Raw genomic sequence first — 144,179 nt, forward strand, 5'->3', positions numbered from 1 at the left:
CAGTGATGCCGCGCCCTCAGCCAATGATGCCGCGCCCTCAGCCAATGATGCCGCGCCCTCAGCCAATGATGCCGCGCCCTCAGCCAATGATGCCGCGCCCTCAGCCAATGATGCCGCGCCCTCAGCCAATGATGCGGCGCCCTCAGCCAATGATGCCGCGCCCTCAGCCAATGATGCCGCGCCCTCAGCCAATGATTCCGAGCTCTCAGCCAATGATTCCACGCCCTCAGCCAATGATGCCACGTCCTCAGCCGATTATGCCACGTCCTCAGCCGATTATGCCACGCCCTCAACCGATGATGCCACGCCCTCAGCCGATGATGCCACGCCCTCAGCCGATGATGCCACACACATTTAGCCGATTATGCCACGCCCTCAGCCGATGATGCCACGCCCTCAGCCGATGATGCCACGCCCTCAGCCGATGATGCCACGCCCTCAGCCGATGATGCCACGCCCTCAGCCGATAATGCAATGCCCTCAGCCAATGATGCCACCCACCGATGCTACCCCGCAGCCTTGTGCCTAATACGAACGAAGAATCTGGGAGAATAGCCAAAAATCACATGCAGGAACCAGGGTTCGTATGTTGACCCGACTGTAAACTGCCATCCTGGTGAAGAGTGTGTCATCCCTCGAATAGACGTTAAACTAGGCATCCTGTCTGCTAGCATTAGTTGATGTTAAAGATCCCACGGGGTCTTTTCGGAAGAATAGGCGTGTCATCACCGGCACTCTGACCAAATTCCATTGTCCTGCACTGATTGACTGCTGAAAAGGCAATGGCAAACCACCCAGCAAAATTATTAAATAAATATTAATTTCCTATATTGTTACATGACAAATTGATTTTCCAGTCTGATGAAGCATAATTACCATATGTATGCCATCATAACCGCTGCTTCTGCTCCCTTCCGCGGGGGCATGGTGAAGCATACCTGCCAGGTGGGGATGTGGCTTCCTTATTCCGACCTGCACGAGGGATCACCAGACCAGCACGTGAATGTGGCCGAGCTGTTTGCCGGTAAAAAGGGGGTCCTCTTTGGTGTTCCTGGTGCGTTCACCCCTGGCTGTCAAATGGTAAGCCTGTACTGTGCATCATTTTGAGGTTTCGAATTCCTCGTACTCGGACATTGCCTGAAATTGTTTTTTCGCTTTTTACCTCGGAATTGGTCAAGGGTGTACCCTTGATTTGGTCGATGGTCACGACTAAGCTCTTCATTTGCAGGCCCACCTACCAGGCTATGTACAAAACTTCTACCAGTTTCAGGCCAAAGGAGTCGATGTGATTGCCTGTGTCTCCGTCAATGATGCCTACGTTATGAGTGCATGGGGATTGGCCCACAGAGCAGAAGGGAAGGTAAGGTTCTCTTTTTGTTTCCGAGCAGCTAAATTCCTTATTGAGGTAAAGCATTGCTCAGGATAAGTTAAGCTGAGCTCTCATTTCAAGTACAACTTCATGGCAGAGGTCAGATAAATGCATTGTTACATTTGTTGGGTAGGGGCCAGTAGTTAGCGTAAGACCATAAACGCCATGTGTGTTCGTGTAATGTTAGAACTATCATCATGTATTAGGTTTGTGTGTTAGGGATCAGCAGTGTTCAGTATTCCCCAGGAGGGTACGGGTGATGTCTAATTTATAATAGCTAGGATAAGCTATCTAATCCCTGCCGTTCCCCCATGTTGAACTGGGTGAGGCCAGGTAAGAGAGAGGGAGGGCGTGTGATAGGCGGGCCTCAGTTTAATAGGTGAGGCTGGATTTGTGAACGTGCTTGGGGTGGTGGGGGTATCAGAGCATGGGGAACCATGAGGCTTGATTGAAAGAACCTCTTGGCCATGATTGGTGTGAGCCCTGTGCCCAGATATTGGTTTGGCCTCCTCGAATGTGGGCAGAGACTTGTGGCAGAGTGGAATTTGCACATATAACCCTGCTCCTGACAGGATATCCCCATTATTGGACTCTTTAAACTCTCACTTCTTTGCTTCATTCTACGCATGCTCTCTTTGCCTCTGGGTCTCCAACATGAGTCATGCTAAATTGCACTTCTTCTTTTTTTGTACAAGATCGAGGCTCGTGTAAGAGCTAACATTGATCACAAAAAGACAAACTGACACATAAAACATACGATAAAGGGAGCGGGAGACAAGGTGGAGAGCAGGGACATCGGGAGATCTGTGGGAGGGAGAGGGCTTGGGGGGAGGAGGCATGGGAAATAGAGATGAAAAAAAAAAACACATGGACACTGCTTGGACTTCCAGGAAAGAAGTCGGTATTTCAAAATAGTGGATCTAGGGTGAATTAACGGGGGGGGGGGGGGGTAGAAAAGATCAAGGTTTTGGATGGGGATGGACTTGCCCCAAAGGATAGCCCAGCATGAGCCTAGACGTAAATTAATTATATCAATTAATATAAGATCTTGTTTTAGGCTTTATGAACAAAGATTAAAATCAATATAGGAGGCCATTTTAGCTGAGTTTGTAAAATATGTTACAGTGTGGTGACGAATATTCCAGCTTCTGAAACATGCATAATAACACAACAACAACAACAACCTTGACCTCCTCTCCTCAGTGTGTCTGTGTCATCATATATATATATATATATATATGATCGGCTGGAGGAGTGACAAAAATATTTATTATCCGAAATTGTAAACGAATTTATTTCTTTCTTTTTGGTTTGTTTTTGTCGTTGTTGGGGTGGGGTGGGGGAGGACCCGGTTGTTGAGTGAGGGATTGACCAGACAGCACATTCACCTTTTGTAGAGACCCTCTCACATAAATCACAGTCACAACACAGGTATCCAATAACCGATCTATACCTCAGCTACCTATCATTCCTGCCAATGTCCATGTCTACCTCTGAATCCCTAATGCTAAGTACCTACCTAACTCAGATTTATATTTTTTAACCTTTCTGCTGTTTCTGCTGCCGCTACCTTGCTAGGTGGACCATTCCGAGCATTAACGACTGAATGAAAGACCGTGACATGACGACCATCTTAACCCTCCTCTTCTTTACTCTCAGGCTACATCCCCTCGTCCTATCAGTCTATTCTGCTGAATAACTCGTCCACACCTGTTTTCTTTATCCCCTTCATTATCTTAAACATCTCCATCAGATCCCCTCGTAATCACCTCCTTCATCATTATGAAACATGACCTCCATTTAGTAAATTTACCTCATTGCCTTTAATTAGTTTTAATTTATCTTAATGGTTCCCCATCAAATGCCTAATTAACTTAACGTGTCTAACATCTTCCCCACACCTGAAGTCAAGTCAACAGGTCTGCAAATTCCTCTCTAGATGATATCCCAATACTGTGATAATTTTTTTTATGTTGAGCAGAGACAAATGATAATAGAATAAGGAAGGAATGGCACGTTTATGGCGGGTGTTAATGACCACACGCTTTGCTCTCTGGCTTCAGGTAGGCCGAGCAGCACTCATGCCATAAACACTTTTGGTAGAAACAAACTTCTCACCGTCACTGGGCTATGCCCTGTTGCCCAGTCCCTCTGTCGGTAATCCTCATGGTTGTCCACATAATGCTGGTTCAGCTGTTGTCAGTGACACACACACACACACACACACACACACACACACACACACACACACACACACACACAGCCAACCATACACATATATACACACACACATCGTTTTTTTCATTTCTGTTCTTCACAAGTCTGTCTCTCTCTCTCTCTCTCTCTTATTTACACACACACACACACACACACACACACACACACACACACACACACACACACACACACACACACACACACACACACACACACACACACACACACACACACACACATATATAGACATACACACACACACACACACACACACACACATATATATATATATATATATATAGACATACACACACACACACACACACATAGACAGACACACATATAGACATACACACACACATATAGACATACACACACACATAAATATAGACATACACACACACACACATATATATAGACACACACACACACACACACACACACACACACACACACACACATAGACAGACACACATAGAGACATACACACACACATATAGACATACACACACACATAAATATAGACATACACACACACACACATATATATAGACACACACACACACACACACACACACACACACATACACACACACACACACACACCAACTCTAAAAGTTTAACTCCAACTGTGGAACACTGTCTGGAAATCCAATTTATGAAGCCATGGGCCGCATCACCTCCTGTGGTGCTGCCGGTGCCTCTACCCAACCACAATGGGCTCATGTTAACCCTCGGGCAATATGCTAAATTATAATGGTGTTTTTAGCTGCGACGAGCAGCTCTATGAGAGGACCGCGTTGTTGTTCTTGTTGTTGGGGTGCCTTTATGAATAGCGCATGCGCATACACTCGGACGTGCATGTCCGACGTCAGCGCATGCGTATAATTTAATGACGTCGAATTTGGTAGCGCATATTGCAACGGATATCCTCATGATTCTACACTTCGCAGCTGGTGACCACACTGAGGTCATTTTTCTCTTGTTAATATATGAGGGGTCTCACTCAAAAGTGTGTTGTGTGTAATTACTTATACAAAAAGTACAAGAACCACGAATAAGTCTGAAGGCTCATGGAACATCTTGTATATAGAATATAGATGCAGGACAAACACCAGAGAAGACAATCAACATACCTTTACATGAATTCCAAAGATACTTGGTATACAATGGTCAAATACATACGGTATATGGATCTGGAATTTCAGTATTACGAGCGAAATAAGATTGGAATGGAAAAGGCGATCATTGTACTGCAAATTTCATGATTAAATTGGATTGCAATTTGCCCGATCACTTTTCCTGCAAGTACTCCGAAATCGGAACGTTTCTTGACAATTGATGGATGCTTTGCAGGTTCGAATGTTGGCTGATCCAACAGGAGCGTTCACACAGGTATTTTCGGAGCAATCACACTAAAACATGCATTTTGGTATGTCAGTCTGTCTGACTGCGATACCTTCAGTCATTACTTATACAATCTCAACCAAACTTGCCAGAAGGCGAAGGGTCACCTGACAAAGGTTGAAGTGAATTAATTTCTCCCCTTCCCAATCATCCCTCCCCAAAGGGTTTTCCACCTTGGACAGACTCCGTGTTAAGGTGTATAAATAGTCTATCGTGGAATTTTGGGGGCACACCGACAGGAAGTAAATATATATATATTTTTTTTTAATAAATAGAGCAAACGTATATGGTTATGTCGTTATGTCGTTTTGTTTATATGCGACGAAAACGTCTTCTTCTTCTTCAATTAAAATTAACCCTCTTAATTAACCCTCTTAATTACGTTTGGACTGCTGATACCCCTCAGACCTTTGACGACCCTTTAAATCCCCCAAGACCCTTAAGACCACCAAAACCCCTGAATACCCAAAATACCCTTAAAGGCCCAAAATACCCTTAAAGACCCAAAATACCCTTAAAGACCCAAAAGACCCTGAAGACCCAAAACACCCAAAATACCCTTGAAGGCCTTGAGGCTCCAAAAGACCCCAAAGACCCCAAAGACCCAAAACACCCCAAAGACCCAAAACACCCCAAAGACCCAAAACACCCCAAAGACCCAAAACACCCCAAAGACCCCAAAGACCCAAAACACCCCAAAGACCCAAAACACCCCAAAGACCCAAAACACCCCAAAGACCCAAAACACCTCAAAGACCCAAAGACCCAAAACACCCCAAAGACCCAAAACACCCCAAAGACCCAAAACACCCCAAAGACCCAAAACACCCCAAAGACCCAAAACACCCCAAAGACCCAAAACACCCCAAAGACCCAAAACACCCCAAAGACCCAAAACACCCCAAAGACCCAAAACACCCAAAGACCCAAAACACCCTAAGGACCCAAAACACCCCAAAGACCAAAAACACCCCAAAGACCCAAAACACCCCAAAGACCCAAAACACCCCAAAACACCCCAAAGACTCAAAACACCCCAAAGACCCAAAACACCCCAAAGACCCAAAACACCCCAAAGACCCAAAACACCCCAAAGACCCAAAACACCCCAAAGACCCAAAACACCCCAAAGACCCAAAACACCCCAAAGACCCAAAAACACCCCAAAGACCCAAAACACCCCAAAGACCCAAAACACCCCGGAGACCCAAAACACCCCGGAGACCCAAAACACCAAGGAGACCCAAAACACCCCGGAGACCCAAAACACCCCGGAGACCCAAAACACCCCGGAGACCCAAAACACCAAGGAGACCCAAAACACCCCGGAGACCCAAAACACCCCGGAGACCCAAAACACCCCGGAGATCCAAAACACCCCGGAGACCCAAAACACCCCGGAGACCCAAAACACCCCGGAGACCCAAAACACCCCGGAGACCCAAAACACCCCGGAGACCCAAAACACCCGGAAGACCTAAAACACCCCGAAGACCCAAAAGACCCCGAGCACCCAAAAGACCACGAAGACCCAAAACACCCTGAAGACCCAAAACACCCGGAAGACCCAAAACACCCTGAAGACCCAAAACACCCTGAAGACCCAAAACACCCTGAAGACCCCAAAGACCCTTAAAGACGTTTTAGACCCAAAATACCCTTAAATACCCCAAAGAACCAAAATACCCCAAAGACTTAAAGACTCAGAGGAAACAATAGACCCTTAAGACCAAAAAGCCCCTGAAGACACCGAAGACCCAAAAGACCCCAAAGATCCAAAACACCACAAAGACCCAAAATACCCTTAAAGGCCCAGAGGATCCAAAAGACCCTGAAGACCCAAAACACTCCAAAGACCCAAAACACCCCAAAGACCCAAAACACCCCAAAGACCCAAAACACCCCAAAGACCCAAAAGACCCCGAAGACCCAAAATACCCCAAAGACCCAAAATACCCCGAAGACCCCGAAGACCCAAAACACCCTGAAGACCCAAAACACCCCAAAGACCCAAAAGCCCCCGAAGCACCAAAATATCCCGAAGACCCAAAACACCCCGGAGACCCAAAACACCCCGGAGACCCAAAACACCCCGGAGACCCAAAACACCCCGGAGACCCAAAACACCCCGGAGACCCAAAACACCCCGGAGACCCAAAAGACCACAAAGACGCAAAGACCCCGAAGACCCAAAACACCCTGAAGACCCAAAACACCCTGAAGACCCCAAAGACCCTTAAAGACCCTTAAGACCAAAAAGCCCCTGAAGACACCGAAGACCCAAAAGACCCCGAAGATCCAAAACACCCCAAAGACCCAAAATACCCTTAAAGGCCCAGAGGATCCAAAAGACCCTGAAGACCCAAATGGCCCTGAACACCCAAAACACCATGAAGACCCAAAAGACACCGAAATGGTCAAAATGCCTATCCCTCCGAAACGACGTGTTGTGAGGCGCTCGGAGCGCGCCGAGTCACGCTAGTATATATAATCACAAACTTATATTCAGTCATTTCTATCAAATATATTATTACCTTCTTAAACTGTCCCTGCTGTTGTATCTGAATTAAATTTGGAGGAACCCGATGTCCTTGAGGCATTATATGCTTATCGAATGTCCCACAGACACCAACCCAAGCCATCTCTGCTTGTTCAGTCTCGGTAGGCCGCAATGATCTTTAGCTAATAAAGGTGCTTAGATGAGTCTTCATGCATGAATGGAGTATCCCATTGTCTGTCTCATTTTTCTGGCCATCAGATTAAATGTGCACTGTAAATGGATTGTTTATAACTTGAAAATTGGGGCCTCATAGGTGATTTCTCCTGGCCATGGCTTCAAGTGTGTGATGTTGCCCCCCCCCCCCTCTCCCGCCTCCCCCCCCCCCCCCCCCCGACACCTTAAGGTCCAATTGTGATCTTTATTCGATACATAACCCCATTCTTAATGATCGTTAGCATTGCTTACTTGCCTGAGGGAAATTTCGTTAAAATTGGATGTATACATGTAATTTTCAGATGGGTGATGTATAGGCTAAGATTCGCTGGTCCACACACCTACCGGAAGAAAAATTATAATAAAAAATTAATAAAGGTACTGTAAGTGTGTGTGTATATATATATATATATATATATCTATATATATATCTATATATATCTACATATATATATCTATATATATATCTATATATATCTATATATATACAGTCACGTGAAAAAGTAAGTACACCCCATGTAAGGTTTTGACTTTTTCAACATATTTCAACAAACACCTATTTGATGTTCATTTCAACAATATTGACAGATAAAGGTGATATAATATAACAAATATCATGAAACATTTACATTTTGTAGTCCATTGAATAATTTAAATAAACATAAATGCAAATTTCGATGTGGAAAAAGTAAGTACACCCTTGGCTCTAATAGGTGGTATTGCCCCCTTTGGCAGAAACCACCTCAAGTAGGCGTTTCTTATAACTGTCTACCAGTCTCAGACATCGACTGGGAGAAATTTTTGCCCACTCCTCCATGCAGAATTCTTTCAGCTGTGCGATGTTTGAGGGGTTTCTTGCATGCACAGCTCGTTTCAAATCCCCCCACAACATCTCGATGGGATTTAGATCTGGGCTTTGACTTGGCCATTCCAGAACCCTCCATTTCTTTCTTTTCAGCCATTCCTTGGTGGATTTACTGGTATGTTTAGGGTCATTGTCATGTTGCAAGGTCCACGTTCGATTGAGCTTCAACTTTCCGACAGATGGCCTCACATTATCCTCAAGCACCCTCTTGTACAATGAAGAATTCATAGTGGTTTCTATGATGGTGAACCGCCCAGGCCCTGATGCAGCAAAGCTGCCCCAAACCATAATATTTCCACCACCATGCTTACCGTTGGTATCAGGTTCTTGTGGTCAAATGCTGTCTTAGGTTTTCGCCAAACATGTCTTCTGGTACTGTGGCCAAATAGCTCTACCTTTGACTCATCTGTCTAGAGCACATTGCTCCAGAAGTGCTGGTCTTTGCCGAGGTGTTCATTGGCAAACTTTAGTCTTGCCCTGATGTTCTTTCTTGACAGCAAAGGTTTCCTCCTGGCACACCTCCCATCTAGATCAAATTTATGCAGCCTCTTTCTAATGGTAGACTCGTGCACTTTAACATCAACAGTGGCAAGAGCTACCTGTAGGTCCCGTGATGACATTCTGGGGTTCTTAGAGACTTCATTCAGCATCTTGTGGTCTGCTCTCGGGCTGAACTTGCGGGGATGGCCTGGCCTGAACAAGTTTGCAGTTGTTTGGAATCTTCTCCACTTGTAGATGATCTTCTGGGCAGTCAAATGATTGATTTCAAATTGTTTGGAGATCTTTTCAAATCCCTTCCCAGACTCGTAGGCATGTATAACCTTCTTTCTGAAGGCCTCAGAGAGCTCTTTTGATCTCGGCATGGTGACGCCGCACACTTCAACAACAAAGAGCAAACCAAACTAAATGTCTGAGGTTTAAATAAGACAGGTTTTTCCAAGATCCTCTCTAACGATGTTCTAATCATTTGCACCTGAGCTGGTGCACCTGATTCTAATTTTAGGTATTTGAAGAAGTGATAAATGTAGGGGTGTACTTACTTTTTCCACATGCGAAATTTGCATTTATGTTTATTTAAATTATACAATGGATGACAAAATGTAAATGTTTCATGATATTTGTTATGTTATATCACCTTTATCTATCAATATTGTTGAAATGAAGATCAAATAGCTGTATGTTGAAATATGTTGAAAAAGTCAAAACTTTACATGGGGTGTACTTACTTTTTCACGTGACTGTATACAACAACAACAACAACAACAACAACAACAACAACAACAACATGCATTTTAAGGCCATTTTACCTGCAAGAGCAGGGGTTAGCCTTGCGGTCCCCATGACAATCTTCTCCATTTTGCCCTATTTTCTGCATCTCTCCTTGTTAACCCCCTTGCCCGCATTTCTTCTTCCACCATCTTTCGCCAAGTCTTTCTCGGTCTTCCCCGTTGTTACATATTTAGGGGAATGTATGTAAATTACCATTCAGGTTGCTTATCCGTGTGTATTATATTAAGGGTTGTTGTGATGGGAGGGTCAGGAGCCCTTCGGAACCAGTGGCCGGAAACGGAAGTGGCCGGAAACGGGAGAAGAAAAGACACGAGGAGAGAAAAGGACGGTGCTTCTTCTTCCTCGCCCCCCGACGACGAGAAGGTGGAATCGACCTTACGCTGCGCGGAAAACGCGCCGTTGCGAAACGTGTGCGGAGAGGAGTTACCTGGGCGGTAAATACCTTTGGACACGTCCAGTCACTGTGAGTTCGTGCACGAAACCAAGCGTCCGGGACAGTTTGCCCCGTCTACAAAGACGCGTACGGGTCCGCACGTTGGGCCTCGCTCGCGTCGGAAGCCGCGCTGGGTTTTGCCCCGTCTACAAAGACGCGTACGGGTCCGCACGTTGGGCCTCGCTCGCGTCGGAAGCCGCGCTGGGTTTTTGCCCATCTACAAGGACGCGTAAGAGTCGCACTTGGGGCCTCGCGCACGTTGGACGCCGCGCTGGGTTTGCCCCGTGGCTTGGCAAGGAGGTGCGCTGCAGCCGCGGCCCCTGTCCGAGACGGCACGTTTAGAGCACGTCCGCCCGGGGCTCGTTCAACCGCCCGTGTGCGGAGAGGAGAGACATTGACCACGGAGGGAGTCAGGAGTGGGGCTCACGTGAGGAATGTATAAGATTAAGATGGCCATCTTAGAGTTTGTGTAGATGAGTTCACATGGTTGTAATATTGATTGTGCATTGTTGATGGTTGTTGATTGCTCAGTGAATATATTATTGATTATTCCGGATCCTTGGTGTGGGGTTTCTTCTTGACCGGAATTCATATTGATTGCGTTACGAAAGCGTATAAACCATATATCTTTCTGGCGGGGTCCCTCCCACGGTCCGGGGGTCACCAAGACCAGGTAGTTACCGGGAGGACCACGTAACAGAATTGGGGGCTCGTCCAAATTACGATTTGCGGTTTCGCAATTGGGTCTACGTCCGGGATCTAAAAGTGTATAAAATAATAAATAATAATATTTTTGGTAATTAAAATTTATTAATTAATTATTAATTGGTAATATTTTTTGTTGAGAAATTGGGGAAAGTCTTGGGGTGAAGGTTAACAGGTGTTAACGATAGGCACCATGGCGTTTGTGGCACAGAACTTTGGGGTAACCCCGAGTGAGGCACAGTTCCGAGCGTTGCTAAAGTCGGATCTCTTGAAATTGGCCAAACATTTTAACTTGGAGGTCCGAACTAATTTGAGGAAGGCAGAGTTGCAGGCCACGGTGATACAATCTATGGTGGGATTAGGAACATGGGACGAGTTAGCCTGGGAGTGGCTACCCGAAGAACCAGAAGACGTGGAGCTCCGGAAACTGGAGTTGCAATTACGGAGCCAGGAACGGATCAAAGAAGAAGAAAGGAAAGCAGAAGAGAGAAGAGAAGAGAAGCAAGCAGAGGAAAGGAGAGTGGAACGAGAACTCCAGGAAAGGTTAAAAGAAGAAGAAAGGAAAGCAGAAGAGAGGAGAGAAGAGAAACAAGCAGAGGAAAGGAGAGTGGAACGAGAACTCCAGGAAAGGTTAGCAGAAGAAGAAAGGAAAGCAGAAAAGGAAAGAGCAGAAGAAGAAAGGAAAGCAGAGGAGAGGAGAGAAGAGAAACAAGCAGAGGAAAGGAGAGTGGAAAGAGAACTCCAGGAAAGAAGAGAAAAGGAACAAGCAGAGGAAAGGAGAGCTGCAAGGGACCTCGAAGCAGAGGAGAGAAAAGCGGAAAGGGAATTAAAGGAACGTGACATGCAGCTTCAGCAAGAAATCAAATTCAAGGAGCTGGAGTTAATGAGAGAACGGGGAGAGGCACCACCCTTGCTGACGGGGTCGACACCTAACCAGAAAACCTGGGATGTGGGCAGACATGTGAGGCTGGTTCCACCGTTCAGTGAAAAAGAAGTCGCGAAATTTTTTCCACACTTTGAGAAAGTGGCTCGACAATTAAACTGGCCGGAGGAGGCATGGACCATACTCGTGCAAAGTGTGCTGGTGGGGAAAGCTCAGGAAATTTATTCGGCGCTACCAATGGACCAATGTGCAGATTATGAGGTACTGAAGAAGCACATCCTCAAAGCCTATGAGTTGGTTCCGGAAGCTTACAGGCAAAAATTCAGGAATGCCAGGAAGAGGGAGAGTGAGACCCATGTGGAGTTTGCCAGAGTGAAAGAAAACATGTTTGATCGGTGGTGTGAGTCAAAAGGAGTCGGGAAAGACTTCGAAACATTGCGGGACTTGATCCTGGTGGAGGAATTCCAGCAGTGTGTCCACGAGGACATCAAAGTGTACCTGCAGGAAAAGAAGGTACCAAAGTTGTGGGACGCAGCCACCATGGCAGATGATTATGCCTTAACCCACCGAATAGGGGTCCACGAACCTAACTCCTCGCCTAGATCTCCGCAGGGGAGGTGGGGAACAGCAGGTGCGGAGAACGACCATACATGGCGGCGGCCTCGAGATGATTATGGGGACAACTATGATGCCCCACCGGTTCGAAATCAGAGGGATGCGGGCCCAAGACAAACTTATAGTTCGGGGGGCCCGAGGCAGACCCCGAGTTTTTCCTCCGGGCCTACTTGCGCGTTTTGCAAAAAACCTGGACACTTGATGTCCAGTTGTTACCTCATGAAAAGGGACAACCCAGAGCGGAGTCCGACTATTACAACTCCGAATGCGATGGCTAGCGTAAGAAATCGCCATCAAGAGGGTTACCAACCATTTATTTCCGAGGGGTTTGTGTCACTGGATGGAGCCTCGACTAACCGGAGACCGGTTAGGATATTGAGAGACACAGGGGCCCATCAATCTTTAATGCTTGAAGGCATTTTGCCATGGTCCGAGGAGACGGCAACGGGGGATAGTGTTCGTTTACAGGGGATCGGGGGCGGTGTTAGTGCTCCCCTTCAGGTCATCCAGTTGGAGTCCGATTTGGTGTCAGGACCGGTCACCGTCGGTTTACAAGCCACGTTTCCTGTAGAGGGTGTATCTGTGGTTCTCGGGAATGATTTGGCCGGGGGTCAAGTTTATGGTAACCTGAGGGTTGATAAAGAGCCCAGCAGGGAAAATAACACCACCCCAGCTCGGGATGGTGACAAAAGTGCCAAGTTATTTGTAGGGGGACTGAACTTCAAAACAGAGGAAGAAGTTCTGACCTCTGTCTTCAACAGATATGGGCCGCTGGTGGAAGTGCGGTTGGTAAGAGACTGGGAAACGCAACAGTCAAGAGGGTTCGGCTTTGTCACGTTTGCCAGCACAAAAGACGCCAGAGAGGCAGAGAAGAATTGGAATGGCAAGGATTTGGAGGGTCGGACCATAACAGTAGGGAAGGCATTTCGTAGGCGTCGAGAGGTCTACAGGAGAGGACAACTGGGCGGTAGTTTTGGTGGTGGCCGCAGTCAATATTATTATGGAGGCTCCCTGAGTTACGGCCGCTCCCGAAGGAAGAATTGGCAAAGTAGTGGCCGAGAAGAAGACCGGTATTCAGGGGACTACAGGGACCAGTGGTCCCACCCTAATTATTAGGGACGTTCTGAGAAGTTGAAGCACTGAAGGCGGCGGAGCCGCCGAGCCAAGATTCCTACACGAATTAACCGTGAACGCCGTTCCTAAAGGCGTCCATGTAAGGAACTTTCCTGCACGGACTAACCGTGAACTCCACGTTCCTCAAGGCGCCCATGTAGAGAACTTTCCTGCACGGACTAACCGTGAACTCCACGTTCCTCAAGGCGCCCATGTAGAGAACTTTCCTGCACGGACTAACCGTGAACTCCGCGTTCCTAAAGGCATCCATGTAGTGAATACTCGGCTTGGCCTCCCGGAAAAGTGCTATCGAGTGGCTTAACTGGCTTTATTTTTAAGTGATAACTGTGCCCGGGGGGAACTGATAATGTGGGGGGGGTTGAGTTATCTGGTTTGTTTCTCCAAATTGGCCGGCAAAGAAAGTTTTCGCTGAGTTCAAACTTTCTTTCTTGAAGGGGGGGAGTGTTACATATTTAGGGGAATGTATGTAAATTACCATTCAGGTTGCTTATCCGTGTGTATTATATTAAGGGTTGTTGTGATGGGAGGGTCAGGAGCCCTTCGGAACCAGTGGCCGGAAACGGAAGTGGCCGGAAACGGGAGAAGAAAAGACACGAGGAGAGAAAAGGACGGTGCTTCTTCTTCCTCGCCCCCCGACGACGAGAAGGTGGAATCGACCTTACGCTGCGCGGAAAACGCGCCGTTGCGAAACGTGTGCGGAGAGGAGTTACCTGGGCGGTAAATACCTTTGGACACGTCCAGTCACTGTGAGTTCGTGCACGAAACCAAGCGTCCGGGACAGTTTGCCCCGTCTACAAAGACGCGTACGGGTCCGCACGTTGGGCCTCGCTCGCGTCGGAAGCCGCGCTGGGTTTTGCCCCGTCTACAAAGACGCGTACGGGTCCGCACGTTGGGCCTCGCTCGCGTCGGAAGCCGCGCTGGGTTTTTGCCCATCTACAAGGACGCGTAAGGGTCGCACTTGGGGCCTCGCGCACGTTGGACGCCGCGCTGGGTTTGCCCCGTGGCTTGGCAAGGAGGTGCGCTGCAGCCGCGGCCCCTGTCCGAGACGGCACGTTTAGAGCACGTCCGCCCGGGGCTCGTTCAACCGCCCGTGTGCGGAGAGGAGAGACATTGACCACGGAGGGAGTCAGGAGTGGGGCTCACGTGAGGAATGTATAAGATTAAGATGGCCATCTTAGAGTTTGTGTAGATGAGTTCACATGGTTGTAATATTGATTGTGCATTGTTGATGGTTGTTGATTGCTCAGTGAATATATTATTGATTATTCCGGATCCTTGGTGTGGGGTTTCTTCTTGACCGGAATTCATATTGATTGCGTTACGAAAGCGTATAAACCATATATCTTTCTGGCGGGGTCCCTCCCACGGTCCGGGGGTCACCAAGACCAGGTAGTTACCGGGAGGACCACGTAACACCCGTCCTCTACTTCCTTCTACATTAACTTCCATCACTCTTCTCAACCAGTCACTTTCATCCTTCCTCAACACATGACCAAACCATCTCAACCTGTTCCTCTTCACAGCATCAATCACAGGCAATATTCCCATCATCTTTCGCAATTCATCATTTGTCTTCCTCTCTCTCAACGATACTCCGCACATCCATCGAACCATTCGCATTTCCACCCTTTCCAGCCTTCGTTGCTGCTCTACGTTCATTACCCATGTCTCGCTCCCATAAATCATAACACTTCTCACACATGCAGCATACACCTTTCCCTTCAGCTTCAGCGACACTCTCCTCCTCATCAGCACGCCACTCAGTTCCCGAAACATCTTCCATGCACATCTCACTCGAGCAACCGTTGCCGAGTCTGATCCACCTTCTCCATTCAGCATGTCTCCGAGGTAGCAAAATGTTTTCACACCTTCCAGCTTCACGCCGTCTCCAAGATCCAACTCAACATTTCCTCCATCTGCAGCTCCCTCTGTGCACACCTTACATTTGAATGTAGCTGCCACACTGGTAAATGACCCTCTCAGACCACTACATTTTTGATGAACCCACTCAGCGCACATTGTACATTGAATGGAGTTCACTCCGACACCCTTCCTGCACACAGCACACGGCCACTTCCCAGTTCTTTCCACCTCACCACATGCTTTACCACTTGCCATCACCTTCGTCTTTCCGATATTCACCTTCAGACCTTTTGTCTCCATACATTCCTTCCACTTGTTCATCTTTTCCTTCAGTCCATCCATACTTTCCGCAATCAACACCAGATCATCTGCATACAACAACTCCCACGGTAAACCCTCCTTTACGTTCTGAGCCAGCACCTCCATCACAGCTCCAAATAGGAGTGGACTTAGTACCGACCCCTGATGCACTCCCACCTTCACCTCAAACTCACCACTGTTCCCGTCCTTCGTCCTTACAGCTGTGCGCGCTCTTTTGTACATTGCCATCAGTACTCTGATCAACCATTCCTCCACTCCTAACTTCCTCAATGCCCATGTCAATACTTTGCGTGGAATCCTATCGAATGCTTTCTCCAGATCAACAAACCCAAAAAACAACTTCTTCCTCTTATCCATGTACTTCTCCTGCAACTGCCTCACAATGAAAAGCGCATCTGTCGTTCCTCTTCCTGGCATAAATCCAAACTGCATTTCGTCGATCTTCACTTTCTTCCTTATCCTCCTCTCCAACACCCTTTCCAATACCTTCATTCCCTGCTCCAATAACTTTATCGCTCGGTACGAGCCACACTCCAGAGGGTCACCTTTCCCCTTGTATAGAGGGACGAGGGTACTCAGTTCCCAATCCACTGGAATGCGGCCTTCTTTCACCACCAGATTACAGATCTCTGTCATTCTCTTCAAACCCCAACTTCCTGCTGCCTTCAACATATCTCCCACAACTCCCGTCGGCCCTCCCGCTTTTCCACTCTTCATTGCTTTTATCGCTTCCTCAACTTCCTTCTCAGTTATCTTCTCTGCCGGTCCTAAAACTGGGTTAATCTCTATGTTGCCATCCCATTCATTCTCTGTATTCAGCAGCATTTCCATATATCTTTTCCATCTTCCTTTAATTCCATCTGGGTCGACAACGATTTGTCCCACTTCATCCTTCAAGCAACTCACCCCCATCACATCACACCTCTCTTTCGCTATGTGCTTTGCAATCCTGAATACTGATTTCTGACCCTCTTCCGAATCCAAGCGTTCTCCGAACATTTTCCTACATGCCTCCTGCGCCTTTGCTACCTCTTTCTTTGCAGCCTTCTTGGCTGTCTTATAACTTTCATGCTCTGCTGTTTCTGCTCCCGTACCCTTCGCCTTCTGCCACTCCTTGAACTTCTTCCTCTTCTCGTCAATCCTCTTTCCAACTTCATCATCCCACCACCATGTTTCTGAGTGCCTCGGTGGTCCTTTTGTCCATCCACATACATCACCAACGGCTCCCAACAGACTAGCTTTCATTGACATCCAACCACTTTCAAGCTCAACCACATCATCCTCTACCCTACTCAGCCTCTCTTTTAATGCCTCCCTTACTGTCACCTCTTTCAACCTCCACACCTTCATTCTCGGTTGGTACTTCACCCGCCGAGCTCTCCTCGCACCTTTCACCCTTATGTCGCAGACAACCAAGTGGTGCTGTGAAACAGCCTCCTCCCCCGGGATCACCTTTGTGTCCCGGAGGTGCCCCCTATCTCGCCGACGCACCATCAGGTAGTCAACGGTTGTCGTCGACCCACCTGACGTGTATGTAACAAGCTTATTATCCTCTTTCTGGAACTGAGTATTACAAATCAACAAATCAGCTCCATCAGCAAACTCCAAAATCCTTTCACCTTCTCCATTTCTCACACCATATCCGTAACCCCCATGAACTCCCTCAAAACCATCCATACTCCTTCCCACATGTCCATTCAGGTCTCCTCCCACCACAACAACTTCCTCATCTTTCACGTTTTCCATCAGCTTCTCTATCGCACACCAGAACCTGTCCTTCTCTTCATCGCTTCGACCAACCTGCGGAGCATATCCCGAGATGACGTTCACCAAGAGCTTTCCAATCATCATTTTCACCATCATCAACCTATCACTCACTCTAGTCACACTCACCACACTGTCTACAAACTCCTCAGAAAACAGGACACCAACACCATTCACACCCTCCGGGCACCCTTGCCACACAAACTTGTATTTCTGTCCCTGCCTACCCTTCACCATTCTCACACCACTTCCCTTCCATCTCGTCTCTTGCACACAACATATGTCCACTCTTCTTCTGACCAATACTTCCACCACTTCTCCTGATCTCCCTGTCATTGTCCCTACATTCCATGTCCCAAACCTCAGAAACCGATCTCCACTTCGGGCTGCACCCTGCCCATATGTACTTGTAATTGTCATGGTTCTCTTTTTGAGGCAATGTTTTTCACGTGACTGTATATTTTTCTATATACATACATACATACATACATACATACAAATATACAAATATATATACACTTAATAGGAATAATAGGAAACATACATACAACACCAAGTAAATATATTGCTACGGTTTTGAGATGTCTAAAGTGAGCTTAATAAAGGTTAAAGGTTTGCCCCCCCATAGTTAGTCACACGAGCAACATGGAGCCTCATTTGTAGCATAGTTATGTCTTAGTATATGTGAGAGTAGGTCCCTTCCAGTGTTAATCCTGCGTTGTGTAAAGACAGGAGGATAGGCCCTACTTCTACAAACCATTCCACGTCCATAGGCTCGATCTATTGCGGCTAAAAAGGCCTGGTTGTGTTGGGCGTGAGTTAACACGAGGTCGGCCTCGGAAGGTGGAGGAGGGTTGAGGTCGGCACAGCGGCGAGGCGGTGACGGTAAGCATGAGTCACCAATCAGGGCTCACAGCATGTGGCTGCAGCACAGCATCACAGGGCGTGGTTGGAACATCGATCGGGCTAAGAGGGTTGGCAATAAAACCGATTGCGTGAAGCCCCCACCCCAGTTATAGGAGAGGTGCGCTGGAGTGAGTTCTGAGTTATGGGAGAGGTGCGCTGAAAGAAGTTATGAGTTCTGAGTTCTGAGAAGGGAGACGCACTTGAAGAGGATCACTCGCACTGTATGAACTTGGTTACGAGAGATACGTCGGCGCAGCCAGGGCGGTTATAACTTGCGCGGTTCAGCCAAAGCGAGTGAATGCGGCTGAATAACCGCCAGCCGCGCTAAGTCCGCCCTCTACCATTCGCCCCGAGATTACCCGTTTTATTCGAGCGACACGATACGAGTTCCTGCCTTCGCCTACCTCCATCTTCGCGGGACCGTGGAGAGCCGGACGGGGCCGTTCCTGGACGACCAAGCCGGCGCGTTTGGCCTGAACATCATCCTGCCTATCTGCAATCCCCGTGTGAGTGTGTGAGACGGGCCCGTTTGTCCTTGGGTATTAAGCATAAGACTGTCTAAGCTGCTCTGTGTCTCTTCATCCTGTGCTGTATATATGTGCATTAATCATTAAATCTATTTGTTCCTCCTTTTCTTCTGAATTCGATCGTTCCCGTGATTTCTCCATTGACAAAGCGTGGCACGAATAAGATCGCTCCAATTGGGTTCCACTATCTATAACGGCGCGGATCACGTGTACGCAAACCGCTCGGCGTATCACCATCACACGTGGTTCGTGCGAGGCTTATTTCCTCACTTCCAGGGCAGCGCTAGTACTTAGGTACGAGCGAATTTGGTCCCGAAACCCTCTTTGGCGCTGTCCGGAAGGGACGTAATATGTCTCGGGTCGCGCCAGGTCAGTAAAGACAAGGGGATTAATCCCCCCTTGATAAGGGGAGAAGGCCGGCGGCAGATCCACAACAATATACATATATATATACATACATACATATAGATATATATACATACATACATACATATATACAGACTTGGCATTTAATATGGAATATTTTTTTTGTGGGGGGTGAACTTACTTTTCAAGATGACTTAGAACCAAAAGTTCATTGGAATTATGTTGAAATTATTCTAGATGTTGTTAATGTGACCTTGAAAAGAAACAAAAACCACATTTGACATTTCAAAGCAAATAAATTGATCCTTGAAAGTGATGTAAACTGATATCAAACTCAATTCACGGACAGTACTGTTAAACTTCTGTTTTCCAGAAGTATCTCTTTATTTTGCACATTTGCCAAAATTTTTTTCGTTTTCCAGAAGTATCTCTTTATTTTCCACATTCGCCAAATTTTTTTTCAACAAAAACAAAAGCTAAATTACGACTGGGATTACCGACAGTAAAATTACAGTTCATTACTTCGTGTAACCCCCACAAGCATTCAGGAGAGCACGTAGACGTCGAGGCATGCTGTTCACGAGATTTGCCAAGGTTTGGACAGGAATCGCTTGCCATGCAGTGACAATAGTCTGCTGCAATTCACGCACAGAGGTAGGCTGCTGGTCCAAGTTGTCGATTTGACGTGTTAATTCTGCCCACAAGTTCTCTATCGGATTCATATCCGGGGACATGGCAGGCCACTCCATATGCTCTACACCACGCTCAGCAAGAAAGTGTTGGATCATGCGAGCACGATGACGCCGTGCATTGTCATCTTGGAAGACAAAGTTTCCTCGAAAGGCTGCACGAGCAAATGGAAGCAATGTTTCTTCCAGAATGACCCTGTACTTGAACTGGTTCAGGTTTCCATTCAGAACAACCAGGTCAGTTTTGCCCCCTGCATGAAAAGCAGCCCAAACGGTCACCCCACCATCTCCAGCTTGGACTCTTGGCACTATACAATCTTCGTTGTGGGCTTCATGCACTTGTCTGCGCACTCGGACGCGGCCATCTTGACGATAGACCAGAAATCTAGACACGTCACTGAAGGTCATGTGATTCCAGTGTCCTGGCTGCCATTGACGGTGCTCTCTGGCCCACTGCAATCGGCGCTGGCTGTGTTGTCTGGTCAGGCGTGGCTTTCTCAGGGGACGCCTGGCACGATAGCCTGCTTGAACCAGTCGTTGGTTGACTAGCTTTCTGGATACAGGCACATTTGTCAGTTGCTGCCACTCAGCCCTAAGCCGATTAGCTGACTTGGTATGGCTATTGCAGACCAACCGGTGCAGCTGGCGATCATCTCTCCTTGTGGTTCTGCGTGGACGTCCTGGCCTCGGTATTGCAGTAGGGACACCCCTCTGAGCATTTCGTTTCAGGATCTTTGACACCTGACCTTGAGTGATGCCATACCGCCGAGCAATAGCACGCTGTTTCATGCCAGAATTTCGAAAAGCCACCACTCCATGACAAACAGCATTGTCAAGTTGACGGACCATCTCCAGAGGAAGCGGCAATAACTTTTGTAGACGTGCAGCAGTTGTTTTCCACTAATACAGAATGCAACAACCCTTATATACCCGATTGTGAAGCCAATCGTCAAATGTACCTGTCCTTACATTTTGTCACGCCACCTGTGATATAATCCTGTTATTGACTTCTTGCTGAGAAAGACGATCAGTGACATGGTTCTTTCAACAAAGACATCACCGAAGGGTAAAAGAAACTCACCAGATTGATATACTGAGTTCAGAAAGTAAACCCAAGTCAAGAAAAAAATATATATTCCATATTAAATGCCAAGTCTGTATATACATACACACACATATATATATATACATACACATACATATATATATATATATATATATATATATATATATATATATATACACACACACACACACACACACACACACACACACACACACACACACACACACACACACACACACACACACACACATTATAAAAGGAGCCATGTCTCTGTTTGTTTGTTGTATTAGAACTTGGGAACGGATTAACGGATTTCTATAATCCAACAACGGTGGATTTGGGTAACTCCCAGGAGTGTTCGTGATCCCAAATGTATTAATTTTTTTCATGGGTACATGGACACGCATGTCAAAACTGCAAAATGCCAATAAGTTGGTTATCCCTGCACGGAGAGCAGGATCTCCCAGGAATCTTTTTTTTTTTTTTCTTCCCCCGTAGATTAGCCATTGCAGCAAAGATTGGTATTTCTGTCAGCGAAGCGACGGGTCTTATATTCTAATATACATATATATATAAATAATTTGTCATGCACGTGTGTGTGTTTGACTTGCATGCATCCTTAAACAGCTGGATGGAATGAAGCATTACAAAATGTTTCATAAATAAATAAATAAAAATACAAAAAAAAAAAAGCACATTGCAAAACTGCTGACATAATTAGTCCCATTAACATAATCAACTTCTCGCCGATGGTCATATCCAGTTTGAAAGAAATAGAAGTGCTTGTGCTGCAATTTTGTATAAACTATGGAATCAAATGTATATCATTGTGTCTTACATAAAATTTTTGGCTTGATGTCATATTTAGTTTAATTGAAAAGGGAAACCGAGAACACGATGTGAAATTAACGAATTCTGATGACTTCCTTCAGGCTATTGGACTCTTAATGGATTATCCAGATGTGATTGCCAAGTTGGGCAACAGGAGATCGAAAAGGTAGACATTCCTTCATGGGTCATCACTTTTTGTGATTCCAGTTGTTTCTTGACTTTACTTAGACCTCAAGTCTCCTGAACGGACTCCAAAATCACCAACTTACCTAATGTTCTTCACTTCCTTCCGGTCGGATCCAGGTACTCCATGCTGGTCGAGAATGGGTTGGTGACGAAAATCTTTGTGGAACCTGATGGTGGCGGTCTCACCTGCAGTCTGGCTCAGAACATATTATCTGTCATATGATTTCTTGTCAATATTATCTAGAAAGATGACATGTTGCCAGTATTTGTAAATAATGTTTCCAACTTCAATCTTTAATTATAACCTACACAGCATGACAAAAGTTTTGTTTTTTTATTGGGGGGTTTTTATTGGTTTTTTTTAAGTTGTTTTTTTGTTAGAAGTTTTTTGTTGTTGTTGTTGGAAGTTTTTTTGTATTTTTTGTTAGAAGTTTTTTTTTTTTTAATACGTTTTTCAGTTGTTTTGTTTTGTTAGAAGTTTGTTTTGTGAGAAGTTTTTTTTATTGTATTTTCTGTTAGAGCAATCTTTCTGCAACATTTCTAGGGTGGGTATCACTCCAGATTGTGGTATAACCTTTTTTTCTACAAGTCACTATTTGTAATGGTGGTCGGTTCTTATTGGGTCTTAATTTTTTTTTTTAATGGTTGGGTGGTGTGGTCATTCATATAGCTCTATTTTTCTAACCGGGACTTCAATTATAAACTAGAACGGCACTCAGTGGAGAGCATACCTCCGCCTGGTTGGCCATATCACTCAATGGTGAAGAATCACTTTTAAAAAATTCTACTAGCTGGATCTGGATCCGGATCTTCACCAAAATTGAATTGATTCTTCCTTGCCAGACACCCAACCGGTCCAACAAGTTTCGTCCAAATCCATCCAGAACTTTTTGAGATATCCTGCTATGTATCGTTTTTGGCCCCATCTCCCAATGGTGAAGAATCACTTAAATTCTAGTAGCCGGATCAGAATCCGGATCTTCACCAAAATCTAATCATTTCATCCTTGTCACATGCGCGACATCTCTGCCAAATTTCGTCCGAATCCGTCCACAACTTTTTGAGATATTTTGTTCACAAACGGACAGACAAACAGAGAGACAGAGAGGGGTGAAACATAACCTCCATCCACCTTTGGTGGTGGAGGTAAATATTAGCCACCGATGGAGAGAGGAGGTAGCACTACAGTATGCAAAGGTGCATAGAATCTCCTCATGTGGTGTAGAATTTCATAAACCACTGCAGAATTTGCCATTTTCAGTTTTGTATTCAATAGTTTTGTATTTTAACAACACATTAAAACACAACCAGAACTAGTGTATAGCAGGTCCATCTCTCTTTAGGATGTTCTGCATGCATCTTGCAAACAAGTATCTAGCTCGTCTGAACCCAGTGTGTCTACACGTGATGAAAGAGATTGCGACCAGATAGAAGGCTTTTGTACCGCAGTGCGATGCTGATCAGAAGTGATATATTTCTCAGTGTAATGGAACATGTATAAAACCTGTGAATACTGCAGATTTGAGTCTTGCCTCGGCCAAAACTATTATTCCAGATGGTCTGTATTGGTTCCTGCATTGGATTATTTCTGCCGATGAGAGGGATGATGCTTGGAACCTTCTTCTGGAATGCAGAAATCAGTCGGACAAGAGAAGGATAGATGAGATAGAGGCCAACGTTACTGGGCTAGCAAAGGAGATTCTGGTGAAGTCAGAAGAACAGGGGTTGTCATTTACCATCTCTCCTGGTGCCTTCATTCAGATGGCTGATGACAAGAATGATATCAATGAGAAGACTTTAGATGGGAAACACATGACACATACCACTACTGTTAATTTGGTCCACTACCAGAGCGCACACCATTCGTTAGCTGACCATTCCCAGAGAAACAGATCTCTCAATAGTGCAATGATGATGCCAGCTATGCATGAGTTCAGCACCCATGACAAAAGACTCAGCGGTACAAATTTTGTTGGCAAGGCATGTAAAGACTGGTTACAGTGTTTATATCACTTAAAATCATCAGGCAGTCCGATGGGCCTGGAATGGGCTCTTTGCAGGCTTTGTCCAACTAAATTATTCGACGTTAACAATCAGATATGTTATAGTCAAAGTGTTATATAGTTAAAGTAAGTGCAACAATAGAACTGAAAGGCTGGAGCAAAATCCCTTTCCAACCCCACCCCAACCCCATATGATAAATGCCCCCAAAATAACCCGATTCATTTATGACCAATACCAGAATGGTGTCGCGTAGTTTTCTATTCAATTTGCACTTCAGTCATGTTGGATTGCCAGAAATATTGCAAAAAATATTGCATCAAATAACATCAGTATGACATCATCACCTCCATTTCTGACTCTTTTTGAGAGCCGACCCACACCGAAGACATTGGCCTGTAGAAAAAAAAGTTATACCACAATCTGGAATGAAACCCCTAGAAATGTTCCAGAAGGGTTGACCTAACAGAATATGCCACCAAACCTATGTGGCTTGGGTTGAGCAAGACCTTTTCTTTCACAGGATTTGCTCCTGGACCAATGCTACTTCATGGCCTTTGCAATAAAGTTCAGAGAGTCAATAATATACAAGGATTAGGCATTTGGTACAATGCAGATTTTTTTTTTTGTATACATAGTCGAGGCTCATGGAAGAGCTAGTACAGTGAACGGATCAGGAACAGGATGCAAAAGGAACAGTATAGAGGGGGGCACCAACAGCAGAGTAGAAGGCCAAGATAGAGGGATAGAGGGAAGGCCAAGATAGAGATAGAGGGACTTGGACAAAAACAACATTCTTGAGACTTTTATCACTCTTAAGCCTACAGTTTTTTTACTATCACCATGTTAGAAAAGGGCCTCAACACCTTTGTTCTACCATGATGTATCAAGTTGCTCCTCTGTTTCAAAACCTACTACCAAATCAATAACTACAATATTTTCAAAGTTCAACATGACATTACCAATAAGGTACAAGTTGCAAGGTGACAATAGATGACAAGCATGCGTGTACAGACCATTTATTGTTCAGAACATTATCGTCAAATAACTGAACAAATACAGCACTGGAGTATCGGGAGGAACCCAAAAAGACAAACATGGAGTCGTCAGGAGAAATTTGGATAGGATTCGGGTTTTGACTGCTACTCCTGTACCCACAAACCCATATCTGTGAGGGTTGGGGGTAGGGGAGGGAGAACTCACGACCCCGACTACCTCCCCACATCCTACCATTGAGGTCCAGCTCAATAAGTTTTACTGTACAAATGAAATAAACTTAGAATAACCATTTTACTGAAAAGAGGAGCAAATGAGATGTACCCTTCTCCTTTTCCAACTAACTCCTCCACCCAATGTGCTGATGATATAATCAATATATCATCCAATTGTACCCCCGCTAACCTCCCTAAAGGCTAACCCCCGCTCTAGTAGAGAAAAATGGCCTTTAAAATGCATGTTGTTGTTGTATCCAATTGTGCATATTTTATCATTTCCCCTCCTTTTTACTAAAATAGATGAAAAAAAATGTGCAAAATGTAATTTCCATCTTTTCCACTTTTAATTCTTCATGTATCTTCAAAAAGCAAAATGCACAATACTTTTTTTTTTAATGAAAAAAAGAGCAAGAAAAACAGAGCAAACATTCAACATGCCACCGAAGATAATGATATAAGAAATATTCAAGCAATTTTAAGGTAACTGTTCCTCAAGTTAGCGTTAATCATTTCAACATGTAAGGTAACAATATTGGCCCAAGTGTAAATTGTTGTGTGTTCAATATAATCAAGACTGATATGAAAACATCCCTGCGCGTGATACATCTCACATCAGGGATTTACAAATAAAGCAATACTACACTGTCGAGGGTAGTGCCGGCATCCTTGGTAAACAATTTGAAGGACAGCTTTTATTAGTTGAAGGTTGACCAAGCGATTCTAATCGCCGTGGAAGCAAAGTGACTTGACGTTTTGGGCATTAGCCCTTCATTTTGAACAAGAGAACCTCCTGCTCTGACGAATAATATCCAGGAAAATCAGGTTTACTTTTCTTCCCACGACAGATAAATACCTTCGTCAACTTTTACTTGATAAAACCTATCATATTTACCTCTGGCTCAGAATTCATCAAACTACGGTATTACCTGCCTTGAGTAATTATTGAATTATGTTTGGGATATGTGGGTTCATCATAACTGCTGCAATTTCTATTAACCTGAACTATCAACAGGTAATGCCAATGGTTGATTGTTGTACCGTGCCTGTATACCCAATGCATACCTAGGGTAATCGAGTCTATATATATATATATATATATATATATATATATATATATATATATATATATATATATATATATATATACATATACATATATATATACATATATATATATATATACATATATATATATATATACATATATATATACATATACATATATATATATATATACATATATATATATATATACATATATATATACATATACATATATATATACATATACATATATATATATATATACATATATATATACATATACATATACATATACATATACATATATATATATATATACATATATATATATATATACATATATATATACATATACATATACATATATATATATACATATATATATATATATATATATATATATATATATATATATATATATATATATATATATATATATATATATATATATATATATACATATATATACATATACATATGTCATTTACCATCTCTCCTGGTAAATTTACCATCTCTCCATCTCTCCTATATATATATATATATATATATATATATATATATATATACATATATATATATATATATATATATATACATATATATATATATATATATACAGTATATATATATATATATGTATACAGAGGCATGTCCACATCAGATATCAGATCTGTGCGGTTAAACATCCAATTGCTAAAAACTTTGCTTTGGTAAGGAGATTTAAAGAATGATATCCAGGTGTGTCAAACTAAGCAGCAAGTCCAGAGCATGGTCAAGCAATCCGATGAAGTGACCTGCCTGCTCTCCATCCATGTGCATGTGATAAATGGAGCTTATTGGTTGCGTGAAAGCAAATCACATTACCAGGGGAAATGATAATACAGACGTTATATGTATTCAATCCCTCAAACTCGTTTTAACGTTTCATGCCGTTTTAATAGTTATTACCGACGACAGAGAACAAATGAAAAAGCTAACCCTTTTTATGGCATCAATTACTAAATACAACGCACTGATATTTGAATTTAATAAAGTTAAATAATATTTGAGGAATCTGGTATGGTATTTGCCAAAACAAAACATCCTATTATTAATTTCTTTATTACTAATTTCATTGTTTCTTGCAATTATTTGAGGACATTACTTTAAATCTTCAACTGCATTACATTTTATGTCAGCTACAAGTAGTGTCAGCTACAGCTACAACATGCTTACAATCCTGTCATGTATGGCGGCATACAGACGCCTCTTGAGGAACTCACGCACTTCTGTCTGTCCTGGGCCCACTGACCGATCGCCGTCCAGGTGGTTTCACACTCCTTCAGCTCCTTTTCCACCGTATGTCACTGGGTATGTGTAGATCGGCCAACCCTCATTTGACCTTCAGGCTTCCAATGTATCGCTCTTCTTGTGATGTTTTGCAAATGTAGTACATGCCAGATCAATCTCCACCTCTTCATTTTAATTTCCTCAAGTTTTTCTTTCCTGTGGCACATGCTAACTTATGGCAAAATAATTTGTACATTTGTCAACCGTGGAAAATTTCCGTGAAAAATGTCCAACCTTCCTGCTGAAATGCTTCCTGCATCCATGGGAAAAAGTGAACCTGGACTTTTCAGGGTATACATCAAATAAGGGCAGGAGTACGAAAGGACTGAAGCCCAAATGCCCTCACCGACAACTGGTATCAAAGTCGACAGGAGCAATGAAGTAAGTGAACATGGGTATGGGCATGGGATCACAAACAAATAAACAAACAAACAAGTGCAACCCTAGCAAAAGGGGGTTAATAATATAGTTATTCATTTTTGCAAAAGCAACAACTTTATCAAGACACATCTAATTGAAAAGTTTTGTAATGTGGTAATACACAAAATAACTACAACTAAGACATGCATACACCACTTATATGTCATAAAAATTAAATATATTCCATTTCCGTGAAGCATCGTCAACACACGTCAGTACAGCATGCACTGCAATGGTGCTTTGTGTATTTTAGGTGCTCAGCAAAAGGTGCTTTGTGTAGTTTCACCTTACGCATCATCGGGTTTGAACCCAAGACAGAGACAATAAGAATAAAACCGCTCTTTAACCGGCGCAAACTATATTCGGAGACCAGACCACTCGTAGAGTTTTACTCAGGCCTACTCTCAGTGCAATCTTCTACTTTCTTTAAATTCCTTTGTACAGCACCTTCTTCAACAACTTATTTTGGTCTCTCCAGCATCGGAATTTCTCACATTTCCTTATTTTCCAAGGCCTTCTCAGCATGCCCTTTACATGCTCATCTACAGCTGCACCCCTACTCCACTGATAATGTACTTACACCTTATTATGCAGTTATAAAGCTCTCCCATCAAGACTAGTTAATGATAAACGTGGATAAATTTGGCAAAGAAAAAAAACCAAAAATATTATTTGACTACCTAAAGTTGCATCCTTCCCTTTAAACAATTCCATAAGTCTACAATAACAATACTTCACAAATATTAGCATTTGGACAAGGCTAAACAGTTTCAGTTACCCTGTTAATAATTTGACAATGTTGTTGGTGAAGCAATAACTGCCATCGATTTCCTCATTTCAAGCCAATTAGAGCAAATATCAACTGGAATGCATATCAAAATTGTGAGAACTTTGTTACAGAGAAGTATGGAGGCCTGGCAGACCTGCTCCAAACTACACATACATCATACGGCACTAGGAAATCGAACACCCTGTATCTTTCTGTGGCTTGAGGTCAGGCTCCTTCATTGGCTTCACCTTTGCATCCTCTTCCTTTTTCTTGTCTTTCTCCTTGTCCTGTTCCACAGAAACCACGATGAATTACAAACTGTTCAGAGCAGGCAACAAAAGTTCCAAAAACATTGACAGCAATAGTTGTGGAGTCCAGATATGAGAGATATAAATTTATACGAGGAGAACACACCTGCATATATTTGTACTATCCTCATTCCCCATTCAATTCTCTACACCTGCATATGATGAATTTATCAACTCTAGTACTCTACCATAAATTGATGGATCAAATGTTTATGAGATTTGCATGGCTGATGCAGTGATGCACCCACTATTAAAGCTACCGAATTGTTGTTTTTTTTTATAACCACCTCGTTTTATTACAATGGTTATTAAAGCCATTACTCAAGAGCAGTGATTGCCACCCATTAACTTCCACTTAATATTGCAACAGTCCACGCGGTTTGAGTCGGTTGCCCGGTAAAAACATCTCTCAAAGAGGAGGATTTGGGGTGTTTTAATGGGGGTAGAAAAGATCAAGGCTTTGGATGGGCGGAGATAAGAGATGGTGGTGAACAGCTGTTTTAAAGATCTGGAGGGAGGAGTGGGATTGAAGAGAGTGAGGGAGTTTGTTCCAGAGGCGGGAGAAAAGAGGAATGAAAGCGTGAAGGTGAGCAGAGTTGATTTTGGTATTATCACCAGAAGAGGGTTTCTGGCAGATCTTGTGCATCCTGCAGGAATATATGGGATCATAGCACAGACAGAGCAGAGGGACCAACGCTAGAGAGGAGTCAGTAGAAGACAGAGACAACCAACATGCCTGCGGTGAGCGAGTGAAAGGCCCTCAGAATCAGCTTCATAGCTGGAGATACCAATGATTCTGAAAGCTTTGGATTCAACAGAGTGAAGCCGAGCTAGGTGTGAGGTAGGAGCACCAGCCCAGAAGGGAGAGCAGTATTCCATTGAGCTATGGATGAAAGCTTTGTACATGGTGAGGAGCACAGAAGTGCCCAGAAAGGACTTCGCACGACAGAGGTTGCCCAATCGGTGACTGGCTTTGGAGGCCAGCTTGGAAATGTGGTTTTCCCAGGAAAGACCATGGCAGATAGTGAGACCATGGCAGATAGTGAGACCATGGCAGACAGTGAGATCATGGCAGATAGTGAGATCATTGGCAGACAGTGAGATCATGGCCGACAGTGAGATCATGGCAGATAGTGAAATCATGGCAGATAGTGAGATCATGGCAGATAGTGAGACCATGGCAGATAGGGAGACCATGGCAGATAGTGAGATCATGGCAGATAGTGAGATCATGGCAGATAGTGAGACCATGGCAGATAGTGATATCATGGCAGACAGTGAGATTATGGCAGATAGTATAGTGAGATCATGGCAGATAGTGAGACCATGGCAGATTGTGAGACCATGGCAGATTGTGAGACCATGGCAGATAGTGAGACCATGGCAGATAGTGAGACCATGGCAGATAGTGAGACCATGGCAGACAGATAGTGAGATCATGGCAGATAGTGAGACCATGGCAGATAGTGAGACCATGGCAGACAGATAGTTAGATCATGGCAGATAGTGAGATCATGGCAGATAGTGAGACCATGGCAGATAGTAAGACAATGGCAGATAGTGAGACCATGGCAGACAGATAGTGAGATCATGGCAAATAGTGAAATCATGGCAGATAGTGAGACCGTGGCAGATAGTGAGACCGTGGCAGATAGTAAGATCATGGCAGATTGTGAGATCATGGCAGATAGTGAGATCACGGCAGATAGTGAGACCACGGCAGATAGTGAGACCACGGCAGATAGTGAGATCACGGCAGATAGTGAGATCATGGCAGATAGTGAGACAATGGCAGACAGATAGTGAGACCATGGCAGATAGTGAGACCATGGCAGATAGTGAGACCATGGCAGATAGTGAGACCATGGCAGATAGTGAGACCATGGCAGATAGTGAGACCATGGCAGACAGATAGTGAGATCATGGCAGATAGTGAGACCATGGCAGACAGATAGTTAGATCATGGCAGATCGTGAGATCATGGCAGATAGTGAGACCATGGCAGATAGTGAGACAATGGCAGATAGTGAGACCATGGCAGACAGATAGTGAGATCATGGCAAATAGTGAGATCATGGCAGATAGTGAGACCATGGCAGATAGTAAGACAATGGCAGATAGTGAGACCATGGCAGACAGATAGTGAGATCATGGCAAATAGTGAGATCATGGCAGATAGTGAGACCGTGGCAGATAGTGAGACCGTGGCAGATAGTGAGACCGTGGCAGATAGTAAGATCATGGCAGATTGTGAGATCATGGCAGATAGTGAGATCACGGCAGATAGTGAGACCACGGCAGATAGTGAGACCACGGCAGATAGTGAGATCACGGCAGATAGTGAGATCATGGCAGATAGTGAGACAATGGCAGACAGATAGTGAGACCATGGCAGATAGTGAGACCATGGCAGATAGTGAGACCATGGCAGATAGTGAGACCATGGCAGATAGTGAGACCATGGCAGACAGATAGTGAGATCATGGCAGATAGTGAGACCATGGCAGACAGATAGTTAGATCATGGCAGATCGTGAGATCATGGCAGATAGTGAGACCATGGCAGATAGTGAGACAATGGCAGATAGTGAGACCATGGCAGACAGATAGTGAGATCATGGCAAATAGTGAGATCATGGCAGATAGTGAGACCGTGGCAGATAGTAAGATCATGGCAGATTGTGAGATCATGGCAGATAGTGAGATCACGGCAAATAGTGAGACCACGGCAAATAGTGAGACCACGGCAGATAGTGAGACCACGGCAGATAGCGAGATCATGGCAGATCGTGAGATCATGGCAGATAGTGAGACCATGGCAGACAGATAGTTAGATCATGGCAGATAGTGAGACCATGGCAGATAGTGAGACCATGGCAGATAGTGAGACAATGGCAGATAGTGAGACCATGGCAGACAGATAGTGAGATCATGGCAGATAGTGAGACCGTGGCAGATAGTAAGATCATGGCAGATTGTGAGATCATAGCAGATAGTGAGATCACGGCAAATAGTGAGACCATGGCAGATAGGGAGACCATGGCAGATAGTGAGATCATGGCAGATAGTGAGACCATGGCAGATAGTGAGACCATGGCAGATAGTGAGACCATGGCAGACAGTGAGATCATGGCAGACAGTGAGATCATGGCAGACAGTGAGATCATGGCAGATAGTGAGACCATGGCAGATAGTGAGACCATGGCAGATAGTTAGAAGTTTGTTCAAACCATCGGCTAATTTACCTATTTAGTGGGTCATCCACACTACTAGAGGTTCCCTGGTTCTACCAGGTGAGCCTAAGGGAGTTTTTCTTTTAATAAAGTCTTTGGCAGCACTCAGCCGGGGTTGGAACCACTGACCTCCCAGACTCAGAGGGGATGCTCTTTCCTCTATCTAAGTGTTATCATCACAACTAAGTGACCTTATATGAAACCTTATTTTTCAAAGTCTATATCCATTGTTTCAATCTTTCGTCTTCAAGGGACATGATGGCAAACACAAGTAACCCCATTTTAATGGAAAAGGCTCAAGAGTCAATGTCACCTGTTGAAATACATGCATGTTCTGAAATAATGTGGACGTGATGCTAAAAATACTGTTTCCATATATGGCTGATGACCAAACAAAATCACTTCAAAGATGAAAAATAAATTAAGGAACATCAAAAAAGTTTTATAAGACAACCATTTTGAAGTTTCTTAGATTAAAAAAAAAATCCAAGCTGCACTGCATAAGCGAAGGATACCTTGCCCTCTGCAGCGGGCTTGAGGCTGATGTCGAAGGCAGCATAGTTCTTTTTGGTCCACAGTACATGGAGTGCAGGCAGTTCAAAGTCAATGGGCTGCACAAGTCCATAGTTGGCTTTCAGCTCCAGCACAGGAGGATCTGGAGGAACTTTATGGAAGTAACTGAAAAGATAAAACCAGAAACACGCATGTGAATACACACAAACACGAATTAGAAAAAAAAAAAAAGTGAAAATATTAAAAATTAAATAAAACTAGAACTGCCACTTTAAAACTGCTGGCAGTGATGACCGGTGTGTGTGTGTGATGACCGGCAGTGATACAACCCCACTTTTGATACAACCCCACTTTTGATACAACCCCACTTTTCATACAACCCCACTTTTCATACAACCCCACTTTCATTGGACATGCTTTGACACAACCCCCTTGGATACAACCCTGATAAACACACACACACACAAACACACACACACACACACACACTGCCCCTTCACACACACCCCCCCCCTTCACACACACACACACACACACACACACACACACACACACACACACACACACACACACACACACACACACACACACACACACATCCCCCCTCCCCCCACCCACATACACACACACAAACACACGTCCTCCCACCCCCACCACACACACACACACACACACACACACACACACACACACACACACACACACACATCCCCCCACCCCTAACACACACACATGCACACATCCCCCCACCCCCAACACACACACATATCCCCCACCCCTAACACACACACAAACACATGCACATGCACACATCCCCCCCCACCCCCCAACCCTAACACACATGCACACACACAAACACCCCCACACCCCTCCCCCCACACGAACACCCCTCCACACATACACCCCTCCACACACACACACATATCCACCCGCCCCCCTCACACCCACACACACATACACATACACGCACATCCACACACACAAACACATGCACACACATGCACACATCTCCCCACCCCACTCCCAACACACACACACACACACACACACACACACACACACACACACACACACACACACACACACACACACACACACACACACGTATCCATCCCCCCCTCCTCCACATGCACACCCCAACCCCTCAACACACACACACACACCCCCCCCCCCCCCCACACACACACACACACACCCCCCCCCCCACACACACACACACACACACACACACCCCTCCACACACACACACACACACACACACACACACATCCAACCCCCCTCCTCCACACACACACCCCACACCCCAACCCCCCCCCCCCCCCACATACACACATATCCCCCCCCCCCAACCCACACACACACACACACACACACAGACATCCACACACACACACATCCACACACACACACAAACACACACACATCCCCCCCACCCCGTCCATTAAAAAAAATATTTTCGTTTAATTAACGATGTCTGCCACCCGTGGAAGAACGTCCTGCCGTATCGAACTTGGTCAAATTTTTCATGATTGTCACCAAATTTGTTGTGGTATTTTGTTAACTCATCCGAGGCAATACGACAATCGAAATCCGATTTGAAATCGGAGCCAAATTGACGCCGTAAAGTGTGCCTGCACGTGTGGATATTTTACCTGTGGAAGATTCACTTTGGAAATACAACCCATTTAAAATGTTAGATTTTGGATAATGTCGTCATTTTAAATCGGATTTCCACAAAATAAAGGTCACCATTGCTTGCAGATACCTCTCTTTCTCCTTAAAATTGAAGACAGGATGAACTTCAGAGCGAGAAATAAGCCGAGGCGGCGGAGAGTTTTACAATGTTATTTTCCAATGTGAATGACAATATCGTGTAGTTTTACGAAAATTCATCACAATTTGCCAAGATTTGTTGCATTCGAATGTTAACACCCTCTAGCGACTGCCAAATCCGAAGACAATTTAATTTCGAGCTACCCTTAGCTCGTGAGGTGGTTATGTCACATGGCCTGGTCAAAAAAATGTGTTGTGGTTCTTCTTCTTCAGGCAATAACAACTTCTAGTTTCCAGACCGTACATCCAATCATCTTGAGATTTTGCACACTTGTTACTCTTCATGACTTCTACTAGAGTATGAAGTTTCACATCGATCAATAAAGCGATTCAAGAGATATCCATTAAAAAAAAAAATCGTTTAATTAACGATATCTGCCAAACCACGTGACCTATCGCAAATTCTAAAATGACATTTTAGTAGACTGACATGCTGAACAGATCTGTCAATTTTCTCCTCGATTGGATCAAAAATGAGGGAGGAGCTAGGTTTTAACGGTTCATGCTTAAAAACGTCATAACTCTGAAACCATGTGTCGGATGACGTCATGCTCCCTGACTTTTTTGTTCGTCATGGGTATGCGATGCTGCTTGCAAAATGTGGCCTCGATCTGTTCAGCCGTTGCAGAGAAAAAGGTGTTTTCGTGTTTTCACGAAAAACAATATGGCTGCCGAACCACATGACCTGCGACGTCATAATTACCATTAAAATATTCTACAGACCGAGTCCCTCCTATGGTGAAAATTTTATCTTAATTGGCCCTATTATTGCAGAGAAAATGTTTTTTAAAGGAAATTAAAACTTAAAATGGCAATAGCACTGTGAGACGTGGCCTGGAAGGACAAAATGGTGTGTTTCTTCTTCTTTCAACAATAAAGACATAGCTTCGCGACCATACATCCAATCATCTTGAAATTTTGCACACTTGTTCCGCTTGATGAGAGCTACATTGCTTTAAAAATTCAAGCCGATCCATGCAGTGGTTCAAGAGTTACAAGCTTTTTAAAATTTAACTTCCATTATTTATTGCGGCCAAACCATGTGACTTATCAAAACGTCTCAAGTAACGTTGAAACATCCCCCCATGAGGAACATTTGTGTAAAGTTTCCACTCGATATCTCCACAAATTATGGAGGCGATTCCATTTCTAATTTGAGCTTTAAAACGTCATAACTCTGAAACCATGTGTCGGATGAGGTCGTGCTCGCTGACTTTTTTGTTCGTCATGGGTATGCGAATACGCATGCCATGTTTGGGCTCGATCCGTTCAGCCGTTGCGGAGAAAAAGGGTTTTTTGTGTTTTTTCATGAAAAACAAGATGGCGACCGAACCATGTGACGTATGACTTCGAAATTTTTTGAAAACTGAGTTTTTTTTAACGAAGCATTGGGAAAAAAATCCCATATTCGGGGGAGAAAAATTTTTGTTTGACGAATTCTTCCCTCAACGTTTGCATTTTTAATATACTCGATACACATGTCTTTTGTTCCCATTGAAGAGTTCTTTAGAATGAGCCATTCCTCAAATTTTTCCATTGAGCCGTTGCGGAGATACAGAGGGGAAAAGTTGAATTTGTTTTACAAGATGGCGCCCACACCACGTGACCTATGACGTCATAATTAGCATGAAAAAATTCTAGGAGCCGAGACGATCATTTGATGAAAATTTCCTGTCAATCCGACCAGCAGTTGCTGAGAACATTAATTATGAAGTTTTCGGAGGTGCAAAATAGGGCGGAAGAATAATAATAAGAAGAAAAACTCTAGCAGTAATAATAGGTTACTCTCCATTTCATGGAGAGTAAACCTAATAACACTCATCCGGCGTCAAACTTGTCCTTGGTTCCCACAACAATTTATAATTACTCTGTATACACGGTCGAGGCTCACGGACGAATTAGAGCAGAATGGAATGGAACAATCAGGTCAGGTCAGGTATGGGAGCATGCGCCCGAGCAGTGTGTCGCCACATCCACTTTCCAACAGTACTCCAGGGGCCTCTGTCTGGCCATCCCCCAGGCTGAAGCCTGGCCCATCCCTATCTCCTCGAGATGCCGATCAACCTGATGCAACCACGAAGCACGCGGTCAGCCCGTTGGCCTCCTCCACTCACGAGGCTCCCTTGCTGAGAGTATCTGGTGAGCTGGATCAGCGTCCGGAAAACGAGCCACAAGTCCATACAGCCGCAGCTGACGCTCACGGACCATACAGGAAACAAATCTCATCTGAGTCTCACTCAGCAACTGCTCGTTGGACATGAAGGTCGACCAGCGATAGCCAAGGATTCTCCAAAGAGACTTGGTTCCAAAGGCATTAAGTCTCATTCTGTGGCCCTTGGTAAGGGTCCAAGTCTCGCGTCCGTAGAGCAAGACTGGAAGCACCAAGGACTAAGACTCTGACTTTCGCCCTCCTGCATAGATACCAACAGCGCCACACCCCATGATCCAGTAAATCCACGACTCCCCAGACCCAACCCAGACATCTATCAACCTCTCGCTCGCAACATGCAGAGACATGAATAAGACTGCCAAGGTAAGTGAATCTCTTCGTGACCTCAACATCTTCGCCACAAACAGGCACAGACAAGACAGCATCATCCAAGATGTCATTGAAAGCCTGGATCTTGGTTTTGACCCAATAAATCCGTAATCCCAGTGGCTCCACCTCCTCATTCAGTGCCTGGAAGGCCCCCGGAAGAATATCCTGCGTCTCCACAAAGATGATTCCATCATCTGCGAAATCAAGGTCAGAGATCTTGACACTCCCAAACGATGCACCACAGCCTGACCTCAATGACATCCTCCCCAGAATCCAGTCCAATCAAGTGCTGAAGAGTGTGGGAGCCAGTACACACTAGACACCCCTGCCGAACTCCAGTAACAACTGGAAATAAGTCAGAGATGGAGCCACCACACCTCACAGCACTCTTAGTACCAGAGTATAGTTCAGAGATCAGATTGGTCAGCGTTGGTGGCACCCCACAAAGACCAAGAATCCTCCAGAGGGCATCCCGGTTCACCAAATCGAACGCTTTGCGGAGATAAACATAGGCTGCAAGCAGCCCCTGACAAAACTCACTTGCGTTTGGTGAGGACCCGAAGCGAGCTACACGCTGAATATGGGAGTGGAAGAAGTCAGCGATCCATTAGAGGTGGCCGCCTTGGATGCCATAAGCAGAGAGTTTGGAGATCAAGGTGAGATGCCAGATTCTATCAAATGCCAAAATATGTCTAGAGAGATGGCCCTGATTTCATGTCTGAGATTGAGGACTTCCATCCATTTTTTTTTTATTTTTTTTTGTATACTGAATCGAGGCTCGTGAAAGACCTAACATTTATTTCACAAACAAATCAACCAGACAAGCAAAATATATAAAAAGAGGGAGCGGAAGACAAGATGGGGAGAGAAGGCGAAGCACACAAACATAACATTTGAGAGCAGGGAGATGTGTGGGAGGGAGAGGGCTTGGGGGAAGGAGGCGTGGGAAGGAGGGGGGGGGGGGATTGGGGGAAGTATAAAACACAAGGACACCAAGGACTTCCCGGACAGAAGTTGGTATTTCAAAAAAGTGGATTTGGGGTGAAATTAGCGGGGGTAGAAAAGATCAAGGTTTTGGATGGGGGAAGATAAGAGATGGTGGTGAACAGCTGTTTTAAAGACCTGGAGGGTGGAGTGGGATTGAAGAGAGTGAGGGAGTTTGTTCCAGAGGCGGGAGAAAAGAGGAATGAAGGAGTGAAGGTGAGCAGAGAGTCTTGATTTTGGCAGTTTAACCATAAGAGGGTTGCAGGCAGATCTTGTGCGACCTGTAGGAATATTTGGGGGACAGAGCCCAGAGAGAGCTGGGGGGGGGGGGGGGCAAGGCCAGAGAGGAGTCGGTAGAAGACGGAAAGACCACCAACCTGCCTGCGGTGAGTGAGTGAAAGGCCCTTGGAGTTAGCTTCATCGCGGGAGATTCCAATGATTCGGAACGCTTTGGTTTCAACAGCGTGAAGACGAGATAGGCGAGAGGCAGGAGCACCAGCCCAGAGGGGAGAGCAGTATTCCATTGAGCTGCGGATGAAAGCCTTGTATGTGGTGAGGAGCTCAGGTGTGCCAAGGAAGGACTTCGCACGACGGAGGATGCCCAGTCGGCGACTGGCTTTGGAGGCCAGATTTGAAATGTGGTTTTCCCAGGAAAGATCATGGCAGATAGTGAGACCCAAAAACTTGAGTGACAGAACTTCTTGGAGAGGATTATTCAGAAAGTGGATGGGAGGGTTGTCCAGTCGGTCTTCTCGGAGAGACATCGTAAGAGTGTGAGATTTGTCAGGATTGAAAGACATGTTCCACTTGTTTGCCCAGTCTGAGATTTTGTCCAGGTCTGCAGAGAGTGAGGAGGCTGCAGACTGCCGATCTGAGGGATGAGGAATGGAGCGACAGAGAGTAGAGTCATCAGCAAAGAGATAGAGAGGATTTTCAAGAGAGTCAGAAAGATCATTGATGAAGACCAGAAAAAGCACAGAGCCCAGAACACTGCCTTGGGGAACTCCAGCCTGAACAGGAAGAGGAGATGAGAGAAACCCATTCAGGGCCACACGTTGACTACGACTAGAGAGGAAGTCCGCCAGCCATGCGTGGAGATTTCCATGGATACCAAAGGAGGGGAGTTTGGTGAGCAGAGCGGGGTGCCAGACCGTATCGAAGGCACGTGATATGTCAAAGGAGACAGCTCTAATTTCCTGTTTGGCATTGAGGGAGAGTTGGGAGAGTAGAATCAGCTCGTCTAAGGTCTAAGGTCGTTACCACATGAGGGTTGGGAGGGGGTGGATTATTTCATTGCCAAGACCTGACCCCGAGTACCCAGAGCACGTATGCAAAATTTGGTTGAGATCGGCCAAGACATTTGAGTCTACAAGCGAAGAGACAGACAAAGACAAACAGACACGCTGTATTTTCATACATGACGATTTAAGCTTTTAAAATTGCAATTTTTTAAACCAATACTGATTCTGCTTCAATCCCCAAAATACTCAGCTTAGCAGCAAAGTGATGCCTGAGCCATGAGTGCGACGAGCTTACATAAAACCGTTCTCCCGTTGGCACTTTTCCAATGTAATCTTGACGTTGGTGCCCAGTTTTCGAAAGAAGATGTGCTCGGATGGTTTAACATTGTTCCCTGGTCCCTTGGTGTGTCTGTATTCACCGCAAAATGCATCTGCCTGGGAATGCACTGCACCCACAATTGAATTAAACATCCAAAATGATATTCAGGTAAATAGCAAAAGGCTTATTAGAATGCACTAGATTACATAAACAGTGAGTTGTTGGTTTTAATCCATGAAGAAGATGAATCAATGAAGCAATATAACTATCCAGCTGGGGATAGAGTGCTGAGACAACAATGAAAGGAGGACGAAGAAGGCACAGAGGGAGACTCACTTTTCTCAGCTTCTTGCAAGGAGCGGATAGCTTCACCGCACTTGTCAGAAGCCAGGAGATTTTGTCCATTGAACGAGTATGCCTGTCAGATACAGGAAGAAGAAAAGCGAATATATCCGAGCTCAATAACAAAACGCTGAAAAAGAAGTAAATGTGCCACGATATTTCACCGATAGATTTCAGTCCTGAATTTTAAAGCCAACTGACAGAGAAATAAGTATTTGAAAAAAAAGAAAAGAAAGCCAAACAAGAGTGAAGTCGATGGCACGTCATCGCAAATCCTCACACTTGCCACCTAAAGCACAGTTGAAAGATGGCAAAAAGTTCCACCAGGAATAATCCAATATCAAATTTTGAGTTAAAAAAATTTCCCCCCGTTGTGACCCTGTGACCTTAAGTCCCCACCTCTGGAGAATGAACCGGAGATCAAATCCAAAAAGTCATCATGTGTCCCCCAATGTTGATTGCATACATAAAGCTTCATTCTAAAATGTTTTTTAAAGTTCCAACAATTGCATTGTTCTGTACTTGACCTTTTGACCCCACCCCAGGGGGAGGTGCCAAAACTGGCACTGCTCTTGCGCCTTCTTGCCATGTGGTAATCATAACTATCAGGTTTGGTGAATTTCTGCCCAACCATTTTCAAAAAATGTGGGGATAACATACGTACATATGCCATGTAAAAGCAGTTCTTCAATTGCAGGTACTTCCGCCATTTTGTAGAGTACCTGGGTTCAAGAGTCGACAATTCTTTATCTGCAAACAGCAGCAGCATTATAAACCTTGGGACTTTCAAAGTTCTGCCTCTCACAGCACAACAAAGTCATACTTCAATTGATGATGATTTTTTCTTAAAGTGACAAAGCAGTTACTTCACTTTGGTTTGTCTGCAAAAAGCATACACGGAAATATGTTCAGCAAACCTGATTAACGGAGGTACCGAAGGAGTTTTACCGACCTGCTTTATGATAGTAACCAGCTGTTGCATAAGCCAGAGCAGAGATTATGTTTGCAGAATGCTTCATTTCAATCGCTCGAGCAATGGTGACTTCAGGAAGAAAGGAAGTCGATTATTAACACAACAACACCACCACCACCACAAAGCATGCTGGATGCTGAATTAAAGTTAAATCCATCATCAGAATCATCATTTATTTTCGGTCCACTGCTGGACGAAAGCCTCAGCATGTTGACGTCATGTTGCTCTGTCTCTTGCTTTGTTGTTCCAATTGACTCTTCCCAAATATTTGTCTATTTCATCCCTCCATCTTAGGTGTGGCCTTCCCCAGTTCCTGTTGCCATCCATAGGTCTCCATGTTGTTACCATTGTTGTCGACCTGTTATCTGCCCTTCTCCATTTCCTGATTATTTATAAGATATCCTGAGTTTGGATTTGTTCTCTGACCCATCTAGTTGCCTTTATAGCCTTGTATGTAATGCCTCACATATTTTGGTCCATATTGTGTTGCCTCACATATTTTGGTCCATATTGTGTTGTGCTGTTGCTGACTTTTTCTCCATTTCTGTTGTTAATGCCCAGGTCTCTGCCCAAGATGATAGATATATTGGTAAACAACCTCTCTTGATGTTACTGAGTTTTCCATATCATCTCCATCCAAGTTTGATTCTTCTCTTTATTTCTTGTTCTTTATTATTTTCCTTTAGGCCTATGCTTTGCCCTAGGTACATGTATTCTTCTACTTCCTCGATTTGTTTTCCACTTATTATGTTTTCTCCATAAGGGGGTTCATTACTACTTTGGTTTTTGACATGTTCATCTTCAGCCCACACTTCATGCTCGCTTCAGTGAGTTCCCTGATCATTGTTTCAATTTTCTCTAAACTTTCTTCAACAACAATGTAGTCTGCCAATCTTAGATGGATAACCTTTTCACCATTAATGTTGACACCCTTATCTTCCCACTGAATCTAACTCTTCCATGAGCCTAGACCATGCATTTTAAAAAGGTGAGAAAAAATATATACTCCAGACAGGTAATAAATAATTTGCACGACATATTCGCACACCACTAATAAGCACTACTTGGAATCATTATCTCTGCAACCGAAGGTGGGAGGAGGTTATGTTTTCAACCTTGTCTGTCTGCTTGACTGTGAACAGGATATCCCAAAACGTTATGGGCAGATTCAAGCAAAATTTGATGGAGAGGTTGGGTGTGTGACAAGAACGAAATTATTAGATTTTGGTGAAGATACAGATCCGGATAATACAATTTTAAGTAATTCTTCACCATTGAGAGACAGGGCCAAAAACGATATATAGCACAACATCTCAAAAAGTTATGAACGGATTCGGACAAAACGTGGTGGACATGTTGTGTGTATGACAAGGACGAATTCATTCGATTTTAATGAAGACCTGAAATCGAGAATTTTTTTTTATTTTTACGTGATTATTCACCATTGAAAGAAGGGCCAAAAACAATAATTTACATAGCATGTTATTTCAAAACGTTGTGGACCAGTTATGACAAACCTACGAGGATGAGTTGGTTTGGTGACAAGAACAAGACGATTTGATTTTGGTTCAGGTCCGAATCCACATCTAGTCTATCATTGGGATATAAAACATAATCTGTTCAGCCTGGCGGAGGTATGTGCTCTGCAGAGCATGGGCGCGGGAAGTGGGGGTGCTGAAGGTGCTGCAGCACCCTGCTTTTTCTGTATTGTTTAACTGCAATGGCAATTAACTGTACGTATGTATGCCACTGACCTTCAGCACCCCCAACTCAAAATGCTTTCCAGCATCCCTGCTACAGAGCGTTGCTCTAGTCTTCCTCCTTTGTTGTTGTTGGTCATACCACTTCCTTTGTGGTCTCTCTGTGGCTGTCTATCTGCCTTTGCTCCTTATGCATGGCCACATCTTTTAAGTTACAAATTCCAAACTCGGGGTACAAATACAACTTTGTCTAGGAGGGAGGGGGAAACATAGGCTATGTGGCCACGGCCTCATGCAGGAATGTGGAGAGCTGGGGGGGCACAAATTCTCTATGTAAATGTGTACATTCTCAGAGTCTACAAATACCATGCGGAAAGGTTTAATATACTCCTGACATTTTTCCTTCAGTAGATTAATTGTTTGTATGTGGTCTATGGTGGAATATCCACTTCTGAGTCCTGATTGCTTTCTTCGTTGGTTGCTGTCTAGAATGCATTCCATTTGATTGGTCAGGACCCTGGTGAAAAGTTTATATCCATTTGAAAGTAGCCTGATTGGACGATGGTTCTTAAGATCTCATTTGTTTCCCTTTTTGAAGAGGATAATCATGTTGGCTTGTTTTCACTGCTTGGGAACTTTCCCCGTCTTCAGTAAGCTGTATATAGGTTAGTAAGCTGCACTGTAATGGTGTCTTCCCCTTCCATAATTGTGTCTGTCAATACATTAAATCAATCAGGTGGGTGAAATCAATGCGAGATGAGAAGACAACAACATTTGTGCATCTTTGATGGCTATCGTTGCGTGTATACCTTCTTGTGCCTCCGCTTGGCTCTGCACAATATAAACTTCCAGTACACGAGGATCCAGGTCGGTGCCCTTTTCTGGTGTCCCCAGCAGCCGAGAGGCATGTTCTTCCTGCAATATAAAATTCAGAACATTTAACTTTCATAATGATGTAATCATCCGCAGAATGCTCAGCGCATATGCGAAGAAATCTCTAGAAATAGTGATCTTCGGGACATGTGAACTGCTATCGTGCATGTGCGACAGAGTTAGGATGGCAGTAATGTACGCACTCTCGCATCGAGGCTTTCTAGCCTGGGTTTGAATCCGGACCCAACTATAAACTGTCATCCCAGTGTTTCACAGGCAGGGCGATTCCTAATTGTGCGTGCCGTCCCTCGTATGGACATTAAACAGGCATCTCATCTGCTAGTATTCATCTGTGGACGTTAAAGATCCCATGGTGTCCTCCGCGAAGAGTAATTGAGATATCGCCGGAACCCTGAACAAATTTCAACTTCCTGGCCTGACCAGCAGAGGGCATTGCATCAGCGGCACCAACTACAGTATAACCTGAAAGAGCAATCAGAGATTGCAGACCGTCGCCAGGACTTGTTTTTCATGGCGTTTGTGCGCTGGTGTTAAGTAATTAATATATAATAGACGTAATTGATACGTCATTATATTTAATCAATACATTTCAATACGTAATTAGTACGTAATTAATAGACGTACTTGGTTCCAATTGCACGTAGTTAATAAATGTACTCACATTCCAATATAGTAAACCCTTAAAATTGTGGGCGGGGAGGAGGTTTGGGTTACGTTCCTGGAAAACGCCGCGATATTCAAAACAGTGATATAGTTAAACCAATTTGCCATGGTAATAATGGGGGCAGCCAAAAATAAACATCACGATTTAAATAAATATAAAATAAATACAAATCAGCTTTGTGATGAAGTCTCCTGCTGCGTTGAAGCAAACATTCAGAAGTAATGAAAACCCTCGCACCCAACATTCTTCCCCTATTAATCTCTTAAATTGTTTTCCTTTGTAATTTGGCGATGTGTGATGCGCTTCCTTTATAAATTTATCTGCAGTTCCATAAACCAGAGAACAGATAAATCACTTTTGTTTATCGTTTTACACTTAGGCACCATTCTATTATTAACGGTGCGCAAAATCTTCATGGTGCAAGACAACAATCACAGCTCAGCTCAAAAACCACAATTGGTCGAAATAAAGCCTGCAACAATTAAATCGGTACATAATGGGGTCGTCCGTGATTGATGAAAACCACGACAAAAACACGCTTAAGGGTTTACTGTACCACCGAACTAAAAGACAAACTACTCATGCTCAGTGTGGACAGACAGGCACGCACCCAAATGCAATACCCTCTGCTCTGGCAAGGCTAATTAGCACCTGCTCAACATGCACAACATGACACCACACACTATTTACCCTTTTCTCTCCCATTTCTGGTTCTATGCAATGACACCACACACTTCGCTCGATGGTTTTGTTGTGACTACATGATCAACACAGATTAACAAAGGATACTTATAATCAATAAGAGTAAATAGATAATCTTGCTTGGCATCTCTCCTTAAAAGCAATCTGCTCCCAGATGCAGCACCTCAGGATGTTGCTCTATCACAAAATATTATTGTAGTCATGTGTGCAATTCTGAGAGGTGAAGAAGCAACTCCTGCACAAAGCTGATAACTCATGGAAGCCAAATCATTTATATTGCGACGGTCGCTGGATCCGGATAACTTCAGGTGAGTACAGCGAGTCGCTAAGCGACCATGATTGCTAATCGTCCCGGAAGCTTCTTGCCGGCTCCCATGTCCAGAGCCATATTACCGTTACAAGCGCAATTTCTGTTCTGACAATCATGTGACAGATCTTATTAATTGGCCGAGCGGAACCAAGTCACATGCTGCAATCTTATCTATGACCCAATCTTTCAAAATGAACCGATCACTAAGCTGCCATAAGCTACCATCACGATGAGCAGGAAGAGTCGGGAGACAAATGGTTTTATACATCTATTGAAGTTATGCACATATCTACAAATCAAACAAGCACGTATCTACAAGTCAAGAACATTCCCATTACCCTTATACATTCGTGAACTTGGATATCGGAGAAATACAATCAGCTTAACACTTTACAATATAGGCCCCAATCATCATTGAAAGGGAAATGAGAGAGAGCGAGCGAGAGAGAGCGAGAGAGAGCGAGAGAGAGGGGGAGAGAGGGGGAGAGAGGGAGAGAGAGAGAGCGAGAGCGAGAGCTAGAGAGAGCGAGAGAGAGGGAGAGAGAGCGAGAGAGAGCGAGAGAGAGAGAGAGATGGAGAGAGAGGGGGGGGAGAGAGCTGGAGTATATGGCCTGAACCATCTGAACCTTGCGGCAGGTCCGAGGAGCTAACGCAACCTCCGGTTATGAACACTACCCATAGCTTGTAAAAGGTCACTGTCCTCAGTTCATCAGATCATTTGCTTCTTAAAGTGGACATCTCTCTGGCCATTCTTAGAGAGCATCCTCAGCGCCGACGAGTCAGGCATTTCACTCAGGCCGACTAGCACGGTCTTCAAGCAGACATCAATCATCTGGACTGGCCTCCCATCTCTACTCCCTCTGACATCAGCTCATCCTGGGGAAGTCAAAGTAAATTGCTCTCTCTCTCATGCACAGATTTATCCCATCTCGTCTTCAGTCGTCATACCTTCCTCCCGTCCATGGTACACTGAATCATGTGGTGAGGCAGTTGCCCTGAAACAACTTGCCTTTGCCTCATGGAAGGCAAGTCCAACAGAAGGCAATCTCCGTTCCTTTCACAAAGCTCAGAACAAGTGTGTTTCTACCGTCAGGAGAGCAAGGAAACAATATCTCTCTAATCTCAAGATTGAACTCTCAAACCTGTCTCCCTACTCCAAATCCTGGTGGCATCTGGTCAAATCTGTGTCTGGTGTTTGTTCCCCCTCAATCCCCTCCCTTACCTCAAACGGCTACACAGCTGATGCAGCACATGAAAAAGCTGAATGCCTCAACTCTGTGTTTGCCTCAAAATCAGGTATCCCAAACCAGTCTCTCTCTGTACCCAACTTACCCATTCGTACACAGGTGCTCCTGGACTCTGTGACCTTCTCTCCCGACAAGGTGGAGAAATTTGTGTCAAATCTCGACTCTGATATTGCAAATGGACCAGACGGCATCAGCCCACGGGTCCTAAAATCCTGCTCTACCACTCTATCACACCCTCTTCTCTGCTCTCTTCACACTCTCTTTTGCTCAAGGTCATCTGCCATCAGCTTGGAAATCAGCCAACATTACCACTTTACAAAACGAAGGTGCAAAAACAGATCTTTGCAAATACAGACCAATCCGCCTGCTCCCAATTATCAGGAAAGTCATGGAATTCCATCATTGCTTTGGATATCAAATCCTTCCTCTTCTCCAATGGCTTCATCCCTGATCATCAATTTGGATTGAGACCAGGTCTCTCTACTCTGGACATGCTGCTTCTTCTGTCTCAACAATGGATGGAGGTCCTCAATGCCAAACAGAAAACCAGAGCCATCTCCTTTGACATATCTCGTGCCTTCGATACGGTCTGACACCCTGCCCTGCCCACCAAACTCTCCTCCTATGGTATCCATGGAAACATCCACCCATGGCTTGCACACCTCCTCACCGGTCGCAGTCAACGTGTGGCCCTGAATGGAATTCTCTCATCTCCCCTTACTGTTCAGACTGGAGTTCCTCAAGGCAGTGTTCTGGGACTCTCTGGAATGGAATCTCTCCGACTCTCTGCAAAATCCTCTATATCTCTTTGCTGATGACTCCACTCTCTGCCACTCCATATCTCATCCCTCAGATCAGCAGTCTGCAGCCTCCTCACTCTCCACAGACCTGGACAAAATCACAAACTGGTCAAACAAGTGGAACATGTCTTTCAATCCTGAAAAATCTCACACTCTCACCATAGCTCTCCGAAAAGACCGTCTGGACAACCCTCCCATCTACTTTCTCAACAATCCTCTTGAAGAAGTTCTGTCACTCAAGTTTTTGGGTCTCACTATCTGCCATGATCTTTCCTGGGAAAACCACATTTCCAATCTGGCCTCCAAAGCGCAAGCGAGGATCTGCGCATGCGCAAGATTGGAGGTGACGTCTATTCAAAGCTGTCCCTGTTCGCACGCTTTCGAAGTTAAGTAATTTTTCACAATTGTGTTTTTATCGAAACTATCTTTCCTTCGGTGTATGTACCTGTTGGGGTGTCTTTAATAGGATTCTCGGTGTTGGTTTTTCATACCTGTGTACAGAATCGTCGGTTTTTTCGTATCACGTATTCTGAGGCCTAGTGTAGTAGGCTACTGTGTCCGACCTTGGCTTGAGGCTTTGTTTTTGTCTCAGCGGTTCTTCGATCGCGCTGCAATTACTTTTCGGTCTCTGGTTTTCCCGGTCTTTTCACCCCATACTTCCTTGTTTTAAAATCTCCTCAAAAAAAAAAACCCAAAAAAATATTTTCCTTCTCTGTTCTTTCCATTGTTCGTTCTTACTTGTTCGTTCGTTCTTCGACCACGTTGTTTGTGATCAAGTGATCACGTTGTTAAAAAATGTTTAATCTGTCCCCTGAAGAACTGTATTGTGTCATATTCTATAACACCTTTTTCTTCTTCTTCTTCTATAAAAAGATGCTTTCGATTTGCTCACCAAATCTATTCATTCCAAAAAAAAATTCCATTTCTTATAGTGCATCTTTCATTCGTTCCCTAAACTCTCCAGAACTCCACCCATCCTTCAGCGTCCTCAAACGTATTTTTGACTTGAATGTCTCAAGAAACTCATTTTGTAATAAATGTTCGTTTTCCAATAAACGTACACTTTTCAAAATCCAATCTCACCCCTCCCCTCCAAATCTTCCCCATCACCCCTTCCCTCCAAAACTTCCCAAACACCCCTCCCCTTCAAACCTACCCCATCACCCCTCCCCTCCAAATCTACCCCTTTGCCCTCCCTTCCAAAACTTCCCCATCACCCCTCCCCTCCAAATATACCCCTTTGCCCCTCCCCTCCAAATCTTCCCCATCACCCATCTCTTTCAAATTTTCCCCCTTACCCCTCCCCTCCAAATCTTCCCCATCACCCCTTCCCTCCAAAACTTCCCTATCACCCCTCCCCTTCAAAACTTCCCCATCACCCCTCCCCTCCAAATCTACCCCTTTGCCCCTCCCCTCCAAATCTTCCCCATCACCCCTTCCCTCCAAAACTTCCCCATCACCCCTCCCCTCCAAAACTTCCCCATCACCCCTCCCCTCTAAATCTACCCCCTTGCCCCTCCCCTCCAAATCATCCCCATCACCCATCTCTTTCAAATCAAACCCCCTTGCCCCTCCCCTCCAAATCTTCCCCATCACCCATCCCTTTCAAATCTCCCCCCTTGCCCCTTCCCTCCAAAACTCCCCCACACCCCTCCCCTCCGAGACTCTCCCTCGCTCCTCCCCTCCTAGACTCCCCTCTCACCCCTCCTCCTCAAAGCGTCCTCCCCGCTTCTTCCCCCTTCCAACTTCCACCTTCATCTCCCTCAACCTTCTGCCTCACTCTTCCCCCTCCTCAAATAACACCTCACTGCGCCTCACCCAATCACCATCAAACCTTTTGTCCGCCCCTTTCTTCCCTTTCTCCAAGCTATTCTGTAATCTCTGACACACCTTCAACAGCTCTCCCTACCTCTTCCTCCTCTTCCACATCTTACCCTACCGCTCCCCCCCCCCCCCCCCCTGTTCTGTATCCGATGCTCCCCCTTCCTCTTCCTTAACAGTATGGACCTCAAACATCCGGGGCCTTCGCTCAAACTTGACTGATCTCTCCATCCAGGTTGCTTCTGACAAACCAGATGTGATCTGCTTAACAGAAACTTTCCTCCTTCATGATGTCTCCGATTCCTTGGTATCTCTCCCAGGTTACTCCCTCCTCCGGTATGATAGACCTGAGCCTCGTCCTGGAGGTGGGGTTGCTATCTTTATAAAAAACTCTCTTCCTCACTCGCCCTGCTCTGCCCTCTCTCCACCTCACCCCCAGGAATACCTTTGGCTACGGCTTCCCCTTCGCTAACACCTTTTGTTCATATGTGTGTTGTACCGTCCACCAAACAGTGATGACTCCATCTACATCTCGCTGTCTGATAATATGGACCAACTTCTATCTACCCATCCCAACTCTCTCTTCCTCATATGTGGTGATTTCAACTGTCACCATGCCAGTTGGCTGGGTGTGGGTACCTCTCTCACCAGCCATGGCTCTTCAGCAAAGGACTTCTGTGACTCACTGGGACTGACACAATCTGTCAATTTCCCGACCCGGATCTGTCAACGGAGCATCTTCTCTTCTGGACTGGGTTATGACTAACTTCCCTGAAAATGTCTGCTGCTCTTCTTCTGCTCCAATCGGCTCTTCAGATCATGTGCTTGTTAAAGTGGACATCTCTCTGACCATTCTCAGAGAGCCTCCCCAGCGTCGACGAGTCTGGCATTTCACTCAGGCCAACTAGCACGGTCTTCAAGCAGCCATCAATCATCTGAACTGGTCTCCCATCTCTACCGCCTCTGACATCAACTCATCCTGGGAATTCTTCCAAAGTAAATTGCTCTCTCTCATGCACAGATTTATCCCATCTCGTCTTCAGTTGTCATACCCTTCCTCCCGTCCTTGGTACACGGAATCTTGTGGTGAGGCTATTGCCCAGAAACAACTTGCTTTCGGCTCCTGGAAAGCAAATCCAACGGAAGGAAATCTCATTTCCTTTCACAAAGCCCGAAACAAGTGTGTATCCACCCTCAGGAGAGCCAGGAAACAATATCTCTCCGTTCTCAGGACCGAACTCTCTTATCTGTCTCCCTCTTCCAAATCCTGGTGGCATCTGGTCAAATCTGTTTCTGGTGTTTGTTCCCCCTCCATCCCCTCCCTCACCTCAAATGGCCACACGGCTGACTCCGCACGTGAAAAAGCTGAATGCCTCAACTCTGTGTTTGCCTCTAAATCTTGTGTCCAAAACCCATCCCTCTCTACCCACCGTACCCAGTCGTACACAGTTGCTCCTGGACTCTGTGTCCTTTCCTTCTGACAAGGTGGAAAAGTTTCTGTCAACCCTCGACTCTGATTCTGCAACTGGACCTGACGGCATCAGCCCACGGGTCCTAAAATCCTGTTCTTCCGCTCTTTCACTCCCTCTCTCTGTTCTCTTCTCCCTCTCTTTTGCTCAAGGTCATCTTCCATCTGCTTGGAAATCTGCCAACATCACCGCTTTGCACAAAAAAGGTGCAAAAACAGATCCCAGCAACTACAGACCAATCAGCCTTCTCCCAATTATCAGCAAAGTCATGGAATCCATCATTGCTTCAGATATGAAATCTTTCCTCTTCTCCAATGGCTTGATCTCTGATCATCAATTTGGTTTCAGACCTGGACACTCTACTCTGGACATGCTGCTTCTGCTTTCTCAACAATGGATGGAGGTCCTCAATGCCAAACAGGAAATTAGAGCAGTCTCCCTTGACATATCACGTGCCTTCGATACGGTCTGGCACCCAGCTCTGCTCACCAAACTCTCCTCTTTTGGTATCCATGGAAATCTCCACGCATGGCTGGCAGACTTCCTCTCTAGTCGTAGTCAACGTGTGGCCCTGAATGGGTTTCTCTCATCTCCTCTTCCTGTTCAGGTTGGAGTTCCCCAAGGCAGTGTTCTGGGCCCTGTGCTTTTTCTGGTCTTCATCAATGATCTCTCTGACTCTCTTGAAAATCCTCTCTATCTCTTTGCTGATGACTCTACTCTCTGTCGCTCCATTCTTCATCCCTCAGATCGGCAGTCTGCAGCCGCCTCACTCTCTGCAGACCTGGACAAAATCACAGACTGGGCAAACAAGTGGAACATGTCTTTCAATCCTGACAAATCTCACACTCTTACGATGTCTCTCCGAAAAGACCGACTGGACAACCCTCCCATCCACTTTCTGAATAATCCTCTCCAAGAAGTTCTGTCACTGAAGCTTTTGGGTCTCACTCTCTGCCATGATCTTTCCTGGGAAAACCACATTTCAAATCTGGCCTCTAAAGCCAGTCGCCGACTGGGCATCCTCCGTCGTGCGAAGTCCTTCCTTGGCACACCTGAGCTCCTCACCACGTACAAGGCTTTCATCCGCAGCTCAATGGAATACTGCTCTCCCCTCTGGGCTGGTGCTCCTGCCTCACACCTAGCTCGTCTTCACGCTGTTGAAACCAAAGCATTCAGAATCATTGGAATCTCCCGCGATGAAGCTAACTCCAAGGGCCTCTCACTCACTCACCGCAGGCAGATTGGTGGTCTTTCCGTCTTCTACCGACTCCTCTCTGGCCTTGCCCCCCCCCCCCCCCAGCTCTCTCTGGGCTCTGTCCCGCAAATATTCCTAGAGGTCGCACAAGATCTGCCTGCAACCCTCTTATGGTTAAACTGCCAAAATCAAGACTCTCTGCTCACCTTCACTCCTTCATTCCTCTTTTCTCCCGCCTCTGGAACAAACTCCCTCACTCTCTTCAATCCCACTCCACCCTCCAGGTCTTTAAAACAGCTGTTCACCACCATCTCTTATCTTCCCCCATCCAAAACCTTGATCTTTTCTACCCCCGCTAATTTCACCCCAATTCCACTTTTTTGAAATACCAACTTCTGTCCTGGAAGTCCTTGGTGTTCTTGTGTTTTGTACTTCTCCCGCCCCCCCCCCCTTCCCACGCCTCCTCCCCCCGGGCCCTCTCCCTTCCACGCATCTCCCTGCTCTCGGATGTTGTGTTTGTGTGCTTCCCCATCTCTCCCCATCTTGTCTTCTGCTCCCTCCTTTTATATGTTTTGTTGGTCTGGTTGATTTGTTTGTGAGATAAATATTAGCTCTTTACGAGCCTCGATTCAGTATACAAAAAAAAAAAAAAAAAAAAAAAAAAAAAACCCAGTTGCCGACTGGGAGTCCTCCGTCGTGCAAAGTCCTTTCTGGGCACTTCTGAGCTCCTCACCACATACAACGCCTTCATCCGCAGCTCAATGGAATACTGCTCTCCCCTCTGGGCTGGGGCTCCTGCCTCACACCTAGCTCGGCTTCACGCTGTTGAAAACAAATCTTTCAGAATCATTGGTATCTCCTGCGATGAAGTCGATTCTGAGGGCCTTTCTCTCTCTCACCTCAGGTAGGTAGGTGGTCTTTCTTTCTTCTACTGACTCCTCTCTGGCCTTGCTCCCCCTGCTTTGTCTGTGCTCTGTTCCCCAAATTTTCCTGCAGGACGCACAAGATCTGCCAGAAACCCTCTTCTGGTGAAACCGCCAAAATCAAGACTCTTCTCACTCAGCTTCTCAGCTGTTCACCCACATATATTGTCTTCCTCCATCCAAAACCTTGATCTTTTCTACCCCCGTTAATTCACCCCAGATCCACTTTTTTGAAATACTGACTTCTTTCCTGGAAGTCCTAGCAGTGTCCATTTGTTTTATCCCTCCCCCACTCACTCCCCCTTCCCCTGCCCCTCACCCCCCAAGCCCTCTCCCTCCCACAGATCTCTCATTGTCCCTGTTCTCTACCGTTATTGCACTTGTGTGCTTCCTTCTCTCTCCCCATCTTGTCTCCCGCATGTTTTATGTGTCCGTTCATGTTTTTGTGATTAATGTTAGCTCTTACACGAGCCTCAATGTTGTACACAAAAAAAAAAAAAAAAAAAATCAGCCAAAAGACACCAGCTAAAGTCGAAATTCTCTCAAAGTCCCAAGTCTGTAGGATGCTCATATGTCCTGCCTTATATGGCCACCTATCACCCTCAACACTTATGACTGCCCAACCTCATTGGATGATGCTTCAAAGTCCCCATCGTCGGTCACCTCGCGTGATTGGTCCTTGGAGGGGTTGGTGGGGGGAGGGGGGTTTCAGCCAACCTTCCTCACGGATTGGTCTGGCTGTGATGGGGTGTGTTGCTTTTCGATCCAGTATTTGGCCCTGTCAAGGCTTGGTGACTTCTGGCTGGTTTAACTTGGTTTTAAATGACTTAGCCTGCCATTCTTCTGGCCGGAGGTGACTCTTTGGGCGATAGAGGAAACAAGCATTCTGAGTATTGCGCTGCAATACATGTCCCCTACCAGCAGTCTGTCGTCCGGAAAACTGTTGGGGAAATTACAAAAGTTCAAAGTGCCACAACTTTGTCAAAAATGATCGAAATGTCGTGAAGTTCGAACTTGATCTGTAACTTATCATGAGGAAACCATGTACCAAGTTTGAAATCATTAGCATTAAGAGTTTAGAAGAAAAAAAGTCCGGAAAACTGTTCTTTGCGTGACGGACTGACAGACGGACAGACTGACAGACGGAGGGTGTACAGTGCAAACCTATAGTTCCCTCCGGTGTACACCGGTAGGGGACTAGTAATGGGTGACTCCCCCCGGTTTGCACAGATTAGGGAGATTAAGGAAGTGAGAGATAAGTCATTGAATGCTTGCTGCGCTGCAGAAGCGAAAGAGATGGAGAGAGATAAAGAAAAAAAGTTACATAGATGGAAAATGAACACACACAACCATCTAATACATTCACAACACATATCTATCCACATGTATTACATCACACTTAACTAAACAGATACTGTGAAATAACTATCGTTATACTATAGGTTGACTCTTTTACACTCTAGAAGCCATAACCACAAAAAATATTTTGAATAGCAAAGGTAAATCATACTCACCTTTATACTCTTAAATATTCCTGCCGCGACTTTGAGACAGGTATGTACCTCCTTTGCATCATCCGAAGAAATGCTGCAATGTCAAATACAGTACATCAATGATCACTGCATGCGAATGCGCACTTTTCAGAGATAAAAATGTTCAGTGTGAGAATGAAGCGCAAAACGCACTCCTCTTTGCCGGCGAGGCGGGATGCAAACTTTGTGTACCACAGAGCCACGTTGAATGCCATCGACACAAGTTCAAACAGCGCATCTTGCTGTGTCCTGCAATGGAAGCACACAACAGCATGGGTAAGCCTTTATTACTTCTCTCACTAGCTTTGCAAATTTGATATGAAAGTAATATTAATAATTCCAGAACCAGTAATCGGACAAGACCTCGTCATAATTTGTTATTCAAGACCTGTTCACTCACACACTCAGAGAAATACATCATTTACTATGTGTCGAATGGATCGGCCACAAGAGTGGGTATTAAGCAAAGCATCAGAACCACATCCCTCCCTTTATGATGTCACAAACAATCAGACATTATCTTTCAACACCTGAACAAACAAAATAGAATCAGATCGACAACATAGGAAAGTAAAATAATTGGAACATTGTCAGTGACCTGAGCGCACACAAAAGCTTTTAGCACCAGATGGCTTTCATAAACAACGCTTTGGATGTCTGAGGATAGATTGTTGAGGTCTGTCTGGTTATCGTGAAAGTTACACTTGTGTTAACAAGAAAGAGCAGCAAAGATTGCAGCCCCTCACCAGGACCTGTTTTGTATGGTTTCATAGTACATATTTATAAACGCACTTGCATTATAATTACCGCCAACCAAAGGTGGACGGAGGTTATGTTTTCACCCGTCTGTTTATCTGCAGGATATCTCAAACGGTTGTGGACGGATTCTGATAAAAAATTTGCTGGACACATTGGGTATGTGACAAGGACAAAAATATCTCAGTTTGGGGATGATCCCGATACGGATCCAGATACGAGAATTTATTTTGAGTGATTCTTCACCACTGAGAGACAGGGATGAAAAAACGTATGTAGCACTATATCTCAAAAAGTTATGGACGGATTCGGACGAAACTTGGTGGACAGGTTGTGTGTACGACAATGCAGAATTGTTTTGATTTTGGTAAAGATCCGAATTTGGATCCAATAATTTAAAAGTGATTCTTCACCATTGAGAGACAGGGCTAAAACAACGATATATAGCATGATATCTCAAAAGGTTATGGACAGATTCAGATGAAACTTGGTGGACAGGTTGGGTGTGAGACAAGAATGATCGTTTTAAGGCCATTTTCCCCACTAGAGCGGGGGTTAGCCTTGCGGGCCCCATGACAATCACGGTTCCCTGTTTGAGGCAATGTTTTATGGCCGGATGCCCTTCCTGACGCCAACCCTTGGTCACGCTCTTACGATGCGCAGGGATACGGTGTACCTATTCTAAACCGGCGTACACACCGTGATCATTCATCCCAGCAAGCTGGTACTCAATTTGCCGACCTCGGAAGGATGACAGGCTGAGTCAACCCCCCTGGCATTAATTCAGCGATTGACCGGGATTCGAACCCAGGATTCTAGGATCCCAAGCCGGCACCCTAACCGCTAAGCCAACACCAGGACAGGGTGTGAGACAAGGAAGAATTTATTTGATTTTGGTGCAGGTCCAAATCTGGATCTTGATAGGAGAGTTTTTTTAAAATTACTTTAAGTGATTCTTCTCATTTGAGAGATGAGCCAACAAAAACGACATACATTTCAAAATGTTGTGAACTTATAACAAAATTTGGTGGATGAGTTGGTGAGACAAGAACAAGCGATTAGATTTTGCTTCAGGTCCGAATCCAGACCCGGCCTATCAGTGGGATACAAAATGTAAACTGTTCAGCCTGGTGGAGTTATGTGCTCTACAGAGTGCCGTTCTAGTTGTACATCCTTTATAGAGGTACTCAGTTGAAAAAAAATGACAACGTGTAAAAACAGTGGTCTACATTGGCACATTATTTGCAGCCAAATAAACAAACAGACAGACAAATGGAGCCAAATGCAATACCCTCTACTGTGGCGAGGGTAATTATGAGTAATTAATACAGAGTCTGATCATTTTGCAACACAACACGACTACAAACACACACATTGGTCGTCAGTCAAAGGACCCCCACTGTAATAGTCATTTCAGCTATTTAACTTCGACACAACTCCGCTAAGGCAGACACACGGACATGGTTAGATTCAGGATGCCATCATTACCAACATTCAAGTAGACTTTCCAGAGGGAGACAAGGTATCTGGCTTATTTACTTTTCAACGCCGATGAGAAGGGCATACATGGGGCTTGGCAATGCACAGGGTTGGTTTAGAATGATGATATTTACTATTAATCATGCTTGGGAGGATTGGGGAGTAGAGGGAGGGGGGAGTAGGAGTTGTGTGGGCTGCAAGTGCCATTATAAATAAATCGATTTTTTGTGTTTTGTTCCAGGACCACGCTGAGAAATTATAATCGATTTTTGCATCTATTGGTGAAAGGAAAAATAAGTGTGTGTGTGTGATATATATATATATATATACGGTATATATATATATATATATATATATATATATATATATATATATATATATATATATATATAGTTGCGGATATGAGGACTGTATATTTTTTTGATTGTGTGAATTATTATTATTGTTTATTCTGCGCCTCCTGCCTCCGGAGCTGTGTAAAGGTCAAAGGGCATCCCATAATTAGTCCATAAAGCATCCACACCACAGCCAATCATAGAATACCCCTGTTCAATAGTTATATCTTATTCTGTGTTTTAGGGTAAGGCTGTGTCTCCCATTAATTGAAATACTCCATTGCACCAGTGAAAGAGATAGATTCCCTTCATTCCCATTCCCAAAACCTCCATTCCCCCTTTTCGTCGATTAGAAACTACCTCCGCTCCAATTACCGCCATTGACCACGAGGCAGGGTCGGAGAAGAAAGGCGTGTCTCCACCTCGTCATAGAGGGGAGGAGTGAGCCAGCCCCACTCGACCAACCATGAGCCAGGGGTTTGGCTAGAGAGGGCGGAGGAAGAGCGATCGGGGAGGTTCGCAAAGGTTGAGGGGCGGGGCCTATATAACCCAAGGCAGGGCGTGTCCAAAAGAGACGAGCTTTGAAGAAGAAAGAGATGAGTACGGAGCATTGAGATGAGAAGAGGCTGCGCTTTTAAAGAGAGGCGCTGAGAGGAGGGAATGAGCAGGCGTGACCGCAGCTAAAATCCGCAGCGCGACGCTCCCAAAAGAGAAGCTGAGACAAGCTTTGAGAGATGAGCTTTTACCGGCAGAGAAAAGGGAGCCCAAGCCGTTGAGAAGAGAGAGGGTCCAAGAAGCAGAGCTGAGTTGTGTGGTTTTGGTCGTCAGTGGTTGCGTTGTGGTGGTCAGTGGTTGCGTTGGTTGCGTTGAGTTGTCGGTGGTGAGGAGTGATTGGACCAAGAGAACATAGAGAACATCCAAGGAGAGGACATCCCAGAAAGCACAAAGCCTGCTGTAATCCTGGAAAAGCACGCGACGTCCACAGCAGCAGCAGCAGCGGCGGCCACAGCAGCAACCACACTCAACAGCCGCATGGGGCCTGGACGGCGGTTTTGAGCAGGGCCGCGAAGGAACGGCGGCTGCTAAACGCGCCGATTGTGCTACACAATACAACTCCAAGCCATCCTCTCCTTCCAGCCAATTCCTGTCATCATTCCCCGTGTGAGTCTGTCTTTTGTTTGTTCTGTCCCTGGGTTAATTAAGACTGTAGGTAAGCTAGCGTTGCACTGTGTATCTAATCTCGTCTGTAAATAAACGTGACTGCTTTCTTTTTGCTTGTGTGTATAATAAATCCAATTACTCTTCTGTCCGTCTTCTCGTCTTATTCCTTTTCCTCTTTGCATTCGGTCGTTTTAGAGTTTTCCAGATTGGGCAGCTGCGGTGCGATACGGCCAAAGTTGGGGGTGAATCGGGTGAGTTGGGGAAGAATCGGGGGAACTGTTAGGTCGCGGTCATACCAACCGCTCGGTCCAAAAAATAACATCTTAACCGCGACAGTAACAAATATATATATATATATATATATATATATATATATATATATATATATATATATATATTATATATATATATATATATATATATATATATTGTAACGAATGTGGAAACGTTACAATGTGAACGTTACAAAAGTACGGTAACGCCCTGTTAATGTAAATAATGGTCGCAGTCGGCCTCCTAGTTAATTCCATGAAACTTACACGCAGGTCACGATATATCTTTTAAATAGTGTATTTCCTTATTCCATGTAGGCTAAATATGTGTTTCCCACTAGATTGACTTTGCATTGTATCAAACAAAATAAGCGTAGGCCCTTCCAATTTCCCCAAAACCTCCCTTCCAATTGCCTTCCGCATTTTGGGCGGTTTTCTTCAAACCACCATTGGCCACGAGGTAGGGTTGGGGAAGAAAGGCGTGTCTCCACCTCGTCATAAGAGGGAAGGAGTGAACCAGCTCTAACAGCCAATCAACACCGCGGTGAGCGACCCGGTAGGCGTGCCCTCGGAGCCGGCGGCTTGATTTCGCCCGAGGTGATAAAAGCGACTGTAAGGGACTGCTTTACCAGAGGCCTTGGAGATGACCCTGGGAGATTAGCAAAGAGGCTGCACCAAGAGAAGCGGTGAGATGCGAAACGCTCCAAGCCAAAGAGGAGAGGTACTCGGCAAGGAAACCAGCTTTGGAGAGACGCGCTGAAAGGAGGGAGACGGCTCCACCCCAAGAAGAGGAGCAGGTGTGCCGAACCAGCGCGTGACGTCTACCGCAGCGGATACACGACGGAGGGTTTCCCGCCAAAACCGCGAGGAATTGCGAACTGCGGCCTCCCGACCTTGCCTCCCTCTCAAGCAATCCATCTCAAGCCCTACCTGCCTGCAATATCCCCTGTGTAAGTGTGAACGTCCTGTCCTACTCGTTGTCTTGGGGCTAAGTAAAAATGAATAGTGTAAGTTAACGATTCGCTGTGTTACTGCTTCTTCCATCCATTGCTGTGTGTGTATAATAAATCTGTTCTTCCTCCGTATTCTTCTTCTTCTTCTTTTTCATTCTCTTTCGGTCGCTTTAGAGATTTCCCGATTGAATATCTGTGGGGCGATCTGGTCAACGTCGGGTGGAATCGGGTTTTAATCGGGGAGTAACTGTTCGGACGCGGTTAAATACACCACCGCTCGGTCAATATAACATCTAAAGCCGCGTCTGTAACATTTGGTGTCGAGGAGTGGAATTCGGACCTGGGACTAAATTTGTTAGGCCCAAATTTTGGAACACCAATTGTACTATTAGAGTAACAATTGGTGTCGAGGAGGGAGATCGGACCCGAAATCGGACCCGAAGCGCGCTTAACGCGCTCAAAATTACAAGCTGCCGAAATTTATTTTGTTTTATAAAGCAAAACCCGAATTTTGAGATCGCGCCATGGACAATCAAGGCGATCGGATGTCGGTGGGAGAGATAGACAGGGTGGAATCGACCCAGGACCTCGGGGAAATGTATGTGGAGGATAGGGAGGAGGAGAAAAATAGCAATGTGGTTGCGGAAGTATCAGACGCGCAAAGTGGCGTCCTCACGCACGTGGGTGTAGCGGCACCAAATTTTGCCGCGACCGTAGCAGCGCCGCTGGTGGATTCGAACCTTTTCCTCCTGCAAATGAGGGCCCTTATGGAACAAATGGGTGAGCGATTGGAGGGCCAAATGGGGGTAATGGGGAACCGGATGGATACTCAGAGTGAGCAAATGAGGGCTGATAGTGAGCGATTGGAGGGCCAAATGGGGGTAATGGGGAACCGGATGGATGCTCAGAGTGAGCAATTGGGAGTAATGAGGGACGAAGCGAGGGGTACCGGTGAGGGATTAGACAAGAAATTTGGGAAGTTCGACAATAATTTTAAGGAGTTAGACAAGAAATTTGGGAAGTTAGACAATAATTTTGAGGGGTTAGACAACGGGATAAAAGAGGTAAAGAATGGGTTAACGGGGGTGGAAAACAGAATGGCTGCCCAGGAGAATCAGTTAGAGGGGGTGAAAAATGGGTTAATGGGGTTAGAAAATAGGATGGAGGACAAATTGCGGGAAATAGGGGAACAATCTGCCAGGGAAATCAAACAAATGGGAGAGCAGATAGAGGAGGTGAAAATCGGGGTAGAAACCAAACTGGATGCTCAGAGGGATGAATTGGGACAGATGAGGGTGGCATCTACAAAAGAGATGGAGGAAATACGACGAGGGGTGAGTGAGGAGGTTTCGGGGCTGCGCGAGGAGGTAAAGCGAGGTGAGAAGCGTATGGAGAAAGAGGTGAGAAATAATACGGCTAAGTTACAAGGGGGAATAGAAGATCTGACGAAGGGAGTAGAACAGCTGACAGTCGGACAAAGGGAACTAGCGGACCAAGTGGAAAAGAACACTGCAATCATCGGGGGTTTGAAAGCGACACAAAAGGACATTAAAAACGAATTAATAGCAACACAAAAGGAATGTCAGATGGTACATGAGGGGTTGACGAAGAAGTTGGAGGAGGTGACAGAAGTGATGGAGACTAAGGACCGAGAGGTGAGGACGCACATCGAAACGGTTAAGGTGGCGTTAGAGGAAGAGATAGAGGGGGCGCACCGGGAGATGAAGGAGGTAAAGGAAAAATTAGAGGAGGTGGAAGAGGGGGTGAGTGAAATTAAGAAGAGACGGAGGGAAACTAAAAGGGAGATAAAGGAGGAAGTCATGGAATATGTACAAGGTCTGTGTTCAAATCATGATGAGGTGCTCACTAACCAAATAAAAAGTTTGCAGGTGGCAGAGGAGGTGCGACGACGAAGTACGGAGGTGAGTGGCAATGTATATGATGTGAGGGGAGATTCAGTCGGCTTGGGGGGTGGTGTAGACCCGGGTGTTCGTGAGGGACCAATGGTAAGATGTATGACTGGTCCGGAGTGGATGGACAGGGGAGGTGTGCAAGGAGGTTTGGCTATGGGGAGTGAGGGGGGTGCTGGTGAGCAAGGGTGTGGGGGTATGGCGTGGGTAGCGGGTTGCGGAGGGGCGACCCAGGCATCGACACCAGGAGGGGTAGTGTTTGGAGGGACGGGGGACGCGCGGGAGCCCCCCGGGAATAACGGACTGTGGGAGCCCGAACGGGTTGGTCCCGCGTTGATCCCGCAAGGAGTGACGCGCGGGGTCCGACCTTCGGGCGCCCACAAGGTCCCACTCGCGCCGTATGACGGCAAGAGTGATTTGAGGGCGTACCTGGCGCAGTTTGAGTACGTATGTAAAGGCAACGGTTGGAATCCGGACGAAGGTGGAGTACACCTGGTGGGGGCACTGCGCGGTGCGGCGGCGGAGGTGCTGATGGCTTTACCACCGGGTGCTCTCACCCTGCCAGCTCTCCGTGCGGCATTAATTAATCGGTTCGGCATTGAGCAGCAAAGCGAGCTTGTTAAAGCCCAACTTGCGCAGCGAAAACGCAAGCCCCAGGAGACCATCGGGGAACTTGCTCACGATATTCGCCGCGCGGTCGGGATTGCACACGCGGACATGGCAGCGAGTTCCCAGGAAAGCCTGGCGCTGGATCACTTTATTCAGGCCCTTCCGGATCTGAAGCTCCGGCAACAGCTCGCCATGTGGCGCCCGCAAACCATGAGTCAGGCGGCCGACGCTGCAGCCCGTTGGGAAGCAGCGAGGCCCCTGGCCCGGGGAGGCGAGCGCCATGCAGTGGCGGTGCGTCAGATGGGGCCCGCCCCCGACGGGGGCCCTGACCTGGAAAGCATGGTCCGGAGGTTAGTGGATCGGCGCCTGGCGGGACCTGGACCATGGCAGGCGGCCCCAGCGGTGGCACCCGGTAGTCCCCGACAGAGTACCCCAATTCGGACATACAAGGGGGGGAATTTGGAATACCGGAGGCAAGCACCTTACCAGGTGAGGTGCTATAATTGTGCTCGGATGGGTCACCGTGCATGGGAGTGTCGAGCTCCGCGCCGGGACGTTTCCCGCCAACCGATGCCCTCAACTCCGCCCCGTATAGATCGGCCTAGCCGACCTCAGACACCCCCCCCCCGCCAGGACCCGGGAAACTAGAACGTGCCGGGCATGCAGGGCGGTGTTCGGCAGTAGGGGATGGGGAGAAGCCCTCGTTGACGCGACAGGTCATTCATTGTGGCCGAATTGGGACGGGTAGTTTGACAATTCGGTGCAAAATTGCCGGCGTGGGGGTGGACGCCGTGGTGGACACGGGAGCCAGCGCCACAATCATCAGCCCCGTGGTCCTTAATTCGAGTGCAGACGGCTGGGGTAAAATCCAGCGTCTGGAAAATCATAGTTTGCAGTTGGCTACCGGGGCAACGGCTCCGATCATAGGGCGTGGTTTTGTGACCCTCAAGTTGGGATCGGTAAAGGAAGAGATAGAGGTTTGGGTGGCGGAGGTGTGCGACCCGTGCTTAATAGGGTTGGATTTGTTGACTGCCAGCGGTTGTAAAATCGACTTGAGTCGGGGGATCCTGCGATGGGGAGTGGAAGAGCTACCATTGGAGGGGGTGAGCACGGCCGAGAGGGTGGAGCTGGAGGCTCCTGAGGCCGTGACCATCCCTCCGGGGGCCGAGGCCATCGTGCCGGCCCGATGGTCAGCTCGCCCGACATGGCAGGAATCCTGCGGCCTGGTCGAACCGGTGGCAGCGCTATCCATACCGGGTTTAATCGTGGGCCGTACCCTTGTAAAAACGGACGGGCCGGTGGTGGCCGTCCGAGTAATTAATAGTAGCGCAGAACCACGCACTATAGTAAGGGGCACGAAGGTAGCTGGCTGCACCCCAGTTAGAGAAGTCGCGTCAGTGAGGGGCGAGAACGTCCAGCCGAGCCGGCCCCAGGGGGAGCCTTCAATAAATTCTAGGAATTGGCCCGATCCCATTTGCGAGATGGTAAATCGTAGTAGTGTAGAGTTGGGAGGTACCCAGAGGGAGGCCTTACACAAACTGGTTGGGTCCCATTTGGACCTCTTCTCCTTGTCCACCGAGGATATTGGACGTACGGGCCTGGTGAAACATCAGATCCACACCGGTGAGGCCCGGCCTATTCGTCAGGCCGCCCGACGGCTCCCTTGGAGCAAGAGGGCGGAAGCTGACGAGCAGGTTGAAAAAATGCTCGACGCAGGTGTGATCGAGCCCTCGGGAAGTCCTTGGATGTCACCTGTTGTGCTGGTCAAAAAGAAGGATGGGACCACGCGGTTCTGCGTGGACTATCGCCAGCTAAACAACGTGACACTCAAGGACTCATATCCCCTGCCAAGGATTGACGATACCCTCGATGCCGTTGCGGGCTCAAATTGGTTCTCGACTTTGGACCTCAAGAGTGGGTATTGGCAGGTGGAGATGGATAGGGCAGGGAAGGAGAAAACGGCATTTTCCACAGGTAAGGGACTGTATCAGTTTACTGTGATGCCGTTTGGTTTGTGTAACGCCCCCGCCACCTTTGAGAGATTGATGGAGCATGTACTAGGCGGCATGCCATGGCAATCATGCCTGGTGTACCTGGATGACGTCCTAGTACATGCCAAAACGTTCCCCCAGGCAGTAGCTAATTTGGACCAGGTGTTCGGGTGCCTCAGACAGGCATGGTTGAAGCTGAACCCGAGTAAGTGCACTTTGTTTGCAAGAGAGGTGGCCTATCTAGGTCACGTGATCGGCCGCGAGGGGGTAAAAACGGACCCAGACAAAATCAAAGCGGTAGAGGAGTGGCCCGCACCACGTACCATCAAGGAGGTGCGGGGATTTTTGGGACTCTGCTCCTACTACCGGCGCTTTGTGGCGAAATTTGCAGAGTTGGCCCGTCCCCTCCACCGGCTTACGGAGAAGGGGACGCGATTTAATTGGACACGGGAGTGTCACGAGGCCTTCCAAAAATTGAAGGGGTGTCTAACATCCGCACCCCTTCTCGCTTACCCCACTAGTGACGGGACATTTACCCTGGACACGGATGCGAGCCAGGAAGGATTGGGCGCAGTTTTGTCTCAGACACAGGAGGGCGTGGAGAGAGTGATTGGTTACTATAGTCGGGCCTTAAGTAGGCCCGAGCGAAATTATTGCGTCACTCGCAAAGAGTTATTGGCCATGCTGGCTGCCATGAACCATTTCCACCCGTACCTGTACGGGCGGAAATTTTTGGTTAGAACTGACCATTCCTCCTTGCAATGGCTCCTTCGGTTCAAGGAACCGGAGGGCCAAATTGCAAGGTGGTTGGAAAAGTTGCAGCAGTACGATTTTGATGTGGCCCATAGGGCCGGGAAGGCCCATGGTAATGCGGACGCACTCTCTCGGCGTCCTTGTCTGGGGGAAAACTGCAAATTTTGTGCGAGACATGAGGAGAGGGAGCAATTGGGCGATTCCGCCCCGATTCTCGTCGTCCGGGCAACCCGGGTGAGAGGGCCAATTTTGCCACTAACCGCGGACGAGGAATTTGGAGAGTTGGCTTGGAGCACGGCCCAGCAGGAGGATCCTGTTCTGGGGCCGGTGTTCCAATGGGTCAAATTGGGGCAAAGACCAAAGGGGGAAGAGGTCACCCCCCTCGGGGCGCAAACAAAGGCGTATTGGGCTCAGTGGCAGACCCTGGAATTGAAAGGCAACATCTTGTATCGCAAATGGGTGGAGGTTTCCTCTGATAGAACTTCCTGGCTGGTGATAGTCCCTGACAAATTCAAGAACGTCATATTGCAACAGGTGCATGGTACCCGCTCCGGCGGCCATTTGGGCAGGACAAAGACAATATCTCGGGTCCGCCGGAGGTTCTATTGGGTGAATATGGGGCGCGACATACAGGACTGGTGTCGGAGATGCGACGCCTGTTCTGCCAAAAAGGGACCAGCACAGAGGATGAGGGCCCCCCTTCAATTACATCAGGTGGGGGCCCCCCTTGAGCGGGTGGCTATGGATATTCTAGGACCGCTGCCCCGCACCCGCCAAGGTAATAAGTATATCCTCGTTGTAATGGACTATTTCACCAAGTGGCCGGAGGCCTATGCCCTCCCCAACCAAGAAGCAGGGGTGGTAGCACAGGCCTTCGTAGAAGGATTTGTATGTCGGCACGGGATTCCACAGGAGCTGCACACCGATCAGGGTCGAAATTTTGAGAGCCAATTACTAAAAGATGTGTGCAGACTCCTGTCAATTCGAAAAACCAGGACCACGCCCTTGCGGCCACAATCTGACGGGATGGTGGAAAGGTTCAATCGAACATTGATCCAACAACTGGCATTGTTCACCACCACCCGTCAGGATGACTGGGACGAACATCTCCCGTACCTGTTGATGGCCTACCGAACTAGCCAGCACGGGGCCACCGCATGCAGTCCAGCGTTGCTTATGTATGGGCGGGAGTTACGGGCTCCCGCCGACTTGCTATGCGGTCCCGTGCCAGACACCACGGACACACCGCCGAGGGAGGGTTACGCACGTCACCTGGAGGAAGGCATGGAGCGGGTCCATGCCTTCGCCCGCCGCCAGCTCCATCTGGCGGGGGCCAAGATGAAGCGCAGGTACGACGACCGGAGCCAGGGGAGTCAATACGCTCCGGGGATGAAGATTTGGTTCTTTAATCCCCGGAGGCGGAAGGGAAGGTGCCCAAAACTCACCTCCCCCTGGCAAGGCCCGGGAGTCGTCCTGTCGCAAATCTGTGACGTGGTCATTAAGATCAAAATGGGGCCACGGACCCCCCCTCGGATCGTCCATGCCGACCGGACAAGACCTTATGCCGGCGAGCAAGCGCCCTCATGGATCGCCTCGGCTCTAGATGCCGAGGCAGGGCCCAGTACCTCTTGCGACGGGGGCTCGTAGCGTCAGAGGACTGGGGGGATGGTAGTGAGATGCCCCGCTGTGGTGGGATGGCAACGCTGTCATCCCTCACAGAAGGTGGGGCAAATGCGCTATAGTCTATGGGGTGTATGGCAGTGAAAACTAGCCCGGGTGGGTTAGGATATTGATAGGGCCCTAGCGAAGATGACATTAGGTAACGTTAAGTTTAGTTAGTGACTGATACCTGTAGTGGGGACGCAGGTAGATTAGTGTGGATTATAATGACGTGGGAGCGCAATAGTTTAAAGGGACGACTGGGAAGCGCAAGTTTCAGAGGGGAATAGTTAGCTGAGATGATGCCGTGTGTGTGAGGATTGAACAGGTGAGAATGGAACAGGTGTGATTGCACAGGTGTGCAACTGAACAGGTGTGTGGAGCAGTGCATGAGGGAGTAGTGGTGATTGCGTGTTGTGTTGACCAAATGGTCCAGGAAGAAAGGAGGGTGCAGGTGGCACCAGGTGTGAGGGCACAGGTGTGCAACAACAGGTGTATGTGGCTGTGTGGAATAAATGGTAGTGTGGAATATCTGGAGTAGTGGAATGGATGGTCGTGGAGTGAGAATGGTGGAAATTGTGGAGTGGAGTGGATGGTGCGAAGGTGTGAATGGGGGAAGAGTGGACCCCCATCACGGATACCCGGGGCGGGTAGTGTAAGTGTTAGGTAGAGGGTACAGGTAAATTGTGGTTGGATATTGGCATCTGTGGTGCGGGTGGCAGAATGGTATGTGGATGGGTGCATTAGTGTTGTGGAAATGGCTGGGCGTGTAGCCTGTTAGTGTGTGTAGTTGGTTTGGGCACTCCACCACTGTGAGGATGTCGGCCAGGTGAGGCCGCAGGTGGGCTCTGGGAGCCGGTAGTAGTTGTTGTGGATGGGGCCCGAGGATCCGGAGGACGGACCCGGGTAGCCCAGTGCCAGAGGGCACCATGGGGTGACAGAGCCAGGAGAGGGGCTGTCCCCAGTTAGTTAGGTTAGGGTGAGGAGCTAGGTAAGCTCGGGTGGCAACTACAGTGGTGGAGGTGTGCAGGTGGGTAGACCTGTTGGGAGAGCGAGACGTCGCAGCCCAGAAATTGTGCGAAGGCACCGGGAGATGAATCGGGGGAGTGAGACCCCAAATTGAGAGGCACCACAGTTTGGTCAATGGGAATTGGTTTTTAGAACCCATAGTGTAAGTTGGCCAATGGATTGGCAGGGAAAGACCCCGGGTAGTGTAAAGTGTGTTAAAGTCATTTAGAAAATAGTTAGGATGAAGGATCTCCTCGCACCATCTGCATCCACTCACCTGAGGTGACAGGTACTCCACACCATGCCATGTTTTGATTATTTTTTATGATGCAAATGTTTGGATTGTGAGACGCATCATGACGTGGATGTGACATTGTGCGTAATTCCATCTCTCCCTCCTTATGAGGATTGATGATGAATTGGTGATGGCAAATTTTGAAGTAGAGGGATTGTGGTGACGAATTTGGTATAGGGGAAATATGGGGAAGACGTGACAGTAGTGACGAATTGGTAATGTGTAGATTTTGTACATATGGGGTAAGGGCAAGGGCAAGGGTAGGGTAGGTGACCGGGGGGTGACGTACGGTAGGGACGAGCTTTCTCACTTCGCCCTCCGTACGCATTTCACCTTGCATTGCCTCATTGACGTGTACCCTTGTGACCTTACCCCCTCGCTCAATTGTCTTTCTTTTGTCTCCCACATGACCTGTGCGCCATTGGGTGCCGATGGGAGCGTGCGTGAGGTGGCCATTGTGCGCCCGAGATTCCCAGAACCAGCATGCATTGCGTTGATGTACCACTTTATGGACCGCTGTTCTGCGGCCAAGTACCACTTGATGGACCCCAGGTTCTGGGGCAGGGCACCTCTGTTGGAGACCGGCCATAGTGGCCAGGGAATCTTGCTTGCGGACCTCGGTAAGGTGGCACCTATGCCAAACAGGTGGACCACCCTTAGTTGGCCCCTGAGGCCCTAAATAAAAATGGACACAAGTTGTGCTTTTTATTATTTCCAACTAGGCCGCATGAAGCCAGAAGACGTCGGGAAGAACATCGGCCCAGCAGAGAAAGAGAAGACCACCACCAGTTGTTTTGTTGTGTTTATTATGAACCATGGTGACTGCGCACCGGGTGGTGCTTTTGGTGCTTTGTGGTGCTTTTGGTGCTTTGTGGTGCTTTGTGGTGCTTTTGGGTGCTTTGGTGGTATTGGTACTGGTGCATCGATGCAATGCGTGCTGTCTCCTCCCTCCCAACAGGAATTTCTTTCTCTTGTTCCCTAAAAAGAAAAAAAAAAGAAGAAAAAAACCAAAAAAAAACACAGGTCCTGGGTTGCGTTGTAAATAAGAAATCACGTCATTGTAAATAATGCTCCCCACCGTAAATGTATAGTTTGAGAATAATTCCCTAATTCGGTTAGCTGTGGGCTTGAGTCTGTTAGACAGGGTGCAATGCAATAGGGGGACATACTTATTTGTGTTTTAAAATTGTCACACTCAGGGTCAGGTTAATTGTAGAGGGAATTACACCTACATGTCACACTAAGTTAAAGTTTAATAGGCCCGAGTACGGGCCTGAAGAAAGGAGGGTGCAGTGTAACGAATGTGGAAACGTTACAATGTGAACGTTACAAAAGTACGGTAACACCCTGTTAATGTAAATAATGGTCGCAGTCGGCCTCCTAGTTAATTCCATGAAACTTACACGCAGGTCACGATATATCTTTTAAATAGTGTATTTCCTTATTCCATGTAGGCTAAATATGTGTTTCCCACTAGATTGACTTTGCATTGTATCAAACAAAATAAGCGTAGGCCCTTCCAATTTCCCCAAAACCTCCCTTCCAATTGCCTTCCACATTTTGGGCGGTTTTCTTCAAACCACCATTGGCCACGAGGTAGGGTTGGGGAAGAAAGGCGTGTCTCCACCTCGTCATAAGAGGGAAGGAGTGAACCAGCTCTAACAGCCAATCAACACCGCGGTGAGCGACCCGGTAGGCGTGCCCTCGGAGCCGGCGGCTTGATTTCGCCCGAGGTGATAAAAGCGACTGTAAGGGACTGCTTTACCAGAGGCCTTGGAGATGACCCTGGGAGATGAGCAAAGAGGCCTTGGAGATGACCCTGGGAGATGAGCAAAGAGGCTGCACCAAGAGAAGCGGTGAGATGCGAAACGCTCCAAGCCAAAGAGGAGAGGTACTCGGCAAGGAAACCAGCTTTGGAGAGACGCGCTGAAAGGAGGGAGACGGCTCCACCCCAAGAAGAGGAGCAGGTGTGCCGAACCAGCGCGTGACGTCTCCCGCAGCGGATACACGACGGAGGGTTTCCCGCCAAAACCGCGAGGAATTGCGAACTGCGGCCTCCCGACCTTGCCTCCCTCTCAAGCAATCCATCTCAAGCCCTACCTGCCTGCAATATCCCCTGTGTAAGTGTGAACGTCCTGTCCTACTCGTTGTCTTGGGGCTAAGTAAAAATGAATAGTGTAAGTTAACGATTCGCTGTGTTACTGCTTCTTCCATCCATTGCTGTGTGTGTATAATAAATCTGTTCTTCCTCCGTATTCTTCTTCTTCTTCTTTTTCATTCTCTTTCGGTCGCTTTAGAGATTTCCCGATTGAATATCTGTGGGGCGATCTGGTCAACGTCGGGTGGAATCGGGTTTTAATCGGGGAGTAACTGTTCGGACGCGGTTAAATACACCACCGCTCGGTCAATATAACATCTAAAGCCGCGTCTGTAACAATATATATATATATATATATATATATATATATATATATATATATATATATATATATATATATATATATATACATATATATATATAGTCACGTGAAAAAGTAAGTACACGCCATGTAAAGTTTCGACTTTTTCCACATATTTCAACATACAGCTATTTGATCTTCATTTCAACAATATTGATAGATAAAGGTGATATAATATAACAAATATCATGAAACATTTACATTTTGTAGTCCTTTGTATAATTTAAATAAACATAAATGCAAATTTCACATGTGGAAAAAGTAAGTACACCATTGTCTCCAATCGGTGGTATTGCCCCCTTTGGCAGAAACAACCTCAAGTAGGCGTTTATTATAACTGTCTACCAGTCTCCGACATCGACTGGGAGAAATTTTTGCCCACTCCTCCATGCAGAATTCTTTCAGCTGTGTGACGTTTGAGGGGTTTCTTGCATGCACAGCTCGTTTCAAATCCCCCCACAACATCTCGATGGGATTTAGATTCGGGCTTTGACGTGGCCATTCCAGAACCCTCCATTTCTTTCTTTTCAGCCATTCCTTGGTGGATTTACTGGTATGTTTAGGGTCATAGTCATGTTGCAAGGTCCACCTTCGGTTGAGCTTCAACTTTCCGACAGATGGCCTCACATTATCCTCAAGCACCCTCTGGTACAATGAAGAATTCATAGTGGATTATATGATGGTGGCTGCCCAGGCCCTGATGCAGCAAAGCTGCCCCAAACCATAATATTTCCACCACCATGCTTTACAGTTGGTATCAGGTTCTTGTGGTCAAATGCTGTCTTTGGTTTTCGCCAAACATGTCTTCTGGTACTGTGGCCAAATAGCTCTACCTTTGACTCATCTGTCCAGAGCACATTGTTCCAGAAGTGCTGGTCTTTGCCTAGGTGTTCATTGTCAAACTTTAGTCTTGCCCTGATGTTCTTTCTGGACAGCAAAGGTTTCCTCCTGGCACACCTCCCATGTAGATCAAAATTTGTGCAGCCTCTTTCTAATGGTGACTCGTGCACTTTGACATCAACAGTGGCAAGAGCTACCTGTAGGTCCCGTGATGACATTCTGGGGTTCTTAGAGACTTATTTCAGGATCTTGCGGTCTGCTCTCGGGCTGAACTTGCTGGGGCGGCCTGGCCTGAACAAGTTGGCAGTTGTTTGGAATCTTCTCCACTTGCAGATGATCTTCCGGACAGTCGAATAATCGATTTCAAATTGTTTGGAGATCTTTTTAAATCCATTCCCAGACTTGTAGGCATCCATAACCTTCTTTCTGAAGGCCTCAGAGAGCTCTATTGACCTAGGCATGGTGACGCCGCACACTTCAACAACAAAAAGCAAACCAAACTAAATGTCTGAGGTTTAAATAAGACCGGTTCCTCCAAGATCCTCTCTAACGATGTTCTAATCATTTGCACCCAAGCTGGTGCACCTGATTCTAATTTTAGGTATTTGAAGTAGTGATAAATGTCGGGGTGTACTTACTTTTTCCACATGCGAAATTTGCATTTATGTTTATTTAAATTATACAATGGACGACAAAATGTAAAGGTTTCATGATATCTGTTATGTTATATCACCTTTATCTTTCAATATTGTTGAAATGAAGATCAAATAGCTGTATGTTGAAATATGTTGAAAAAGTCAAAACTTTACATGGGGTGTACTTACTTTTTCGCATGACTGTGTGTGTGTGTGTGTGTGTGTGTGTGTGTGTGTGTGTGTGTGTGTGTGTGTGTGTGTGTGTGTGTGTGTGTGTGTGTGTGTGTGTGTGTGTGTGTGTGTGTGTGTGTGTGTATATGTATGTATATATATATATATATACGTATATATATACTGTATATATATATATATATATATATATATATATACACATATATATATATAATAATAATAATAATAATAATGCATTTATTTTATATAGCGCTTTTCAGGAAGCCCAAAGACGCTTTGACAGAGTGCAAAACATAACGCATAGCAAAACATAAAGACAATTGCAAAAAAAGAAGAATCAATAGGGAAATATTCAAAGCACAAAGGAGGGAGAAGGAGAGGAGATAGTCAGGGGTTAGATGCTGTGGGTTAAATGTTGAATGCAGTGTTGAACAGGTGGGTCTTGAGTGATGTTTTGAATGTGGTGAGTGAGGAGGAGTCTCTGATGGTGTGAGGTAGCGAGTTCCAGAGGGTGGGAGCAGCGATGGAGAAGGCCCTGTCCCCCCAAGATCTAAATTTGGTCCGGATGGGGGGGGTCAGGAGGTTGGTACCAGCAGAGCGGAGGTTGCGGGTGGGAGTGTGTCTGGAGAGGAGGTCAGCCAGGTAGGATGGGGCCAGGTTATGGAGGGCTTTGTAGGTCAAGAGGAGGATTTTGTACTGGATTCTGGATTTCTGGATTTCTGGATTGTACTGGATATATATATACACATATATATATGTATATCCACTGCCTTTGCCTAGCTGGTACTAACAGGAAATGGTACGAATACCAACTCTCATTCACCTATATTTGCCGTTCGTCCGATTTGCATTTAACAGAACAATTATGATTAACCATTTTGAAATTGCCACTCTACTCTAAATACGCACACACACACACCTCCTGAAACCAGCAAATGGAGATAACAACCAACGACACACATTGCTTAGTTTAGCACTCACATCATTTTGAAAATCACGTATTCTCAACAAAAAAAAGGAATGTAAAATTGCAAAACTAATAGCCATAGTTAATTAGCAAACTTGAAGGGGTACCTCAATGGACCACCATCAATTATCTCAAATTTCACAAAACTTACCTGTCCTCATTTCCCAGCAAGGTGTCCGTCCATTTAAACTTCTGAATATACCTTAGTTTATTTTCTTTCGTATCATCATCCAGAGCTGAAATGAAACCTGAAAAGCAAGCAAATCAGAGTTGTGTCTTCATTTGGAATTCCAGCAAGCCTGGGCACACATCAGACAAAGCCTGGTCCATTTGATGCAAACACAATCCATTCAATCTCCCTTCATGTGTCAAATGAACAGCAGTCATGATGGAAGGATGCGAATGTGCATTGGTTGCTATAAAAGTAGAAAACAGTAGAAAGTTTAAACATGCACTACAATGTCTGGGACCATAACAAAAAAAAATTCAAAAAAAATAAATAAATAAGTCAAAAAACAAGAAATGTCGTGCACAGGACGATACTTGCGGAATCCCTAGAATAAATAGTTGGCCGATGAAGACCTCAAAAGTAATTGGTGGTTGAATTCAGTGACCTGGTATGCAAATCCTCTTCAAATTTCAAGTTAATTGGATGATATTTGAGGATTTTAGAAATTTGACAAAGTTGGTGATATTTGGCCTATGTTGACATATTGACCTTTTGACCCCAAAAACAATAGGCTTCTTGCTTAAGACCAGCTGTACTGTTTGGTGAAGTTTCGTGAAGATCGGTGGAAAATTGTGAATTGTAGGCGACTGACATACAAACAAACAGACAGACAGAATAACGCACAAACAAGACCAGCCAATATACTTTTAAAATCTTCGACTTTCGCAAGTAATTAAAAAAACTGACTGATACTATAAAACCATCACTACCATGGAATAATCACAAATCATTACAAAGACCACAGCAGAAAGAAAGAAAGAAAGAATCAATCCTGGTTCAAACCCATTTGCATGTTTGATACATTCAGGTCTGTGGAAACCAGACCTGGAAAACTGCACAGATGCAGATAAATCAACATCTGGAAATATCCAGTTATTAACAAACCTTCAAGGCCTTGACATTATTAATTTGTGAAAGAGCAGAAGTGATTTTGGAAGCTCAATCTGCCAAAAGTAACTCTGACACGTGAGATTTTTGTGAAGTCCAACTCACCATGACAAAGAGCACATTCTGTTCTGTGCGGTTTCGAAAGCTCATGCGAGAGCTGACTGACTGACTGACTTACTGACGCACACACACGCACACACACACACACACACGACACTCCCACACGACACTCCCACACGACACTCCTATGCAGCAGAGACAGCAGACAACATGGAGCTTGACATCAGACAAACATGTCCATTGAGCTTTGGGGGGCGAACGAGTGGTGGGGAGTTCATTCCCGGAACAGTGTGTGCCGGTGGCATCTTCTAGTGGTGGTACTTCACTCTGTGCAGTCAGCTGGGAATTTTTAGGAAGAATCTTACTCCCAAAAGGATGTCAACCCACAGGGTTGGCCATGTTCTATCCTCTAAATACTGAGCCTTAAGTGTGGAAGCAGTATGTCAAATTTTCAAAATCTTTGGTATGACTCTCCCAGGGTTGAAATGGAGTCGCCGACCTCAGACTCAGAGCAGGTGCTCTAACCACAATTCCATTTAAGTTGGTGTCTAAACATTGCAGCCATAAACATTTTAAAGACTGACAGCTTGTCCAAAATATTTGGTAAAATTCAAAAAAGTCTGCTATTAAAAATGAGATGTGTGTTGTCTATATATGTATTTATTTCGCCTATGCTGGCACATGACCCTATGCATGTACTTGGTCATTCTTGGAGCTCATTACATCTACAAACAATATCAATTTCATTTGGTGAGATTGTAATAATCCCCACATTGTCAAAGTCTGGTATTTCCTGCTTTTCATTGCCTACCCACATGTGATGATGACACACTATCAGTTTGTCAGGAAAATCGGTGGGCTTTCTTGTCTTATCGATGTGTGGTAGGCATACCAACTCAGAGTCATACCAAGAACATGAACAAGTTTGACACTTTTCAGACAAATTCATCCTCAATAAATATGCAGAATGTCATCAAAATATGCAAAAAAGAAGAAACCAAGTACAGATATATTCAAAGTACACCGCCCCCATGCCAAATAAATAAATAACATCCTCTAGCACATAGATGCTATATTGGGAGGGAGACCCCACCGTTTAGAACCACCGTTTAGAGGCCATTTTTCCCCGCAAAGCGGGGGTTGGCCTTTTCGGGGACCGTGGTTGTTGTTGTTTTTTTGGTCCCCTTTTTGAAGCAATGTTTTACGGCCGGATGCCCTTCCTGACGCCAACCCTTTTTGTCGCCTTTTTACGACAAGCAGGGAATTACCAGTGAACTGGTACTCAATTTGCCGACCTCGGAAGGATGACAGGCTGAGTCAACCCCCTGGCGTTAATTCGGCGATCGACCGGGATTCAAACCCAGGATCCTTGGATCCTAAGCTGGCACCCTAGCCGCTAGCCCAACACCAGGGCTATATTGGGAGGGAGAGGTGTACAATAATTGATTGATTAGTTGCAAAATTAAAATCAATATATTGCAATCATAAAATATTTTCTTAATCAATTGGCTAATAGCATACCTAAACTACCTAAACTTCATTCGAAACTATAACTTTTTGAAAATTAATTAAATAAGTCATTAATCAAAAAAATAAAGATAATAATTGATGAGTCAATAAATAATGAATCTATTTATTGATTAATCAATAAATCAAAAATATCCTTGAAAGCCACATCGCTTGGTCACTATTGTGTCCAAATATTAGCTTCCGAGCTCAAAAGGTGCCTGAGATATTGCCCAGATGAGAAAGAAAATAAATTATTGATTAATAATGAAAATAAATAAATAAAAATTATAAAATAATAAAATAATTAATCAATTGGCTAATGAATACCTAAACCACCACCATTTCATCCAAATCTGTAACTTGGAAAAGAAATAATGATTTAAGTGATGAATCAAATAATTAAATAATTAATCGATTAATTGATTTATCAATAAATCCAAAATAGACTTTACAGCCAAATTACGTGGTCATAGGCATGTCCAAATATCAGCTTCCGAGCTCAAAAGGTGCCTGAGATATTGCCCAGATGAGAAAGGAAGTAAATAAGTACTTAATTAATTGATAATAATTAAATAACTAATCAAGTAATTGATTAATCAAAAAACAAAAAATACCGTTTTTGTCAAAGCACTTTCTCACTATTGTGCTGACATTTGTGCTTCCCAGCTTAAAGGATGGCTGAGATATCGCCCGGACAAACAATAAAACAAACAAACAAACAACCAGTGAAAACTGGGTACTCCCTTTCAGCGCACGTCATTGCCGGGCCCCCTGCGGTGCCCGGCAATGACGTCATGCAGCGCCTGGAGATGGCATAAGAAAGGAGCGGTGTACAAAAAGAAAGAAAGAAAAACTGTGAATAAAAAAACGGAGCAGAACAGATGAATGGTGGTTCTCAGCATGTACTCGTTATGCGCCATGGTAGATTTACGCTATCGACCGATCACGCTGCGCTATCAATAGATCCATCGTTCGCGCAGGCATCGGTAGATAGCACAGGACCCGGTGGTGGTGGACCGTCTCATAGGGATCCAACTGTGGTGGACCGACGATCATACAGACCCGACGGTGGTGGACCGCCTTATACGGACCCGATGCCTGCACCAGCACGATCGGTCGATAAAGCGTGATCGATCGATGCCTGCGCCATCTACTGATACCTGCACGAACGATTGATCCATTGATAGCGCAGTGCGATCGCTCGATGGTGCAAATCTACCGATGGCACATAACATACATGCTCTTCGGACAGTCGGCGTGTACAGCTCCTGGCATGCCGTATAAATCATTCTGGCTCAAAGGGCATGCCTACTGGCCCACCTGTTGCCTGGTTGGAACCAGGTGGGCCGGTACACTGGTTGGTCAGTGTGCCGCTGCAAATCACCTTTTTCACAGGAAGCATGTGAGCAAAGTTTCTCCAAATATCACCTATGGAATTCTAAGTCACAAGATCATCTCAAAGCTATCATCTCGATGTCGATGGAGAGTGATATCCTCAAAGGCATATCCACTCATTCATTCATTGATTGATCGCCTATCCAAAAAGCCAAAACTCTTAGGCCGTGCTCTAAACTATATGTGACTAGACCATTTGGCCATTTGAGATTAGACCGTTTGACTAAATCGTATTGAATTCTCAGTTTCTGTGCGGCCCAAGCTCAAAGTCTTGGCAGTGTGTTTGTACTTCTTATTGGATATGTGGACAGTTTGCTAAAATCTCTTTTCCTGTAGTTCTGGGGAGGAATCCATTGAAAATTGCTACTCCTACCCTCAGTTTCCATATTGCTAAGAAGTATGGTAATCTTTGTCCATACAACCTCGTTCATTTCCTCTTCGCTGCCACATCATAGTTTGATCGTAGCGAGTCTGTCCTTTTTAGGTTAGTAGGTAATTACTCCAGATTTTCATTAATCCATTCATTTTGTACTGAAGAATCAAGCAATCCCTTCCAACAATATCAGTATTTTGGTTTCTATTAATACGGCATGCTGTATGTCCATTATCTTATATATTATCATTCGTTTTTGTGCTGATGCTAAATCATGTAATCAAACGATGTATAGAATCCATCATCATGAAACGTAATGCTATTTATTCAGTGCTCATTTGGGTATTTTTCGTTCATGCTCTTACTATCCTACTCCATTGAAGTGTCATTATTATGCATTCAAATAACGACGAATGAATGTCCCAACTAGTCTTGAATACTTGCTTCGGTGGCAAAATCGTTCCGAATTGAAATGGAAGTTATGGGTCAGGAATTTCAGAGAACTGCGCATTTTGCCTCCAAAATCTCTGCCCCCAGCACACCACGGCAGTAGCTATGCAGTGTCAGGCCGGGTCTGCCAGGTCTGGCCGGGTCTGCTCCACGGCACGTGAATGGGCCAAGCCCGGGCGCTGACCACTGCCAGTTTATATACCCAATCTGCCCCCGTCCATGTTACAGAATTCAGTCCACTATGCTAAAAGCAGACAACACATTGTATCCAACAGAATTTAATGGTGATGATATAATGTACCTTGTGACAGCATGACACTCAAATTACAATTGCAGAAAAATCGCAGATTTTATTTAACCTTAAAGAGCACAAAACACCATGATGCGATGCATGGACAAGGTTGAAGACAATGTCAAAGGTAACCAGATAAGAGTCATACCTTGCAGCAAGGAAGTGTACAGTTCAGCTGCATTCTTCATAGTCTCCACAGTACACGTCATATCTGTGAGGAGATCAAGGAGGCGAGCTCTGGAAGTTCGCAACTCACTGCGTGACATGGGTGTGGCAGAGTGGATAGTGGAAAACAAAATAATTCGAAATTAAATCCGATGTCACAAATAAGACCAGAATACTGAGTTTCTGGACGAGAATAGGAAAGAAAAAAAACAAATTCGCAACTACAAAATACAGTACACACACAAGTAATGTAACATCTGGATGATTTGGGGGTGTGAAACTGGAAAGTAGAATTAGATGCAAATGCGTCGATGGATATGGCTCCACCCACGTCAGATGTCAACCCACTGTCACGTTTGATCTCAATTAAAGGTTGTATGAAAAATTAAAGTTCACATGGGAAAGAGCGAGAGATAGAGAGTGAGAGCGAGAATGAGAGCAAGAGACAGAGACAGATAAGTAGAGGAGAGATAACATCAGATGTCTCCAACTCGAGTTATGGACTGCAAAAATATTTTCAAAGGGCACAGGACCTATGTGACCTTTGACCTCTTAAATCTAAAATCGATTCAGTTGATTTGTATTAGAGTCCACAAGTGCGTCAAATATGGTTGAAATCTCGAGTGGTTCAAAAGTTATTGCAGTAACACAGATATTTTATGAAAGGGCACGTGACCTTATGCCTTTGACCTTTTGAACCCAAAATGTTATCAGTTCCTCCTTACAATGCACTCCATAATAATGCCATGTTTGGTCAAATTCCCTTCAACGGTTCACAGGTTATCGCAGCAACGATATGGCACAGAAACTACGCAAATTATCTCTCTGACATATGGGACTTTTTCAGATTGCAAAACCTGTCGTTTAAAATCAAGCCATCTCATTGGTTAAAATATAATAACTTTAAAATGTAAGTATATTGTTGCGAATATGGAATTTGGCCTCCATATCCGCTTGTAAATATTCCCCTATTTTCTCCAATACTCCCCAACTTTCCCCAATCCCCCATTCCCTAGTCCCATTGCATGTAAATAACAATCAGTAGAGCCGACCTTCCCCTTATTCCCCCATTAAATGTCGTGCCCAGGTCCACCGCACCACACGTAGCCAACTTTCGGACATCTTCCTAGTTATTCTTAATCTATGTCAGTTAAGGCCTCGTTTCCATTAATTATGACTCTTCGTTGCACCAGAATGTGATTATATGGCATCAGTAGTGAGTTTAGGACCTTTCCCATACCTCCTCCCATCTTCTTCCCCAAACAACAACAATAACAACAACTACAACAACAATTACAACAACAACAGAGGGGATGGCGGCGGAGCGGGGGAGGATGCGTCCTCACACCGGCTCGATTAGCTCCAGACCATGCGCTCCACGGGGTTACCCCGAAGGGGCTGGCTGTCAGCTCCTCGTCGGGGGCGGAGCCAGTAACCCCCCCCGCACGCACCCAATGAGAAGCAACGTGCCGATTCCACGAGGCGGAGCTAACGAGCCGAGGGCGTGTCACTCCCCGCCGGATATACGCGGCCACGCGCCGGATGTGACGTGAGATTCGCCCCCAGCTGGAGAAAGACGGACCTGCGAGCGCTGAAACAGATGCGCCTGAGTTTGGAGAGGCCTGAGAAAGAACGTCACCTCTGAGCGCTGCGACGAGACCTCCCCGCATCTCTGGACCGAACCGTGTACCCTGCTTTGAGCCAAGAGTGCACCTTGAGCCATCGCTATCTGCCTTTCCTAGCCATCAAACCCCGTGTGAGTCAGCGTTGTCCCGTTTATCTGTCGTCTGTCTAGGGTTAATATAAGAGTGTGTCTAAGTGCCTGTCTTTCTATGCTGTCCCTCTTGTAGTTGTAATCTAACCTTCCGCCTTAATATAACCTCCTCCGGAGGTCTTGAGAACTGAACCCCTGGTGTCGTATTGTGTCATTATAACCCAGCCGGGTGTCTTCTTTTTCTTATTGAGCCAGCGTAGCGCGACTTCGTCAACGTCGAGTATAGTCGGGTAATTTGTGCGGACACGACGGCCATTCCGCTCGGCCCACCTTAACATCAAAGTCGTGTCTGTAACAATTGGTGTCGAGGAGTGGAATTCGAACCCGGGACTAAATTTATTAGGCCCAAATTTTGGGAGGGAAAATCGATTCGGAGCGCGTACTGCGCTCGACGAAATTATAACGAAAAAAAAAAATTTGTTTTGTTTTACGAAACTCGAATTTTGCAAGTCGCGCTATGGCGGATCAAGACAGCTGGGGTCCGGTAAAGGAGAGTGAGGTAGGGTCGATCCAGGACCAAAATGAGGGACAGGAGGAGAGCGAAGCAGTGAGGGCGGCAGGTTCGCAAAATAGCGCCGTCACGCACGAAGAAGCGGGCGCGCAAAATGGCGCCTCGCTGGTCACCGTGCCCGCGACCGAAGTAGCGCCGCTGGGAAGATTGGAACTTTTTTTTATACAAATGACGGCCCTTATGGAAAAGAATAGTGAGCGATTGGAAAACCAAATGGGGGTAATGGGGAACCGGATGGATGCTCAGAGTGAGCAATTGGGGGTAATGAGGGACGAAGCGAGGGCTCGGAGTGAGCAATTGGGGGTAATGAGGGACGAAGCGAGGGCTCGGAGTGAGCAATTGGGGGTAATGAGGGACGAAGCGAGGGGTACCAGTGAGGGGTTAGACAATAATTTTGAGGAGTTAGACAAGAAATTTGGGAAGATAGACAATAATTTTGAGGGGTTAGACAACGGGATAAAAGAAGTGAAAAATGGGTTAATGGGGGTAGAAAATAGAATGGCTGCCCAGGAGAATCAGATAGAGGGAGTGAAAAATGGGTTAGAGGGGTTAGAAAACAGTATGGAAGGCAAATTGAGGGACATGAGGAACCAAGCGGAAAGGGAAGTTAAACAAATGGAGCAGCAGATAGAGGGGGTCAGAATGGGGGTAGAAACCAAACTGGATGCTCACAGGGAGGAAATGGAGCAGATGAGGGTGGCATCTGGGCAGGAGATGCAAGTGATGGGAGAGGAGATCAGAAGAGGAGTGAGTGAGGAGGTCGGAGGAGTGCGCGAGGAGGTGAGGCACTGTGAGGAGCACATGGAAAAGGAGGTGAGAAAGGCGACTGTAAAGTTACAAGGGGGCATAGAGGACCTGACGCAGGAGGTGGAGCAGCTGACGGTGGGACAGACGGAGTTAGTGGAGCAGGTTCAAAGGAACACTGCGGTATTAGGAGGTTTAAAGGCGACACAGAAAGAACTAAAAGATGACTTGGTAGCGACGAAGAGGGAATGTCAGATGGTACGTGAGGGACTGACAACGAGGTTGGACGAGGTGATAGAGGTAATGGAGACGAAGGACCGGCAGGTGAGGACGCACATGGAAACGGTCAAGGTAGCCTTGGAGGACGAGCTTGAGGAGACGTACCGGGGAATAAAAGAGGTGAGGCACAAATTAGAAGAAGTGGAAGAAGGGGTGAGCGAAATTAAGAAGCGACGGAGAGGAGATAACAAGGAGATAAAAGAGGAGATAAAAGAATTGGTCCAAAGTCTGTGTTTGGATCGTGATGTGCTCATTAACCGGATGAGGGATTCGCAGGTGATGGAGGAGAAGCGAAGAGGAAGAGGACCCGGTGTAAGTGGTGACCAATATGGTCGTGCGTATGATGCGCCAGGGGATTTAAGAAGCTTGGGGGTCGAGATGGACCCGGGTGTTCGTGAGAGGCCGTTGGTGAAGTGTGCGACAGGTCTGGTGTGCGAAAAAGGAGGTGTGCGAGAAAATCCGACTCTGGGGTGTGTGAGGAAAAAGTGCGTGCCAAGGAGTGAGGGTGCTGGCGAGAGTGAGTCGGTCGTAGCGTGTGTGCGAGGGAGCACATGGAAGCGCGGGGTGGTGAGTGTTACAGAGGGTGTGACGGGAGAGTGTGCGCAAGAGTGTGCGCGAGAAAGGTGTGTGACGGACAGGTGCATGAGGAAAGTGTGCGCTGTCAGAAGTAAGGAAGAGTGTCCACCTGTGGTGAGTGTTACAGAGGGTGTAACGGGAGAGTGTGCGCGAGAAAGGTGTGTGACGGACAGGTGCATGAGGAAAGAGTGCGCTGTCAGAAGTAAGGAAGAGTGTCCACCTGTGGTGAGTGTTACAGAGGGTGTAACGGGAGAGTGTGCGCGAGAAAGGTGTGTGACGGACAGGTGCATGGGGAAAGAGTGTGCTGTCAAGAGTAAGGGTGAGTGCGCTGTCAGGAATGGAGGTGAAAGTAGTGAGAGTGACATGGAGCGTGAGTTAGTTGTGACAGGTGAGCGAGGATGTACACCTGGGATGGAAGGATGCACACCTGGAATGGTAGAGCGTGAGTGGGAATGCACGCTGGAGTTGGTGGTGAGGCACGTGGTTGGGTGTGCGAATGAGGGCACACCTGTGATTGTCACAGAGGAGGTGACAGAGGAGGGGGCGCGAAGCGGTGTTTTGGTGAGGTGTGCGACCAACGAATGTGTGCCAAAGTGTTCGGTGGTCAGGTGTGTGACCAAGGCTGTGAGTGGAATGGGTGTACCTGGGTGTGTAAGGAAAGGTACGAGGAGCATGGGCACGGCTGGATGTGTGAGCAAGGAACGGGCTGCGGGGTGTAAGCGTCCAGGTGAAGCATCGACGTTACACGGGTTAGAGGTTAGAGCGACTTTTAGCCGAAGCAGGCCCTCGGTGCGTGCTGGGCCTCGCTTTGAACGGCCGCGTCCGTGCTCCACTAGGCGGAGCGGGCAGCCCGATAGGAAGGGTCGTTATGGCGACCACGTTTTGTTGAGACGTGCCGGCAGGTCGAGATCGGGACATTGGATGGCTCCACGCCGAGGTGATGCGTGGGATCTCGGCCCGGGTAAGCCCCCGTCCCTGCACCGAGTGCCGGACGCATCCAGCCGCTGGCACAAAACAACCAGCGTCCATTGCTTGGCTTTACGAAGCCGGGCTTTGGACAGGGATTGGCGCACCGAGAGGCAGTAGTGAGTCGACTGGGTGATGAGGTTAGTGTTTTTGACCCAAAATTAGAGAAAAACAAAATTTGATGATTGGCAAGGGATTGGCAGTAGTGATTGGCAGATGATGGGCAGTGATTGGCAAATTTTTGATTTATTGAAATTTGATGTGCAAAATTGGTAGTGAGAGACCCCCGATGTGGTGGGATGGCATCCCTGCCACCCTTCCCATGGGGGGGCAAAGGAGCAATAGTTTATGGGGTGTATGGCAGTGAAAACTAGCCCGGGTGGGTTAGGTTATATTGATAGGGCCCTAGAGAAGATGACCTTAGGTAACGTTAAGGTTAGTTAGTGACTGATACCTGTAGTGGGGACGCAGGTAGATTAGTATGGATGATAATGACGAGGGAGCGCAATAGTTAAAGGGACGACTGGGAAGCGCAAGTTTCAGAAGGGAGTAGTTAGCTGAGATGATGCCGTGTTTGTGAGAATTGAACAGGTGTGATTGCACAGGTGTGCAACTGGACAGGTGTGTGGAGCAGTGTATGAGTAGTGAGTGTGTGGATCAGCGCGAATGCGCTTGGGGAGAGAAGGGTGCAGGTGGCACCAGGTGTGAGAGCACAGGTGTGCAGGTACAGGTGTGTGGAGAGAGTTGGAGTGAGTGGTACGGAGTGGTGTGCATGGTGCGAAGGTGTGGATGGGGGAAGAGTGGACCCCTTTCACGAGTACCCGGGGCGGGTAGTGTAAGTGTTAGGTAGAGGGTACAGGTAAATTGTGGTTGGATATTGGCATTTGTGGTGCGGTTGCAGAATGGTGTTGTGAATGGGTGCATTAGTGTTGTGGAAATGGCTGGGCGTGTAGCCTGTTAGTGTGTGTAGTTGGTTGGGCACTCCACCACTGTGAGGATGTCGGCCAGGTGAGGCCGCAGGTGGGCTCTGGGAGCCGGTAGAGTTGTGGATGGGGCCCGAGGATCCGGAGGATGGACCCGGGTAGCCCAGTGCCAGAGAGGGCACCGAGTGGGGAGAGTGCCAGAGGGCCTTCCCCAGGTAGTTAGGTTAGGGCAAGGAGCAGGTAAGCTCGGAGGCAACTGCAGTGGTGGAGGTGTGCAGGTGGGTAGACCCACTGGGAGAGGTACACGCCGCAGCCCAGAAATTGTGCGAGGGCACCGGGAGATGAATCGGGGGAGTGAGACCCCAAATTGAAGAGCACCACAGTTTGGCCAATGGGAATTGGTTTTTAGAACCCATAGTGTAAGAGGGCCAATGGTTTGGCCGGAGGAAGACCCCGGGTAGTGTAAAGTTGTTAAAGTCATTTAGGAAATAGTTAGGATTGATGAACCTGTCGCACCATACGCAGCCACTTACCTGTGGTGATGATGATGACTCCACACCTGTGTTTTCTTTGTTTTGTGCAGGAAATGAGATTGCTGTGAGGATTTGTGAGACGCATCACGACGTGGATGAGACATTGGGGTGATTCCATCTCTCCCTCCCTAGGAGGGACTGATGATGAATTGGAGATGGCAAATTATGATGTTGAATTGGTAATGGCAAATTTTGATGTGCAGTTGAAAATGGCAAATTTGATTGGTTAGGAGGGAGAGAAGACGAATTTGGTTTATGGGAGGAACGGGGAAGACAGTAGGGATGTTTGTTGATTTGTAAAGTAGATGTTTATGGGTAGTGTTGTGTTTTGTGGATACAGTAAGGGGTAAGGGAGGGGCCATGTAGGTTACCTGGTGGGGGGGGGGGCGTACGATAGGAACGTACCTGTCTCACCTGGTTCCCATGTGCCCCCAGTGTGCATCATCTTGTATTGCGTGCACTTTTGCGCCCTTACCACCTTACTCACTTGCTTTCTTTTGTCTCCCACCTCCGAGGATCTGGCTTTGGGGCAGAGAGAGAGGAGAGAGAGGTGCTGGCTCCGCAGTTGTGGGCCTGTACTTTCGCTGCTTGCTGCCTGGATCGATACACCATATGGACCGCAATTTTGGTGGCCGCCCACAATGGACCGCAGTTCTTTTGCGGCCAAGCACCACCCGTGGATGGACCTATGGGTCAACGTGGCACCTATGCCATACAGGTGAACCACTTTTAGTTGACACCAAGTGCACCACAAGAAGAGCAAGAGACACCTGCAGGGTTAGGGGTTGTCGCATTTATTTTTAATCATTGAACAATGGTGACTGCACCGATTGGTGGTGGGGTGGTGCTGTTGATGCTCGGAAAGGGTGCTCTGCACGTTATTAAAGGCCGTCGGCCACAGAGCACTCGTGGGTTGGTGTATCGATGTTGGCAAGCGCGCTCTCTCTATGCATAACATCTGCATGTGTTCCTCCAAAGACAGGTCCTGGATCGTAGTGTAGATATCAGCGTAATCTTGTAAATAATGCTCCCTACCGGCTGTATGTGTAGTTTGCGAATTCTTTCCGGATTCGGTTATCCTGTGGGTGTGTTTCTGTGAGGAGAAGGGTGCAACGTCGCAGGGGGACATATTTACTCATTTGTGAATATCTGTAAAACTGTCGCACTCAGGGTAGAGTTAATAGTAGAGGGAACTACATTGCGTGCCACACTAAAGTAGGTAAAAATTTATCGGGTCGGGACGCCCCGAGGGTAGAGAAGGGTGCAATGTTGCGAATATGGAATTTGGCCTCCATATCCGCTTGTAAATATTCCCCTATTTTCTCCAATACTCCCCAACTTTCCCCAATCCCCCATTCCCTAGTCCCATTGCATGTAAATAACAATCAGTAGAGCCGACCTTCCCCTTATTCCCCCATTAAATGTCGTGCCCAGGTCCACCGCACCACACGTAGCCAACTTTCGGACATCTTCCTAGTTATTCTTAATCTATGTCAGTTAAGGCCTCGTTTCCATTAATTATGACTCTTCGTTGCACCAGAATGTGATTATATGGCATCAGTAGTGAGTTTAGGACCTTTCCCATACCTCCTCCCATCTTCTTCCCCAAACAACAACAATAACAACAACTACAACAACAATTACAACAACAACAGAGGGGATGGCGGCGGAGCGGGGGAGGATGCGTCCTCACACCGGCTCGATTAGCTCCAGACCATGCGCTCCACGGGGTTACCCCGAAGGGGCTGGCTGTCAGCTCCTCGTCGGGGGCGGAGCCAGTAACCCCCCCCGCACGCACCCAATGAGAAGCAACGTGCCGATTCCACGAGGCGGAGCTAACGAGCCGAGGGCGTGTCACTCCCCGCCGGATATACGCGGCCACGCGCCGGATGTGACGTGAGATTCGCCCCCAGCTGGAGAAAGACGGACCTGCGAGCGCTGAAACAGATGCGCCTGAGTTTGGAGAGGCCTGAGAAAGAACGTCACCTCTGAGCGCTGCGACGAGACCTCCCCGCATCTCTGGACCGAACCGTGTACCCTGCTTTGAGCCAAGAGTGCACCTTGAGCCATCGCTATCTGCCTTTCCTAGCCATCAAACCCCGTGTGAGTCAGCGTTGTCCCGTTTATCTGTCGTCTGTCTAGGGTTAATATAAGAGTGTGTCTAAGTGCCTGTCTTTCTATGCTGTCCCTCTTGTAGTTGTAATCTAACCTTCCGCCTTAATATAACCTCCTCCGGAGGTCTTGAGAACTGAACCCCTGGTGTCGTATTGTGTCATTATAACCCAGCCGGGTGTCTTCTTTTTCTTATTGAGCCAGCGTAGCGCGACTTCGTCAACGTCGAGTATAGTCGGGTAATTTGTGCGGACACGACGGCCATTCCGCTCGGCCCACCTTAACATCAAAGTCGTGTCTGTAACAATATTTTCCAAGGTGTTAAGTAAATAAAGAATAGACAAATAAAATAAAAATCTGAACTAGAGCGAGTCGATGGCACACCATCGCAAATCCCCACACTTCCTACCTATAGTAAAGATGAAAGATGGCACAAGGTTCCAACAGTAATCCTCGTAGGGATGACAGGCTGAGTCAACCCCCCTGGCGTTAATTCAGCGATTGACTGGGATTCAAACTCAGGATCCGAAGATCCCAGGCCGGCACACTAACCGCTAAGCCAACACCAGGCTACCCAATATCAAATGTTGAATTTTAAAATGTCCTGCATTGACCCCTGTGACCTCAAATCCTGACACAATGGGACATTAACCAGGGGACAAATGCAAAAACATTGTGCGTCCCCAATGTTGATTGCATATACAAAGTTTCATTTACCCCACGCTTTTGGGGGAGGGGGGGGGAGGAAGAGGGATATTGTAAATTGGCTTCGTCCATCACACTATCTCAGAGACGGTTGAGCAGAAATTCACCAAACCTGGCCGTTATGATCACATGCAAAGAAAGAAAGAAAAAAAAAATGACCCTTTGGACCCCTTAATCCCTTTAAAAATACCACACATATATCAAAAGTCTTTTTGCAATATACAGTCACGTGAAAAAGTAAGTGCACCCCATGTAAAGTTTTGACTTTTTCAACATATTTCAACATACAGCTATTTGATCTTCATTTCAACAACATTGATAGATAAAAGTGATATAATACAATAAATATCATGAAACATTTACATTTTGTAGTCCATTGTATAATTTAAATAAACATAAATGCAAATTTCACATGTGGAAAAAGTAAGTACACCCCTACATTTATCACTACTTCAAATACCTAAAATTAGAATCAGGCGCACCAGCTCAGGTGCAAATGATTAGAACATCGTTAGAGAGGATCTTGTAGGAACCTGTCTTATTTAAACCTCAGACTTATTTAATCTTATTGTCTTATTTAATCCTCTCCGGCCTTGCACCCCCAGCTCTCTCTGTGCTCTGTCCCCCAAATATTCCTACAGGTCGCACAAGATCTGCCAGCAACCCTCTGATGGTTAAACTGCCGAAATCTCGGCTCTCTGCTCACCTTCACTCTTTCATTCCTCTTTTCTCCCGCCTCTGGAACAAACTCCCTCACTCCCTTCAATCCCACTCCTCCCTCCAGGTCTTTAAAACAGCTGTTCACCACCATCTCTTATCTTCCCCCATCCAAAACCTTGATCTTTTCTACCCCCGCTAATTCCCCAGATCCACCTTGTTTGAAATTCCAACTTCTTTCCTGGAAGTCCTGGCAGTGTCCATATGTTTTATACCTCTCCCACCGCCCCCTTCCCATGCCCCCCCCCCCCCAAAGCCCTCGCCCTCTCTCAGATCTCTCGATGTCTCCATGTCTCTCGGTCCCTGCTCTCAAATGTTGTGTTTGTGTCCTTCCCCCTCTCTCCCCATCTTGTCTACCGCTCCCGATGTTATATGTTTTATGTGTCGGTTTGTCTTTCTGTGTGATTAATGTTCGCTCTTTCACGAGCCTCGATCTTGTATACAAAAAAAAAAAAAAAAAAAAAAAAAAAAAAAAAAAAAAAGCCATTTAGTTTGGTTTGCTCTTTGTTGTTGAAGTGTGCGGCATCACCATGCCTAGATCAAAAGAGCTCTCTGAGGCCTTCAGAAAGAAGGTTATAGATGCCTACGAGTCTGGGAAGGGATTTAAAAAGATCTCCAAACAATTTGAAATCAATCATTCGACTGTCCGGAAGATCATCTACAAATGGAGAAGATTCCAAACAACTGCCAACTTGTTCAGGCCAGGCCGCCCCAGCAAGTTCAGCCCGAGAGCAGACCGCAAGATGCTGAAAGAAGACCGAGAACCCTAGAATGTCATTGCGGGACCTACAGGTAGCTCTTGCCACTGTTGATGTCAAAGTGCACGAGTCTACCATTAGAAAGAGGCTGCACAAATTTGATCTACATGGGACGTGTGCCAGGAGGAAACCTTTGCTGTCCAGAAAGAACATCAGGGCAAGACTAAAGTTTGCCAATGAACACCTAGGCAAAGACCAGCACTTCTGGAACAATGTGATCTGGACAGATGAGTCAAAGGTAGAGCTATTTGGCCACAGTACCAGAAGACATATTTGGCGAAAACCAAAGACAGCATTTGACCACAAGAACCTGATACCAACTGTAAAGCATGGTGGTGGAAATATTATGGTTTGGGGCAGCTTTGCTGCATTAGGGCCTGGGCAGCTCACCATCATATAATCCACTATGAATTCTTCATTGTACCAGAGGGTGCTTGAGGATAATGTGAGGCCATCTGTTGGAAAAGTTGAAGCTCAACCAAAGGTGGACCTTGCAACATGACAATGACCCTAAACATACCAGTAAATCCACCAAGGAATGGCTGAAAAGAAAGAAATGGAGGGTTCTGGAATGACCAAGTCAAAGCCCGGATCTAAATCCCATTGAGATGTTGTGGGGAGATTTGAAACGAGTTGTGCATGCAAAAAACCCTTCAGACATCGCACAGTTGAAAGAATTCTGCATAGAGGAGTGGGCAAAAATTTCTCCCAGTCGGTCAGAGACTGGTAGACAGTTATAAGAAACGCCTACTTGAGGTTGTTTCTGCCAAAGGGGGCAATACCACCTATTAGAGCCAAGGGTGTACTTACTTTTTCACATGTGTAATTTGCATTTACGTTTATTTAAATTATACAATGGACTACAAAATGTAAATGTTTCATATTTGTTATGTTATATCACCTTTATCTATCAATATTGTTGAAATGAAGATCAAATAGCTGTATGTTGAAATATGTTGAAAAATCAAAACTTTACATGGGGTGTACTTACTTTTTCACGTGACTGTATGAACTATACTTTTTCAGCAAGTAATGCATAAACTCAACCCACACAGAGGGTGGGCACTCTGGACTCTGCTAGTACTCATACAACTAACGTAAAAACTTCAGTAATTTTGAAGCATTTCGCTGTTTCTCTGATTGCTCCTCTTTGATTGCCCCTCTCCAATTGTTCTGCATTGGTTTTATCACCTTCTGTTAAGACACCTCTAAACATGGAATCCACAAACTCGGCCATGGGTCCACGTCAGTAATCCACGACCTCGGCCATGGGTCCACGTCAGTAATCCACGACCTCGGCCATGGATCCACATCAGTAATCCACGACCTCGGCCATGGATCCACGTCAGTAATCCACGACCTCGGCCATAGGTCCACGTCAGTAATCCACGACCTCGGCCATGGATCCACATCAGTTATCCACGACCTCGGCCATGGATCCACATCAGTAATCCACGACCTCGGCCATGGATCCACATCAGTAATCCACGACCTCGGCAATGGATCCACATACGTAATCCCCGACCTCGGCCATGGATCCACATCAGTAATTAATCCATGACCATGACCATAGGTCCACATCAGTAATCCACGACCTCGGCCATGGATCCACATCAGTAATCCACGACCTCGGCCATATATCCACATCAGTTCCACATCAGTAATCCACGACATCGGCCATGGATCCACATACATAATCCCCGACCTCGGACATGGATCCACATCAGTAATCCATGACCATGACCATAGGTCCACATCAGTAATCCATGACCTCGGCCATGGATCCACATCAGTAATCCACGACCTCGGCCATGGATCCACATCAGTTCCACATCAGTAATCCACGACCTCGGCCATGGATCCACATACATAATCCCCGACCTCGGCCATGGATACACATCAGTAATACACAACCATGACCAAATGTCCACATCAGCAATCCATGACCTCGGCCATGGGTCCACATCAGTAATCCACAACCTCGGCCATGGGTCCACATCAGTAATCCATGACCATGACCTTAGGTCCACATCAGTAATCCACAACCTCGGCCATGGGTCCATATCAGTAATCCACAACCTCGGCCATGGGTCCACATCAGTAATCCAAGACCTCGGCCATGGGTCCACATCAGTAATCCACGACCTCGGCCATGGGTCTACATCAGTAATCCACTACCTCGGCCATGGGTCCACATCAGTAATCCACGACCTCAGCCATGGATCCACATCAGTAATCCACGACCTCGGCCATGGGTCCACATCAGTAATCCATGACCTCGGCCATGGGTCCACATCAGTAATCCACGACCTCGGCCATGGGTCCACATCAGTAATCCACGACCTCGGCCATGGGTCCACATCAGTAATCCACGACCTCGGCCATGGGTCCACATCAGTAATCCACGACCTCGGCCATGGGTCCACATCAGTAATCCACGACCTCAGCCTTGTCTGTGTGCATAGTCAATCCAGCAATGCGATGTCACTTTCTTTATCTCTCCATCGGGCAAGCACACAATTGTTCGGCCGTTAATATGTTTGTTAATTTGCTAACAGTAATCGACCATTACTATTACTATTAGACGAGACTCCTGCCATCACTGGGTTCTTGGTAATATCGACGTACCCACCCAGAACCAGACCGAGTGATTAGATGAGCCCGAAACCTGTACTCGCCCCGCACGAACTCAACCCGGAGTTAGCCAGGCCCGGCCCGGCTCTCCTTACTTGCAAAGCTTTCCACCTTCCCCGCTCGTCACCACACCGTACAGCTTGAAAGAAACTGGCGCCGTCGCCTTTAAAGGGTTGCGATGAAACCAATACGCCATGGTGAAATCGAGCGACACAGGCAGAGAAACACACTTCCGGGGTTGTCCTTTAAACCATCGACGTCTTTTCCTCCGCCGTGTTGATCGCTCCTCACGCTCTCCGTCTCCACCAGGGCGCGTCACGTCGTAACGACGTCCTTGCGCTATGACGTCATGACGCAAAGACGTGTTTTAAATTAATACCAACGGAGTTCACCAATTCACACACTTAGCCTTAGGGGAATCACAAGAGGCCTGCGCTGGCGTTGGGGGTAGACCAACTGAAAGAAAATCAACCATTTATTCACAAAAGTACCTAAGTAGGCCAACCAGAGAAATATGTATAAATATACCAAGTAATTAAAGTATTTTTTTTTCATGTAAAGGGATAGTATGTGGATGTCCCTCCAAATATTATGCAAACAAGGCAGGATGATTACATTAAATGATCATGTGAGACTATTCGCATTTATCAACTTTTTCGGAGTTTTGTTCCAAGTTCTCTTTTCAGGATCGTCACCGAGCGCGGATTGCCTCCAGTTGTCGTTCATTTGTGGTAATATTTCCCGGGGATGGTTTGCAAAATATCAGTGGGGTTCTTCTTCATCATTCCTGTTGCTCCAATTATCACGGGTAGGCTACAATTTCGATGCTCTTCATCTTCCAAGATCTCTTGACCTCATTTTTGAGCTCCTGGTATTTGTTCATTTTCTTGATTTCTGCGTTGTTTAGGCTAAAATCGCTGGGCACTGATATCTGAATCATCAATTCTACCTTTTCCTTTTTGTTCCTGAGTGCAATGTATGGACGCAATTCTTTGTTTTCTACGTTCACACTCGATGGAATCATCAGGTCGCACGAGAGTTCCTATTTGTTGGAAAAAGTCCATCATTATTCCCGTGCCAAAAAAGGTTCACCCGAGGCAGCTCAATGATTATAGACCTGTTGCCCTCACCTCCATCTTGTGTAAATGTGTGGAGAAATTGATGGTGAAGATTATAACATCAGATGTAACTCCTAAACTGGATCCTTTACAATTTGCATACAAAGCAAGACGAGGTGTTGAAGACGCCTGGCTCAGGTGACTTCATCTATATCTTCACCAGAATGGAACCTATGTCCGTGTTGTGGCGGACACGAAAGCCCACTGGCGTGGTGACATCTTTCCGCGCACCAAGTGGGCGGCGGCCACGCCCGAGGGGTAGGCGTGGCCTCAGGATATACACCGGGCACGCAGCCCAGAGCACGCCAGTGCTACAGTGACCTCTTTGGAATAAAGAACTATAAACTCACCGCGTTGTCCGCTTCCTCCTTGGTAGCAAGTCACGCGCGTAGTACCGCATGCTTCATTGGTGACCTCCGACATTCGAGTCAGCCGTCGCTGACTCCCCGAAACCGCTGCAACAATGGCTACCAACGCGGTCTCCATCAAGCTCCCCGAATTCTGGAAATCACAAGCCGAAGTTTGGTTCCTGCAGGCGGAAGCCCAGTTCCAACTTCGAGGCATCACGGTGGACGAGACCATGTACTGCCACGTGGTCTCCGCCCTCGGGCCCGGCACGGCCACCCGCGTCGTATCGGTCCTAAGGAATCCACCTGCCGACGGCAAGTACGAGGCGGTCAAGCGTCTCCTCCTCGCCACGTTCGGCCTTACGGTGGACGCACGGGCCGATCGCCTCTTGGACCTCCCCGAGATCGGGGACACGCGACCGTCGGTCCGTATGGACCATATGCTGGCGCTCATGGGTGACGAAACCCCGAACGCTCTATTCCGGGCATTGTTTCGACGCCAGCTGCCAGCACAAGTCCGCCTCGCTTTGGCTGGTTCCGCGTTAACGGAACCCCATGCGCTCGCTGCCGAGGCCGACAAATACTACGCGGTTTTGGACACGCAGGCGAGTCTTGGCGCGGTTGCCGCTCCCGAGGCTCCCGAGGCTCCCGAAGCTTTCCCCGATGCACCGCACCTCGTGTCCACCGTCACGCCCCGCCCACCACCAACACCACCGCCGCCGCCGTGAAGAAAACCGCGGCCTACGACGCCGCAGCTGCCCGCCTGGTGTTCCTTCCACACCAAGTTCGGCCATGAGGCTCGGCAGTGTCGCCCGCCGTGCTCATTCGGCAGGTCGGGAAACGGGCGAGCCGGCGCTCGGTGGCAACAGTGAGCGTCGGCAATTCCAACAGCCTGCTGTACATAACGGACACCTTGTCCGGGCGCCGTTACCTGTGCGATACGGGAGCGCAGGTGAGTGTCATTCCTGCCGGTACGTCCGACAAGCACACGGCGGGCCGGGGCCCGCGCTGCTTGCGGCCAATGGTACGTCTATACGCACATATGGAAAACGCTGTCTCTCCCTGCGGTTCGGAGGTCAGGTTTTCCGTTGGTCGTTCATTTTGGCCGACGTGCCCATGGCACTGCTCGGCGCGGACTTCTTATGTGCTGATGGATTACTGGTCGATGTAAAGCGCAGAAGGCTTGTCCAGGCTGAGACGTTCAGCTCGCTCACGTGTGCGCTGCCCGGCTCGTTGAGCAGCTCACAGAGCGGCTCGCCGAGTGGCTTGCTGAGCGGTTCCATTCCGGCCAGGTTCATCTGTAGGCTTCCGGCAGCGGACGAATTCGCCCGCCTCCTCTCGGGTTTTCCGGCCCTCACGCAGCCGACCTTCTCCGCGGGGACCGTCAAGCAAGGGGTGGAACACCACATCCCCACCGCCGGGCCACCGGTCTACACCCGGGCACGCCGCCTCGAGCCGACGAAGCTCGCGGTAGCGAAAGCGGAGTTCGCTACGCTGGAGCGGCTCGGCATCGTGCGGCGCTCCGAGAGCGCGTGGGCGTCCCCGCTCCACATCGTGCCCAAGCCCGGCGGGGGATGGCGACCGTGCGGGGACTACCGGCGCCTCAACGACGCCACCACCCCCGACCGCTACCCCGTCCCCCACATTCAGGACTTTTCCGCCCGCTTGGCGAATATGTCCTTCTTTTCAAAGGTGGACCTCGTGCGCGGCTACCATCAGGTCCCTGTCAGGCCGGAGGACATCCCGAATACGGCTGTCATCACGCCATTCGGGCTTTTCGAATTTCTTCGGATGCCCTTCGGTTTGAAAAATGTGGCTCAGGCGTTCCAGCGCCTCATGGACAGCGTCTTGCGCGGCTTGGATTTTTTGTACATCTACCTGGACGACATCCTCGTCGCCAGCGCGTCCCACGAAGAGCACCTACACCATCTCCGCACGCTCTTCGAATGTCTGGGCCAGCACGGCCTGATCGTGAACCCCGCCAAGTGCCGGTTCGGTGTTGCTGAAATCGACTTTTTGGGGCACCGCGTCACCAGGCACAGGGCCGTCCCCCTACCGGCCAAGGTGGAGGCGGTGAAGGGGTTTCCGCACACCCGCACGATCAAGGGGCTCCAGGAGTTCCAGGGCATGGTAAACTTTTACCATCGGTTCCTGCCCCGCATCGCCCAGCTCCTGCGCCCCTTACACGAGGCCCTTCGAGGGAAGCCGGGCAAAGGTGACGTTACCTGGACCGAGCAGATGGACGCGGCGTTCTCGGGCGCGAAGCTCGCCTTGGCCAACGCCACCATGCTCGCGCACCCGGTGCTCGATGCACCGATCGCCCTCACCTCCGACGCCTCGGACTACGCGGTGGGCGCGGTGTACGAGCAATGGGTGCATGGAGCTTGGCAACCGCTGGCGTTCTTCAGCCGGCAGCTTCGCCCGCCCAAACGCCGTTACAGCACCTTCGACCGCGAGCTGCTTGGGCTTCACCTGGCGGTCAGGCACTTCCGCCATCTGCTCGAGGGCCGTGCGTTCACGGCCTTCGTCGACCACAAGCCGCTGGTTTTCGCGATGGCCAAGCTCGCCGAGCTGTGGTCGGCCCGGCAACAGCGTCACCTCGCGGCCGTGTCCGAGTCTACAACGGACATCCGGCACGTCGCAGGAAAGGACAACCCGGTGGCCGATTGCCTTTCCCGGGCCGTCAACCACGCAGTCCACCTTGGCATCGACTATGCCCGGATGGCAGCGGACCAGGCCGCCGACCCCGGGGTCCAGGCCCTGCGGACCGCCGTCACGGGCCTCCGTTTCACTGAGGTGCCCTTCGACGGCACGGGCACGGCCCTAGTTTGCGACGTCTCCCTCGGGCGGCCTCGACCCATCGTGCCCGCAGGCTGGCAGCACCAGGTTTTTGACGCCATCCACAGCCTGTCCCACCCGGGCACGAGGGCCTCCCAGCGGTTGGTCACCGACAAGTTTGTCTGGCATGGCCTCCGGAAGGCCGTCCGCGGCTGGGCCAGGACGTGCCTTGCGTGCCAGCACGCAAAGGTGCACCGACACACCCAGGCCCCCTCGGCCCGTTTACGGTGCCGGAACGTCGGTTCGACCACGTTCACGTGGACCTGGTGGGACCTCTGCCCCCCTCGCGGGGTTTCACCCATGTCCTCACCATGGTGGACCGCACCACCCGGTGGCCAGAGGCCGTGCCTTTGGCGGCGATGACGGCGGCAGACGTCGCGCAGGCGTTTATCGCCACCTGGGTCGCCCGGTTTGGCACCCCCTCGGACATCTCGTCCGACCGCGGCCCCCAGTTCACCCCGGAGCTCTGGGCCGTGGTTGCGCGGGGGCTCGGGGTCCGGCTGCACCGAACCACGGCCTACCACCCCCAGGCCAACGGCCTGTGCGAGCGATTCCACCGCTCGTTGAAGGCCGCGCTCCGGGCCACCCTCCGCGATGGCGGCTGGGTCGACAGGCTCCCCTGGGTCCTGCTGGGCCTCCGGACAGCGCCCAAGGAGGACCTGCACGCATCCGCGGCGGAGTTGGTCTTTGGACAACCGCTGCGGGTGCCGGGCGAGTTCCTCCCCGACCCCACGGCACCTTGGTCCGCGGCGCAGGAGCGTTCTGCGCTGCAGGAGACCGCCCGGAGGTTCGCCCTGGTGCCGACGGCGCACCACGGGCACCCTCCTACACACGTCGCCCCAGAGCTTCGCACCGCGGAGTACGTCTTCATCCGGCACGACGCCCACCGGACACCACTGCGGCCCCCGTACGATGGGCCTTTCTGCGTGCTGGAGAACGGGGTGAAACATTTCACCCTGGACATCGGCGGCACTCCTGACCGGGTCTCCATAGACCGCCTCAAGCCGGCCCACCTCGATGTGGACCACCCACCGCCGGTGGCTCGGCCCCCGCGTCGGGGCCGCCCCCTGGTGGGCGGACCCCTGGCACCGCCCGGCCCCGCCGGCACGCCGCCCCCCGAGCCTGCACCCATCCCGGGTGCAGCCGGAGGCATCCCAGCTGGCATCCCTGCACCCCGAACGCCGCCAGTCGCCAGAGGGTGCTTCGGCCGGGTCATCCGTTTGCCCCGCAAACTGGCCCTCCAGGTGCGCGGGAATTCTGGGGGGGCGCGTGTGGCTGACACGAAAGCCCACTGGCGTGGTGACATCATTCCGCGCACCAAGTGGGCGGCGGCCACGCCCTAGGGGTAGGCGTGGCCTCAGGATATACACCGGGCGCACAGCCCGGAGCGCGCCAGTGCTACAGTGACCTCTTTGGAATAAAGAACTATAAACTCACCGCGTTGGCCGCTTCCTCCTTGGTAGCAAGTCACGCGCGTAGTACCGCGTGCTTCAGTGTGTTATTTATTGATTTCTCATCAGCCTTCAACACTATGCAACCATTTACCTTTCTGAAAGTGTTGAGTGACCTGTGCCTGAACCCCCATAATCATAGTTCGGGTGCAAAGGTTTTTTACGAGACCGTCCTGAGCAGGTGAGGGTGAGCAGGTGAGGATGAGCAGGTGAGGGTGAATGGTAGTTTATCAAAGTTATCAATCTTGAATACTGGTGCTCCAGAAGGTGGTGTATTGTCACCTTTACTGTTCATTTTGTACACCAATGGATGTGTGGCTCTCAAAGAAGTTTGTAACTTTATTGAGAACGATACACAGACGACATCGCCATTGTTGGCTGTCTTTCCGATCAATCAACCTTTGTATCGTACCTCGATGAGATCGACAAAATGAACAAGTGGTGTGGGGACTTTTGTCTTACTCTGAATGTGTGTAAAACAAAAGAGATCATTTTGGACTTTCGGAAAGGTCACACCTGTAACCTGTAAACATAAATGGTGATAAGGTGGAAATTGTTAGCAAATTGAAATACCTGGGAACCATTATTGAGAACAAGTTCACTTTTTTTTTTCTTTTCTTTTTTTCTTTTTTGTATACAAGATCGAGGCTCGTGAAAGAGCGAACCTTAATCACACAAAAAGTCAAACCGACACATAAAACACAAAAAATAAGGGGAGCGGTATACAAGATGGGGAGAGAGGGGGAAGGACACAAACACAACATTTGAGAACAGGGACATCGGGAGAAATGTGGGAGGGGGAGGGCTTGGGGAGAGGTGGGAGAGGTATAAAACATATGAACACTGCAAGGACTTCCAGGAAAGAAGTTGGAATTTCAAAAAAAAAGTGTATCTGGGGTGAATTAACGGGGGTAGAAAAGCTCAAGGTTTGGATGGGGGAAGATAAGAGATGGTGGTGAACAGCTGTTTTAAAGACCTGGAGGGAGGAGTGGGATTGAAGGGAGTGGGGGAGTTTGTTCCAGAGGCGGGAGAAAAGGGGAATGAAGGAGTGAAAGTGAGCAGAGAGCCTAGATTTTGGCAGTTTAACCATAAGAGGCTTGCTGGCAGATCTTGTGTGACCTGAAGGAATATTGGGGGGACAGAGCACAGAGAGAGCTGGGGAGAAAGGCCGGAGAGGAGTCGGTAGAAAACAGAAAGACCACCAACCTGCCTGTGGTGAGTGAGTGAAAGGCCCTCGGAGTTAGCTACATCGCAGGAGATTCCAATGATTCTGAAAGCTTTGGTTTCAACAGCGTGAAGCCGAGCTAGGTGTGAGGCCCAGAGGCACCGGCCCAGAGGGGGGGAACAGTATTCCATTGAGCTGCGGATGAAAGCCTTGTATGTGATGAGGAGCTCAGGTGTGCCAAAGAAGGACTTCGCACGACGGAGGATGCCCAGTTGGCGACTGGCTTTGGAGGCCAGCTTGGAAATGTGGTTTCCCCAATAAAGTTCATGGCAGATTGTGAGACCCAAAAGCTTGAGCGACAGAACTTCTTGGAGAGGATTGTTGAGAAAGTAGATGGGAGGATTTTCCAGTCGGTCTTTTCGGAGAGACAGTAAGAGTGTGAGATTTGTCAGGATTGAAAGACATGTTCCACTTGTTTGACCAGTCTGTGATTTTGTCCAGGTCTGCAGAGAGTGAGGAGGCTGCAGACTGCCGATCTGAGGGATGAGGAATGGAGCAGCAGAGAGTGGAGTCATCAGCAAAGAGATAGAGAGGATTTTCAAGAGAGTCGGAGAGATCATTTATGAAGACCAGAAATAGCACAGGGCCAGAACACTACCTTGGGGAAGTCCAGCCTGAACAGGAAGGGGAGATGAGAGAAATCCATTCAGGGCCACACGTTGCCTACGACCAGAGAGGAAGTCCGCAAGCCATGAGTGGAGATTTCCATGGATACCATAGGAGGAGGGTTTGGTGAGCAGAGCTGGGTGCCAGACCGTATCGAAAGCACGTGATATGTCAAGTGAGACAGCTCTGATTTCCTGTTTGGCATTGAGGACCTCCATCCATTGTTGAGACAGCAGAAGCAACATGTCCACAGTAGAATGACCTGGTATGAATCCAAATTGATGATCAGAGATCAAGCCATTGGAGAAGAGGAAGGATTTGATATCCGAAGCAATGATGGATTCCATGACTTTGCTGATAATTGGAAGCAGGCTGATTGGTCTGTAGATGCAAGGATATGTTTTTGCACCTTTTTGTGTTTTTTGTGTTTTGATGGAAATACTGATGCTGTGTACAATAAATCAATGCAAAGATTGTATCTTCTCAGGAACTTGAATTCATTTGGCGTTAGCTCACGTATGATGCGGTTTTTGATCTATTCCTTAGTTACTGATCAGTGCTTTGTCATTTAATTTGATATACCCTGTGACTGGCTGTTGGGTCCCCAGTGGCACTCCACATTCCAAACCCTTGCCTTGTGGCGCAGCCCCTCCCCGCGATCCATCGCTGCCATCCATTGTGGCCACTTTTCCACTGTCTACTCCATGGCGAGCGCTCGGTTCCTATCCTCCTCATATCTTTTTCTGCTTTTGTTCCGGCCTTCACGTTTATCCCTTTTATTCGATTTTTATTTTGGAATTTATGTACCTTTGACACAACTCTTTCAAATTTGTTGGATGTGATAACAAATTTCTGATAACAAATATCTCTGCTGTGGTGATAAATCTGGTCTTCTTCAGCTGGTCCATGAATCTAGCTCCACTACTGGCCATCCCCCACTGTGTGTATGTATATATATATATATATATATATATATATATATATTGTTACAGACGCGGCTTTAGATGTTATATTGACCGAGCGGTGGTGTATTTAACCGCGTCCGAACAGTTACTCCCCGATTAGAACCCGATTCCACCCGACGTTGACCAGATCGCCCCACAGATATTCAATCGGGAAACCTCTAAAACGACCGAAAGAGAATGAAAAAGAAGAAGAAGAAGAATACGGAGGAAGAACAGATTTATTATACACACACAGCAATGGATGGAAGAAGCAGTAACACAGCGAATCGTTAACTTACACTATTCATTTTTACTTAACCCCAAGACAACGAGCAGGACAGGACGTTCACACTTACACAGGGGATAATGCAGGCAGGTAGAGCTTGAGGTGGATTGCTTGAGAGGGAGGCAAAGTCGGGAGGCCGCAGCTCGCAATTCCTCGCGGTTTTGGCGGGAAACCCTCCGTCGTGTATCCGCTGCGGTAGACGTCACGCGCTGGTTCGGCACACCTGCTCCTCTTCTTGGGGTGGAGCCGTCTCCCTCCTTTCAGCGCGTCTCTCCAAAGCTGGTTTCCTTGCCGAGTACCTCTCCTCTTTGGCTTGGAGCGTTTCGCATCTCACCGCTCCTCTTGGTGCAGCCTCTTTGCTCATCTCCCAGGGTCATCTCCCAAGGCCTCTGGTAAAGCAGTCCCTTACAGTCGCTTTTATCACCTCGGGCGAAATCAAGCCGCCGGCTCCGAGGGCACGCCTACCGGGTCACTCACCGCGGTGCTGATTGGCTGTTAGGGCTGGCTCACTCCTCCCCCCTTATGACGAGGTGGAGACACGCCTTTCTTCCCCAACCCTACCTCGTGGCCAATGGTGGTTGAAGAAAACCGCCCAAAATGCGGAAGGCAATTGGAAGGGAGGTTTTGGGGAAATTGGAAGGGCCTACGCTTATTTTGTTTGATACAATGCAAAGTCAATCTAGTGGGAAACACATATTTAGCCTACATGGAATAAGGAAATACACTATTTAAAAGATATATCGTGACCTGCGTGTAAGTTTCATGGAATTAACTAGGAGGCCGACTGCGACCATTATTTACATTAACAGGGTGTTACCGTACTTTTGTAACGTTCACATTGTAACGTTTCCACATTCGTTACACTGCACCCTCCTTTCTTCAGGCCAGGCCTCGGGCCTACTAAACTTTAACTTAGTGTGACACGTAGGTGTAATTCCCTCTACAATTAACCTGACCCTGAGTGTGACAATCTTAAAACACAAATAAGTATGTCCCCCTATTGCATTGCACCCTGTCTAACAGACTCAAGCCCACAGCTAACCGAATTACGGAATTATTCTCAAACTATACATTTATGGTGGGGAGCATTATTTACAATGACGTGATTTCTTATTTACAATGCAACCCAGGACCTGTGTTTTTTTTTTTTTTCCTTTTTAGGGAACAAGAGAAAGAAATTCCTGTTGGGAGGGAGGAGACAGCACGCATTGCATCGATGCACCAGTACCAATACCACCAAAGCACCCAAAAGCACCAAAAGCACCAAAAGCACCACAAAGCACCAAAAGCACCACCCGGTGCGCAGTCACCATGGTTCATAATAAACACAACAAAACAACTGGTGGTGGTCTTCTCTTTCTCTGCTGGGCCGATGTTCTTCCCGACGTCTTCTGGCTTCATGCGGCCTAGTTGGAAATAATAAAAAGCACAACTTGTGTCCATTTTTATTTAGGGCCTCAGGGGCCAACTAAGGGTGGTCCACCTGTTTGGCATAGGTGCCACCTTACCGAGGTCCGCAAGCAAGATTCCCTGGCCACTATGGCCGGTCTCCAACAGAGGTGCCCTGCCCCAGAACCTGGGGTCCATCAAGTGGTACTTGGCCGCAGAACAGCGGTCCATACAGTGGTACATCAACGCAATGCATGCTGGTTCTGGGAATCTCGGGCGCACAATGGCCACCTCACGCACGCTCCCATCGGCACCCAATGGCGCACAGGTCATGTGGGAGACAAAAGAAAGACAATTGAGCGAGGGGTAAGGTCACAAGGGTACACGTCAATAAGGCAATGCAAGGTGAAATGCGTACGGAGGGCGAAGTGAGAAAGCTCGTCCCTACCGTACGTCACCCCCCTGTCACCTACCCTACCCTTGCCCTTGCCCTTACCCCATATGTACAAAATCTACACATTACCAATTCGTCACTACTGTCACGTCTTCCCCATATTTCCCCTATACCAAATTCGTCACCACAATCCCTCTACTTCAAAATTTGCCATCACCAATTCATCATCAATCCTCATAAGGAGGGAGAGATGGAATTACGCACAATGTCACACCCACGTCATGATGCGTCTCACAATCCAAACATTTGCATCATAAAAAAATAATCAAAACATGGCATGGTGTGGAGTACCTGTCACCTCAGGTGAGTGGATGCAGATGGTGCGAGGAGATCCTTCATCCTAACTATTTTCTAAATGACTTTAACACACTTTACACTACCCCGGGGTCTTTCCCTGCCAATCCATTGGCCAACTTACACTATGGGTTCTAAAAACCAATTCCCATTGCCCAAACTGTGGTGCTTCTCAATTTGGGGTCTCACTCCCCCGATTCATCTCCCGGTGCTCTCGCACAATTTCTGGGCTGCGACGTCTAGCTCTCCCAACAGGTCTACCCACCTGCACACCTCCACCACTGTAGTTGCCACCCGAGCTTACCTAGCTCCTCACCCTAACCTAACTAACTGGGGACAGCCCCTCTCCTGGCTCTGTCACCCCATGGTGCCCTCTGGCACTGGGCTACCCGGGTCCGTCCTCCGGATCCTCGGGCCCCATCCACAACAACTACTACCGGCTCCCAGAGCCCACCTGCGGCCTCACCTGGCCGACATCCTCACAGTGGTGGAGTGCCCAAACCAACTACACACACTAACAGGCTACACGCCCAGCCATTTCCACAACACTAATGCACCCATCCACATACCATTCTGCCACCCGCACCACAGATGCCAATATCCAACCACAATTTACCTGTACCCTCTACCTAACACTTACACTACCCGCCCCGGGTATCCGTGATGGGGGTCCACTCTTCCCCCATTCACACCTTCGCACCATCCACTCCACTCCACAATTTCCACCATTCTCACTCCACGACCATCCATTCCAATACTCCAGATATTCCACACTACCATTTATTCCACACAGCCACATACACCTATTGTTGCACACCTGTGCCCTCACACCTGGTGCCACCTACACCCTCCTTTCTTCCTGGACCATTTGGTCAACACAACACGCAATCACCACTACTCCCTCATACACTGCTCCACACACCTGTTCAGTTGCACACCTGTGCAATCACACCTGTTCCATTCTCACCTGTTCAATCCTCACACACACGGCATCATCTCAGCTAACTACTCCCCTCTGAAACTTGCGCTTCCCAGTCGTCCCTTTAAACTATTGCGCTCCCACGTCATTATAATCCACACTAATCTACCTGCGTCCCCACTACAGGTATCAGTCACTAACTAAACTTAACGTTACCTAATGTCATCTTCGCTAGATCCCTACAATTATCCAAGCCCTCCCTGGCTCGGTTGTCATAGCCACCCCATAAACTATTGCGCATTTGCCCCACTGTGAGGGATGGTGGATTTGCCATCCCACCACATCGGGGGTCTCTCACTATCAATTTTGTTCGTCCAGATTCCAACCAATTCAAAAATTTTCCATTTACTGCCAATTCTACTCACTTTTCTAAATTTCGTTTTAAATCACTATCACTATCACCATCACCCGTCTACTTATTACATCCTCTCGGTGCGCCAATTCACGTCTACAGCCCGGCTTCGTACAGCCGAGCAATGAACGCGGATTCTTTTGTGCCGGCGGCTGGATGCGTTCCGCATTCGGGGCAGGGGCGGGGGCTTACCCGGGCCGAGATCCCACGCACCACCTCGGCGTGGAGCCATCCAATGTCCCGATCTCGACCTGCCGACACGTCTCAACAAAACGTGGTCGCCATAACGACCCTTTCTATCCAGCTGCCCGCTCCGCCTAGTGGAGCCCGGACGCGGCCGTTCCAAGCGAGGCACAGCGTGGATCGCGTACGGCGGTTCTTTCGAAACCGCCGTGGTTCGGATCCCCGCTGGTCCTCGCGGCACGCGAAGCTGCCCGACGCGCACTGAGGGCCCGATTCGGCTATAAGTCGCCCTAACCGCTAAACCGGTTACCGTCGACGCTTCACCTGGACGCTTACATGCATACGCTACCCCTTTCTTGCTCACACATGCAGCCGTCTCCCTGCTCTTGGTCGTACCTTCTCTAACACACCTCGGTACACTCATTCCACTCCCAGGTTGGTCACACACCTGACCACCGAACACTTTGGCACACATTCGTTGGTCGCACACCTCACCAACACACCTCTTCGCGCCCCCTCCTCGGTCACTTCCTCTGTGACAATCACAGGTGCGCTCTCATTCGCACACCCAACCACATGCCTCACTACCAACTCAAATGTGCCTTCCCACACACGCTCTACCATTCCAGGTGTGCATCCTTCCATTCCAGGTGTACATCCTCGCTCACCTGTCATAACCAACTCACGCTCCGTTTCACTCTCACTACTCTCACCTCCACTCTTGATAACGCACTCACCCTTCCTCTCGACAGCGCACTCTTTCCTCATGCACCCGTCCGTTACACACCTCTCTCGCGCACACTTTTTCGTTACTTCCTCCGTAACACTAACCACACCGCGCTTCCATGTACCCCCTCGCACACGCGCTTCGACCAACTCACTCTTGACGGCACACTCACTCCTTGGCGTGCACTTTTTCCTCACACACCCCATGGTCGGACATTCTCGCACACCTCTTTTTTCGCACACCAGACCTGTCGCACACTTCACCAACGGCCTTTCACGAACACCCGGATCCAAAGCAACCCCCAAGCCGACTGAAGCTTTCCTCACATCATATACATTGCCACTCACCTCCGTACTTTGTCGTCGCACCTCCTCTGCCACCTGCAAACTTTTTATTTGGTTAGTGAGCACCTAATCATGATTTGAACACAGACCTTGTACATATTCCATTACCTCCTCCTGGATTTCTCTCTTAGTTTCTGTCCGTCCCTTCTTAATTTCACTCACCTCTTCTTCCACTTCCTCAAGTTTTTGTTTAACCTCTTTTATTTCTCGGTGCGTCTCCTCAAGTTCGTCCTCTAGGGCTACCGTGACCGTCTCTATGTGCATCCTCACCTGCCGGTCCTTTGTCTCCATTATCTCTGTCACCTCGTCCACCCTCATTGTCAGTTCCTCACGTACCATCTGACATTGCCTCTGTGTTGCTATTAATTCGTTTTTAATGTCCTTTTGTGTCGCTTTCAAACCCCCGATGATTGCAGTGTTCTTTTCCACTTGGTCCGCTAGTTCCCTTTGTCCGACTGTCAGCTGTTCCACTCCCTTCGTCAGATCTTCTATTCCCCCTTGTAACTTAGCCGTATTATTTCTCACCTCTTTCTCCATACGCTTCTCACCTCGCTTTACCTCCTCGCGTAGCCCCGAAACCTCCTCACTTACCCCTCGTCGTATTTCCTCCATCTCTTTTGTAGATGCCACCCTCATCTGTCCCAATTCATCCCTCTGAGCATCCAGTTTGGTTTCTACCCCGATTTTCACCTCCCCTATCTGCTCTCCCATTTGTTTGATTTCCCTGGCAGATTGTTCCCCTATTTCCCACAATTTGTCCTCCATCCTATTTTCTAACCCCATTAACCCATTTTTCATCCCCTCTATCTGATTCTCCTGGGCAGCCATTCTGTTTTCTACCCCCGTTAACCCATTTTTCACCTCTTTTATCCCGTTGTCTAACCCCTCAAAATTATTGTCTAACTTCCCAAATTTCTTGTCTAACCCCTCACCGGTACCCCTCGCTTCGTCCCTCATTACCCCCATTTGGCCCTCCAATCGCTCACTATCAGCCCTCGCTCCGTCCCTCATTACCCCCATTTGGTTTCCCATTACCCCCAATTGGCCCTCCAATCGCTCACTCTGAGCATCCATCCGGTTCCCCATTACCCCCATTTGCTCACTCTGCAGTTTGAGGGATGCCTGCATTTGCGCCATAAATTGCTCCATGAGGGCCTGCATTTGGGCCATCCCTCCCACTTGTGCAGCGGGTGCGGCCGCCGTAGCTATGTGCGAGGCGCCATTTTGTGCGTCTGATACTCCCTCAACCGCCTCCTCATTGCTCCCCTCCATTTGATCCTGGGTTACTCCTAACCCCTCCTCTAGCTCACCCACCGGCATTCGATCGCCTTGATTGTCCATGGCGCGATCTCAAAATTCGGGTTTTGCTTTATAAAACAAAATAAATTTCGGCAGCTTGTAATTTTGAGCGCGTTAAGCGCGCTTCGGGTCCGATTTCGGGTCCGATCTCCCTCCTCGACACCAATTGTTACTCTAATAGTACAATTGGTGTTCCAAAATTTGGGCCTAACAAATTTAGTCCCAGGTCCGAATCCAACTCCTCGACACCAATTGTTACTCTAATAGTACAATTGGTGTTCCAAAATTTGGGCCTAACAAATTTAGTCCCAGGTCCGAATCCAACTCCTCGACACCAATTGTTACAGACGCGGCTTTAGATGTTATATTGACCGAGCGGTGGTGTATTTAACCGCGTCCGAACAGTTACTCCCCGATTAGAACCCGATTCCCCAGATCGCCCCACAGATATTCAATCGGGAAACCTCTAAAACGACCGAAAGAGAATGAAAAAGAAGAAGAAGAAGAATACGGAGGAAGAACAGATTTATTATACACACACATCAATGGATGGAAGAAGCAGTAACACAGCGAATCGTTAACTTACACTATTCATTTTTACTTAACCCCAAGACAACGAGCAGGACAGGACGTTCACACTTACACAGGGGATAATGCAGGCAGGTAGAGCTTGAGGTGGATTGCTTGAGAGGGAGGCAAAGTCGGGAGGCCGCAGCTCGCAATTCCTCGCGGTTTTGGCGGGAAACCCTCCGTCGTGTATCCGCTGCGGTAGACGTCACGCGCTGGTTCGGCACACCTGCTCCTCTTCTTGGGGTGGAGCCGTCTCCCTCCTTTCAGCGCGTCTCTCCAAAGCTGGTTTCCTTGCCGAGTACCTCTCCTCTTTGGCTTGGAGCGTTTCGCATCTCACCGCTCCTCTTGGTGCAGCCTCTTTGCTCATCTCCCAGGGTCATCTCCCAAGGCCTCTGGTAAAGCAGTCCCTTACAGTCGCTTTTATCACCTCGGGCGAAATCAAGCCGCCGGCTCCGAGGGCACGCCTACCGGGTCGCTCACCGCGGTGCTGATTGGCTGTTAGGGCTGGCTCACTCCTCCCCCCTTATGACGAGGTGGAGACACGCCTTTCTTCCCCAACCCTACCTCGTGGCCAATGGTGGTTGAAGAAAACCGCCCAAAATGCGGAAGGCAATTGGAAGGGAGGTTTTGGGGAAATTGGAAGGGCCTACGCTTATTTTGTTTGATACAATGCAAAGTCAATCTAGTGGGAAACACATATTTAGCCTACATGGAATAAGGAAATACACTATTTAAAAGATATATCGTGACCTGCGTGTAAGTTTCATGGAATTAACTAGGAGGCCGACTGCGACCATTATTTACATTAACAGGGTGTTACCGTACTTTTGTAACGTTCACATTGTAACGTTTCCACATTCGTTACAATATATATATATATATATATATATATATATATATATATATATATATATATATATATATATATATATATATATATATATATATATATACATACATACATACATACATACATACATACATATATATATATATATATATATGTGTGTGTGTACATGTGTGTATTTGTATATATGTGTGTGTATATGTATATATATATATATATATATATATATGTGTGTGTACATGTGTGTATTTGTATATATGTGTGTGTGTATATGTATTGTTACGGACACGGTTTAGATGTTACTTTGGGCCGAGCGGATGGTCCACCGTGACCGTTACAGGATCCCCGATTGGCCCGACTCCCCCAACGTTGACCAGATCGCACCACAGATATTCAATTTGGAAACCTCTAAAGCGACCGAAAGAGAAGGAAGAGAGAAGAAGACAGAGTACGGAGGAGTAACAGGATTTATTATACACACAAGCAAAAAGAAGGAGCGATCAAAGTTATTTACAACAATGGATGGAAGAAGCAGTCACACAGTGAATCGTTAGCTTATACTAGTCAATTTACTTAACCCCAGGACAACGATTAGGACAGACGACGTTCACACTTACACGGGGGATATTGCAGGCAGGTATGGCTTGAGGATGGATGGTTGTTTTTGGGAGGCAATGGAGGGTCCAGCGTGGATTGCTGCCTGGCGCGTCCTTTTCGTGGCCTGCGGCCCCTTAGCTGCCCCCTTAGCTGCAGCGCAGCTGGTCGCACGATGGCTCGCTCACACCTGCTCGTTCAGGGCGTCTTCCTTCTCCCCAGCAACAATGAGCGACAGCAAGCAAGAGGACGGGGTCAGAGCAAGAGGACGGGGGCAGAGCAAGAGGAAGAGGAGGGTGGAGTGCGTCCCGCGGCGACTTATATTGGTTTTCTCACCGAACCTTCGCGCACTTTCTCGGGGGTTCCCGCTCCGCCCTCTCTTAGCCAAACCCCTTGTTCTGGGTTGGATGAGCGGGGCCGACTTACTCCTCCCCCCTATGACGAGGGGGGCGACCCGTCTTCTCTAGCCACTCCCCTTGTTCGTAATGGCCGCAAATGGCGAAAACCGGTCAGCAGCTGCAGGTACTGCGCCGTCACGTTGCACAGCAGTTCAGTACTGCAATAAACGTTTGCTGTGAAAGCTCAAGTGGGGGAATCCCTGGCACTTGAGCTGCCATGGATCATCGGAGGGGCCTACGCTTTATTTCGTTTGATGCAATGCAGAGTCAATATAGTGGGAAACACATATTTAGCCTACATAGAATAAGGAAATAAACTATTTAAAAAGATATATCGTGGCCTGTGTGTAAGTTTCATGGAATTAACTAGGAGGACGGCTGCGACCATTATTTACATTACGAGGGTGTTACACACAACAAAACCATACTTTTCACATTCGTTACACTTTCTCCAAAATTGTTACACTTCTCAAAACCGTTACACTTCTCAAATTCGTTACAGTATATATATATATATATATATATATATATATATATATATTTATATATATATATATATATATATATATATATATATATATATATATATATATATATATATATATATATATATGTGTGTGTGTATATGTGTGTGGTGTGTATGTGTATGTGTGTGGTGTGTATGTGTATGTGTGTGTGTGTATGTGTGTGTATGTGTATATATATATGAAGAGTTCAGGCGCAAAAACCGATAAACGCCATTTTTGATGAAACTGAACTATGTTTACCGAAGTATATGTTTCAATACCTCCGTTTCAGTAGGCAAATCATTTTCTCCCAAAACCCGATCGCGTCCACGTATTTTAAGATACAGCCCATGTCATTTTGATGGGTTTCACCTGGAATGCACAGCAGAAAGTCTTGATTTTCTCATTTCAGCAAAAATGGATATATCTGTTTTTGCATCTGAACTCTTCATATATTGTAACGGTTTTGAGAAGTGTAACGAATTTGAGAAGTGTAACGGTTTTTGAGAAGTGTAACAATTTTGGAGAAAGTGTAACGAATGTGAAAAGTATGGTTTTGTTGTGTGTAACACCCTCGTAATGTAAATAATGGTCGCAGCCGTCCTCCTAGTTAATTCCATGAAACTTACACACAGGCCACGATATATCTTTTTAAATAGTTTATTTCCTTATTCTATGTAGGCTAAATATGTGTTTCCCACTAGATTGACTCTGCATTGTATCAAACGAAATAAGCGTAGGCCCTTTCAATTTCCCCAATCATCTCCGCTCTCCAAAGTTCCTTTCAAAAGCGGTGCGAGTGGTGTTCAATCCCGCAAGCCGCCATTGGCCATGTGCTCATCTCGGAGAAGAGGGGGGTAGGAGCCGCCAACTCACAGGCGTGGCACGTCGTCATGATCAAAAGAGGAATCGGACAGCCCTAACAGCCAACCAGCACCGCGGTTAGCGACCCGGTAGGCGTGCCCTCGCAGCCGGCGGCTTGATTCCGCCCGGAGTAATAAAAGCGACTGGAAGAGACTGCTTCGGCAGATGACATAAGAGAGGACATGAGAGATGAGCTGTGAGCTGTGAGCTGTGAGCTGTGAGATGAGAGGCGCTCCAAACCAAAAAGGAGAGATACTTGGAGAGGAAACAAGCTTTGAAGAGACGCGCTGAGAGGAGGGAGACGGCTCCACCAGAAGGAGAGGAGCAGGTGTGACCGAGCCAGCGCGTGACGTCTACAGCATCAGCAGCGTCGACGCGACCGAGGGTTTTCCCGCCAAAAACGCGAAGAATTGAGAGCTGCTACCTCCAGCCCTGCCGGTTGCAGGGACCTGACCCTGCCTCCCTCTCCAGCAACCCACCTCCGCCAATCCTGCCTGCAATTTCCCCCGTGTAAGTGTGAACATCGTCTGTCCTAATCGTTGTCCTGGGGTTAAGTAAATTGAATAGTATAAGTTAACGATTCACTGTGTGACTGCTTCTTCCATCCATTGCTTGTAGATAACTTTGGTCGCTCCTTCTTTTTGCTTGTGTGTGTATAATAAATCTGTTCTTCCTCCGTACTCTGTCTTCTTCGCTTTTCCTTCTCTTTCGGTCGCTTTAGAGGTTTCCCGATTGAATATCTGTGGTGCGATCTGGTCAACGTTGGGGGAGTCGGGCCAATTGGGGATCCTGTAACGGTCGCGGTTGGACCATCCGCTCGGCCCAAAGTAACATCTAAACCGAAACGGTAACAATTGGTGTCTGGGAGTGGGATTCGAGGCCTGAACCAAATTTTTAAAACGTGTAGAAAAAAAAAATTTTTGGTCAAAATTACGAGCTGCCGAAATTTTGTTTTATAAAACCCGAATTTTGAGGTCGCGCCATGGACAATCAAGGCGATCGGATGTCGGTGGGGGAGATAGACGGGTTAAGGGTAACCCAGGACTTAGGGGAAGAAAGGGAGGAGGAGAGCAATGAGGAGGCGGTTGAGGGGGTATCAGACGCACAAAATGGCGTCCTCGCGCACGAGGTTGCGGGCGCGCAAAATGGCGCCTCGCACATGGCTACGGCGGCCGCACCCGCTGCACAAGTGGGAGGGATGGCCCAAATGCAGGCCCTCATGGAGCAATTTATGGTACAAATGCAGGCGTCCCTCAACCTGCAGAAGGACGATATGAGGGCTAATAGTGAGCAAATGAGGGCTGATAGTGAGCGATTGGGTGAGCGATTGGAGGGCCAAATGGGGGTAATGGGGAACCGGATGGATGCTCAGGGTGAGCGATTGGAGGGCCAAATGGGGGTAATGAGGGACGAAGCGAGGAGTACCGGTGAGGGATTAGACAAGAAATTTGGGAAGTTAGACAATAATTTTGAGGAGTTAGACAAGAAATTTGGGAAGTTAGACAATAATTTTGAGGGGTTAGACAACGGGATAAAAGAGGTGAAAAATGGGTTAATGGGGTTAGAAAATAGGATGGAGGACAAATTGCGGGAAATAGGGGAACAATCTGCCAGGGAAATCAAACGAATGGGGAACCAGATAGAGGAGGTGCAAATCGGGTTAGAAAGTAAACTGGATGCTCAGAGGGATGAATTGGGACAGATGAGGGTGGCATCTACAAAGGAGATGGAGGAGATACGACGAGGTGTAAGTGAGGAGGTTTCGGGGCTACGCGAGGAGGTAAAGCGAAGTGAGAAGCGTATGGAGAAAGAGGTGAGGAATAATACGGCTAGGTTACAGGGGGGAATAGAAGATCTGACGGAGGAGGTGGAACAGCTGACAGAGGGACAAACGGAGTTAGTGGAGCAGGTTCAAAGGAACACTGCGGTACTAGGAGGGTTAAAAGCGACACAAAAGGACATTAACAACGAATTAATAGCAACACAAAAGGAATGTCAGATGGTACGTGAGGGACTGACAATGAGGGTGGACGAGGTGACAGAGATAATGGAGACAAAGGACCGGCACGTAAGGATGCACATAGAGACGGTCACGGTAGCCTTAGAGAACGAAATTGAGGAGACGCACCGGGAAATAAAAGAGGTGAAGCAAAAATTAGAGTAAGTGGAAGAAGAGGTGAGTGAAATTAAGAAGGGACGGACAGAAACTAAGAGGGAGATAAAGGAGGAAGTAATGGAATTGGTACAAGGTCTGTGCTCGAATCATGATGTGCTGCTCATTAACCAAATAAAGAGTTTGCAGGTGGCAAAAGAGGTACGGAGACGAGGTGCCAAGGTGAGTGGCGATATAATCGGAAATGTACATGATGTGAGGAAAGCTTCAGTCGGCTTGGGGATTGGTTTGGATCCGGGTGTTCGTGAGAGGCCGTTGGTGAAGTGTGTGACAGGTCAGGTGTGCGAAAAAAGAGGTGTGCGAGAATGTCCGACCATGGGGTGTGTGAGGAAAAAGTGCACGCCAAGGAGTGTTACAGAGGATGTAACGGGAGAGTGTGCCGTCAAGAGTGAGTTGGTCGAAGCGCGTGTGCGAGGGGGTACATGGAAGCGCGGTGTGGTAAGTGTTACGGAGGAAGTAACGAACGAGTGTGCGCAAGAGGATGCGCGAGAAAGGTGTGTAACGGACAGGTGCATGGGGAAAGAGTGCGCTGTCAAGAGTAAGGGGGAATGCACGCCGGTGGTGAGTGTTACAGAGGATGTAACGAGAAAATGCACGCCGGTGGTGAGTGTTACAGAGGATGTAACGAGAAAGTGTACGCCTGTGGTGAGTGTTACAGAGGATGTAACGGGAGAGTGTGCGCAAGAGTGTGCGCGAGAAAGGTGTGTAACGGACGGGTGCATGAGGAAAGAGTGTGCTGTCGAGAGTAAGGGTGAGTGCGCTGTCAAGAATGGAGGTGAGAGTAGTGAGAGTGACACGGAGCGTGAGTTGGTTGTGACAGGTGAGCGAGGATGTACACCTGGAATGGAAGGATGCACACCTGGAATGGTAGAGCGTGTGTGGGAATGCACACTTGAGTTGGTCGTGAGGCACGTGGGTGGGTGTGCGTGTGAAAGCACACCTGTGATTGTCACAGAGGAGGTGACCGAGGAATGGGCGCGAAGAGGTGTGTTGGTGAGGTGTGCGAGCGACGAATGTGTGCCAAGGTGTTCGGTGGTCAGGTGTGTGACCAAGTCGGTGAGCGGAATGAGTGTACCGAGGTGTGTAAGGAAAGGTACGAGGAGCATGGGAACAGCTGGAGGTATGAGCAAGAAAGGGGTAGCGTATGCGGGTAAGCATGCAGGTGAGGCATCGACGGTAACCGGGTTAGCGGTTAGAGCGACTTTTAGCCGAATCGGGCCCTCGGTGCGTGCCGGGCTTCGCGTGCCGCGAGAACCAGCGGGGATCCGAGCCACGGCGGGTTCGAAAGGACCGCCGTACGCGATCCACGCTGTGCCTCGCTTGGAACGGCCGCGTCCGGGCTCCACTAGGCGGAGCGGGCAGCCCGATAGGAAGGGTCGTCATGGCGACCACTTTTTGTTGAGACGTGCCGGCAGGTCGAGATCGGGACATTGGATGGCTCCACGCCGAGGTGGTGCGTGGGATCTCGGCCCGGGTAAGCCCCCGTCCCTGCCCCGAATGCGGGACGTATCCAGCCGCTGGCACAAAACAACCCGTATTCATTGCTCGGCTGTACGAAGCCAAGCTTTAGAAGGGAATTGGCGCACCGAGAGGATCTAATAAGTAGACGGGTGATGAGGATAGTGTTTTGGACCCGAAATTAGAAAAAAAGGCAAAATTTGATGATTGGTACGGTGATTAGCGGTAAATGGCAAATTTTTGATTTGTTGGATTTGGACGAGCGAAATTGATAGGACCTCCCCGATGTGGTGGGATGGCAAATCCACCATCCCTCACAACGAGGGGGGCAAAGGAGCACTAGCTTATGGGGTTGATGGCAGTGAAAACTAGCCCGGGTGGGTTAGGATATCGTGTGTAGGGACCTAGCAGATGACATTAGGTAACGTTAAGATTAGTTAGTGACTGATACCTGTAGTGGGGACGCAGGTAGTTTAGTGTGGATGATAATGACGTGGTATGTGCTTAGTTTAAAGGGAAGACGGGGAGCACTAAGTTAGCAGGGCAACAGGTAGTTCAGATGATGCCGTGTGAGTGTTGGAGGTGTATTCAAGTGTATTGAGCAGTGTGTGAGGATTGAACAGGTGTGATTGAACAGGTGTGATTGCACAGGTGTGCAACTGAACAGGTGGATGGAGCAGTGTATGAGTGAGTAATGGTGATGTGTATTGTGATGACCAAATGGTCCAGGAAGAAAGGAGGGTGCAGGTGGCACCAGGTGTGAGGGCACAGGTGTGCAACAACAGGTATGGAGAATGGTAGTGTGGAATAAATGGAGTATTGGAATGGATGGTCGTGGAGTGAGTATGGTGGAAATTGTGGAGTGGATGGTGCGAAGGTGTGAATGGGGGAAGAGTGGACCCCCATCACGGATACCCGGGGCGGGTAGAGTAAGTGTTAGGTAGAGGGTACAGGTAAATTGTGGTTGGATATTGGCATCTGTGGTGCGGGTGAAAGAATGGTCTTTGGATGGGTGCATTAGTGTTGTGGAAATGGCTGGGCGTGTAGCCTGTTAGTGTGTGTAGTTGGTTTGGGCACTCCACCACTGTGAGGATGTCGGCCAGGTGAGGCCGCAGGTGGGCTCTGGGAGCCGGTAGTAGTTGTTGTGGATGGGGCCCGAGGATCCGGAGGACGGACCCGGATAGCCCAGTGCCAGAGGGCACCGAGTGGGGTGACAGAGCCAGGAGGGGCTTTCCCCAGTTAGTTAGGTTAGGGTGAGGAGCTAGGTAAGCTCGGGTGGCAACTGCAGTGGTGGAGGTGTGCAGGTGGGTAGACCTGCTGGGAGAGCTACACGTCACAGCCCAGAAATTGTGCAAGGGCACCGGGAGATGAATCGGGGGAGTGAAACCCCAAATTGAGAAGCACCACAGTTTGGTCAATGGGAATTTGGTTTTTAGAACCCATAGTGTAAGTTGGCCAATGGATTGGCAGGGAGAGACCCCGGGTAGTGTAAAGTGTGTTAAAATAATTTAGAGGATAGTTAGGATGAAGGATCTCCTCGCACCATCTGCATCCACTCACCTGAGGTGACAGGTACTCCACACCATGCCATGTTTTATTATTTTTCATTAATGCAAATGTTTTGGATTGTGAGACGCATCATGACGTGGTTGTGACATTGTGCGTAATTCCATCTCTCCCTCCTTATGAGGATTGATGATGAATTGGTGATGGCAAATTTTGAAGTAGAGGGATTGGAGACGAATTTGATGTAGAAGGGAAAGATGGGGAAGACAAGACATAGTGACGAATTTGTAAAGGTGTAAATTCTTGTAAATATGGGGTAAGGGCAAGGGTAGTGTAGGTGACAGGGGGGGGGTGACGTACGGTAGGGACGAGTTTTTCTCACTTCGCTCTCCGTACGCACTTCACCCTGCATTGCCTTTATTGACGTGTACCATTGTGACCTTACCCCTCGCTCATTTGTCTTCCCCCCTTTTGTCTCCCACTTGAGGACCTGTGCGCCATTGGGTGCCGAGGGGAGCGTGCGTGAGATGGCCATTGTGTGCACGAGATTCTCAGAACCAGCATGCATTGCATTGATGTACCACTTTATGGACCGCTGTTCTGCGGCCAAGTACCACTTGATGGACCCCAGGTTCTGGGGCAGGGCACCTCTGTTGGAGACCGGCCATAGTGGCCAGGGAATCTTGCTTGCGGACCTCGGTAAGGCGGCACCTATGCCAAACAGGTGGACCACCCTTAGTTGGCCCCTGAGGCCCTAAATAAAAATGAACACAAGTTGTGCTTTTTATTATTTCCAAGTAGGCCGCATGAAGCCAGAAGACGTCGGGAAGAACATCGGCCCAGCAGAGAAAGAGAAGACCACCACCAGTTGTTTTGTTGTGTTTATTATGAACCGTGGTGACTGTGCACCGAGTGGTGCTTTTGGTGCTTTGGTGGTGCTTTGTGGTGCTTTTGGTGCTTTATGGTGCTTTTGGTGCTTTTGGGTGCTTTGGTGGTATTGGTACTGGTGCATCGATGCAATGCGTGCTGTCTCCTCCCTCCCAACAGGAATTTCTTTTTCTTGTTCCCTAAAAAGAAAAAGAAAAAAACACAGGTCCTGGGTTGCGTTGTAAATAAGAAATAACGTTACTGTAAATAATGCTCCCCACCGTAAATGTATAGTTTGAGAACAATTCCGTAATTCGGTTACCTGTGGGCTTGAGTCTGTTAGACAGGGTGCAATGCAATAGGGGGACATACTTATTTGTGTTTTAAGATTGTCACACTCAGGGTCAGGTTAATTGTAGAGGGAATTACACCTACGTGTCACACTAAGTTAAAGTTTTGTAGGCCCGAGGTTGGGCCTGAAGAAAGGAGGGTGCAGTGTAACGGTTTTGAGAAGTGTAACGAATTTGAGAAGTGTAACGGTTTTTGAGAAGTGTAACAATTTTGGAGAAAGTGTAACGAATGTGAAAAGTATGGTTTTGTTGTGTGTAACACCCTCGTAATGTAAATAATGGTCGCAGCCGTCCTCCTAGTTAATTCCATGAAACTTACACACAGGCCACGATATATCTTTTTAAATAGTTTATTTCCTTATTCTATGTAGGCTAAATATGTGTTTCCCACTAGATTGACTCTGCATTGTATCAAACGAAATAAGCGTAGGCCCTTTCAATTTCCCCAATCATCTCCGCTCTCCAAAGTTCCTTTCAAAAGCGGTGCGAGTGGTGTTCAATCCCGCAAGCCGCCATTGGCCATGTGCTCATCTCGGAGAATAGGGGGGTAGGAGCCGCCAACTCACAGGCGTGGCACGTCGTCATGATCAAAAGAGGAATCGGACAGCCCTAACAGCCAACCAGCACCGCGGTTAGCGACCCGGTAGGCGTGCCCTCGCAGCCGGCGGCTTGATTCCGCCCGGAGTAATAAAAGCGACTGGAAGGGACTGCTTCGGCAGATGACATGAGAGAGGACATGAGAGATGAGCTGTGAGCTGTGAGCTGTGAGCTGTGAGATGAGAGATGCTCCAAACCAAAAAGGAGAGATACTTGGAGAGGAAACAAGCTTTGAAGAGATGCGCTGAGAGGAGGGAGACGGCTCCACCAGAAGGAGAGGAGCAGGTGTGACCGAGCCAGCGCGTGACGTCTACAGCATCAGCAGCGTCGACGCGACCGAGGGTTTTCCCGCCAAAAACGCGAAGAATTGAGAGCTGCTACCTCCAGCCCTGCCGGTTGCAGGGAACTGACCCTGCCTCCCTCTCCAGCAACCCACCTCCGCCAATCCTGCCTGCAATTTCCCCCGTGTAAGTGTGAACATCGTCTGTCCTAATCGTTGTCCTGGGGTTAAGTAAATTGAATAGTATAAGTTAACGATTCACTGTGTGACTGCTTCTTCCATCCATTGCTTGTAGATAACTTTGGTCGCTCCTTCTTTTTGCTTGTGTGTGTATAATAAATCTGTTCTTCCTCCGTACTCTGTCTTCTTCTCTTTTCCTTCTGTTTCGGTCGCTTTAGAGGTTTCCCGATTGAATATCTGTGGTGCGATCTGGTCAACGTTGGGGGAGTCGGGCCAATTGGGGATCCTGTAACGGTCGCGGTTGGACCATCCGCTCGGCCCAAAGTAACATCTAAACTGCAACCGTAACAATATATATATATATATATATATATATATATATATATATATATATATATATATATACACACATATACACATGGCGTATACACATATATACACATATATATACACATATATATGTTGGAACCCATCTGTGGATCGGTCCCATCGGCCGATGGGTCTGACCCATCTGTGGATGCACGAGAAATGACAATGCAGACCTATCAGCCGATGGGTCTGCGCCATCTGCGGATGTGTTGTTCACCTTGAAGGAATGTGTTGACAGAATGGTGCTCTTCAATCAGGTACACAGTCATTGGAATTACATGTGGTAGGAATTTAACAGAGATGATTTTTAAAAGTTTTATTTAACTTTTATTTTTAAAATTTAATTTTTTTTAATTTATTTAATTTAAATTTTATTTTATTTAATTTTATATAAAGGAATTTAACATTCCCCTCCGCCATTATCAGAAGAACACCTAATGTTTTGTCATTTCTCGTGCATCCACAGATGGCTCAGATGTGTTTAAAAACATTTTAAAATCATCTCTGTTAAATTCCTACCACATGTAATTCCAATGACTGTGTACCTGATTGAAGAGCACCATTCTGTCAACACATTCCTTCAAGGTGAACAATACACCGCAGATGGCGCAGACCCATCGGCCGATGGGTCTGCATTGTCATTTCTCGTGCATCCACAGATGGGTCAGACCCATCGGCCGATGGGACCGATCCACAGATGGGTTCCAACATATATATATATATATTAGCTTCATCGCGGGAGATTCCAATGATTTTGAAAGCTTTGGATTCAACAGCGTGAAGCCGAGCCAGGTGTGAGGCAGGAGCACCAGCCCATAGGGGAGAGCAGTTCAATTTTAAAAGCTCAATTCCATTGAGCTGCGGATGAAAGCCTTGTATGTGGTGAGGACCTCAGGTGCCACGGAAGGACTTCGCACAATGGAGGATGCCCAGTCGGTGAATAGCTTTGGAGGCCAGCTTGGAAATGTGTTTTCCCCAGGAAAGATCATGGCATAAAGTGAAACCCAAAAACTTTATATATTAGCTTCGTTATAAGCGTCGTTACTGAGGAACGGACTTATTTTAGCTGAGGATAATGTCTGTACCTGAGTTGCTGTGTTGTCATGATTTACACCAATCATAATACAAACAACTATTTTGCACAAATGTATTTGTTGTGTTTGTGATATTACATTTTTACAAGCAATTTAGGGTGAAGATTTAGATTGAATGTTTTTTTTTCAAGAAAGAATCCCTCAGCACATACATAGGGGAGGGGTAGGTGCAGACTGAAAATTTGGGACGATTACACCTCACCACCACGTAATTCAAAACACCTCACCACCACGTAATTCAAAACACCTCACCACCACGTAATTCAAAACACTTCACCACCACGTAATTCAAAACACTTCACCACCACGTAATTCAAAACACTTCACCACCACGTAATTCAAAACACCTCACCACCAAGTAATTTAAAACACCTCACCACCAAGTAATTCAAAACACCTCACCACCACGGAATTCAAAACACCTCACCACCACGTAATTCAAAACACTTCACCACCACGTAATTCAAAACACCTCACCACCACGTAATTCAAAACACTTCACCACCACGTAATTCAAAACACCTCACCACCACGTAATTCAAAACACTTCACCACCAAGTAATTCAAAACACTTCACCACCACGTAATTCAAAACACCTCACCACCAAGTAATTTAAAACACCTCACCACCACGTAATTCAAAACACCTCACCACCACGGAATTCAAAACACCTCACCACCACGTAATTCAAAACACCTCACCACCACGGAATTCAAAACACCTCACCACCACGTAATTCAAAACACCTCACCACCAAGTAATTTAAAACACCTCACCACCACGTAATTCAAAACACCTCACCACCACGGAATTCAAAACACCTCACCACCACGTAATTCAAAACAACTCACCACCAAGTAATTTAAAACACCTCACCACCACGTAATTCAAAACACCTCACCACCAAGTAATTTAAAACACCTCACCAACACGTAATTCAAAACACCTCACCACCACGGAATTCAAAACACCTCACCACCACGTAATTCAAAACACCTCACCATCAAGTAATTTAAAACACCTCACAGCCATATCACACGTAATAAAAACACCTCAAAGCCACGATATTAAAAACACCTCACCACGACGTCATTTAAAAACACCTCACCACCAGGTAAATCAAAACACTTCACCACCATAAAACACGTAATAAAAACACCTCACCACCACGAAATTCAAAACACCTCACCACCACGTAATTCAAAACACTTCACCACCAAGTAATTTAAAACACCTCACAGCCATAAAACACGTAATAAAAACACCTCACCACCACGAAATTAAAAACACCTCACAGCCATAAACCACGTAATAAAAACACCTCACAGCCACGAAATTAAAAACACCTCACAGCCATAAAACACGTAATAAAAACACCTCACAGCCACGAAATTAAAACACCTCACAGCCATAAAACATGTAATAAAAACACCTCACAGCCACGAAATTAAAAACACCTCACCAGCACGTCATTTAAAAACACCTCATCACCAAGTAATTAAAAACACCTCACAGCCATAAAACACGTAATAAAAACACCTCACAGCCACGAAATTAAAAACACCTCACCAGCACGTCATTTAAAAACACCTCACCACCAAGTAATTAAAAAGACCTCACCACCATAAAACACGTAATAAAAACACCTCACCACCACGAAATTAAAAACACCTCACCACCACGTCATTTAAAAACACCTCATCACCAAGTAATTCAAAACACCTCACCAGCACGTCATTTAAAAACACCTCACCACCAAGTAATTCAAAACACCTCACCACCATAAAACACGTAATAAAAACACCTCACCACCACGAAATTAAAAAGACCTCACAGCCATAAAACACGTAATAAAAACACCTCACAGCCACGAAATTAAAAACACCTCACCACCATGTCATTTTAAAACACCTCATCACCAAGTAATTCAAAACACCTCACCAGCACGTCATTTAAAAACACCTCACCACCAAGTAATTCAAAACACCTCACCACCACGAAATTAAAAACACCTCATCACCAAGTAATTCAAAACACCTCACCAGCACGTCATTTAAAAACACCTCACCACCAAGTAATTCAAAACACCTCACCACCATAAAACACGTAATAAAAACACCTCACCACCACGAAATTAAAAAGACCTCACAGCCATAAAACATGTAATAAAAACACCTCACAGCCACGAAATTAAAAACACCTCACCACCATGTCATTTTAAAACACCTCACCACCAAGTAATTCAAAACACCTCACCACCACGAAATTCAAAACACCTCACCACCATAAAACACGTAATAAAAACACCTCACCACCAAGTAATTCAAAACACCTCACCACCACGAAATTAAAAACATCTCACAGCCATGTCATTTTAAAACACCTCATCACCGAGTAATTCAAAACACCTCACCAGCACGTCATTTAAAAACACCTCACCACCAAGTAATTCAAAACACCTCACCACCACGAAATTCAAAACACCTCACCACCATAAAACACGTAATAAAAACACCTCACCACCACGAAATTAAAAACACCTCACAGCCATAAAACACGTAATAAAAACACCTCACAGCCACGAAATTAAAAACACCTCACAGCCACGTCATTTAAAAACACCTCATCACCAAGTAATTCAAAACACCTCACCACCACGAAATTGAAAACATCTCACAGCCATAAAACACGTAATAAAAACACCTCACAGCCACGAAATTAAAAACACCTCACCACCACGTCATTTAAAAACACCTCACCACCAACTAATTCAAAACACCTCACCACCACATCATTAAGAACACCTCACCACCACGTAATTATAAATACCTCACCAGCACGTGATTCAAAACACCTCACCACCACGTGATTCAAAACCACCACCACGTTATTGAAAACACTTCACAACCACGGAAACAAAAGTTTGAGGTAGTCGTTAAGTGACAACACAGACACTGCCCAGATGTGTAGATATATAGATAAATGACTGTACCCGAGTTGCCGTTTTGTCATGGTTTAAAGTTTAAACCAATAATAATTGAATCAATTATTTTGCACAAATGTATTTGTAATATACGTGATATCACATTTTATAAACCATTGAAGTTGAAAACTTAAGTTGAAAAAAAATAATCCCCGAAACAAAAAGGAAAAAAAAGGAAATTTTTACCAAAAAATACCCTTAGGACATACCGACGGGAGAGATATGTGCATACCAGAAGTTTGGTACCATTTCACAAAAGTTTGAGAAAGTAGTTCAGTGACAAGACAAGACAACACAACACAAGACAGACACTGCACAGATATATATAAAGATACAGTGCGTATCAAAAAAAAGGTAATCCGAATTCAAGGGGTTAATATGCAAAGGTTATTTAGTTTGACAATTTACATGTGGTTTACCAATTATGAGGAGATCCTCAGCTTTCCATCGATGCCTTTCATGCATCATTGCTGTCACACATGACCAAGTACATGTTCATTGAAAATGACAAGTTCAAATCGCATTTTTACAAGTTTGGCTAATCGATGCAAGTCACGATAATTGGTGCAAAATGAACGTCAGATGTGAACTTTTCTCAGGAATGATTGGCCTTTATGCATCCACACCTTCAACATGTCCACCTCCCCTTTCAACACAAAACTCACAGCGGCGGAGCATGCCCTGAACTGCTCGTCTCACCATAGCCGGGTCATTGCGCAAAACATCCACTTCATGTCGAATACGGCCCTGCAATTCGTCAAGATCACGGGGAGGAGTTACGAACACTAGGGTGGTCCAAAAATTTGAAGATTGGATTTTCATTTCTCCACAAGACTGCCCCTATTTCTATTGAAGACAGTAGTTTGTGGTTAAAATTTGAGCTTGATTGGACAATATTTAGAGGTTGCTCAAAATGTTGACAAATTTTAATGAATAATAAGATACAGAATTTTTAGCATCATATATCAATTCATAGATAATTATCTATTTTCAATTACTCAAATTATTTATTATTGTTGGCTTTCACTTGTCTTCAATGGTATGACCAAGAGATTGTGCAAAAGCACTGGCCACAAACATAGCACGCCGATCTGAGAGATTTACTCTGTCCAGAGTTGCCACTATTGCTGGAGTGATCACCTTGATAGGAGCCTTTTTCGCCTGTTTGGCAGAAGATGGACTTTGGAGTTTGAAGTCATTGTCCCCTGAATCGGAGCTTTCAATCTCAGACTCATAATCATCATCGACCACAGCCGATGTTGATGGAACAGATTGCATTGCTGTTAGAGTCTCAGCAGCATGTTTCTTCTTTCTTTTATCTTCATTCTCAAGCCTGATACGCTTTCTGTTCTCCTTCACTGCCAGAGTGTTGTCCACAGATCCCATACGTGAACTTGAGGGATCCTCACGCTGCATGATAAGGAATGCTTTGTCTTCTTCATTCGTCATTTTCTCAAGCGCATCATTTGGTGAGATATCGAAGAGGGATTGAAGATCATCTTTGAACATCTGCTCCTTCACTCTCTCGTTTTCGAATGTCTTGGTTCTATTTTTCTTTACCAGTTTGTAGGCATCATACAACTTCAAAAGTTGGCGCTCACAGGAATCTACTCTCTGCACTGGAATTCGTGCTTTCTCCCAGTATGCACACACAGCTTGTACACTAAGTTTGGCACTTTCACGAACTGTATGGTGTTCTTGTATGTGATGGTACACAATTTTCTGCAATGTGTGTCCTTTGGTTGGTAGTCCCCCACATATTATTTCCTTTTCAGACTTGCCCAGCAACCAAACTGTGGAAGAGCTGCGAGTTTCTGCCATCTGAAAAAAACAGCATAAATTAAAAATGTTATTTTTTGAGCAACCTCTAAATAAGTTCTAATTGACCTCATATTTGGTTCATATGATCTTTATCAACATAGGAACAACGGCAGCCTCGTGGAGCATGGAGTTTTAATAGTATTAAATATTACATATCTGTGGACCACCCTAACGAACACCTTGTTCTTTAAATGTCCCCAAAGGAAATAATCACGTGGTGTGAGGTTAGGTGATCTTGGCAGCCATTCCACTGCATGGTTGAGGGTGATGACTCGGTCTCCAAAGAGTTCCCTCAGTCGTTCTCGGACAGCGATAAGACGATGTGCTGGGGCGCCGTCTTGGGCCCACCAGAGATATCTGAAGACACCACGAACCTGTCGCTCAAAGTTCTCCTCCAGCTGCGGTAAAACTTCAACATTGATCATCTGCAGATACCTGTTACCATGAACATTCCTTTGAAAGAAAAATGGTCCGATCACCTGACCACTTCCACAAAGTCCCAACCAAACAGGCCACTTTTGTCGATTCATGTTGGTGTCAAAATTAAATTCCGGGGGTTGTCCTGTCGGTGCATATTCAAGAACATTATGGGTATTGACCTTGCCGTCCATGGTGAAAGCAGCTTCGTCGCCGATAATGAGATACCGCAGGAAATTGACATCTGCTTCACAACGTGCTCTCAACCATCCGGCAAGCACCAGCCTGCTGGCAAAATCCCCTGGCGTAAGTTGATGCCAGATGTGAATCCGATATGGATGTTGGTGGAGGTCCAGTCTTGTGATTCGGTTGAATATTGCCAAAGGCAATCCCGTCCCATTTCGTCTTGCGCTGGTATCCCTAGGATGCTCCAAAACTTGCTCCCTTACTGCTGCAATGTTAATTTCCGATCGCCAGTGCGCCTCCTACCAGAATTCTCCTTGTTGCGGTTGAGGCTAGTGCCATGCTCTTGGTATTTTCTAACATTCGCCCAGATGGTTTTGGCTGCTGGAGGCTCCCGTTCTGGGAAAGGTTCCCTGAACGCATCACGAGTTCGCTGCAAACTTCCAGTTTGGTGAAAGGTTGTAACCACGAAGGTCCACTGTTCAGTCGTAAGTTGAACCATCTTTTCAATGACTCAGACTGTCTCTAAACCCATACAATGTAGGCCCATCTTAAATACCCATCTTAAACAAAGGATGACGCAACCGACAGCAGACCAGCTTAACAATTTTACATAATCAACTTGGCAGTCGACAAGTAATGCATCCATTTCAAACTGTCTTGCTTCAAACTGTCTCAATTAGCCAAACTTGTAAAAATGCGATTTGAACTTGTCATTTTCAATGAACATGTACTTGGTCATGTGTGACAGCAATGATGCATGAAAGGCATCGATGGAAAGCTGAGGATCTCCTCATAATTGGTAAACCACATGTAAATTGTCAAAATAAATAACCTTTGCATATTAACCCCTTGAATTCGGATTACCTTTTTTTTAATACGCAGTGTATATTGTAATGTTTGTAGGGGGTAGGCAATACCTTAGTCCAGGTAGAATTGTACAGGTAGTGTGCTCCGACTGTCGTGAAGAGGAAGAAATCCCATGTAATAAGTAGGAAATTTGTGTAGACCATATGTCGTGGAAGAGCGTGTCTTCGTTCCCATCACATGGGGTGGGGTATGTTGCACTACTCACATTAAGTTAGGGATATTGGTAGGTTCTTCGGTGTGGTTGATTTTGTGTATTAATTATGTTGAAAAAATTTGTTGGTCCTAATTCTATGGTTATTAATGAGTGTGAAAATACACAGCATTCTTGATTTCAATACCATAACCCTAACCCCTATAAAAAAATTAACTCACTCCCACAATATTCCTAACTTATTGTGAGTAGTGTAATTAATTAGGGATTAATGGTAAATCCCCTGTATGTAATAGCCTCTGTTATTTTTCTTCTGTTCCTTATGACACCAGCAGCACACACACATAGTAAGAAATCGCCCATTTATGACTAAATAAAAACCAACTGGAAACAGGACATTGAGCACTACCGCAGATAACATCGACCTGGTGAGCACACAGGCACAGGCAGGGCCATGAAGCCACGCCCCAAAGGGCAGTGATTGGTCCGGGATTGATTGGCGCAAAAGACTGGTAAGAAGGGACTATGGGATTGGTGGAGACGTTGTAGGATGATGTCAGAGCAGAGTCGCGTCAGAACAACTGTAATCTGGGGGCATTAGGGTAACCGCGGGGGGGGGGGGGGGGGGGCACAAACTGCCATTCAGAACTCAATCTATGATGTAAATGCTTGATAATAAGAGTTTGCCATCAACAACCAACACACCAACCCAGTTACAATTTAAAAACATGCTGCAAAGTCTCTCTCTTACACACACACACACACACACACACACACACACACACACACACACACACACACACACACACACACACACACACACACACCACTGTGCCCCCACACTGCACAAAATATAGCCTACGTGCAAGCCACGTCTCTGTCTCTCACTCTTTCACTCTTTCACTCACTGCACTGTGCGCGTCATTGGACCATAATTTGAAATAGACTATTTTTCTCCACTCTTACCCAATAAATGCAGACAGACCCAAAAATCATTCAACATTTTGCGTAATAATCATGAAAGCCAAGGCTGGCATCATAAAGTGAATTAAACGCATGGCTTACCTGCAGAAGAGTTGCAGGTGGCGAGTGTTGGTGCTGAACCTCCTAAGAATGGTGTCCTTCCACTCAGTTTTGCATTTTTGGTTTAAGTCCCTCTCAAACGCTCGCTGAACCAACTGGGCCTTTCTTTTGTGGAGCATTGCGTGTCTGTGGTCCGAAAATACGTTTCTCAGAGTGGAGAATGAATTCTCGCACATTGCTGTGGAGGCGCCAAATGTTGAGGCATGATTGAAAGCAGTCAGTACACTGGGCATTCCGATCAGATGTGTGTGGTACTCTGAGAGGATGTGCTGTGTAGTCCAATCCCCTTCGATTGGCTGTGATTGTTTTTGTGAGCTGAAAAACTGTTCAGCAACTTCGTACTCTGTCTCAATTATAGGCGATCGAAATCAGATTTCTTGATGTACTACTTCCTCAAATGTGACCTGATGCAAATATGACCAACAGGGTGTGTTTTTTTCTTTTCTTATTTTTTTTTTTTTTTCACTTCATTTAGCGAAAAGATTTTCACTTTTAATATGATAAATATAAATTAATTAATAAAACGCAAAGTTTGGCACCAAAGGCTTGGCCTGTGGGTGGGGGGGGGGCACAATAACTCATTTGGGGGGGCATGGCCCGCGAATGCCACCCCCATGATGCTGACCCTGCGTCAGAGCCTTGACTATAAAGGAGCGCTCTGGCCGACATTTTCCTCCTCTTGAGCGAAGGACATTCCTTGAGATACCACGATTCTCTCTTCCCTCTTGGCTTTTCCTCGCTCTTGATTTCTGCACTTATTCTTCGTTTCTCCAGTCCTGACTTTGACGACGAACAATCGTGTCCCGACATAGCTCTTCTTCGTCTTCTCGTGGCTGGCTCTGATCTTCTGGCTTTGGCAACTGAACAGTCACGATTTCATATCTCGCTCTGCTTCAGAAGTTCACGGCGAGTGGTCGGAGTTCATAGCACTCTTGCGCTGGGAGACGTGGGTGCTGGTGTGGAACAGACGAGACGGCGAGTGGACGAGCGTGGCCTGCTCAATTTGGGCTCGGCGGCTGGAAGAGCAAGCTGTGTGCCAAGTTCGTTTCGCGCACAGAGCGAGGAGTGAGCGGACCGCATGTGAGGCCTAGTTCACACCCACGGGGAGTGCAGCCTGCGGTTTCGCGTGCAAGGACGCGGGGCCCAGGACGATCCTGATGAGGTTTAAGAGCCGATTATAGCTAAGTGCCACCAAACACACATTTATTTTCGTTCTCTTATATTTCCCTTTGTTTGTAATCGAGTCTGTATGGGGGCGCTCTAATTAGGAATTTAGTTTTATCATGCATTCTTTGTTACCGGCATTTTCTTTAATAAAGCAGGTATTTTTGTACATTTTCATTCCGTGTCGGTTTGAGTTAATTTCAAGTAGGTAGGTTAGGTCACAAACAACTTGATCAAGTAGATAGATTATATCACGAACAACTTGATCAAGGAGGCAGGTAGGTCACGAACAACCTGACGAAGTAGATAGGTTACGTCATAAACAACCTGATCAAGAAGGTAGGTTATGTCATGAACAACCTGAGCAAGCAGGTAGGTTAGGTCATGAACAACCTGATCACACCATACAAAGATGTTCAACACAAGAGGAGACCATCATGGTTCATGCCCTCTCTCCACACAAGAGGAGACAATCATGCTTTCGCTCTCTCACTCAACACAAGAGGAGACCATCATGGTTCATGCCCTCTCTCAACACGAGAGGAGACAATCATGCTTTCCCTCTCTCACTCAACACAAGAGGAGACCATCATGGTTCATGCCCTCTCTCAACAAGAGGAGACCATCATGGTTCATGCCCTCTCTCCACACAAGAGGAGACCATCATGGTTCATGCCCTCTCTCAACAAAGAGGAGACCATCATGGTTCATGCCCTCTCTTAACACAAGAGGAGACCATCATGGTTCATGCCCTCTCTCAACACAGGAGGAGACCATCATGGTTCATGCCCTCTCTCAGCACAAGAGGAGACCATCATGGTCCATGCCCTCTCTCAACACAAGAGGAGACCATCATGGTCCATGCCCTCTCTTAACACAAGTGGAGACCATCATGGTTCATGCCCTCCCTTACTCAACACGGTCATTCAACTGTAATTGTCATAACATCGCTGGCCATTATGTCATCGTGATGAATTTCGTAGCAAAGATAGCGACGCACCACGAGTTTCACACCATGTTGGAATTTGCACCAACACTCGGGAGGTGGCGCCACATGTTTAGTCGTCGCCATATCAAGGAGACGCGCCCATTCGCGGCTCAGAGTCGCGAACGATCGCCAAGAGCCATGCCCGGTGGGGTATTGGACAAACGCCGTTTCCAGGTCGGATGCCGACCCAGCTGCTGGCATGGCCCAGTGTGGGCGCTCACAAGGTCCTTGTGTCTCTCCCCCGGGCGAGGACATCCCTTCGAGCGGCGTCCGCAAGCTGCTTCCTCCCGCCTGTTTGCTCAGCCCCAAGGGCGCCGTCGGGCGGATGCCCGTGTTGACCCCAGGGAACTCGCTCTCCTTTCCATGAAGGATTGGCCACCTTGAAATTTATTGAAGTCCATTCACTTTCATTCACCCTTTTCCTCCTCTCGACTGCCGTTTGATGACGGTCCCACGACCCAAGCACGCACTTTAAAGTTCATCTGGTAGCGCTTTGTGTTCTTACTTATATAATAGGTAATTCATGCAATAAATCTTCATCCTCCATTTCACAAGAAAACCGTTTCCAAGGACGTCTGGCTCCTTCTGCAGTACCTTGGCAATCTGCATAGTTTGTCTCTTAAACTTTAACAAAATAAAAGTGAATTCCTGAATTCTATGTTTATTCGAGCATATTTAACACACATTTGACGTTAAAAAATAAACATCAGACTATTTATTAAATATATTTCAACATTTTATAGAACATTTCCATGAATGTCATTTTGATAGACATCAGGTACATTGTAACACATCACATAGATTGTGACATCAGATATATTGTGACATCAGGTAGATTGACACATCACATATATTGTGACCTCAGATATATTGTGATACCATATAGATTGTGACACATCACATATAATGTGACCTCAGGTAGATTTCGACACATCACATATAATGTGACCTCAAGTAGATTGTGACACATCACATATATTGTGACCTCAGATATATTGTGACACCATATAGATTGTGACATCAGATAGATTGTGACACATGACATAGATTCTCAGGTAGATTGTGACATATCACATATATTGTGACCTCAGATATATTATGACACCATATAGATTGTGACATCACATAGATTGTGACACCATATAGATTGTGACACCATATAGATTGTGACATCACAGATTGTGGCCTTACATAGATTGTGACACATCACATAGATTGTGTCATCAGGTAGATTGTGATGCATCACATAGATTGTGACATCAGGTAGATTGTGATGCATCACATAGATTGTGACATCAGGTAGAATGTGACGCATCACATAGATTGTGACATTCGGTAGATTGGGACATTAGGTAGATTGTGACACATCACATAGATTGTGACATTAGGTAGATTGTGACATCACATAGATTGTGACATCAGATAAATTGTGACACATCACATATATTGTGACATCAGATAAATTGTGACACATGACATAGATTGTGACACATCACATGGATTTTGACATCACATAGATTGTGACATCACATAGATTGTGACATCACAGATTGTGACATCACATAGATTGTGACACATGACATAGATTGTGACATCACATAGATTGTGACATCACATACATTGTTACACATCCAAAACACTCCCCTCCAAATCTCCCCCCTTGCCCCTTTCCCTTCAAGTCTCCCTCCTCCCCCCTCCCCTTAAAAACTCCCCCCTCACCCCTCCCCTTCAAAAACTCCCCCCTCACCTCTCCCCTCCAAAACTTCCCCCTCACCCCTCCCTTTCAATTCTCCCACCTCACCTCTCCCCTCCTAAACCCCCCTTGCTCCTCCCCTCCAAATATCCCCCTCCCCCCCATCCCCTTCAAAACTCCCTCCTCACCCTTCCCCTTCTAAACTACCCCCCCCAACCCCTCCCGTTCAAATCTTCCCTCCTACCATCTTTCTCCAATTCTCCCCTCTCCCCCTCCCTCCTCAAAGCTTCCTTCTCCCCACTTCCTCCCCCCTTCTATCTCATACCTCCACCTCCTCCGACCTTCGACTTTACTCTTCCCCCCCCCCCCCTCAAAAAACACCCTCACTGTGCCTCATTCCATCACCATAAAACCTTTCGTCCTCCTCAGCCTTCTCTTTCTCCTAACTCTTCTGCAATCTCTGACACACTATCAACAGCTCTCCCTACCTCCCCCTCTCACCTCTCATCTTACCCTACCCCTGCGCTCCCCTGTCTGTACCCGATGCTCCCCCTCCCTCTTCCTTAACGCCATGGACCTCAAAGATTCAGGGCCTTCGCTCAAACCTGACTGATCTCTCCATACAGGTTGCTACTGACAAACCAGATGTAATCGGCTTAACAGAAACTTTTCTCCTTCAAGATGTCTCTGATTCCTTAATATCTCTCCCTGGTTACTCAATCCTCTGGTATGATAGACCTGAGCCTCGTCCGGGTGGTGGGGTTGCTATCTTCATCAAAAACTCTCTTCCTCACTCTCCTTGCATAGCCCTCTCTCTACCCAACCGCCAGGAGTACCTCTGGCTACGGCTTCCTCTCCGCTCCCACCTTTTGTTCATATATGTATATGTGTTGTACCATCCTTCAAACAGTGATGACTCCATTTACATATCGCTGTCTGACAATACGGACCAACTTCTATTCACTCATCCCAACTCTCTCTTCCTCATATGTGGTGACTTCAACTGTCATCATGCCAGCTGGCTGGGTGTGGGTACCTCTCTCACCAGCCATGGCACCCCAGCAAAGGACTTCTGCACCTCATTGGGACTGACACAATCCATCAATTCCCCGACCCAGATCTCAGTCAACGGAGCATCTTCCCTTCAAGAAGTTGTTATGACTAACTTCCCTGAAAATGTCTGCTGCTCTTCTTCTGCTCCAATCGGTTCATCTGATCATGTGCTTATTAAAGTGGATATCTCCCTGGCCATTCTCAGAGAGCCTCCTCAGCGTCGACGAGTCTGGCATTTCACCTAGGCTGACTAGCATGGTCTTCAAGCAGCCATCAATCATCTGGACTGGACTCCCATCCCTACCGCCGCTGACATCAACTCATCCTGGGGATTCTTCCAAAGTAAATTGCTCTCTCTCATGCACAGATTTATCCCATCTCGTCTTCAGTTGTCATACCCTTCCTCCCGTCCATGGTACACGGAATCTTGTGGTGAGGCTGTTGCCCTGAAACAACTTGCTTTCGTCTCCTGGAAAGCAAATCCAACGGAAGGAAATCTTATTTCCTTTCACAAAGCCCAAAACAAGTGTGTGTCCACTCTCAGGAGAGCCAGGAAACAATATCTCTCCGTTCTCAGGACTGAACTCTCTTATCTGTCTCCCTCTTCCAAATCCTGGTGGCGTCTGGTCAAATCTGTTTCTGGTGTTTGTTCCCCCTCCATCCCCTCCCTTACCTCAAACGGCTGCACAGCTGACTCCACACGCGAAAAAGCTGAATGCCTCAACTCTGCGTTTGCCTCTAAATCTTGTGTCCTCTGGGCTGGTGCTCCTGCCTCACAGCTAGCTCGGCTTCATGCTGTTGTAACCAAAGCTTTCAGAATCATTGGAATCTTCCGCGATGAAGCTAACTCTGAGGGCCTTTCACTCACTCACTTACTCACCGCAGGCAGGTTGGTGGTCTTTCTGTCTTCTCCCATCTCCTCTCTGGCCTAGCTCCCCTCGCTCCCCCAGCTCTGTCTATGCTCTGTCCCCCAAATATTCCGACAGGTCACACAAGATCTGCTTGCAACCCTCTTATGGTTAAACTGCCAAAATCAAGACTCTCTGCTCACCTTCACTCTTTCATTCCTCTTTTCTCCCGCCTCTGGAACAAACTCCCTCATTCTCTTCAGTCCCACTCCTCCCTCCAGGTCTTTAAAAAGGCTGTTCACCACCATCTCTTATCTTCCCCAATCCAAAGCCTTGATATTTTCTACCCCCGCTAATTTCACCCCAAATCCACTTTTTGAGGTGTCGACTTCTTTCCTGGAAGTCCTTGGTGTCCTTGCGTTTTATCCTGCCCCCCCCCCCCCCCACCCAGGCCCTCTCCCTCCCACACATCTCCCGATGTCCCTGCTCTCAAATGTTGTGTTTGTGTGCTTCCTCCCCTTCTCTCCCCATCTTGTCGACCGCTCCCCTTTTTATATACTTTGTTTGCTTGTTTGTTTGATTTGTTTGTTTGATAAATGTTAGCTCTTTCACGAGCCTCGACTCTGTATACAAAAAAAAAAAAAAAAAAAAAGGGTTTGATGATATTGTTGCGGATATGGGATTTGGCCTCCATCCATATCCGCTTGTAAATATTCCCCTATTTCCCCAATACTTCCCAACTATCCCCAATCCCCCATTCCCTAGTCCCATTGTCTGTAAACAACACTCTGTAGCCCCGACCTTCCCCTTTTTCCCCCATTAAATGTCGTGCCCAGGTTCACCGCATCTCACGTAGACAACTATAGGACATCTTGCTAGTTATTCTTAGTCTATGTCAGTTAAGGACTCGTTTCCATTAATTCTGACTCTTCGTTGCACCAGAATGTGATTGTATGGCACCGTTAGTAAGTTTAGGACCTCCCAATACCTCCCCGCATCTCTTCCTCATGGAACAACAACACCAACAACAACAACAGCGGCGGCGGCGCGGCGGGGGCGCGGGGAGTGTGCGTCCTCACTCCGGCTTGGTTAGCCGCCATTGAACATGTGCTCCGACGGGGTTACCACGCAGGGCTCACTGTCAGCTCCTCGTCAAGGGCGGAGCCCGGTAACCCCCCGCACCCAATAAGAAGCGGCGGACCGATTCCATCTGGGGCGGAGCTAACGAGCCGAGGGCGTGTCACTCCCCGCTGGACATGCGCAGGAAGATGGAGGTGACGTCAGATGCGCCTCAGCTTGGAGAGAAAAGGACGCCACCTCCAGCGCGACGATACCTCCCCGCATCTCTGGACCGGACCGGGTCGATTCTGCCCCTGAGCCAAGGTGCACCTTGAGCTATCGACTGCCTGTACTTCCCAGCCATCAATCCCTGTGTGAGTCAGTCTTGTCCCGTTTGTCTGTGGTCTGTCAGGAATAAGATAAGACTGTGTCTAAGTGCTTATCTTTCTGTGCTGTACCTCTTGTCGTGTAATCTAACCGTTCTGCATAACCAATATTATATCCTCCTCCGGAGGTCTTGAGAACTGTACCCCTTGTGTCGTTGCCTTAATCCCAGCCGTTGTGTCCTTTTCCTTCATTGATTTAGCATAGCGCGATTCGGCCAACGTTCGAGTGTAATCAGGTAACTTGTGCGAACACGGCGGCCATTCCGCTCGGCCCATCATAACATCTAAGTCGTGTCCGTAACAATTGGTGTCGAGGAGTGAGATTGGACCCGGAGCGCGTTTCACGCGCTCGAAATTATAACGGCGAAATTTGATTGTGTTTTACAAAAATAAAAACCCGAATTTTCAAAGTCGCGCTATGGCAGATCAAGACGGCTGGGTTCCGGTAGAGGAGAGTGAGGCAGGTTCGATCCAGGGCCAAATTGAGGGACAAGAGGAGAGCGAAGCAGTGAGGGTGGCAGGCTCGCAAAATAGCGTCGTCGCGCACGAGGTTACGGGGGCGCAAAATGGCGCCTCGCACATGGCCACGGCGACCGCGCCCGCATCCGTAGTAGCGCCACTGGTAGATTTGAACCTTTTTTTTATACAAATGAAGGCCCTTATGGACAAGAATAGCGAAGAAATGGAAAGCAGAATGATGGGGGTAATGGGGAACCAGATGGATGCTCAGAGTGAGCGATTGGAGGGCCAAATGGGGGTAATGGGGAACCGGATGGTAGCTCAGGGTGAGCGATTGGAGGGCCAAATGGGGGTAATGAGGGACGAAGCGAGGGGTACCGGTGGGAAGTTAGACGACAAATTTGAGGGGTTAGACAACGGGATAAAAGAGGTGAAAAATGGGTTAATGGGGGTAGAAAACAGAATGGCCGCTCAAGAGAATCAAATGGAAGGGATGCAAAAGGGGTTAGAGGGGTTAGAAAACAGTATGGAAGGCAAATTGAGGGACATGAGGGACCAAGCGGAAAGGGAAGTTAAACAAATGGGGCAGCAGATAGAGGGGGTCAGAATGGGGGTAGAAACCAAACTGGATGCTCACAGGGAGGAAATGGAGCAGATGAGGGTGGCATCTGAGCAGGAGATGCAAGTGATGGGAGAAGAGATCAGAAGAGGTGTGAGTGAGGAGGTCGGAGGAGTGCGCGAGGAGGTGAGGCACTGTAAGGAGCACATGGAGAAGGAGGTGAGAAAGGGGACTGTAAAGTTACAAGGGGGCATAGAGGACCTGACGCAGGAGGTGGAACAGCTGACGGAGGGACAAAAAGGACTAACGGAGCAGGTTCAAAGGAACACTGCGGTATTAGGAGGGTTAAAAGCGACACAGAAAGAACTAAAAGATGACTTGATAGCGACGAAGAGGGAATGCCAGATGGTACGTGAGGGACTGACAACGAGGTTGGACGAGGTGACAGAGGTAATGGAGACGAAGGACCGGCAGGTGAGGACGCACATGGAAACGGTCAAGGTAGCCTTAGAGGACGAGCTTGAGGAGACGTACCGGGAAATAGAAGAGGTGAAGCAGAAATTAGAAGAAGTGGAAGAAGGGGTGAGCGAAATTAAGAAGCGACGGAGAGAGGATAAGAAAGAGATAAAGGAGGGAGTTAAAGAATTGGTCCAAAGTCTGTGTTCGGATCGTGATGATGTGCTCATTAACCGGATGAGGGATTCGCAGGTGATGGAGGAGAAGTGAAGAGGAAGAGGACCCGGTGTAAGTGGTGACCAATATGGTCGTGCGTATGATGCGCCAGGTGATTTAAGAAGCTTGGGGGTCGAGATGGACCCGGGTGTTCGTGAGAGGCCGTTGGTGAAGTGTGCGACAGGTCTGGTGTGCGAAAAAGGAGGTGTGCGAGAAAGTCCGACTCTGGGGTGTGTGAGGAAAAAGTGCGTGCCAAGGAGTGAGGGTGCTGGCGAGAGTGAGTCGGTCGTAGCGCGTGTGCGAGGGAGCACATGGAAGCGCGTAGTGAGGAGTGTTACGGAGGGTGTAAAGGGAGAATGCACGCCTGTGGTGAGTGTTACAGAGGATGTAACGGGAGAGGGTGTGCGAGAAAGATGTGTGACGGACAGGTGCATGGGGAAAGAGTGCGCTGTCAAAAGTAAGGAAGAGTGTACACCTGTGGTGAGTGTTACAGAGGGTGTAACGGGAGAGTGTGCGCGAGAAAGGTGTGTAATGGACAGGTGCATGAGGAAAGAGTGCGCTGTCGAGAGTAAGGGTGAGTGCGCTGTCAAGAGTGGAGGTGAGAGTAGTACGAGTGACACGGAGCGTGAGTTGGTTGTGACAGGTGAGAAAGGAAGCACACCTGGAATGGTAGAGCGTGTGTGGGAATGCACGCTGGAATTGGTAGTGAGGCACGTGGTTGGGTGTGCGGGTGAGAGCACACCTGTGATTGTCACAGAGGAGGTGACCGAGGAAGGGGCGCGAAGAGGTGTGTTGGTGAGGTGTGCGACCAACGAATGTGTGCCAAAGTGTTCGGTGGTCAGGTGTGTGACCAAGTCTGTGAGTGGAATGAGAGTACCTGGGTGTGTTAGAGAAGGTACGACGAGGAGCATGGAAACGGCTGGATGTATGAGCAAGAAAGGGGTAGCGTATGCATGTAAGCATGCAGGTGAAGCATCGACGGTAACCGGGTTAGAGGTTACAACGACTTATAGCCGAATCGGGCCCTCGGTGCGCGTCGGGCAGCTTCGCGTGCCGCGAGGACCAGCGGGGATCCGAACCACGGCGGTTTCGAAAAAGCCGCCGTACGCGATCCACGCGGTGCATCGCTTGGAACGGCCACGTCCGGGCTCCACTAGGCGGAGCGGGCAGCCCGATAGGAAGGGTCATCATGGCGACCACTTTCTATTGAGACGTGCCGGCAGGTCGAGAACCGGACATTGGATGGCTCCGCGCCGAGGTGGTGCGTGGGATCTCGGCTCGGGTAAGGCCCCGTCCCTGCCACGAATGCGGGACGTATCCAGCCGCTGGCACCAAACAACCCGCATTCATTGCTCGGCTTTACGAAGCCGGGCTTTGGACAGGAATTAGCGCACCGAGAGGCATTAGTAAGTAGACTGTAATGACGAGGTTAGTGTTTTGGACCCAAAATTAGAAAAAAAAACAAAATTTGATGATTGGCAAAGGATTGGCAGTAATGATTGGCAGATGATGGGTAGTGATTGGCAAATTTTTGATTGGTTGAAATTTGATGTGCAAAATTGGTAGTGGGAGATGCCCGATGTGGTGGGATGGCAACTCTGTCACCCCTCACAAGGGGGGGCAAAGGAGCTATAGCTTATGGGGTGTATGGCAGTGAAAACTAGCCCGGGTGGGTTAGGATATTGTTAGGGATCTAGCGAAGATGACATTAGGTAACGTTAAGGTTTAGATAGTGACTGATACCTGTAGTGGGGACGCAGGTAGATTAGTATGGATGATAATGACGTGGGAGCGCAATAGTTTAAAGGGACGACTGGGAAGCGCAAGTTTCAGAGGGGAGTAGTTAGATGAGATGATGCTGTGTGAGAACTGGACAGGTGTGTGGAGCAGTGGATGAGTAGTGAGTGTTGTGGATCAGCGCGAATGCGCTTGGGAAGAGAAGGGTGCAGGTGGCACCAGGTGTGAGAGCACAGGTGTGCAAGTACAGGTGTGTGGAATATATGGAGCAGAGAATGAGTGGTGTAGAGAGAGTTGGAGTAAGTGGTACGGAGTGGTGTGCATGGTGCGAAGGTGTGGATGGGGGAAGAGTGGACCCCTTTCACGAGTACCCGGGGCGGGTAGTGTAAGTGTTAGGTAGAGGGTATAGGTAAATTGTGGTTGGATATTGGCATTTGTGGTGCGGTTGCAGAATGGTATTGTGGATGGGTGCATTAGTGTTGTGGAAATGGCTGGGCGTGTAGCCTGTTAGTGTGTGTAGTTGGTTTGGGCACTCCACCACTGTGAGGATGTCGGCCAGGTGAGGCCGCAGGTGGGCTCTGGGAGCCGGTAGTTGTGGATGGGGCCCGAGGATCCGGAGGACGGACCCGGGTAGCCCAGTGCCAGAGGGCACCAAGGGGTGACAGAGCCAGGAGAGGGCCTTCCCCGGTTAGTTAGGTTAGGGTAAGGAGCAGGTAAGCTCGGAGGCAACTGCAGTGGTGGAGGTGTGCAGGTGGGTAGACCTGCTGGGAGAGCTACACGTCACAGCCCAGAAATTGTGCGAGAGCACCGAGTGTTTAATCGGGGGAGTGAGACCCCAAATTGAGAAGCACCACAGTTTGGTCAATGGGAATTGGTTTTTAGAACCCATAGTGTAAGTTGGCCAATGGATTGGCAGGGAAAGACCCCGGGTAATGTAAAGTTGTTAAAGTCATTTAGGAAATAGTTAGGATTGATGAACCTGTCGCACCATACGCAGCCACTTACCTGTGGTGATGATGATGACTCCACACCTGTGTTTTCTTTGTTCTGTGTGCAGGAAATGAGAATTGCTGTGTGGATTGGTGAGACGCATCACGACGTGGATGAGACATTGGGGTGATTCCATCTCTCCCTCCTTAGGAGGGACTGATGATGAATTGGTGATGGCAAATTTTGATGTTGAGTTGGAGATGGCAAATTTTGATGAGAGTTGGAAATAGCAAATTTGATTGGTTAGGAGGGAGAGAAGACGAATTTGGTTTATGGGAGGAACGGGGAAGACAGTAGGGACGTTTGTTGATGTGTAAAGTAGATGTTTATGGGTAGTGTTGTGTTTTGTGGATACAGTAAGGGGTAAGGGAGGGGCAATGTAGGTTACCTGGTGGGGGGGGGGGCATACGGCAGGAACGTACCTGTCTCACCTGGTTCCCATGTGCCCCCAGTGTGCATCATCTTGTATTGCGTGCACTTTTGCGCCCTTACCACCTTACTCACTTGTCTTCTTCTTTTGTCTCCCACCTCCGAGGATCTGGCTTTGGGGCAGAGAGAGAGGAGAGAGGTGCTGGCTCCGCAGTTGTGGGCCTGTACTTTCGCTGCTTGCTGCCTGGATCGATACACCATATGGACCGCAATTTTTGTGGCCGCCCACCATGGACCGCAGTTCTCTTGCGGGCAAGCACCACCCGTTGATGGACCTATGGGTCAACATGGCACCTATGCCATACAGGTGAACCACTTTTAGTTGGCCCCCTGACGGCCACAATTCAGAAATGGACGCGGTTGGCGCCTTTCTTTATTTTTGAAAGAAGCCAGAAGGCCAAGTACACCACATGAAGGCAAGACCAGCGGCAGAACATCGGCCGGCTGCGACACCACCGGTGACTATGAACACTTTATTGGTGCACCGGATGGTGCTGACTGTATGAATAAGGGTGGTGCTTTTGGTGCTTGGATGGGGTGCTCTGCACATTATTAAAGGCCGTAAGGCCACAGGGCACTCGTGGGTTGGTGTATCGATGCTGGCATGCGTGCTCTCTCTATGCATAACATCTGCATGTGTTCCTCCAAAAACAGGTCCTGGATCGTAGTGTAAATATCAGTGTAGTCTTGTATAAATGATGCTCCCTACCAGCTGTATGTTTAGTTTGAGGATTCTTTCCACGATTCTGTTATCCTGTGGGTGTGTTTCTGTGAGGAGAAGGGTGCAACGTCGCAGGGGGACATATTTACTCATTTGTGAACATCTGTAAAACTGTCGCACTCAGGGTTGAGTTAATAATAGAGGGAACTACATCTGAGTGCCACACTAACGTAGGTAAAAATTTATCGGGTCGGGACGCCCCGAGGTCGAGAAGGGTGCAATGTTGCGGATATGGGATTTGGCCTCCATCCATATCCGCTTGTAAATATTCCCCTATTTCCCCAATACTTCCCAACTATCCCCAATCCCCCATTCCCTAGTCCCATTGTCTGTAAACAACACTCTGTAGCCCCGACCTTCCCCTTTTTCCCCCATTAAATGTCGTGCCCAGGTTCACCGCATCTCACGTAGACAACTATAGGACATCTTGCTAGTTATTCTTAGTCTATGTCAGTTAAGGACTCGTTTCCATTAATTCTGACTCTTCGTTGCACCAGAATGTGATTGTATGGCACCGTTCGTAAGTTTAGGACCTCCCAATACCTCCCCGCATCTCTTCCTCATGGAACAACAACACCAACAACAACAACAGCGGCGGCGGCGCGGCGGGGGCGCGGGGAGTGTGCGTCCTCACTCCGGCTTGGTTAGCCGCCATTGAACATGTGCTCCGACGGGGTTACCACGCAGGGGCTCACTGTCAGCTCTTCGTCAAGGGCGGAGCCCGGTAACCCCCCGCACCCAATAAGAAGCGGCGGACCGATTCCATCTGGGGCGGAGCTAACGAGCCGAGGGCGTGTCACTCCCCGCTGGACATGCGCAGGAAGACGGAGGTGACGTCAGATGCGCCTCAGCTTGGAGAGAAAAGGCCGCCACCTCCAGCGCGACGATACCTCCCCGCATCAATGGACCAGACCGGGTCGATTCTGCCCCTGAGCCAAGGTGCACCTTGAGCTATCGACTGCCTGTCCTTCCCAGCCATCAATCCCTGTGTGAGTCAGTCTTGTCCCGTTTGTCTGTGGTCTGTCGGGAATAAGATAAGACTGTGTCTAAGTGCTTATCTTTCTGTGCTGTACCTCTTGTCGTGTAATCTAACCGTTCTGCATAACCAATATTATATCCTCCTCCGGAGGTCTTGAGAACTGTACCCCTTGTGTCGTTGCCTTAATCCCAGCCGTTGTGTCCTTTTCCTTCATTGATTTAGCATAGCGCGATTCGGCCAACGTTCGAGTGTAATCGGGTAACTTGTGCGAACACGGCGGCCATTCCGCTCGGCCCATCATAACATCTAAGTCGTGTCCGTAACAATATTTATTATTCAAAATAATTTTCATGGAAGTGTTAATACAAGATACTATATCATTAAAATAATGGATTATTTTGAAATTAAACCTGAACTCAGGATAAAATATAGAGTTTCTAAAAAAGCTCAAAAAAAGTTAGATCTTTTTTCAAAATATATAAATGAATGATTTTTTACCCGTTTGGGAAAATAAGATAAAATTTTATAACCATAAAAATCTTCCAAATTCATTGAGATGTCTAATAGTTGGTTCAAGTGGATGCCGAAAAACCTGTTTGCTTTTAAAGATGCTCCTTTGTCCTAATTCCTCTGTGATGAGTCTCAAATAGTATAACTGCGGACCATCAGGGAGAACTCCCATTTCCCAATTTTCATAAATTTGTGGGTCTCCAATGTATAACTTGTATTCTGGCTCATCAAGGTAGAACTTGTTCAGTGGGTTTTGTTTTGATAACTCACAATAAGTATCATCATGGTAGAACTCTTTTTCAGGATTTTGTGAATCTCCAAGGTATAACTCTTTGGCTGGGTCATCAAGGTAGAACTCGTTCTGTGGGTCTTGGTTGTTCAAAATGTCTTCAAACAAAAAAATAACTTCATCCCAAGTTGTGATAAAAGCACAATTTTCATTTCGTATCTCAGATACAATTTCCTGTGAGAGAAAATAACAATGTATCACTTTAATACAATATTTTTATTTGTATAAATCAAGCTCTATGAATATTAAAATAAACTTTGTTAACTCTTACACGAGTCTCATCTAAAAAAAAAACAAAAAAAAAAACAATTTATTAAATAAATAAATAAATAAATAAACAAACTTACCTCCATTGATAAGAAGTTTGAGTCCAGTTCATCAATCTGAAGGTTGAGCTCCACACAAGTAGTTGGACTCCAAGGAATAGCAAAGTTATCCCATTCCATTTCGGCACAGTGGTCCATTCTCAAGAGAAGCAGAAAGCGTGTTTGAAAAAGCCTGTGTGGTCAGTGCCTTTTATAAGAAGGCTGGGGGTGTGTCATTTCCTGTGGAAATTCCCTGGGCAAACCTGGACATGTCTTAACTGGAAATGATGTGATGGAAATTCCCTGAAAATGATGTAATGTCTTAACTGAAAATTATACAATGGTAGAGAGTTTATAAAGTGGGCGGGGCTTAACAAAGTGGGTGGGGCTTAGCAAAAGTGGGCGGAGCTTACCAAAAAGTGGGTGGGGCTTACCAAACGGTGGGCGGGGCTTAGCAAAAAAGTGGGCAGAGCCTAACAAAAAGTGGGCAGAGCCTACCAAAATGGTGTGTGGCACTGGAGGTGCTCAAACAAGAACTTTGAGGGAGGTTTATCATTTTATTTTAGCTCAGTTAAAATATCTTGATAAAGAACCAAACTCAAACATCTTCTTTGTTAATATATTAGATGGTGAAGGGAGTGGTAAGAGAATTAAATTATTTCCTATGCATAAACAAATATTTGTAGGATCATTGTTTGAGTGGTTTAGAGACTGAACAACAATAATCATTGATAGTAAGAGTAGAAGGTCCATAAGGCCAAGGGGGGGCAGGAATAGAGGTGTTAAGGGGAAATGAAAAAAAGTGAGGGTGAGAGGGAAATTTACATGTAAGTGAATGGGGAAATGAGGGTGGTCCAGGAACAACATTTTCCTCTACTTGCAGTGTGCATGCCTATTTACCAAGGGCCCCAATGCGCTGCATGTGCAGGCCTTTAAGAGCCAGCTGTATGTAATTGTGTGTGGTGCTGGACTTTAAATTATCTACACACAACATTATGGTATAGAATATGAGACCGATCTTGCAATAAAAGAAAATATTGAAAACCCTGAGTTCTATTCAGACTACTTTGAAATGGCCGTCCTTTGTGACCTTTAAAAGTCAAAACCGACATTGAAAATATATAAATAGGAATGTATAATCAGTTATGAGACTAGATAGCTACACAAAACCGAAAATTCGGTTCGATTCTGACAACTTTGAAAATTTGACCTTTGTGACCTTGAAATGTCAAAACGAAGGTTACTGACCCTGAAGTGAGATATAAAATAATTTTTTAATCAGTTATGAGGTTAGTTAGCTACACAATACCGAAAATTCGGTTCGATTCCGACAACTTTGAAACTTTGACCTTTGTGACCTTCAAAGGTCAAAGGTCGAAGATTCCGAAATTTGTTGGAAAACTTGTATTTCATGATGTATGTGATAATATAAGATCATGTACGACATTTCACCTTATCAGGAAGCGAACAATGTAATAAAACCATCAAAAATTGACTTTTCTAAATTTCGTGACCTTGTGACCTTGACCTTGGGGCGAAAATGAAAAATCGAGCTCCGTGGGGCTAGACACATGACATTGGCCTAACCAAATACCGAAACCCCTGTCAGATTCCACCAAACCCCTCGGAGAATATGTAGCTTGAACTCGATTACCCCCTAATAGACATCTTTTTCGGGCGTCGCTCCGCCCACAATGGGCGCAATATGGCCACTCTAGGCAGGACACAACTACATCACGACATCAACCTCACACCCAAGTTTCATCAAGATCGGATGATATCATCGGGTAGTTATACTGCGGACAGACAGACAGACAGACACACACACACCCATGACGAATATAGTGGTCACTGTTTGATAACTCGTGAACCAATATTGTTCTCAGTTCACAAATACCAGCAAATTTGTTTGTTTCAATTGGCGTCAAGAATCGTGCCCGAGTGATTGATATAGGGTGAATCAAAGGTCTCATTGGGTTTCATACTCCAACTGGGTGTGACTCCACAGACTCGTTTTATGGGAAAGGTAAAAGTAGAACATTTTCCATCACGTACAAAAGCGAGACTTCGGGCAAAGCTTGACACAATTGGGGGCTGACTTTGACACAGCATCCTGTATTGGAGACTGCGTTGGAGAGGTTCGGTTGTGCTATTAGCGGTCAAGACTCGGTAGCTGACGTGAATGATGGACGATACAGAGTATTTTGCTTGGCTTCATCACCAGTAGAACTGTGTACGTCACCTCCAAGAAATCACTGCACCTACATATTTTGTGGGCCAACTATAAAGACTCCATACATTTAAAAAAAAAAAAAAACCGTTTAGAGGCCATTTTTCCCCGCAAAGTGGGGGTTGGCCTTTTCGGGGACCGTGGTTGTTGTTGTTTTTTGGTCCCCTTTTTGAAGCAATGTTTTACGGCCGGATTCCCTTCCTGCCGCCAACCCTGTTTGTCGCCTTTTACGACAAGCAGGGAATTACCAGTGAACTGGTACTCAATTAGCCGACCTCGGAAGGAATGACAGGCTGAGTCAACCCCCCTGGAGTTAATTCAGCGATCGACCGGGATTCGAACCCAGGATCCTTGGATCCTAAGCTGGCACCCTAGCCGCTAGCCCAACACCAGGGGGGGGGGGGGGGGGGGAAGACGACCATACATCAAAGGACCCTTTCCCTTGTCATCAATGCTCCTTCTCCAGTCGGTCATGGCTGGCGAGTTACAAGTGATGAATTGTCAGTTCTGTGGATGACACAAGATCCAGCCCCAGGAATAATGTCATTCACTTTCATTAGTCAGATGGCATAATTATTTATGTCAAACTACCTGATTGTCATTCCTGAATTTGTCATTTTCTGAAGACAATTTTTTTGTACACTTAGTCGAAGCTCATATGAGAGCTAACACATGGAATATTTAATAAAGAGAGTGGGAGACAAGGGGGAGATAGAGAGGGAAGTACAATAACAGTAAAGAACAGGGACATCTGGAGATCTGTGGAAGCAAGAGG

General features: G+C 47.1%; 2 protein-coding genes across 3 annotated transcripts; one reads left to right on the plus strand and one right to left on the minus strand.

Annotated features, from left to right (window-relative positions):
- Window positions 1-924: 924 nt before the first annotated feature.
- LOC137417293 (peroxiredoxin-5, mitochondrial-like) lies at window positions 925-22,633 on the plus strand. The gene is made up of 5 exons (XM_068103142.2): window positions 925-1,080; window positions 1,229-1,360; window positions 4,943-4,981; window positions 22,066-22,130; window positions 22,268-22,633. Exons 1-5 carry the CDS (start codon window positions 925-927, stop codon window positions 22,371-22,373), a joined length of 498 nt encoding a protein of 165 aa, XP_067959243.2. The 3' UTR covers window positions 22,374-22,633.
- Window positions 22,634-27,323: 4,690 nt separating this feature from the next.
- Window positions 27,324-91,672, minus strand: BROX (BRO1 domain and CAAX motif containing). Of its 2 annotated transcripts, XM_068128445.2 has the most exons (12): window positions 91,431-91,672; window positions 78,087-78,193; window positions 72,894-72,990; window positions 54,622-54,717; window positions 54,451-54,523; window positions 43,721-43,826; window positions 41,191-41,280; window positions 40,903-40,988; window positions 40,233-40,314; window positions 39,873-40,023; window positions 32,983-33,145; window positions 27,324-29,214 (listed from the first exon to the last, which is right to left on the minus strand). In XM_068128445.2, the coding sequence occupies exons 1-12, from the start codon at window positions 91,529-91,531 to the stop codon at window positions 29,113-29,115; spliced, it is 1,254 nt and encodes a 417-aa protein (XP_067984546.1). In that variant the 5' UTR covers window positions 91,532-91,672; the 3' UTR covers window positions 27,324-29,112. The 2 variants fall into 2 exon arrangements, with proteins under 2 accessions (XP_067984546.1, XP_067984547.1); XM_068128446.2 differs by lacking the exon at window positions 41,191-41,280 and having other exon boundaries at window positions 91,431-91,634.
- Between the last annotated feature and the right edge of the window lie 52,507 nt (window positions 91,673-144,179).

Source organism: Myxine glutinosa, chromosome 9, assembly GCF_964187855.1.
Source record: "Myxine glutinosa chromosome 9, kmMyxGlut1.1, whole genome shotgun sequence".
Lineage (NCBI taxonomy): Eukaryota > Metazoa > Chordata > Myxini > Myxiniformes > Myxinidae > Myxine > Myxine glutinosa.

What these genes read in the sequence shown, in the direction of transcription:
- LOC137417293 (XM_068103142.2), top strand. Translation starts at nt 925, where the DNA reads ATGGTGAAGCATACCTGCCAGGTGGGGATGTGGCTTCCTTATTCCGAC. An exon ending in CAACAGGAGCGTTCACACAG is followed by an intron (nt 4,982 to 22,065) that starts GTATTTTCGGAG and finishes GACTTCCTTCAG; the next exon opens with GCTATTGGACTCTTAATGGA. An exon ending in GGCAACAGGAGATCGAAAAG is followed by an intron (nt 22,131 to 22,267) that starts GTAGACATTCCT and finishes GGTCGGATCCAG; the next exon opens with GTACTCCATGCTGGTCGAGA.
- BROX (XM_068128445.2), bottom strand. Translation starts at nt 91,531, where the DNA reads ATGGCGTATTGGTTTCATCGCAACCCTTTAAAGGCGACGGCGCCAGTT. An exon ending in GAAGGTGGAAAGCTTTGCAA is followed by an intron (nt 78,194 to 91,430) that starts GTAAGGAGAGCC and finishes CATGTCACGCAG; the next exon opens with TGAGTTGCGAACTTCCAGAG. An exon ending in TTGCTGGGAAATGAGGACAG is followed by an intron (nt 54,718 to 72,893) that starts GTAAGTTTTGTG and finishes CTTCCATTGCAG; the next exon opens with GACACAGCAAGATGCGCTGT.